This window comes from Coffea arabica, chromosome 5e, assembly GCF_036785885.1.
Source record: "Coffea arabica cultivar ET-39 chromosome 5e, Coffea Arabica ET-39 HiFi, whole genome shotgun sequence".
NCBI classification, from domain to species: domain Eukaryota; kingdom Viridiplantae; phylum Streptophyta; class Magnoliopsida; order Gentianales; family Rubiaceae; genus Coffea; species Coffea arabica.
The window spans coordinates 21,656,727-21,800,905 of NC_092318.1; the positions used below are offsets into that span (position 1 = coordinate 21,656,727).

The 144,179-nt window shown below is 36.2% G+C and overlaps 5 protein-coding genes across 17 annotated transcripts; 2 read left to right on the forward strand and 3 right to left on the reverse strand.

Annotated features, from left to right (window-relative positions):
• Positions 1 to 64,430: 64,430 nt before the first annotated feature.
• LOC140006489 (uncharacterized) lies at positions 64,431 to 82,832 on the reverse strand. 10 transcript variants are annotated; one of them, XM_072048453.1, is made up of 6 exons: positions 82,528 to 82,773; positions 82,183 to 82,401; positions 81,261 to 81,395; positions 81,021 to 81,149; positions 79,412 to 79,499; positions 64,431 to 64,788 (listed from the first exon to the last, which is right to left on the reverse strand). In XM_072048453.1, the coding sequence occupies exons 4-6, from the start codon at positions 81,048 to 81,050 to the stop codon at positions 64,604 to 64,606; spliced, it is 303 nt and encodes a 100-aa protein (XP_071904554.1). In that variant the 5' UTR covers positions 81,051 to 81,149; positions 81,261 to 81,395; positions 82,183 to 82,401; positions 82,528 to 82,773; the 3' UTR covers positions 64,431 to 64,603. The 10 variants fall into 10 exon arrangements, 3 of the variants coding, with proteins under 3 accessions (XP_071904554.1, XP_071904553.1, XP_071904555.1); XM_072048452.1 differs by having other exon boundaries at positions 82,183 to 82,774; XR_011814140.1 differs by lacking the exon at positions 64,431 to 64,788 and adding an exon at positions 76,168 to 78,682 and having other exon boundaries at positions 82,183 to 82,758.
• On the forward strand, positions 66,170 to 76,786 carry LOC113743186 (nudix hydrolase 10). Of its 4 annotated transcripts, XM_027271140.2 has the most exons (10): positions 66,170 to 66,396; positions 70,443 to 70,463; positions 72,198 to 72,412; positions 73,626 to 73,691; positions 74,706 to 74,843; positions 74,950 to 75,027; positions 75,113 to 75,163; positions 75,265 to 75,299; positions 75,464 to 75,572; positions 76,479 to 76,786. In XM_027271140.2, exons 3-10 carry the CDS (start codon positions 72,224 to 72,226, stop codon positions 76,683 to 76,685), a joined length of 873 nt encoding a protein of 290 aa, XP_027126941.1. In that variant the 5' UTR covers positions 66,170 to 66,396; positions 70,443 to 70,463; positions 72,198 to 72,223; the 3' UTR covers positions 76,686 to 76,786. The 4 variants fall into 4 exon arrangements, with proteins under 4 accessions (XP_027126941.1, XP_027126940.1, XP_071904552.1 ...); XM_027271139.2 differs by lacking the exon at positions 70,443 to 70,463; XM_072048451.1 differs by lacking the exon at positions 66,170 to 66,396 and having other exon boundaries at positions 69,668 to 70,463.
• Positions 82,833 to 91,118: 8,286 nt separating the features above from the next.
• On the forward strand, positions 91,119 to 92,957 carry LOC113688291 (thiohydroximate-O-sulfate sulfur/sulfate-lyase (nitrile-forming) NSP5). Its single transcript, XM_027206081.1, has 2 exons — positions 91,119 to 91,373; positions 91,754 to 92,957. Exons 1-2 carry the CDS (start codon positions 91,344 to 91,346, stop codon positions 92,711 to 92,713), a joined length of 990 nt encoding a protein of 329 aa, XP_027061882.1. The 5' UTR covers positions 91,119 to 91,343; the 3' UTR covers positions 92,714 to 92,957.
• Positions 92,958 to 94,281: 1,324 nt separating this feature from the next.
• Positions 94,282 to 94,981, reverse strand: LOC140006926 (uncharacterized). The gene is made up of 3 exons (XM_072049602.1): positions 94,791 to 94,981; positions 94,542 to 94,646; positions 94,282 to 94,444 (listed from the first exon to the last, which is right to left on the reverse strand). Exons 1-3 carry the CDS (start codon positions 94,979 to 94,981, stop codon positions 94,282 to 94,284), a joined length of 459 nt encoding a protein of 152 aa, XP_071905703.1.
• A 5,661-nt stretch (positions 94,982 to 100,642) lies between these two features.
• On the reverse strand, positions 100,643 to 102,241 carry LOC113688081 (fasciclin-like arabinogalactan protein 2). The gene has a single exon (XM_027205728.2). It carries the CDS (start codon positions 102,161 to 102,163, stop codon positions 100,943 to 100,945), a length of 1,221 nt encoding a protein of 406 aa, XP_027061529.2. The 5' UTR covers positions 102,164 to 102,241; the 3' UTR covers positions 100,643 to 100,942.
• Between the last annotated feature and the right edge of the window lie 41,938 nt (positions 102,242 to 144,179).

Genomic DNA, 144,179 nt, shown 5'->3' on the forward strand with positions numbered 1-144,179 from the left:
ATCTAACATTTAACGTTAGTACTAATAGGAATTTATTTTGAGGAAATTAAGGTTATCGATTGGTTGTCCTTTAAATTGTTTGAGTCAAGGAAATTAAGATCCTAATTTTTTTTTATATGTTAGTACGAAGAATTAATTCTTAACTCTAAGATATTAATTTAGTATAGTAAAACTAAGAAATTCATAGTCTAGGGAGATTATATCATTCTTCATTTATAACGTGCGTTTAACTACTTATTTGAAAACAAGAAAACATATATAACTCAAGAATTATTAACTTAGTGTAGCAAAGCTAAGTGCTTTAATAGTTAGCACCGTTATGTTATTTTGCACACAAAAATTATTTTTATATACTTGTTTACAACAAATGAACTAACGTGGTAGATTAGAATAAGAATTACGAAGGAATTATGCACTAGTATATAAAAGTGAGTGAAAGTAATACTAGAAAAGATTTAAAGAATACGAAGGCTAAATAAAAGTGAAGTCGAAGTAAGCATTGGTATTTCTGCAAAATTCAAGGTTCTCACAAATTCGGCCTCTATCTATGACCAAAATTTTCGGACAGAATGAAGAACCAAGAACCCTAATTTTTCCAGATTTCTTCCAAACAGAAATTACTTGAAATCTTCCACTTTTTCCACCCTCTAGAATCATTATATACCATTTCCAATCATCATAAACAACCACACCATCATAATCCAATTAAACCAGAAAAATCATCATAAAATAGAAAACTTCACCAAATCACTCCAAACCAAGATAAAAACCAGAAATTTCAGCACTTGAATCACCAATAAGCATAACATAAGCATCATTAGGTGTAGTAGGGTGGTTCAAGCCTCACTTACCAAGAAACAAGAGAGAGGAAGATGTTGGTCACCTTAGCTCTTCCAAAAAGCTTCACTAAACAACTTACTAACACTAATAGGAGAGGTTTTATGGAGTAAGTTCAAGATTAAACGGTTAAGTTGTTGATTTGGGCAAGATTAGAGCAAGGAATTGAGAGAGGTTTTTCTTCTTTTGCTTGGAGAGAGAGTCGGCCAAGAGGGAGAAAAGAATGAGGAATTTTTGGTTATTTTTGGTGATTTATTTGGTCAAAATAGAAAAAGGTGAATAGTGGTCTTATGGTAAGATTAAATCTTATGGTGACACTTGTCACCTTTTATTAAATATCTACCTAACTTTTCTCTCTCATATCAATCCAAATTGCAACCTCTACTTATCTCTTAACACCCGGTAAATTTTACACAGTATCCGGAATTTAACCTAATTGGCCGAATTTTTCCGAACTTTTCGCACTAGTGGGTCCCACGTCCGATATACGTTCTAAATTTCTCAAAAACTAACTAATACTAAAAAAAACATCTAAAAACTCTATTTACTCAATAAAATTATCTGGGGAATTTTCTAATAAAGAAAATGTAGAAAAAACGGGTTTTCAATATTAACCGGAACTTAGGGTTTAAATCTTAATCCCTACTTAGGGTTTTCGAAATACTCCCAAAACCAAACGTTACCGCCCAATTAATGAATATATCAATGTAGAACGAGCTGGGGCCTCACAATCTCCCCCACTTAGGACAATTTCGTCCTCGAAATTGCAATCAACGAGCTAAGGGTTGGAAAACTCGAAATAATCAAAAGATCAAAAGGTGTACATATATATACAAGTCACGCCAAAATGTACGCAATATAATGCACCATATACACCAAGAGACATTTCAAGTTAGACAAAGTCAAGTGCAGCAAGTACTATAGATGCAGGTATTAACATACCACAAGTAAATGACATGTAGGGACAATACAAGGGCAAATGAAAGAAACGCGACTTGTCGTCCCACACTCAGTGAAAACCACCCTCGTCCGGTTTCTTACTCCACTTCCCAAAGTGCCCGTTGATCTCTTGTACTCACTCTAGCCAGACAAAGCTTGTTCATGTTCCCCAAAATGCAAATCTCAAGTACTTAGCAGCGCCTCAACTCTGGAGTACTCAGGCACAAGAATCCGAAATAAGATAATTCACATCTCAAGCTGCAGTCCCAAGAGTAAACTATCTACAATCGAAATTCCTACCTGACGAACCTACCTATGGTCCTCAGATACCATGAGAAAGATTTAAGGCCTATAACATTTATGATCCATAACCTATGCTTGACCGAGCATCTAGTCCTTCATACTTATTCACCACTTCATCCAGGCTCACCCCGCGCAGAGACCACGCGAAGCAGCTATAGGTTTTATCCCTCAATTGCTTAACTTTCAAATAAAATCAAATCCCACAGTCCGGCATCCTAAACTTTCAGCCTAGGATACACTACAGAGATTTGAAGCCTAAGCTCTGATACCAACTGTGACAGCCCCACTTCTCCCAAGGGCGAACCCAAGGGTATCGGCGGGCCGCCTGCCTAACTCGCGCCAGGACTCAAAACTTAAAACAATCAAAGCCAGAAAATTCAAAAGAGTACTATATACAACCCCAAAAGAGTTATAATTACATTCTCCAAAAGTATCGAGTCAGACCACCAAAACAAAAATAAACATCCTAACTGTTCAACTATTACAAGCCAATCTAACTATACTAGTATACGAGCCAAAAGTCCCCGCGTCGGCCCCTGCTAAGGAAAACAAAAGGAATGGGGTAAGCTATATGCTTAGTAAGTAAACAGGGGCGAAAGCGTAAATTCATGTAGCAACAATTACACAATAAGAGTAAAGCAAAAGCAGAAAAGAACAACATCATATAATAAGGATACGGGTGGCTCCAAAGCCAATTCATGTGCCATGCATGATCTCCTGCCGACACTCCGTCGACCGCAAATAATAGTCCGTAGAACTTCACTTGTACACCCACCGACACCTTATCACCCTCACTGGCCAGTCACCTCACAAACTTGCCCGGGCGAACGAAATCACAAACTTGAGCTTGAGTCACAAGCTCGGGTCACAAACTTGGTCACCTTCTCGGTGAACCGGATTCACAAAATTGGTTCATAACATGAACCTACAAACTTGGTGACCTCAGACTAAGTTGGACTGACTTCGACCAAGCCCTAACCGGCTCGAATAGTCCAACCAGGTCAAGAGTTCGCCCCAAACTCACAAACTTCACAAAATTATTCAAAATCACAAACTTTGCAAACTTCACAAACTTTATTCGAAAGTCGCCCCGAGCCACAAGCTCAAGGGTTTTGGTTCCAAAAGGTTCATATACATATGCCAAGTACAATTATACATTCAAATTAGGGTTTAGGTCGAGTGCGATAAAGTACACCCTCGCCTAAGTGCCCTTTTCACATATCTCAAACACATAGCAAAGAAAACACACCAAACTGGCCTGAATACTTACCCAAAATACAAAAGTAGTACTAAAGCAAAATCGCTTCGCGCGTGTTCGCTAGTAGTGGGCCCCACCGGCTCCGCCTAGCTCACCACTGTCTGAAATAGAAGATTGTGTCATAATATATCACAAACGGCCACTAACGTACTTAAAACAAGCAAAACGGCAAAATTGGCACGCGCCAGTGCGGAAACGGCAAACGGGACGGCCAGATCTGCCATCTCAAACCGTTTTGGTCAAAAGTTAGGCTAGGAGTGTCGGATCAAGGTGGGTGAGACACCGTTTCGAAGCTAAAAGGAAGAGCTACAACTTTAATTTAGGTATCTCAACCCAGATCTCAATAGGTATAGGTCAAAAATGCACGAAACAGTGCCAGCTGTTTCATTGCGGTTTACCAAACAGGCCCTGTTTGCAAGGCCGTAACTCACGGCTCAGAAATCGAAATCAAGAAATTCCAGAGGCGTTAGAAAGCTGAAACATAAGGCTAAAACTTTGATGTTTTGGCCAAGATCTGAATCCACTCAGAATAGAACGAAAATCGAGTGCCAAAATACCCGTCAGAACTGTCCAGATACAAGGCAGTTCTGACGATCTATATTGTTTGGGTCATAACAGAAGCTACGGAACTCGGATTCCGATGTACTTTATACCGTTTCGAAGCTGAGACCAAGATCTAAATTTCTTATGAAGGAGTCGACACCCAGATCGAATGGGATCAATACGAAAAACCCACGGTCAGAAACTGAAATTCAAAACGTACACAAACGAACGTCTAAAACAGGCCTGATGGTTTTGTCCATAACTCAGGATACACTAATCCGTTTGACCTGAAATTTTACAAGTAGATTCAGGACCTAAGAGGCTACAATGTTTAAGAAGGCCACTCAATCCAGTTTCGAGTGTAACTAGGTCAAAAATGCAAGATACTACACCAGCATCGCAAAAACAGATTCACAAAATGTATTCTAGCACAAACATCATAAAACAGGCTACCTAAGTCCAAATTCCGAGATTCCAAAGCCATATGAAAGCTAAGATTTAAGGCTACATTTCATCAGAAGACCATAACAACCAATTCAGAAGCAATCCCAACCAAAACAACCAATTACAATCGCAGTTCTTACATTCGGCCAAAACCAGAACAGCAAGGGTAAATTCGACTTTTCTCACTCTACGCTACTCCGATTGACCTGAAATTTTACAGGAACCTATAAAATGTCATTACCTACAACTTTCATGTTTTAAGCCAAGGCCAATTCGGCCTCTATCTATGACCAAAATTTTCGGACAGAATGAAGAACCAAGAACCCTAATTTTTCCAGATTTCTTCCAAACAGAAATTACTTGAAATCTTCCACTTTTTCCACCCTCTAGAATCATTATATACCATTTCCAATCATCATAAACAACCACACCATCATAATCCAATTAAACCAGAAAAATCATCATAAAATAGAAAACTTCACCAAATCACTCCAAACCAAGATAAAAACCAGAAATTTCAGCACTTGAATCACCAATAAGCATAACATAAGCATCATTAGGTGTAGTAGGGTGGTTCAAGCCTCACTTACCAAGAAACAAGAGAGAGGAAGATGTTGGTCACCTTAGCTCTTCCAAAAAGCTTCACTAAACAACTTACTAACACTAATAGGAGAGGTTTTATGGAGTAAGTTCAAGATTAAACGGTTAAGTTGTTGATTTGGGCAAGATTCGAGCAAGGAATTGAGAGAGGTTTTTCTTCTTTTGCTTGGAGAGAGAGTCGGCCAAGAGGGAGAAAAGAATGAGGAATTTTTGGTTATTTTTGGTGATTTATTTGGTCAAAATAGAAAAAGGTGAATAGTGGTCTTATGGTAAGATTAAATCTTATGGTGACACTTGTCACCTTTTATTAAATATCTACCTAACTTTTCTCTCTCATATCAATCCAAATTGCAACCTCTACTTATCTCTTAACACCCGGTAAATTTTACACAGTATCCGGAATTTAACCTAATTGGCCGAATTTTTCCGAACTTTTCGCACTAGTGGGTCCCACGTCCGATATACGTTCTAAATTTCTCAAAAACTAACTAATACTAAAAAAAACATCTAAAAACTCTATTTACTCAATAAAATTATCTGGAGAATTTTCTAATAAAGAAAATGTAGAAAAAACGGGTTTTCAATATTAACCGGAACTTAGGGTTTAAATCTTAATCCCTACTTAGGGTTTTCGAAATACTCCCAAAACCAAACGTTACCGCCCAATTAATGAATATATCAATGTAGAACGAGCTGGGGCCTCACAGCTAGCCTTGGCCAAAACTAAGAGGAGAGAAAGAGAGAGAGAAAAATAACAAATTTTAACCTTGATTTTTTTGTCCAAATTAATGAGAAAATAAAGAGGAAAAACATACTTCATTCCATCAACCTGTGAAGCAAGCTTGGAAGGGAGTTCTTGGAGGAAGAAATCCTTGAGTACCTGAGTGATTTCTTTCCATCCTAGGTTTTGTGGGAAAACAGGTAAACTTACTAAAAAAGAACCTAGCTTACTTCTCTTATCCTTGAGTCTATTTGATGTATCATGTTATATAAGTAGAAAGGAAATACTTTTATGGAGTTATATGTTACATTTGTTCAGCTTTGGTGCATGTAGTGAATAGATTAGTTTAAAACTTTATATATGTGAAATTATGTTGGATTTCTTTGCCAAGAGTATATGCCATATGTCTCATTGCATGTTAGGCATGATATATTGTGTATTGTCATGGGAATAAGGTTGAAAGTTGGGAGTTTAGTTGGAGGAACTTGGGGACAAGTTGTTGAAATTTTTGCTTGGTTGGCCGATTGAGAGAGGGAGAGCTTGAGTTTCAATTTTAGGGTGATTTTGACATACTTTTGCACATACTCTTGCTCAAGAGACTTGGATAAAACTTTGATCTTCACATGTATGTTGGTTTTGAGCCAAAACAAAAAATTTAAGAGAAGGAAAATGATTTTTCTCCAAACCGTTTTATAATCAGAAATTTTCAGCTTTGAACTCCGAGAGACTTGTTCCGTTTTCTTCACAATTCTTGACTATAATCCACATATTTTTGCTCCATATTATACTTGAAACATTGATATAGTATGCATGTGATTTTTTCCTTGATTTGAACAAGAAAACTTTGTGATTTTGGAATCTATGTTAGGGGTGAAAATCTGAAAATTTGTGTCATTTCTAAAGTGAAGGCTTTGAAACTCGAATTTTCTCATTTATAGTGGTTTGGAGTTGATGGATTCTTGATGTACTCTATGATCGCAAGATTCGAAAATGGTCAAGAGAGAGAACCTGTGAATCAAGTGGAAAGATCATGATAAGTTGGTGAGTGATTCAATTGCATGTTAGGACTTGTTGCTTGATTGAAATGTTATCTTAATAAGCTTGTTGAATACTTGAAATGCTATCTTAATTAGATGGTTGATTGATTGACTGCTATTGAAATGTTAAACACTCTTGAAGTGATTTTAGTTGGACAACTGTGTACTTTATCGTACTTGCCCTAACTTGACTGAATTACTGCGACACTGTTTACAAGTGAAATGACATTCATGTGCTTGACTTGAAAGTCGTTTGGGTATGTTATTCCATCAACTATACTGAGTGTTTGGGATTCCAAACCCTATTGGCTAGTTATTTGAATCGAGCCAGGAAGGATTTAGTCAAGTAGATTGATGAACCATAGGTAGTGTTTACTGTTTCTTACACTAAATTTGGTATGCTCGAGTACTATCCCTCTTATTATTTTATATTTGGAATTCGGGTTCGATAAGGGGATGATTGGTGGTTGGAGACTGGAGTTAAGTGATGATCTACAGGATATTGTTAATCTATTTCTAAAATTGATGGAGTCTCAACGGATACTAGACGAGATGCCACTAAATTGGTTCGCATGAGCAAGCTATATCCATATACATGAAAGTGCTAATTGTTTATCTAATATGTTTACTTAAAATATTAATGACTTATCTTGTGATCGTTTACTTTCTTCGCTTTGGGATTGTGATACATGTGATTCTCAACTTGCCTCTTTGATTGCATGTTTTCTTGGAATTTCACTGAACAAAAACTCACCCCATTAGTTTATTTTCCTTATAGGGGGACAGAACTTGGGAGTTTGAGTTGGAAAAAATCGAAACTTATGTCTAAGTTTGTTATCAACTGTCTTAGTGAACACTTCTTAGCTTTATCGATTTTGTTTAAATTTGAATCTTTTGTTGTATTTTGAGTTTGTATGGACAGTCGATGTTCATGTATACATATTTTGAAGTTTGACAAGTGTTATTGTCTTTGAAGCCATTGTTATTGCTTTTGAAGTTCGTAAGTGAGTCCTGACGAGAGTCTAACAGGTAGCCTGCCAAACCCTGGTGTACGCCCTAAGGGAAAGTAGGATCGTCATAGTTGGTATCAAAGTCTAAGTTTGAAATGGGTTGGGCGGATTAAGAGTCTTCTAGTTGCGATAATTTAAGTGTGATAAATGAAGTGTTAGGTGGATAAATTTGCTACGTTTGCCTAAACTTCTCATCTTCTTGCTTGTAAGGTAGGAAATGGAAGGAAACTGAGGGAAAAAGAGTTCTCAGGGGCCCCGTCAGGTTATTAGTTATTAGGAGGTTCTAGGGTGATGTGACAGCCCCACCTCCCTCTAAGGCGAACCAAAGGGTTCGGCGGACCGCCTGCCCAACTCTCATCGGGACTCACTCACTCACTACAGTCCTCAATTAAATTACAATGTAAATCTCAAATATACATCAATTCCTCCATGAATTTACATATCACAAGCGAAGCGAATACTAGTTCCAAGCGTGGAACGTACACATACATTCGTTCCAATTCCAAACATCCATACAATCCCAAGCTTAGAACGTATACTTACACACATAACAAATCTCAAGTAGTGGTACAATTCCCCGAATAAAACGAAAGTTCTCAATTGTCAAATCAATTACATCAAATACTCATCAAGTGAATCGAATTCAAATTATAAATGAGATAACCCTTCAGTGTGCTACCCCAACTTTTAGGTTATATGATGTAACCATTGGAAGCCAAAGGATTAGAGAAAACACTAGAAGGGCCAAGTGTTGCAAACCCATTGGAGGTTGGACTTTGACCTAATTTTCACCTTTATGACTGAGTCCCGGCGAGAGTTGGGCAGGCGACCCGTCGAACCCTTTAGTACGCCTTAGGGGGAGGTGGGGCCGTCACATTCAAACACTCTAATAACTTATCACACGCACTTCCTTTGCCTCGAGCCCTATGGGGAGAAAATTATTTTTCGGGTGAGTTAGAAGCTCAACGAGTGACCAGTAAAATCATTAAGCAAATAAGCGTCACAATAATGCATTTAGATGATATCATGAATCAATGATCAAATGTACGTATATTGCTCTTATGAGCCAGTGAAATCATTGCACTTAAACATCTAACGCTCAAATAGATCAATTAACAATCCAACAGTAATAGAGAGCCATTGTGCTCTAGGTAAACAGTGGTGGAGACGTTGGTTCTAAGCACAAGACTTCCTAAGAACTCATTGGAGCCAAAATATTTCATGGCACACACACAAGCACTCATGATATGCAATCGAGTATGTAATGCAAGAAATAGTTTGAAAAGTAACTTTGCAAATAGTTGTGGAATCACTCACCAACCATAGCTCATGAACCTCATCCATCATAGACAATTTTCTTGCTCAAGTCCAAGCCCTAGATCACAAATATCATGTCAAGCAAAAGAAATTCCAAAATCACCAAGTTCCTATCACCTTTTGGCATTTTAATCACAATTGAAGCTACACTTATCGGATTGAAACGAATCTTATGGCGTTACGAAGCTAAGACATATACCAACATTTCTTATGAAGACCTCCAAAGCCAAATCAAACATATTCATGGTAAAAAATTGAAATCTTAGAGAAAAATGGAAACTGTCCGTGAAACAGGGCTTAAGGGCAATCAAGGATATTTCGGTCATTTCACATGCTACAGTACTCCAATCGATCTGAAATTTTTCAGGTAGGTAGCTAACTCATATATCTACAACTTTCATGTTTATCCAAAAGCTGGTTCGGTCTAAAACATGGATAAATTTGCAGTCCAAGTTGAGTCCAGAAACAAGGTAAAGCTGAAATTACACTTCTAAACTAACCTTTGCGTATAACCACAATTACACATACAAATCATAAGATACACCACACCTAATTAGGCCACAATGCCCCTTCAATATGAGCCAATTGATAGCTCCAAAACCAATCACAATTAAGCCCCAATTCAAACCCCTAAAATTGATATTGACCTACACAAGCTGGAATTTTCGTAGACAAGTGAAACTAGCACATATAAGCTCAATATTACACATAACAAAACTATCAATCCATGGCTAATCCTCAAGCATCACATGTGAGCAGAATTTTCATCATAAAACTGAAATTCACCATAAAACTTTCACAAATATCAAGAGTTAACTCAAACTCAAAGCAATCAAATGCCCTCAAAGATTGGACAGCATTTTCCCTTAATTTCCTTATTTTCCCATCCTACAATACATCGCCAATAACATCTCAATTCAATCATAATTACACGTACAAATCATAGGCCATACAACACACCTAATTAGGTCATAATACCCCTTAAATCTTAACCAATTAAGAGCTCAATAACCCACCATAAGAAAGTTCCAAATTTGAAACCCTAAAACTGAAATTTTCCGCAAACAACTACAACTAACACACAAAGGCGCCATTTGACACCATATCAAGCTATCATTCCATGACCAACCAACAATTATCATATAAAATCAGAAAATTCACTAATAAATCAGAAATTTGTCAAACACTACTTAAAATCATGAAATCATCCACAAAATAGCATATATAACATCTCTAATCCACCAATTAACATTCAATTGAAGTAGATAGGAAGTTCTTGGCAAGATACCTTCAAACCTCAAGAAAATTGGTAGCTTAGTACTTCCTCCTCCAAAACAACTCCATCAATAGGTTTAAACCTCCTTAGTACACACTTGTATGGAGTAGATTGCAGAACTAACGGTGAAATCTCAAGTTTTGGACAAGGAATTGAAGTAGAAAATGAAGTTTCCTCTCTTGTTTTCTCTCTCAAAGTAGCCGGCCAAGAAGAAGCAAAATGAAGACAAAGTTTAGCCAAGAAACAAGATAAGAATGAAGGAAAACAGCTGGTCAAACTTGGCTGCCGAAGGTGCCACGTCACAATCCGGCCAAGATCTGGCCGAATTTCCGGCCGGATTGCTGGCTGGATTCAAGGCAGTGGGTTTTCCAATTTTTTTTTTCAAACGGCCCTGCCAATCCTGCCAAGAACTGACCGGATATGCGGCCGGATTCTGCAAAAATCACTGTTCACCAGAAATTTTGTTTTTTTTCTTCTTTCGGGCGTCACAGGTAACCTATTCGATATTGGAGTCTGGGACCCCGAATTAGACAATGTGATTGTTGCAAGACTTACTATTATTCAGATTGGATGGTCTTACCGGTAGTGGACGAGAGATGGAGGTTGGCCAATGCAAATAATAGAGTCCACGCTGAGATGCAAGGAATGAGGGCAATAATGAGAATGCAAGGTGACAGGATCCGAGAGGTTGAAACTACTATTTTAGAGGAGCAAGAGCAGACCGATGCCCTCCCAGAGCAGTTGCGAGAGGTCAATGATCCCCTCATTAGGGTGGTGACAGAAGTTAGGGACAAAACAGAGAACTTCTTGACTAAGTGTGAAGTGCTAGTTGAAGAGGTGATAAATGCGAACCTAACTGAGAAAGATCAAAGGAATGAAGCCCTTAATGTTGGATACGAAGCTGAGCCTGAGGGAGAGATAGAATCTGCTGGATCGGTTATGAACTAAGTTAGTGAACTAGTGAGTTTGAACTTTTGTACATGGTAGTTAGGGCATAGTATAGGGTGGTTAGGACGGAACGTCGGTTTCATTGTCTTGATGCTGAATATGTTTTTGTTATTAACTTGTTTCAAGTCAATGTATACTGTACATGACTTTGTTTTGTGACCTGCCTTGTTTAGTGCACTGGTTTAATCAGTTATGAATTTATTGTGATATATGTAATAATTGTATTTAGTTGTTATTGATTTTATGGTTTGTAAATATAATTACTTATTACTTATGTATATCTAACCCTATTGTGGGAGGTATGGATGGTGGATGACAACGTCGCGGACTTAGATCCAAGCAACATCAGGAACAAGGGGATGAAAAAGAATATGCGACTGATCAAAATCATAACCAAGGGCCGAAGTGGAAGACCAAATAGCTATGGTCATACATCGAATGACAAATCTCTTAGTGCCTTAGTTGACCGACAGGGTCAAGAACCTGTACACCAGTCTAGGGATCCTGAGATAGGAGAAAACAGAATTCTAGAACGTTTTCAAAAATTCTTTCCACCTAAGTTTTTTTGGAGGACCTGACCCAGAGATAGTCGAGAACTGATTAGAGAAGATGATTAACATCTTTGCGGCCTTGAATTATACGGAAGAGAGACAAGTGATGTTTTCCGTCTTTCGATTTGAGGGATCAGCTTATTCATGGTGGAATGTTATCAAGGCTAAGTGGAAAAGAAAGCAAACCCCATGGATTTGGATAAATTTTGCTAAGAAATTTAATGAGAAATTTCTCCCACCCTTGGTCTAGGAAAGAGAGAGGATGAATTCATAAGATTTCGTCAGGGAACCCTAAGTGTTGCCGAATATGAAATTCAATTCACTAAATTATCAAAATTTGCCCCTGAACTGATAATTATGGAACAGAAAAGAATAAGGCAGTTTGTGCAATGATTGAATGTGAAAATTCAGGAAGCCTTGAATGCAGTACAAATAAACACCTTTGTGGAAACTCTTGAGAAAGACAGAGGATTGAAAGTGCGAGATTTCAAGTAAAGACTTTTCAAACAAGAAAAAAAGGTATAACTAGTGGTGATCATGGACAATTTGATAGAAAGATACCGCCTCCTAAGGTTGGAAGAAGGGCAGGTGGAGTAAGGCTTCCGGGGACATTAAGAGGAGTTTTGCCGGGAGAAGTTCAAAATAGGAGAGGACAACAAAGAGGAGCCTCACAAGGAGGCCAAACACCAATTTCTCAGTTAGTTTATGGGTACTATATAAAGTCAAATCACTCCGAGAAAAAGTGTTGGTGAAAGGCATGAAAGTACTTGCATTGCGGGAGTGCCGAACATCAGATTGCTGGCTGTCCAAACTTACCTCGAGAGGGGAGTGATGCCCAATGGTCAGATAGGTCAACCCTTAGTTAAATGAATATAACAGAAAATAAACCGAGAGTCCCAGTCAAGATATACACGTTAGATCAACAACAATTTCCCAATTCGTCTGAAGTTGTAGAAGGTATGATCCCTATTTTTCATTGTGTGGTTAAAATTTTGATAGGCTCCGATGCAATCCATTCCTTTTTAAACCCTAATTTCATGTGTGGCATTGATGTGAAAGTTGAGAGACTACCATATGATTTCAAAGTTAAAACACTCATATGTGACCAATGTTTAACTACTAACATGGTATATAGAAACTGTGAGATTTGGATTGGAGAGCGAAAATTGTTGGTCAACCTTATAAGTTTATCTATCAAGAGATATAATGTCATTATAAGAATAATTTGTTTAGTCTGATATCATGCTCGATTAGATTGTAAAATGAAAGTAGTTGAGTTTTGTATATCAGGAGAGGTGACCTTAAAGTTGGATGTGATGAGTAATTTAGCCTTGTCCACTCTTATTTTGAAAATTCAGATCAAAAAATTATTGAATAAGGGAGTACAAGGGTATCTAACCTTCCTAATAAACATCTCGGCTGATAAGGTGAAAATAGAAGATGTGCCGGTGGCAAAAGAGTATCCAGAAATTTTTTCTAATGAGTTAGTGTCGTTGTCTCTTGAAAGAGAGAAATAGAATTTAGGATTGACTTGGTACCTGGAACAACACCCATCTTTAAATTTATTATTGGATAGCATTTGCCGAATTTAAGGAATGCAACTACAACTGCAGGATTTGTTAGACCGAGGGTTTATACGAGAGAATGAATCCCCATGAAGAGTTCTAGTACTTTTTGTTAAGAAGAAAGACGAGAGTTTAAAATTGTGTATCGATTATCAAGGTTTAAATACGATTACAGTTGAGACTAAATATCTTTTGCCACATATTGATGAATTGTTTGACCAATTGTAAAGAACCGTTATGTTCTCTAAACTAAATCTTAGGTAGGGTAACTATCAATTAAGAATCAAGAAAGAGGATGTGTTAAAAACTGTTTTTAATTCTAGATATAGATTTATGAGTTTGCAGTGATACTTTTTGGACTAACTAACTAACACCCCAACAGCATTCATGGATTTTATGGATTGCGTTTTCAAACCCTATTTGGATTAGTTTGTAGTGACATTCATTAATGATATTCTGGTTTATTCGAAAACTCGGGAAGAACATAGAGAACATTTGAGGATGGGATTGTAAACCTTAAGAGAATATCAATTATTTGTCAAATTCACTTAATGTGAGTTCTACTTAGAGAAAATATCTTTTCTAGGTCATATAATTTTAAAGGATAGAATCACTGTAGATTCGGCTAAAGTAGAAAAAAGTGTCAAATGGAAATAGCTAAAGAATCCTATTGAAGTGCGTATTTTCTTGGGCCTAATGGGGTATTACCGTCGGTTCATAAAAGATTGCTCAAAAATAGCAGGTTCTCTAATCGATTTGACAAAGAAGTATGGCAAATTTATTTAAAATACGAGGTGTGAGACTAGTTCTCAAGAGTTCAAGAAACAGTTGACCATAGCGCCAGTTTAAGTTTTGCCAGATGGAAAGAATAGTTTCAAAGTGTATACAAATACATTGAGAGAAGGTCTAGGATGTGTGTTAATGCAAAAATGGAAAAGTAATTGCATATGCCTCTTGAAAGTTAAAACTTCATGAGCAAAATTATCCGACCCATGATTTAGAACTAACTGCTGTTGTATTCGCTTTGAAGAAATGGTGATATTATTTCTATGGGGTGATTTTTGAGGTATACACTGATCATAAGAGTCTTAAGTATTTGTTTTTTCAGAAGGAATTAAACTTGAGGCAGCATCGGTGGATGAAATTTTTGGAGGATTATAAGTGTACTATTAATTACCATCCTGAAAAGGACAATATAGTAGCGGACGCCCTGAGTCAAAAGGTTCAAGTAATAGGATTAATGATTAAGGAATGAAACTTGTTAGAGAAAATCAGTAAGTGGAACCCTCGTCTTGAAAGATAGAAAGTGATCTTTGAAAATATCACGGTGAGATCTACATTGTTAAAACGTGTTACAGAGGCTCAAAATAAGGAACCTACGGTGCAAAAGTGATTGAAAAAAATGTAAAAAGGGGAGTTACCAAATTTTAATTTGAGTCCCGATAGAATATTAAGATTTTGAAATCGGATAGTCGTACCAAAGAATGAAGGGTTGAAAAAGAAAATTTTGAAGGAGACTCACCGTTCTAAATATACGGTGCATCCTGATAGTATTAAAATGTACCAAGTTCTAAAAAAACTATATTAGTGGGATAATATGAAAGTAGAGATTATACAATTTGTCCAAAATTGCCTTATTTGTTAGCAAGTTAAAGCCGAACATCAGAAATCTTGAGGATTGTTGCAATCTCTAGAAATACCTGAGTGGAAGTGGAAGCACATTATGATAGATTTTGTCAAGATTGTCACGAACTCAAAGAGGTCATAATGCAGTTTGGGTGATAGTGGATCGATTGACCAAATCGGTACATTTCTTACCAGTGAATATGACATTTTCTTTGGAAAAACTAGCTAAACTATACGTGAATGAGATTGTGAGGATACCGGTGAGTATAGTATCAGATAGAGATTCTCAATTTGTATCTCAATTTTGACAAAAGATGCAAGAAACTTTAGGTACCAAATTGAACTTTAGTACAACATATCACCCCAAAACAGACAGGCAGTTAGAGAGAACCATTCAAACTTTTAAAGATATGTTGAGATCATGTAACATAGATTTTAGAGGAATTTGGAGCCAACACATGACATTAGTCGAGTTTGCTTATAATAACAGTTATCATGCTTCCATTCAAATAGCACCGTACGAATCTCTCTATGGAAGAAAGTGCCGCTTACCAATTTACTGGAATGAAATAGGAGAAAAAAATGTTTTGACCAATTTACTGGAATGAAATAGGAGAAAAAAATGTTTTGAACCCAGCAACAATACCATGGGTTAAAGAGGCATATGAGAAGATGAAATTAATACGTCAATAGATTCAAACGGCTCAAAGTCGATAAAAGAACTGTGCAGATAATCGGAGAAAGAATTTGAAATTTAAAATTGAAGATAGAGTGTTTCTTAAAATCACTCCACTAAAGGAAAGTGTCACAGTAGAAAAAGGAAAGAAATTTAAACCAAGATATGTAGAACCCTTCAAAATTCTCCAACGAGTAAGAAAAGTGGCATATTGATTGGAGTTACCAACAAGTTTATCCAGAATTCATGACTTTTTTCACGTTTTATTGCTAAAAAATGCTACCCAGATCCGAGTCAGGTACTCTAGTCAGAAGATATTGAAATTGATAAGTCTTTAACTTACAAAAAAAGACCTGTGCAACTTTTGGACCGAAAAGTAAAAGAACTAATAAACATGCAAATTTCCCTAGTTAAGGTTCTATGGAAAAGCTATGAGGTGGAAGAAACAACCTGAGAATTGGAGGAAATGCAGAAGAAATATCTCGAATTCTTTACAAATATAAATAAGAATTTTAAGATCGAAATTCTTTTAATGGGGAGAAAGTGTGAGGACCTAAAAGTTATTCTCATATCTTTTATTTTTAACTTGTCTTGGATTCTTGGTTGAGTCATGATTTTTATCCTATTACCTCATTCAACTTGTTGTATGTTGAGTTTCATAGTGCGGTATGCTAATGTGACTAACTATTGAGTTGTGAGCAATAAATTTGGTGTAAAAGAAGGAGTTTTGTGCAAAAAAAAAATTTTGGAAAAGAGGTGTTAAGACAATTGGAGAAGAGATAGATATTTGGGTAAATTAAAGACAATTAGATAGACTTTACTTGCATTCTTTGTGAGGACTTGGAAATTCACCTATATTTTCCTTATAATTCTCTTATTTTGAATAAGTTAATTTATAACTTCCTTTTACTACTACTTTACTCTCTCAATAGGTGTAACATATACTAGAATCGAGAGTTTACCTTTACGTTTATAGTTAGCGTAAACTAGGGTTTTTGCGTATTTTGGCCGTGTGATCACTTGGTGAGGTGTGTGTACTAAATTTGGTGGTTAAGAGTGAGTTTTAGATAAGAGGAAGTGTGTGATTAGAAGTGTTATTAATAAGTTAGTGAATCATAAGTTAAAACACAAGTACGAGCGAGTTAAAGAAAATAGGCTTAAACCGACGTGTACCGTTTGTTACCGATTGAGTACACCACTTGACCACTACTTTTTTACCCTAATCTTCTTGTTTTTATTTCACCTAATCCTCCCTATATTACTCTTAATCCGGCCATCTTTGTTGACTAAGGAAAAGGAAAGAAAAGAAAAAAAAAAGAGAGAAAACTTGGCTTTGACAAGTGTCAAAGATCCAAGGGTTGGTTAACCAAATGAGTTTTCTTTCTTCTTATCTTTCTTCTTGGTTCATTATTCTTCATTCCTTTCTTGTGTTGGCCAAAAATTGGGAGAGAAAAACAAGAGAGAAATTCTCCAACTCCAATCTTGAATCTTGCCTTGTTTGAGTTGAAACTACAAAACTAAACCGATTAAACTAGCACCAAGGAGCTAAGGAAGCTTGTTGTGGAGTTGTTTGGAGAAAAATAGCTTGGTTCTTCACTTTCTTCAAGTGTTTTGGAAGGTATAAGTCTAAAACTTCCTTTTTCTTTCTTGTTTTAGTAAATATGGGATAGATGCCTTGAATCTTGAATTATGTTGGATGATACTTTAGTTTTGGTGAAGATTAGCGAATTTCAGCTAGGGTTTGTGATTTTTCAGCTTTGATTTATGATGTTTATCTCTAATATATTGGTATTGAGCTTGGAAATGGAATTTGTGAGATGATTAGTGGCTTGATTGTGATATTTAGCCTTAAAAGATGAAATTTCAGTTTTGTCAAGCAATTTCCAGTTTTGATGAGTAGTTTTAGGGTTGATATGCAAAATTCCAGCATTTGGTGGTGAATTTCAGTTCTGCCCTGTTTTTGGACTCAAATTGGGTTGTGAATTTCTCCATGTTTTAGACTGAATCATCTTTTAGACAAAACATGAAAGTTATAGGGATTTGAGTTAGCTTTCTACCTGCAAAAGTTCAGGTCAATTGGATCATTTTAACTTATGATTTGGCCAGAGCACTCCTGACTGCGCAAAACCTCTAATTTTCCTGACCTGTTTTTCATGTGCTTCTGACCGTCCATTTTTTACCCTGAAAATGTGAGAAATGGGTGTCAATGTCTTCATAGGAAATGTAGATCTATGTCTTAGTTTTGAAATGCCATAAAATTTACCTAGATCCGATGTACCTAGCTACAGTTATAACCAAAACACCGAAGGATGACAAATCTGCCGCTTATCATTTCTTCTTTAAACTGGTTTTCAGCTTTGATATCCATGGTGATAAGTTTAATATTTGGATTGTTTGGTTGGTTTTGAGGCCTGAATAGATGTATGTTGTTGGTTATCATTTGTGGTTGGATTGGAGGTTTGTTGGCTTGTGAATCCAAGTTGTACTTGGATGGGAAAAGTAAGAAAATAGGGGAAATGCTGCCCAAATTTCTATTACTTGCTCTTATGAATATTAGTGAGATGTAAGGTTTGATTTTGGGTTCGTTGGATCTTAAGTTACATATGTACCCATGAATGCACTTCAATAGTAGTATATGAGTTGTTTTTTACCAAGATTTGGTATCAACTAAGATGAAAAGTGTTAGTTTTATCTCGAAAACTTTAAATTACATTTGCTCACTTCAATTTGCGATTGGTTGTTCTTTCAACTACTGATTTCTGGAATTTTCTTTCGTTATGTTTGAATTTGAGAAATGACTCAAGATTTTTCATGACTTGGAAGTTCAAATGTTAATATTGTGATGCCCCCACTTCTTCTTAAGGCGAACCAAAGGGTATCTGCGGGATGCCTGCCCAGCTCTCGCCAGGACTCGAAACAAATCCAATTCAAACCTAGTCTAATACTAACAATGAAAGTCGGAATAAAGGTATGAAGTCATTTCCATACATAAATATCCAGTCTTACATCACAATTTCAAATTTACAATCACTTTTTCCAAAATATACAACCTCCAAAATGTCTAGTCGATTACAATTACAACACTAATACAAAAGTGCCTCAAGTCGGCATTTGCTTAACTCCTTCCAATCGGGTTCCTGTTAAGGAAAACAAACTAATGGGATGAGCCAATACTCAGTGAGGCCAAGAAACACACATGCAAACATGTAATCCAAGTAGCCACAAATTACATAGTAAGTAAAGCTATAAGTTCGAATAATTCACATTTCGAATAGGAAAAAATAAACAGAAACAATTCAAGGATACTGTAGCTCTCAGGAGCTAAATTCCACGTAGTCGAGTTGAAGTCTTGATCACATCTCATGTTGACACTCCGTCAACCACATAAGTATCAAATCCGTAGATACATTACTTTACTTCGAATCCCGTCACCGTTACACCCCCTTACCGGGCCCGCTCATCAAAGTTTTTTTTTAATAATACTCGAGTATATCATGGCAATACTGCGCGAGTAATGCCGAGCAAGATCTCTTCAATAGATCATGCTCTACGAATATGTCATGGTTTGCTAAGCTTATCGACCAAGCCCATGCTGGCTCGATTCGCAAAGTTAGCCAACGAGTTTGGGCATCCCCCGAATACGAATACGAATACGAATATGAATATGAATATAAGTCGATGAGCAACGCTCAAATCGACGATTCCAAATAGGAATTACAAATACGAATCACATATACGAATCACAAATACGAATCACATCCACATTACTAAATACAAGTCGAATATGAATTCACATAGCCAAATACGAATATAATTTCATTTGAAGGAGAACGAGTGTGGTAAAGTACACATTCGTCTCACAAAGTTCAAATTCGTATAACGGATAAGAAACAGTTAACCACTTAGCAACAAATTCATGCACTTGATACTCACCAATCGAAACAAGGGAGTAAGTGCGTAAACGAGTCTTTAGGTGTTCCCCTCGAGATCCTCTTGAAGGTCTCCTTGAGCACCTGAGCAAATAGTAATTGTCTATTATACACTATCGCTTAAAACCCCTAATTATCGAGGAAGATTGCACACTTGTACAATCTAAGAAAATTTCACGAAAATGAGCCTTAATTACTCGTAAATCGAGACTCAAAAATGGGGTTTTAAAACACAAGCGAAATCTGATTTTCATCTTTGAAATCAAGTGTAAAACAGTCTAGCAATATCGAAGGAAAAATAGAGGGTTCGCAACTCTCAATTTCCTTTAAGTTCGAAAATTTCAGATTTGTCATCCATACTTTGAAAAATCGTATCTCATTCTCTACAAGTCCAAAATTGGAAAACTTGGTGCCGTTGGAAACTACTTCCAAAGTACTAAAAGTTCCTAGAAGACACTTTTCCATGATTTCAATTGGAAGATATTCGAAATTTAGCCCAAAGTTGCTGTTTTAGAAAGTCAAGACAGTTTTGGGTTGATTTTCGACAAAGTCTGAAAATTCGGAAAAATTCATACAATTCAAGTTAGACTCTGAAATTTGGAAATCAATTAGAGTTAAAATCAAAGTTTTCAATGCAAAAAGCGGAACCAGAATTGGAGTTTTGAGCACCAAGATATGGTGGCTCAAAGTTGCTGAAAAAAAAAATGAGACCGTTAGGCCAAATTCCAGATTTAATTCACGAACATTGGGACTTTGGTTAAACATCGAAACGGACTCGGAATGACACCAAAGTTGGCAGTATTACACTATCATATAAGGGGTATTCTTCTGTAAATTTTCGTACAAAAATTCACACGGGAAGTCAGTTAACAAAATCATTGAAGTTTCAAGATTTTCCAAGACAAATCTGCCTTGTACTTTCGTTTTCCTTTTTTTTTAAAAGCTTTGTTCCACACAATCAACTTCAATTAATTCAAATATTGAAACTAATGTTCCATAAATATCCAATAAGTAATTTAAAAGTACTTGACATCAAGGTTTTCGAAATATAACTTCCCAAATCAGATTTGACCATTCGGCCAAGAGAAAAGGAAAATTTTCCAGATTCAAAGAGCAACTTTGGGACATCATTTGTATATCGAAATGGTCTTAGATTTACACCAAAATTGGTACAACTCAACTTCCATATGAGGACTACTCCTCTACCAAATTTCATTTGAAAATTCATTCGGGAAGTTGGTTAACAAAACCATCAAAATTCCTAAATCTCCAAGGCAAAGCTGCCTTGCACCACTAGTTTTCCTTTTTCTCAAACCTTTGGCCAATAAAATGCTTAAAACATGTCTCATTTATGCTAACCAGGTCTAATAAGGATCCAAGATACATTTGGTAGGTGATTTAAACCAAGAATTTTGAAGAGCAAGTCTCAAATCAAAATTGGTTACAAATCTGTCCAACATGAGGGTTTTCTCCCACAAAGTCAGTTTCGAATTTTGGTCATAAATCACTCCATTCAACTCAGAATTGAGCGTGGTTAGTGGCATTGAAAATTAGATTCATAAGGCTATAATTTCTTAGAAGAAATCGTTTTCAAAATCTGTCCACAACTAGCTCACATTTGAGCATCAATTCGCTGCTCAAAACAGAGCTCTCAGTGTAGACGTGAAACAGGACAGTCATGTTTAAACGATTGGTACGGACTGCTCAGGTGGAATCAGAATGTGCATTTTATACCGTTGGAAAACTGGGAATGTCTAGTTTCTAGTGCTGCAAACGGAACTTGATTTCGACATCGGGGTAAAAAGTTATAGCCAAAAAAAGAACACTGCCAGAGCAGTTACGGGAAAAATTTCCAGTTTTGCTGATTTCCGAAAACACATCATTTGGCCAACCAAATCACGTTATTTTTTGATGACACTTTCTACACAACCCACACAACATATATACATCATAACCAAGTCTTATAGAACCACAAAAAATCACTCTAAAGGTCATGCACAATACAGGGGCAGAAATGAAAAATTTTCATCCTCACACCCCTTTGAACTTTTCCTTCAACAATACTACCTATTTCCACTAGATTAAACACTAATCCAACATTAATAACATCAAAACACAACAAATCAGTCCATCCAACCATAGTGGGAGTTCATAGAGCCCACACAACATTTTCCAACATAAATAAGGCTACCCACATGCATTTGCAAGCTCATAAGTTCACTACTACTTCCATAAATCAAGTTTTTCAAGGTGGATCATCACTTACTCTTGTGGGTGACTTCAAGCAGAATTTTCGGTCCAAAGATGCTCAAGAAAACCGTGAAAAGCAGCCCCCTTTTGTAGCTTAAGATGATCACCAAGTGATTAACTAAGTATAGGTGAAATTTGAGGTGAATTGGAGGAAGTTTGAGGTAGAAATAAAGAGTTTTCTTTCCTTTCTTTTCTTTCTTGTTTTGGCTGGCTCTTGAGGTGAGAAAATGAGAGTTTCAGCCGTGCACTTGAGGTGAGAAAAAAAGGGTTTTGATCTGGTGTGCTGCTTCCATGAGAAGCTTAAGAATGTGTGGCCAAAATTGCTCCAAAAGTCAACTAAGGATAGTGCGCGTACGCGCGCGTTTCGTGCTCGATTCCTCTCGAGTTTGTTTCACTTGTGCACTAAACCTCTAATGCACTTGTATTCATATTAATATTATTCACTCTTAATTGTCCCAAAATAAGGGTCTAAAGTCCCTCAATTAATCGCGCGCGTAAAAACGCGTACTTCTGATTTATGCGCGATAAAATGGAATTTCCAAGAATTTCTTATAACGATAGTATCACGAACTAATAATTGAATACTTAAACATAAAAATACCTATTTCAAGACTAATGTACAAGTCTTCAATTTTTCAAGCTTATTGTATTCTCGAATCGATTATTGTTTCCAAACGCGTATTCACTAATCTCACTTAACGAGCTTTCAAAAATTAAATTTTTTAAACGAGTCATTTTAAAAATATAAGTAAGTCATAGTTCCATGTAATTGGGTCCAAAAAGATTTGAAATAAATTATTCAGAGAAAATGGGTGAATAAATACTTAATTAAGCCAGTAGAATAATATAAAATAAGAAAATTTCGGGTCCTCACAATTATTCACTCTAAAACTGTATTTTCATATTTGCACTAGTAATTTCTGGATTTTTGATGGTTCATCTAGATTTGGATTAATTGAACCATAATACCTTATTTTGACTGATTTAGGGTTCTTTGGTGATCCGGAGTATAACCCGGAAGGAAACTTTTGACATATCTCTTGCTCATATTAGTGAGTGTTCCAACTGCATGTTATGTGACAGCCCCACCTTCCCCTAAGGCGAACCAAAGGATTCGGCGGACCGCCTGCCCAACTCTCGCCAGGACTCACTCACTCATAGCTCAAGAAAAATAACGTACATCCATAGAAAATAAATAACACATTCACTTCAACTTAATATATACATTGATGCTCAAATCCAGATACAAAGCTTCTACGCACCAAAATACTTCAAAGTGTTTACAATTCGAGTACAATCAACCCTAGTCGGGTACTAGCGTGAGCATAAATTCAAAATTCAAAACAACTAGACTACGCTAGTCTGTACACGTCTCACGCCTCGTTCGTACCCCCTGTAAGGAAAACAAATGACGTGAAATGAGCTAAAAGCCCAGTGAGGTTCTAAATAGCAAGTTGACCATTATTTAAACGTGCAAGTATCACGTAGTAAAGTAATGAGCATGAAAAGTTCATAAAAGTGAGCAATAACGCATCAAGTAGCAAATCCAAAAATGAGCGAGTGTAAAGGTTTTCTTTTAGATCGAAACAATAACACGATAAGTACTAATCATTCCAAAGTATAAAGATACGGATGGCTCTCGGGAGCCAAATTTCCATTGCATCACCAGAGTTTGATCAAGTAATAGTTGACACTCCGTCAACTTTCAAATAAGTAACCAATCCAGTAGAGCACTACTTACACTACTCTCCGTCCACCATCCAAACCCCCTACTGGCCCCAAAATTCTCAATAAACACTGGTGGTAATACTCGAGTATACCGATTAGTCGAGGAGATAACACTCCACTCGACAACACTAGATACTCATGGTTCGTTATCTAATCGACCAAGCCCTTGCCGACTCGACTCGATTAACTAGCCAGTGGGGTTTGGGTTCCCAAGAATTCGATGAGATAACATTTTCAATCGACTGAATCAAGATAAAAGTACGAAAACGGGAATGAGAGGCACCTCCCACTCACATTGAGTGTGGTACATGCTGCTGCTCAGCACTTATAAGTCAAATACAAGTATATCAAGTCAATTGCAACAATAAACAAGTATATATCATATTAGGGCAAGTGCGATAAAGTACACTCTTGCCCGATCAAACAAATTACATATCATTAAATCACATTGGTCAAGTATTGAAAACAAGTGTCCAGTTCAATCAGGTATTTGAAAGCACTCACCAAAGGTCTAGTGCCTCTCAAAAGTCACGTTCAGGTCCAACTCCTTGGTTAGAATCCAAATCTGCGATAAAATATCATTTGCGAACATAAAACTCTTTAGAGTTCGAAACAGAGGAGTTTCGCTTCAAGAAAATCAAGTAAATGCAACTCGTTTAAGTAGTATTCATGATACTTATCAAATGCCGAACAATTCATGCTCGCTCTTAAACCTTTGAAACTTTGAAGCAATTATACTTTGACATACCATTTGAGTCGAAGAAATGGAGAAAACGTATTTCTATTAGTCATAATTTTCATTTTTCCAAGGGTACAAGTTTCGGCCGAATTCTAACTCATATACCTCGATAAAAGAAGACGCAAATATCCTAGATGGTTCATGTGGTATTCGCTCTCAAGCCTTACTCGAGTCGCAAGTATAGCTACCTAGCCCTCGAGCATAAATTTGGGCAGCACGCCCTTTGTATTTACCTATTTTCCAGCCATTTATGGCTTCATTCGTTTTCTCAACCAGTCCCAAAATCATCTCATTTCCATAGCCGTTCAATAGGCTCAAAGTCATACAAGTACAAAATCAAACTAGGAAAATGTCCGGAAATCAAGTTTAAGTCATAAAACAAAAGACAAATTTGCCGTCACTTAGCGTAACGGGCACAACCGAAGCTACGCTTATCAGTTTGGGGTGCAATTTATACTGTTTCGAAGCTAAGACAAAGGTCTACAACTTTGATGAAGATCACTCAGTCCATTTCGTAGCGTATCCAGGTCAAAATTTCAAATTACAGAATCAGAATTTCACATTCGGGTTAGTTAATTGTACTATGCGTAAACTACAATAACTCAAGCTACCGAAGTCCGATTAAGGCGTTTTCAGGGGCGTTGGAAAGTTAAGACATAGAAATATAACTTCTGTGTTTTGGCCAAATGCTAATTCAGTACGGATCAGGGTGAAAAACATGCGGTCAGATTGGTGAAATATCAAAATTGTCCATGAAGCTCTACCTATGGTAGTCAGGGGTATTTTTGTCTTTTCATATGCTACAGTACTCAGATTGAGCTGAAATTTTATAGGCAGCTATAAAACATCATTCCCTACAACTTCATGTTTTGAGCTAAGGCTAATTCGGCCTCTAACATGGACTAAAAGACACGGTCAGAAACAGGATAATTTTAGCATTAAAACTGGAAATTTGTATCACTTGCTGGAATTTTCTCAAACCACCATAGAAATCACCAAATCCTCCACACAAACCCACAAAAGTGATATATAAACCATCATTAACCCTTATTAGCATCTTACAACATCAAAATCAATATTTCTACTCAATTGCTACAAGCTTTTACAAGAGTTCAAGGCTGCTTTACCTTCCAAAGGTTGGTTCACAAGGTTGCACTTCACGAACCAAGTTTTTTAGCTTTCTTTTGCTCTAACTCCCAAACTTGTTGGATGAGTTGCACACAACCAGAATTTTTTCTTGTTCTTCCTCTTATTTCCTCTCGATTTTTTTTCTTCCTTCTTTTCTCCCAAAAGCTGGCCAAATGTTCCTTGGTTTTGTTTGGCTTTTGTCTTGCTAAGTTAGCTTAATACTAAGTCACTTGGTCAAAGTCCACTACCTTTTTGGTTAGCCAATCAAAATTGAGTTTAGGAATCTCATGGAACCTTTAGGAAGTCTAGCAACTTGTGATTAATCAAAAGTCACACTATTGCCCAATTAAATTCACAATCCTACCAATTTACTCCACAATTTACATACTTGATATATTCCAAAAACCTAATTACACCTCAATTACTCCACTAATCACCCAATCACTATAATTACCTATAATAAAATATGCATTATCATACATAAACTCAATTACATAATAACCTTTTAGTCACAAGTAAAACTGGGGTTTTAATTTAAATTTAAAGTGTCCAAAAAAAACAATGTTTTTAAAACAAAACAAAAGAAATAAATCAAAATTTTAAAAGAACGAGGGAAAAACATTGTCCTAAAATTCGGGGTATCACATGTTACCTGCTCATTGTTGCTAGAAATTTACTAAACACCTGATTTGATATTTCATAGACGAGTGTGTACTTTATCGCACTTGACCTAACTCAACTAAACACTTGATATCTCATTCATGCTTGTACAAGTAACTTGATTTGCATTGACTTGTACTTGTATTTGTACTTGTGCTTGACTTGTAAGTACTGAGCGGCAGTATGTACCACACTCAATCCGAGTAGGAGGTGCCTCTCATTCCCATCTCCGTACTTTTTCCTTGATTAAGTCGATTGGTCATCGACTATGCTGACTACTTGGGAACCCAAAGTCCACTGGCTAGTTAATTGAGTCGAGTCGGCAAGGGCTTGGTCGATTAGATAACGAACCATGGGTCTCTTGTTTTGTCGAGTGGAGTGTTATCTCCTCGACTAATCGGTATGCTCGAGTATTATCACACGTGTTTATCTTGGCATTCGGGCCCGGTAAGGGGGTTGATTGGTGGATGAAAATTGGCGTTAAGTGGAGATCTACGGTTATGGTTTGCTTCTTCAAGCGTTGACGGAGTGTCAACGGGTTCGGATCAAGTAATGCTGCGGGAATTTGGCTCTTGAGAGCCATATGTATCCTTATACTTTGAAATGATTGTTATTAGTAGTATTATTGTTTCTTTTTAAAAACTTTACACTCGCTCATTTTGAGATTTGCTACTTGAAATGTTATTGCTCGCTTTTATGAACTTTTATGCTTGCTACTTTGATATTTCAAGTTTTACATATGACCAACTTGCTACTTGGGTCTGCATGAAGTTTTTGGAACCTCATTGAGCTTTGGCTCACTCTATTCTGTTAAATTTGTTTTCCTTAAAGGGGTTACGAGCGAGGGCATGAGGCTGGTACAGGTTAGGATAGTCTAGTTTTTGAATTTTTACGATTGTACTTGCGCTAGTGCTTGGTTAGGGTTGAATGTATCTGAAATTCATATCTTTTGTTAAATTTGGGATTGTATTAATGTTTGGACTAGAAAAGAATGTGCATGTACATTTCAAACTTGGGAACTGTTATTCCATTTACTCTTGAGGTTGTGAACTATTTTATTTGAAATAAGTGAGCGAGCCCTGGCGAGAGTTGGGCAGGTGGTCCGCTAAACCCTAGGTATGCCCTAGGGGAGGTGGGGTCGTCAAATTCTTGCCATTTGTTAATCATCCACCCCAAGTTTGACCAAGACCAAGACTATTTCTTATCACAACCAAGCTTTCATTTCATCACAATTTCCTTCTTTTCTTGCTAGCCTTGGCCGAAACTAATAGGAGAGAAAGAGGGAGAGAAAAAAAAATTTAGCCTTGATTCTTTGTCCAAATTAGTGAGAAGACAAAGAGGGAAACCATACTTCACTCCATCAATTTTTGAAGCAAGTTTGGAAGAGAGCTCTTGGAGGAAGAAATCCTTGAATACTTCTTAATTTCTTTCCATCCTAGGTTTTGTGGGAAAGGAGGTAAACTTGCTAGGAAACCTAGCTTACTTCTCTTATCCTTGAATCTACTTGATGTATGATGTTATATAAGGTAGAAAGGAAAGACTTTTATGGAGTTATATGTCACATTTGTTTAGCTTTGGTGCATGTAGTGAATAGTTTAGTTTAAAACTTTATATATGTGAAATTGTGATGGATTTCTTTGCCAAGAATATGAGTCATATGCTTTATGACATGTTAGTCATGATCTATTGTGTATTGCCATAAAAATAAGGTTGAAAGTTGGAAGTTGAGATGGAGGAACTTGGGGACAAGTTGTTGAAATTTTTACTTGGTTGGCTGATTGAGAGAGAGGAGCTTGGGTTTCAATTTAGGGTGATTTTGACATACTCTTGCACATACTCTTGCGCAAGAGACTTGGATAAAACTTTGATCTTCACATGTATGTTGGTTTTGAGCCAAAACAAAGGAGTTTAAGAGAAGGAAAATGATTTTTCTCCAAATCGTTTTATAATCGAAAATTTTCAGCTTTGAACCTCGAGAGTCTTGTCCCGTTTTCTTCACAATTATTAACTATAATCGACATAGTTTTGCTCCATATTATGCTTGAAACATTGATCTAGCATGCATATGATTTTTTCCCTGATTTGGACAAGAAAACTTTGTGATTTTGGAAAGCTATGTTAGGGGTGAAAATCTAAAAATTTGTATCATTTCTAAATTGGAGGTTTAGAAGCTCTAATTTTCTCATTTATAGTAGCTTGGAGTTGATAGATTCTTGATGTACTATATGATCATGGGATTCAAGTGGCAGAACCTGTGATTGAAGTAGAAAGATCGTGATAAGTTGGTGAGTGTTACAATTGCATGTTAGGACTTGTTGCTCGATTGAAATATTATCTTGATGAACTTGTTGAATACTTGAAAAGTTATCTTGATTAGATGGTTGATTGATTGACTGCTATTGAAATGTTAAGCTCTCTTGAAGTGATTTTAGTTGGGTGAGTGCACGCTTTATCGCACTTGCCCTAAGTTGACTGAATTACTGTGGCACTGTTTACAAGTGAAATGACGTTCATGTGTGTGACGGCCCCGCCTTTCCCTAAAGCGAACCAAAGGGTCGGCGGACCGCCTGCCCAACTCTCGCCAGGACTATGGATCCAAAACATACGTAAACCCTACATGACTTGCAAAAGATCTTTGAGAATACGAACTATCGGATACGAACTATCGGAAACGACAATACACTTGAAATGCTTGATTAAACACTTATATACATATATACATCAGAGTCTTCAACAAGTTAACTTGAAATACAAGCCATAGTAACCATACAGATACAAAATACATTTAGGGTTTCGGTTACAGAGGAGCATGATCAAAAGAATGTCTATACTAGCTCGACTTTTTCTTCAAAAATCATAACTCCCAAAATATTGAACCCTGTAAGGAAAACAAAGATAACGGGAACGGGGTGAGCTTACACTCAATGAGGTTCCACAAGTACAAGTAATCAAGAATCATAGCATTTCACTTTTAAGGCACATATAGACAACATATAAGAAAATGAACAAACACTTCAAATAGAAAGGATATAGGTGGCTCTCAGGAGCCAAAATTCCCATTGCAGTACTTGATCCCAACTCGTTGACGCTCTGTCAACGTCCGAAGAAACAAACATGACCATAGACCCCGCTTGACATCAAATTCCGTCCACCGAACATACCCCTTGCCGGGCCCGAACACCACACACAGAACAGAGGTGGTAATACTCGAGTATACCGGAAATTCAGAGCCTCCAATACCCAAAGATTTTTCAGAAACAGACTACCATGGTTTGTTATCTAATCGACCAGGCCCTTGCCGGCTCGACTCGAATAACTAGCCACAGGATTTGTGTGAGGACCCGCAAATTTCTTATATTTTTCTCAAAAAAATGCCTTTTATTTGAAAATTATTATTTATTAAAGCCCTACTACCTAATTGTTCAACAATAAGTGCAGATGAACCTAGAAAATAGGGTTTTACACTTCGGTTTCAAGATTTGAGCAAAATTAGGATTTTCACGATTTTCCGCCGGATGAATTTTCGGTACTGGCCAAGGATCAATTTGGTGATTAAAAGTGACTTTTAAGTGAGAAATAATATGTGAATAGGAGCAATGATATAAGGTTAGTGAATGGGAAGTAAAAACCCTAGTACGGGTGTTTTTAAGAAAAAAAAACGCGAACCGGCGGGTCCCGCGCACTACCGGTTGAACGCACCACTTGACCACCACTTTCTTACCCTACAAGCTCATTGATATTTGAGCAAAATATCTTCTTAAAGTATAGCTAAGTCTGACCGAAATTGGTGGCTAGAATAACAAGGAAGAGAAAGAGAAAAAAAGAAAGGTGGTGGTGGCGACAAGTGTCGCCACCTAAGAGCATCTTGACCAAGACACTTTTCCTTCTTACTTAACCAATTTTCTGCACTTTCCCCTTCATTTCTCCAGTAGCTACCGACCAAAAGAGAGAGAGAAAGTGAGAGCAAGAAAACAATTCCATCTTCTTGATTTGCTTCAACTAAGTGAGGAATTCCAATTCCAAACCGATTAAAGGGTAGGTTGTGAGTTGGGAAGCTTGAGGAACCAAGAAATTTCAAAGGGAGTGAACTATCACTCATCCAAGCCTTGCTTTTGAGGTATAAACATCTGATCATGATCCTTGTTGCTTTAAATCTTGCTTTAAGATGTTTTTTTAGCTTAAGTTTTGGCTTGATTTCATGATTATGCAAGTGGTTGTGATGAATTTGGGATGAATAAGCAAGTTAGGGTTTCATAGTTTTCTGCCTAAACTTGCTCTATGGTTGCACATGTTGTAAATAAGGTTATAAAAGGGGCTTTGGTAGTGATTAGAGCAAGAAAATTGAGAAAGTTCCATTAAATACCAAAAATTCCAGAATCTGGAAAATTTTCCCCATCTTTCTGTCCGGTTTTGTAACCCTATGTTAGAGGCCGAATTGGCCTTAGGTCAAAACATGAAATTTGTAGGGAATAGTATTTTATAGGTTTCTACAAAATTTCAGCTCAATCGGAGCAACGTAGGTCGTGAAAAGACCAAAATACCCTTACTATTTTAAGGTTTTTCCCAGTAGTCCGTTTGGTCAGTTTATCTAGTTTATCACGTTTATTCACTCGGATCCGTACTGATTTAGCTTTTTTCCAAAACATAAAAGTTTTATTATTCTGTCTTAGCTTTTAAACGCCTCCAAGAACACCTTAATCGGACCTTTGTAACCTGAGATATGACCATTCCAGTACAGTGTGGTTTAATAGCCGACGAGTTAGATTTTGGTTCTGTAAATTGAGGATTTGACTAGGTTGCATTGGAAACTGGACTAAGTGATCTTCATGAACATTATAACCCTGTGTCTTAGCTTCGAAATGGCATAAGTTGCGCCTCAATCCGATAAGCGTAGCCTCAGATGTGTTATTTCCGTAACCACACGTCGAATCTGTCTTTTGCTAGATTGTATTTCAGCACTTGTTATTACTTTGATTCTTATTCTTATGATATTATGAGCCTATGGAACGGATTTTGACTTGAATTTCTGATATGTGTGACTTTGGGATTTGGCTGAGGAAAAATAATGAAGCCTAAATGGCTGGAAAATTAGGTAAACACAAAGGGCATGCTGCCCGAATTTACACTCGAGGACTAGGAAACGATACTTGCAACTTGTATAAAGGTTAAGTGATTATCACTTGAACTAGAGAGCACCTTTGCTACTTTGTTATCGAGGGTTATACGTTAAAACCTAAACAAACTTGTACCATTGAGGAAAAGATATAATGGCCAATGTAAACTTGTATTTCCTTGTACTTTCAACTCAAGTGTTATTTCCAAGTATATATGCTACAAAAACCTTACGATTTGAAAAGCGAGCAAGTGTTTCACGAATGTCTTTCAAATGAATTTCGATTGGACGATTCTTAATGAACGGAACGTTTAAGTTTCGAATCTTACTCGTGTTTCAAAGTTCTCAAATTGGATTTTTATCGCAGATCTGGACTCCAAGCCTGGAGTATAATTGAACGTGAATACTTGAAACACTATATTTTGGTGAGTGCTTCCAAATATCCGATTGTACTTGGTACATGTGTTTCTTACTTGACTTACATGATTACATGATCAACGAATGATAGGGCAAGGGTGTACTTTACCGCACTTGCCCTAATATGACTTGTTCTTGCTATTGATTACACTTGACTTGCTCTACATGTACTTGAGATATGTCTTGCCTGGAATTCCAGAAACCCTGTGGCTAGTTAATCGAGTCGAGCCGGCAAGGGCCTGGTCAATTAGATAACGAACCCTGGGTCACTTGTAATGTCGAGTGGAGTGTTATCTCCTCGACTAAACGGTATACTCGAGTATTACCACCCATGTTTCGTGTGGCGTGCGGGCCCGGGAAAAGGGGTTGATCGGTGGACGGAGATTGGCGTGTAGTGGAGTTTTATTTTGGACTTGTTATAACTTGAAAGTTGGCGGAGTGTCAACTACCACTTGACCAAGCTGGAATGGAGCCGTGATATGGGTTACTGTATCCTTACATGTGAAAGTGAACCTGATATTACTTGGCTATCTGAAGTACTATTTTCCTGATTGGACTTGTTTGCTCGCTATTTCACTATTACTTTGTTATCACTTGATTTGTTGACCAATTTGATATTTGGGAACTTCACTGAGTTTTGGCTCACCCAGTTAGTTTTGTTTTCCTTACAGGGGTACGAGCGAGGCGTGAGACTTGAAAAGACTAGTGTAGCCTTTTGTTTTTGAACTTTGACTTTTGGGCCTGTACTCGCGCTATTCTTCGAATGAAACATTTTGTACTTGGATTGTATACGTTTTACACTAGTTTGAGTATTGAGACTTTGTACCCTGATTCCTATCCTTGTATGTTATAAGCTTGAATTGGGAATGCTATTTATGGTTCATGGTGGATGTGTATGTACGTGATTCGCGTGAGCTAGGGAGTGAGTCCTGGCGAGAGCTGGGCAGGCGGTCCGCCGAACCCTTTGGTATGCCTTAGGGGGAGGTGGGGTCGTCACAATTTGAGCTCAGAAGTCACAGAAGGGTCGTTGGACACAAGCCTCTAAACAACGTCAAAACAGACACAGATAACAGATTCAAATTCACACAGTAAACGATCACACAGGCAAGAGAACGAGTGTGATAAAGTACACCCTCATCTCATTCAGAATAAACAGAGTTCATAGTCATTCAAGTCACAAATTTCAAGTACAAATAAACCAGTTAAGCAACAAATCAGGGGAGTGGTACACTCACCAGTTCAAGCAAAGATAATTTCAAAAGTTTTCTCTCAAAGGATAGCTTTGATCACCTTCACGTCCTAACAACAACCAAGGTAAAACATTTATGGTTTCCCCCATCCACAAACCCAGGAAACGAAATGCACAAATGAGCCTCGACTACAAGTCGTGGGCCTAATCAAGTTAACTGCTAGGGCAAAGAGATAGCAATGTGGCGTTGGAGTAAAAAGGTAACAGTTGGTCTTAAAAACATGAACCACCCTAAAACCTTTCGCTTAAGTCGCGAGTACATCCAACTAGCTCTCGAGTGAAAATTTAGGCAGCACGCCCTTTGTATTTACCTATTTTTAGCCATTTATGGCTTCATTATTTTTCTCAATTCAGCCCCAAAATCACACACAAATAATCTTACCGCAATAGCCTTTCACTAGACTCAATGTCATTCAATTACAAAACAATGCTAGCAATGCGACCGGAACTAATGTTCAAGACAAATAACAAAATAACAAATTTGACATCTCTTGGCATTTCGGTCACAACCGAAGTTATGCTTAACGGATTGGGGTACAATTTATACCGTTTCGAAGTAAGACAGAGAACTACATTTCTTATGAAGACATCAACATCCAATTCGTGCATTTTCAATATAAAAATGGGGCATCTCAGAGGAAAATAGAAAACTGTCTGCAAAACAGTACATTTGGCAACCAAGGGTATTTTTGTCATTTCACATGCTACAGTGCTCTGATTGATCTGAAATTTTTCATAACACCATTTCCTATCGTAAGCCTGATTCGGCCTCTAACATGGACGTACGTACAGGTCAGTAACAGGGCAGTTTCAACCTTAAAGTTGGAAATTTGAACTTTTACTCTAGAAATTCATATCTAACAAGTACTCTATCATCAAAACCATCAATTATTAGCTCAATAACATCAATTAATAGGTAAATAACCATAATCAAGGCTGAAAATGTAAACCCTAACTAAAAAGTATAAGCTAATAAGCCAAACCATAAAATCTTCCATACAATCCATCACAATCAAGCCATGTTTTGCTTAAATTGCAAAATAAGCAAGAAACAAGAGAGGTTTCTAGTATAATACCTCAAAACCCCTAAAATAAGTTGTAATACAAGAATTTTCTTCCTCCCAAAAGTTCCACCAAACTCACCTCCAAGCTTTCCCAATGATTAATCGGAGTGGATTCAAGTTTCACTTTACTTTTCTCAAGATTCAAGTAAGGTTGTTATGGTGCAAATGGAGTTTTCTCTCCTCTCTTTCCCTCTCCAAACTCACGGCTACAATGAAGAAAAATGTGCAGGAATTTTGGTCCAAAAACAAAGTTAAGAAGGTAGGAAATTTGTCGGACAAACTTGGTTGGCCAACACTTGTCAAGCCACCATTGGTCCTCTTGTTTTTTTTTTTTCTTTCTTCCTTTTCTTTTGGTAAAAAATGGTGGCTGTTTTATAGGATATTTTAGGGGTGATTAGCTGAAATAAAAGCAAGGTGATTAAGGTAATAAATTAGTGTTCAAGTGGTAGACTCACTCGGTAACAAACGGTACATGTCAGTTCACACCGTTTTTCCTTAACTCGCACGTACTAGGGTTTTCACTTACAATTCACTAACTTATTATTATTACTTCTAATCACACACTTTTTCTTATCTAAAACTCACTCTTAACTACCAAATTTAGTACACACACCTCCACAATTAATCACACTACCAAAATACGCGAAAACCCTAATTTACCCGAACTATAAAACTAAGGGTTTATTCTCATCCTTTTGGCTACCAATGGTTAATTTACCTAGCTAATCTCTAATTATCCCCGAGCACCTTGTAAAAATAATATTCCCTAGTACAACATCACCTAATCGTCAAAATTTTATCGCACTAGTAGGTCCCACGTCCAATATACACTACTAACGCCACATAGACTAACTTGTACCGGAAAAATGTCTTAACAACTTAATTCCCTTATAAAATCTCTAAAAAATTAATATAACAAAGAAAGGTATAGAAATTGTATGCAAGAAAATAAAATAATAACTAGAAAATAAAGAAATTTTCGGGTTCTTACAATGTGCGTGACTTGAAAGTCATTTGGATATGTTATCCCATCGACTATACTGAGTGCTTGGGATGCTAAACCCCATTGGCTAGTTAGTCGAATCAAGCAAGTAAGGGTTTGGTTGAGTAGATTGATGAACCATGGGTAGTGTTTACTATTTCTTACATTGGATTCGATATACTCGAATATTACCCCTCCTATTGTTTTATATTTGGAGTTCATGCTCGGTAGGGAGATGATCGGTGGTTGGAGACTAGAGTTAAGTGATGATCTATAGGATATTGTTACCGTATTTTCAAGGTTGACGGAGTGTCAACAGATACTGGATGTGTCGCGCCCCACTTTTTGATGTGTGGTGTGTGAGTAGTGGAATGTGAACATGTGTAAAATGATAAGTAAAAGGCCATGAGACTTAAGAATGCGATGATTTGGCCAAACAAAGTTCAAAATGGGGTTTTTAATGAAAAATGGAGTCGCCACTTGGTATAGAGTTAAGGTGTACCAAGTCACCCAAAAAGTGATTTTTGGAAAAGCGAAGTAAACAATCCCCTTTTTAAGAACTTTTAGGTCTACGTAACCAAAGAAAGGGATCAGGGGTCACATTTGATAAGGGAGAAGGCAAAGGCAAAGCCTAAGGCACTCCCTTACCCTAGCAAAAGCTAGTTGCGTGACTTAGCCCTTCTTTTCCTAATTTCTTCTACCCAAAAATATGCGTTGCACGTTGGATATGACTAATGGGTATGAAAAAGAAATGCAATCCTAAATCTAAAATGTCTCTTACAAGGCTTTTGGTCCCAACCACATGAGTTGTGGTGGCCAATAAGGCAAGTCCTCATAGAGGTCGCGAATGATGCAAATGAAAACTCAAATATGAGTGTAAGTGTGCAAGTGTATGGAAACGTGCATGTGTGCAAATGTAAGACAGGTGCGCGTGTGCAAAGTGTAGAAAATAAAAGTGTTTGTGTGCAAATGGATGAAAATATGATAGTAGATACTTATAAGTGCAATTGGGTGCAATTTGTGAGGTGGAAAGACAAGTGACAAGGGAAAAAATGTGTGAGCATAGCATTTGCATTGAGAAGGACATGAGTAGTGAGAAAATGTGAACAAAAGAGTGAGAAAGTGAAATAAGAATGAGAATGTATGAACCTAGAGGAATGCATCAAGTCGGGTACGGGAATGACTCCTAACTTTGCGACTTTAATTTTTCCTTTGATTGGAAGGAAAAACTAGCGTGCTAAGGCTATTGGGTAGCCACACTCGCTCGTTTCCCTTATCGAAAGGGGACCCTCAAGCAAATGGACCCTATAACTAGTATGAGGATGCAAAAACCCTAAAATGAAAGGGGAAGGGTTGGAGGAGCATGCCAAATGCTAGAAAACTAAGAAAAATGCATAAAATGTAGTGAAACATGCAAGTATGAACTAGCGAGGGAAATCCCTAAGGGTCTAGCGTTGGACTAGCCCATCTATGAATTCCTACTAGCGTTGGACTAGTGGAAAGCGGGACAATGAGCCACAACTAGCGTTGGACTAGTGTGGTGACGTGCATTCATCCATCACATTCATCCATGACTATAGAAAGCAAGTAGACATGCAAATCATCTATAAACACGTAGCACATAACACTTAGCATGCTCGACTAGATGCAAGAGCCTAATAAAGCAAATTAACACGTAGCAACAAAAGCAAGCAATCAATCTAATGAACTTATTACACTTGCTAACTAAAACAAAAGGGAAAGGGGAGAATGGACCAAAATGCTCTCCAAGCCCTATCTATTACAAGCCAAGAGGTGTACACATACCCCATAATGAATAACTTAAATAAAAGCAAAAGTAAATGAAATAAATGCAAGGAATTAAGGAAAGGCAAGGAAAGCGAAGTAGACATGCATATTCACATAACACGTAGGATCACATAGGGGAGAGACAAAAAAAGATAAAAGAAGTTATACCTCCCTTGGAATGGTGTCCAAATGAAAGGAAAATGGCTTCAAAACAATAAAACGGTCAAGGTACCACTTTATTTGGGAAAATTAAAGAAAATAGGCAAACACAAGCTCACTTGGTCATAAAACCCCTAAAGTCATGAATTAAGCGCAATTGAAACAAAGCATGGTAGTCAATTGAAACAAACAAGCAATGAAGTTGTAAAATTAAAAGCTACCAAGGACCAAATTGAGGAAATCATTCAATTGATTGGGCCATAGTAGGATAAAGGGGAACTTAGGGGGTTAAAGTGCAAGTTTGGGAAGCTATTTTGCATGCAAGCTTCATGCAACTACGTGAGAGAACTTCTGCAATCAAAACAAATAAATGAATTGCTGCAACTTTGTAACTTGCGAGTCTAACAATCAAAACCATCCAAGTCCTCTAACATAATTTGCCAAGACATCAACCAAATTACCTAGTGTTTGTAAACAGAAATTCTGGAGCAAAATATGCAGAAAAATCAACTAGGGGATGGAGGGAAACATTTTTGCAACGGTGAACAAGCCATGTTTGCTGCAGTTTTTTGTTTCAATCCAAACGCATTGATATGGAACAAATCCAACCAAAACAAACACACATGCAATGGCCTTAAAACCATGTTATTAACATCATCCAAATGTCATTATTTAACTCCGGGAATCAAACAGGGAATTGGGTACGAAATCAGCAAAAGAAGATGAACTTGGAGCATTGAAGGTTTCGATCAATCAAAGTTTTCTTGTTTTCACCATTTTGCAGCTTGTTAACAACCCAGAAAAATTACATTAGACTTCAAAAAGCCATCATAAAACATTAGATTAAATCATGCAAGCTAATAACCCATTCAAGGTGCATCCCAGGTTATATTCAAACACGGTTTCCTGCTGCAATTTTCCTGCTGCCAACTTACGGTTCAAACAACACAGCCGAAATAACTAAAGCTTCTAGCTTGCAAAACAAGGGCAGTGTTATGGCCTGCTGTTATGCCACACTTTGCTACAATAAATTGCAGCCAGCGCACACGAAGACATCACCATCCAACAACAAACAGACCCAGTTGCATAATCAAACCAGACCCAAACCCCAGCTATCCGAAAAATCCAGTTTAGTAACATAGCTTCAAGGATGCAAATCTGCAATGTTGGCAACCAGATATCTTATGCAACCTACCCCCCCCCCGGTCCGAATGGACAAAGCTGCAATCAAGACATCATGCACAGGGCAAACATGGAACAACAAACACCTCGACAAAAGAGCAAAGTCCACAGATTCAATGAACAAGTTCAATCAAGACTCCGTTTTTCTATCACTCTGACTGGACGATTCTTAAACTAAGCGACCAAAGCCATGCTATTAAACAACAACGGAAAAGGAAAGAAAAACAGCAAACAAAAGGAAAGAAATGCAGTCTAGTCGAATGGGCAAGGTTGTAGCAGAGTTTCTTTCGTGAATCTCTGCAACCCAAACCAAACCCATTATTCCGTCTCATAGCATATCAACCGAAGGGAGACTCGACCAAGCTACCAAATTTACTAGAAAAAGGAACAGCTTTTTGGCCCAAAAATGGACGGAAGGAAGAGTGTGGCAAGCAACAGGGAACAGGCAATCATAAACATTCAATCTCGACCAAATCTTGAAGCGAGCAGGGAGAAGGAAAAAAAACGAAGGTTACCTCTTCACTGCCCACGGATTCGAAACTGCAGCCGGCGTCTGCAAAAGGTTGAAGAGGCTCTACCAGAGATGAATCTTTGCAGACTTTGGTGAAGAAAGCGCGGGCTCGAGATCCAGGGCCTCTGAGCTCCTTCCCTTCTTGGTTTGGTTTTCCTACTCCTTCAACTGTCTCGGCTCCATTTCTGTTTCTTCCGCTGTCATCCTCTCGTTTGATTTCTTTTGCCCAGAAAGCTCTTCCTTTTCGTTCTTTTTCTCTAGCTATCTCCTCCTTTTTCCGTCACAAACTCTCTATTCCTCTGTCCTCCTTCACCCTCAGCCTTACCCAGTTCTCTGTCTCTTTCCCTCTTCCCAGAACCCCCGTAGCTTTTTTGTTTTCTTTTTCCTTCAGCCGCCAACTCTAAGAACCTCTCTAGCCGTCCACTCTTTCAAAAACCTCCCTTTCTGCTGCAGTTCCCTTTCTTTTTATATCCGGCTAGCCACCCCCAAAACCCTGTATTCAATGGCTAGAAATCATCCCTCTCAAACCCTTTTTCTTGGCCATCCGATGAGTCTGCATTCGTCCCTTGCAAGCTGCCAAAAAATGCAGCGTGCCTGCCGCGACTGTCTTTTTTTTTTTTTTTTAAAGTAATTTAGCAAAATGATAATAAAATTAAGTAAAAACCAACAATTTAATTAACATCAGATAAAAATAAATAAACTAGAAATAATAAATAGCAAAATGGCAATTTTTCATTTTTCTTTTCATTTGTTCATTATTTTCCTCTTTTTCATCATTTTTCTCTTTTTCAAATTAGTAGATAAAATAGTAATAAAATTAAATGAAAACCAATAATTTAATTAACATCGGATAAAAATGAATGAACTAGAAATAATAAACAGCAAAATTGCAAATTTTCATTTTTCTCTTTTTCTTTCATCACTTTTCATTTTTCATCATTTTTCCCTTTTTTCCTTTTTTTTCTTTTTCAAATTAGCAGATAAAATAAATGCTTGTAAACTAATTAAAATAGAATAAGGGACACGAAACAGGAATCAACCAAAATAAATCTAAAATCGAAACAAATAAATCCAAAATTAATAAAAAAAATAAAATCAAATTCGAAACCAAAAATTTGGTGTCTACAGTTTGCCCCTCTTTGTCCGAGTTTTGAAAAAACTTGAGACAAAGAACTAGACACCAAATACTCACCTGTGTTATTTGGCTGCAAAAGGATTCCCACGAATAAGCATTTAAAACGGGACTGGCCCGAGCAGGAAATTTAAAGCGGGACTGACCCGAACAAGAATTTAAAACGGGACTGACCCGAACATGAAGTTTAAAACGGGACTGACCCGAACAAGAAATTTAAAACGGGACTGACCCGAACATGAAATTTAAAACGGGACTGACTCGAACAAGAATTTAAAACGGGACTGACCCGAACAGGAATTTAAAACGGGACTGACCCGAACATGAAATTTAAACGGGACTGACCCGAACAGGAGTTTTAAAAACGGGACTGACCCGAACAGGAATTTAAAACGGGACTGACCCGAACATGAAATTTAAACGGGACTGACCCGAACAGGAGTTTAAACGGGACTGACCCGAACAGGAATTTAAACGGGACTGACCCGAACAGGAGTTTTAAAAAATGGGACTGACCCGAACAGGAATTTAAAATCATGGGACTGACCCGAACATGAAATTTAAACGGGACTGACCCGAACAGGAATTTAAAACGGGACTGACCCGAACATGAAATTGCAAATCATGGGACTGACCCGAATAAGCTTTAATCATGGGACTGACCCGAATAAGCTTTTAATCATGGGACTGACCCGAATAACCTTAAAATCATGGGCACACTAGTGGGACTGACCCACGGCTAGTGGCGATGGAAATAAAATGCTGGTATGTATGAAAAGACTGTGTAAGACTTGCTCGGTGGTAGGATACGAACGCACACGTTAGTGAGATAAACTCGATGCTAACAGTGGTTGAACAAAAAATGCACACGTTAGTGAGATAGACTCGATGCTAACGGCGATGGAATAACAACGCACACGTCAGTGAGATAGACTCGATGCTAACGGCGATGGAATAGAAACGCACACGTCAGTGAGATAGACTCGATGCTAACGGCGGTGGAATAAAAATGCACACGTTAGTGAGATAGACTCGATGCTAACGGTGGTAGAACAGAAACGCACACGTTAGTGAGATAGACTCGATGCTAATGGTGGTGGGATAGAAACGCACACGTTAGTGAGATAGACTCGATGCTAACGGTGGTTGAATGAAAACGCACACGTTAGTGAGATAGACTCGATGCTAACGGTGGTAGAACAGAAACGCACACGTTAGTGAGATAAACTCGATGCTAACGGTGGTGGAATGCAACGCACACGTTAGTGAGATAGACTCGATGCTAACGGTGGTTGAATAAAAACGCACACGTTAGTGAGATAGACTCGATGCTAACGGTGGTTGAATGAAAACCAAGCCCAACGTGACTTTTGTGAAGTTGGCGGCACAAAATCCAGGCCCAACGTGAACTTTGTGATGTTGGCGGCACAAAATCCAGGCCCAACGTGATCTTTGTGAGGTTGGCGGCACGAAATCCAGGCCCAACGTGACATTTGTGAGGTTGGCGGCACGAAGTCCAGGCCCAACGTGAACTTTGTGAAGTTGGCGGCACTAAATCCAGGCCCAACGTGAACTTTGTGATGTTGGCGGTCAGCGGGATAGAACCCAGTTCTGCCGAGGTTGGCGGGATAAAACCCAGCTCCAATGCGATTTTTGTGAAGTTTGTGAATGGTCAGTGGGATAAGACCCCAGTCCTGCCATCCAATTGGTCAAGAAATTGGATTTGATTTGTCAAGATACAAGAAATTAATTTTGATTTTCCAAGAAACAAAAATTTGAACTTGATTTTTGATTTTTAACTTTTGAATTTTTCTGATTTTTCGAGAGAATCTTTTCCAAAAATAATTTGCCCCCAGTGTAGGGCCCTTTTCCCTTCTTTCTTCTCTTTCTTCGGCATCGTCCTTCCACATCACCAGATGCTCTTTCGTCGATTTCAACTATGAATACCTGCACAGGGGGCTTACATGCGCTCAAATTTTCATGAAAAGGGCAGCGTGATTGATTTGAAAGTCTATGCTTGAGTCTTTGACGAAATCCTCAAATGGACTATAAAAAATTTGCCCCAGTGTGGGCTTATTTTGTGAAATCTTGCAAATAAAATTTTTGCCCCAGTATGGGCCCATTTGATTGCAAAAAATTGGTTTGGATGCCTCTCCATTTATTTGAACAAAGTAAGAAACTGTGTTTCCTATATAATGTGAAGAAATCTAAACGTCTTGCTTAAAATCACACGGAAAATTTCATGATGAATTTCTCAAAATAATGCCAAATTACAAAAGATTTCTTCCTCACTTTAGCATCGATGCTTTGGGTAATGGGTGTTATGTCTGATTTGGAAATGGGAGGTCAAGATTTGTCTTATTCTTGTGCCCAAATGGTATGTAATCCCTTCAATACCACATCTCAATGAAAGCAAATAGTATGTCACCCCTATTTCTTAAGAAAATTTAGTCAACATATAAGCTTCATGGGCTTGCAACAATATGGATAGAAATGATAACTAAACATGTGAAAACGGGTCATAACCTTATGATCATAAATGATTGATGGATTTCTTATAAGCATAATCCTTACTTTGGGTTGTCATGAAGGAATAAGTCAACGATGGACTTTGTGAGCTTGTAATGTGGCTTGAAAACGATAGTTAAAGAATAAAACTTTCAAGGACATTGCACCGAAGATCGCATTTTTCCAAAATTGCCCTATTTTGAATCCAAAGATCTCAGACTTTGTTTGCATTTTTCTCATCATTCACCAGGGATTTTCAGAGTCGATTTTTTTTCATTTACTTTTCTTGCTTTGCTTTTTGCCTCTTTTCCCTTTCCCTCAACTTGGTGGATTTTCACATGGTGAATAGCGTCAAACCCATGCTCCAGCAATTCAGAAATACAGCTAAAATTTTCCGTCATCAGAAATTTTCTTGACGGGGCCATTGCAAAGAACAGAAGTCAGGACTTTCGGCTTTTGTAATGGGGTCAGGTGGGGTGCTTAGAAAAGTTAAGGCTTGAAGGCAGATTTCAAAAGTGGTTTGAAGAATCTGAGATCGCATTATTGCGCCAGCCCTATTTTAGGGCTAAACCAAAATTTGCCCCAGTTTATGCTCACTTGAGGCTTTTCTCTTTCATTTTCTTTTTTCTTTTGACTTTTCGGCCTTTTGCCATTCTTTGAAATTTGCCCCAGTTTATTTTTGAACTGAGATTCTCTTTTCTTCTTTTGTTTTTGATTTTGTTGCTTTTCACTTTTTCACTTCTTGAAATTTTTCTTTTCCAACTCAAACTTGCCCCAGTGTGGGGTTTGCGATTCTCAGGGGTTGCCAAATGAAGTATTCTATTCTGAAGGCTCAAAAGGGATAACTAGGGATAGAATGTTTGATTGGAAAAAGAAGATGGCCTGACTTGTATTCCATTCCTTATAATAACCCTGAAAGGAAACTTTCATTAATGCGAAATTTCTTGCATGTATCTGAATTAACTGACTGAGGAAGACCCTTGTTCATCCATATTTGTGAAACATTGGCGATTCACGCGGACAAAACTCTTCCTTTTCTTCTTTCTTTTTTTTCAAAATTGGAACCCAAGTGGAATCAAATTTCTCCAATTTGCGGTTCCCTCCTTATTCTAGCATTTTTGTTTTTCCCCTTTTTGAAAAAAATCTCCAATCTCCCTCCCCAATGTGAGGTACGATCGTAAGTGCTTTGAAAAGAACCACCAATTTTAGCTCAAATGAGGATGCAAGGGATGATCAGTGTTTAGGTTGTAGAAACGACGGCCAAAGCATCATTCTTACACCTCATGACAACCAAAGTAACGAAATGGTTATTGAAAATCCATTCCCCTTTTTGATATTTGAAAATTTTCCAATATAGGGTAGTGATCATTAGGGCTCTTATTTGAAACGAAACTATTCTTTCAAAGGCTCGAATGGGAGAGCAAATGATAAAATCTGTATAGGTAGTGAAACGAATGCTCGAAGTGTCATTCCAAATTTTCAAAACAAACAAGGATAATGCACATTTTTGCTTTCACTTAGATGTGATTGAACCAGATTAGACACCTTGAACATTTTCAAGCAAAAGTTGCCCCAATTTGCAATTTATCAATCAATGTGACTGATTTTATTTTGGGGTTAAGTGAAGGAGAAAGGTATCTCATGGGCCTTCTGAGTGACCTCTTTTAATTTTATTGTGTAGCTCGGATCACCAATCTAGTGTACACAAGGATTTTAGAAAGCATACACTTGCGAATTTTCAGACTGGAGGTTGAAAAAACTCTCAATTTGGTCTTATTTCTTAAAATTCGTCATAAAATCTCTTAATGAGCTCAATAAAGAATGAAATGTACATGAGTATTATACAAAACAAATAATTGTCTGAACAAAAGCTTCATTATTGCCAATGTTTGAAAAATTTAAAAGCAATTCTGCAAAATTCCTTTGCACATGTATACACATTTTCTCTCTTAATATCCCCTTTTCCTTTGAGCAATGAAATCCCTTAGATGTTTTGCACGAGCGCTTTCAAATGAATTTTCGAATTCACATTGTATGGCCTTATTGAAATATTTTTATGAATGCAGGGGGAAGGGGAAAAAACAAAGAGAAAATACCCTGAGTTAGTAATCAAGAATATAAAATCGGTATGCATGTCCTATGGGGGAACCCTTTTATGCCAAGGGTTGGCCTAGCATGAAAATGCAATCCTCTAGGGTAGGCACTATACCATACCTGATGAATCCGATCAATTGATTGAGTGAGAAATAATTTGAAAAAAATTTGGCCAATTTGGAGTGAGAAGAAACATTCGTCCTAAAAATAAGGACAAAGTCCGAATGAATTGATTATTTTGATCGACGCATGATGTGCTAAAAGGGGTAAAATAGTCAAATGCATTGAATGAAATTCGACTATTTATTCAAAATTGAATGGACAACCCTAAAAATGAATTAAACTAATCAAATGAAGCGAATGGAATCAATTGATTTAGTGAAACGATGATTTATTCAAAATTGACCGAATTGTTCTAAAAATGAATGAATTGACCACATAGATTGGATGAATTTGATCCAATGAATGGAAATGATGGTTTATTCAAAAATCGATGAAATTATCTCTCCTTTGGCAGTTTTACAAAATGCATTGCGATGCATTAGCCTATGAGCCTCCTACAATCAAGATTTGGCCTCAATAAGTTTACCATCTCACAATGAGGAATTATTTGCAAATTTCTTCGAATTAATGTCCTTTAAGCAAGGGATTGTTACCAAATACGTTAAAAATGGCCAAAGAATGATCGTTAGATACTCACTTTCTAATGTACCAAAGATCGCCCCAGGGTCATGGAAAGGATCGGATCCTACCTTACCTTGTGCACTACCCCTTTGGATGGTACAAAAATATAAACGTGCAAGTCTCATTGGATTAAGTATCCGAGACACCGGGTGGCTTATTCCTAATATGGAATTGCCTAAATGGCGTTCCTTCTAAGGTTTAATGCATGATGCCATTTATTAAAGCGAAGTGAATATGTGACAAATATGGCCTAAAGGACATAAATAATGCATCGGGGAAAAAGGTCTAAAATGAAATGTACTTATTGAAAATTAAGTATAATGACTGAAATTTAAACATATAAGTTATCTAGTGGGTAAGTCACTAAAAGAGTGCCAAAGAGGCATCTTATTGCTATGGCACATGAATGCAGGCCAAGAAAACAAAGAAATGGTTAGTGCAATTGATAGTACACATAACACATTGGGAGCAATTAAGAAAAGAAATACAATAAAAACAAGTAAAAGGGGTGGAAACCCTTCCCTCGTGCCTAATGTGCTTAAAAAAAAAGTGAGGCTGACTCTATCCTAGGCAAACTCTAACATGGATGCATGAGGTTGGGGCTCACTAATGCGACTAGACTCGATAAGGTTTAAAAAGATCCCCAAGCCTTCAGACCTAAGGGAATGGGTCGTCAATCCCAAGACCCTCGGTCGGTGGCTCGAGCGATCCCCTAGGTACTGCTATGGGCGCAGGGCGCACCATCCACATACCTAGAGAAACCATTCCTAGTCCTACAAGGCGGTGTGGGAAAGAGCCCACGAAAAATAAAATAAAATGGGATAACAGTAAATAAACGTGCACGTATGAAGTGTTCCCTATTTTGAGGGAAGGGGTTGAGAACCAACGCGAGCCTCTAAAGGTGACATACACCCCCCCCAAAATGCAATGCAAAGCGCGAGATAAAACAAGTACAACATACATCCAACAACCAATCATACATACGTGAGTGAGGGATTAGCTTGATACGCGCGCGAGGCAAAAAGTCCTAAAATGGAAAATGCAACCCTAATATCCAAATTCTATGCATAAAAAGGGTAGAAAAGGGAAAAGAATGGCCAAATCAAATGCTTGGACCCACTTAGGAAGTCCCCAATGGAGTCGCCAACTGTCGCGCCCTACTTTTTGATGTGTGGTGTGTGAGTAGTGGAATGGGAACGTGTGTAAAATGAAAAGTAAAAGGCCATGGGACTTAAGAATGCGACGATTTGGCCAAACAAAGTTCAAAAGGGGGTTTTTAATGAAAAATGGAGTCGCCACTTGGTATAGAGTTAAGGTGTACCAAGTCACCCAAAAAGTGATTTTTGGAAAAGCGAAGTAAACAATCCCCTTTTTAAGAACTTTTAGGTCTACGTAACCAAAGAAAGGGATCGGGGGTCACATTTGATAAGGGAGAAGGCAAAGGCAAAGCCTAAGGCACTCCATTACCCTAGCAAAAGCTAGTTGCGTGACTTAGCCCTTCTTTTCCTAATTTCTTCTACCCAAAAATATGCGTTGCACGTTGGATATGACTAATGGGTATGAAAAAGAAATGCAATCCTAAATCTAAAATGTCTCTTACAAGGCTTTTGGTCACAACCACATGAGTTGTGGTGGCCAATAAGGCAAGTCCTCATAGAGGTCGCGAATGATGCAAATGAAAACTCAAATATGAGTGTAAGTGTGCAAGTGTATGCAAACGTGCATGTGTGCAAATGTAAGACAGGTGCGCGTGTGCAAAGTGTAGAAAATAAAAGTGTTTGTGTGCAAATGGATGAAAATATGATAGTAGATACTTATAAGTGCAATTGGGTGCAATTTGTGAGGTGGAAAGACAAGTGACAAGGGAAAAAATGTGTGAGCATAGCATTTGCATTGAGAAGGACATGAGTAGTGAGAAAATGTGAACAAAAGAGTGAGAAAGTGAAATAAGAATGAGAATGTATGAACCTAGAGGAATGCATCAAGTCGGGTACGGGAATGACTCCTAACTTTGCGACTTTAATTTTCCCTTTGATTGGAAGGAAAAACTAGCGTGCTAAGGCTATTGGGTAGCCACACTCGCTCGTTTCCCTTATCGAAAGGGGACCCTCAAGCAAATGGACCCTATAACTAGTATGAGGATGCAAAAAACCTAAAATGAAAGGGGAAGGGTTGGAGGAGCATGCCAAATGCTAGAAAACTAAGAAAAATGCATGAAATGTAGTGAAACATGCAAGTATGAACTAGCGAGGGAAATCCCTAAGGGTCTAGCGTTGGACTAGCCCATCTATGAATTCCTACTAGCGTTGGACTAGTGGAAAGCGGGACAATGAGCCACAACTAGCGTTGAACTAGTGTGGTGACGTGCATTCATCCATCACATTCATCCATGACTATAGAAAGCAAGTAGACATGCAAATCATCTATAAACACGTAGCACATAACACTTAGCATGCTCGACTAGATGCAAGAGCCTAATAAAGCAAATTAACACGTAGCAACAAAAGCAAGCAATCAATCTAATGAACTTATTACACTTGCTAACTAAAACAAAAGGGAAAGGGGAGAATGGACCAAAATGCTCTCCAAGCCCTATCTATTACAAGCCAAGAGGTGTACACATACCCCATAATGAATAACTTAAATAAAAGCAAAAGTAAATGAAATAAATGCAAGGAATTAAGGAAAGGCAAGGAAAGCGAAGTAGACATGCATATTCACATAACACGTAGGATCACATAGGGGAGAGACAAAAAAAGATAAAAGAAGTTATACCTCCCTTGGAATGGTGTCCAAATGAAAGGAAAATGGCTTCAAAACAATAAAACGGTCAAGGTACCACTTTATTTGGGAAAATTAAAGAAAATAGGCAAACACAAGCTCACTTGGTCATAAAACCCCTAAAGTCATGAATTAAGCGCAATTGAAACAAAGCATGGTAGTCAATTGAAACAAACAAGCAATGAAGTTGTAAAATTAAAAGCTACCAAGGACCAAATTGAGGAAATCATTCAATTGATTGGGCCATAGTAGGATAAAGGGGAACTTAGGGGGTTAAAGTGCAAGTTTGGGAAGCTATTTTTCATGCAACTACGTGAGAGAACTTCTGCAATCAAAACAAATAAATGAATTGCTGCAACTTTGTAACTTGCGAGTCTAACAATCAAAACCATCCAAGTCCTCTAACATAATTTGCCAAGACATCAACCAAATTACCTAGTGTTTGTAAACAGAAATTCTGGAGCAAAATATGCAGAAAAATCAACTAGGCGATGGAGGGAAACATTTTTGCAACGGTGAACAAGCCATGTTTGCTGCAGTTTTTTGTTTCAATCCAAACGCATTGATATGGAACAAATCCAACCAAAACAAACACACATGCAATGGCCTTAAAACCATGTTATTAACATCATCCAAATGTCATTATTTAACTCCGGGAATCAAACAGGGAATTGGGTACGAAATCAGCAAAAGAAGATGAACTTGGAGCATTGAAGGTTTCGGTCAATCAAAGTTTTCTTGTTTTCACCATTTTGCAGCTTGTTAACAACCCAGAAAAATTACATTAGACTTCAAAAAGCCATCATAAAACATTAGATTAAATCATGCAAGCTAATAACCCATTCAAGGTGCATCCCAGGTTATATTCAAACACGGTTTCCTGCTGCAATTTTCCTGCTGCCAACTTACGGTTCAAACAACACAGCCGAAATAACTAAAGCTTCTAGCTTGCAAAACAAGGCCAGTGTTATGGCCTGCTGTTATGCCACACTTTGCTACAATAAATTGCAGCCAGCGCACACGAAGACATCACCATCCAACAACAAACAGACCCAGTTGCATAATCAAACCAGACCCAAACCCCAGCTATCCGAAAAATCCAGTTTAGTAACATAGCTTCAAGGATGCAAATCTGCAATGTTGGCAACCAGATATCTTATGCAACCTACCCCCCCCCCGGTCCGAATGGACAAAGCTGCAATCAAGACATCATGCACAGGGCAAACATGGAACAACAAACACCTCGACAAGAGAGCAAAGTCCACAGATTCAATGAACAAGTTCAATCAAGACTCCGTTTTTCTATCACTCTGACTGGACGATTCTTAAACTAAGCGACCAAAGCCATGGCTATTAAACAACAACGGAAAAGGAAAGAAAAACAGCAAACAAAAGGAAAGAAATGCAGTCTAGTCGAATGGGCAAGGTTGTAGCAGAGTTTCTTTCGTGAATCTCTGCAACCCAAACCAAACCCATTATTCCGTCTCATAGCATATCAACCGAAGGGAGACTCGACCAAGCTACCAAATTTACTAGAAAAAGGAACAGCTTTTTGGCCCAAAAATGGACGGAAGGAAGAGTGTGGCAAGCAACAGGGAACAGGCAATCATAAACATTCAATCTCGACCAAATCTTGAAGCGAGCAGGGAGAAGGAAAAAAAACGAAGGTTACCTCTTCACTGCCCACGGATTCGAAACTGCAGCCGGCGTCTGCAAAAGGTTGAAGAGGCTCTACCAGAGATGAATCTTTGCAGACTTTGGTGAAGAAAGCGCGGGCTCGAGATCCAGGGCCTCTGAGCTCCTTCCCTTCTTGGTCTGGTTTTCCTACTCCTTCAACTGTCTCGGCTCCATTTCTGTTTCTTCCGCTGTCATCCTCTCGTTTGATTTCTTTTGCCCAGAAAGCTCTTCCTTTTCGTTCTTTTTCTCTAGCTATCTCCCCATTTTTCCCTCACAAACTCTCTATTCCTCTGTCCTCCTTCACCCTCAGCCTTACCCAGTTCTCTGTCTCTTTCCCTCTTCCCAGAACCCCCGTAGCTTTTTTGTTTTCTTTTTCCTTCAGCCGCCAACTCTAAGAACCTCTCTAGCCGTCCACTCTTTCAAAAACCTCCCTTTCGGCTGCAGTTCCCTTTCTTTTTATATCCGGCTAGCCACCCCCAAAACCCTGTATTCAATGGCTAGAAATCATCCCTCTCAAACCCTTTTTCTTGGCCATCCGATGAGTCTGCATTCGTCCCTTGCAAGCTGCCAAAAAATGCAGCGTGCCTGCCGCGACTGTCTTTTTTTTTTTTTTAAAGTAATTTAGCAAAACGATAATAAAATTAAGTAAAAACCAACAATTTAATTAACATCAGATAAAAATAAATAAACTAGAAATAATAAACAGCAAAATGGCAATTTTTCATTTTTCTTTTCATTTGTTCATTATTTTCCTCTTTTTCATCATTTTTCTCTTTTTCAAATTAGTAGATAAAATAGTAATAAAATTAAATGAAAACCAATAATTTAATTAACATCGGATAAAAATGAATGAACTAGAAATAATAAACAGCAAAATTGCAATTTTTCATTTTTCTCTTTTTCTTTCATCACTTTTCATTTTTCATCATTTTTCCCTTTTTTCCTTTTTTTTCTTTTTCAAATTAGCAGATAAAATAAATGCTTGTAAACTAATTAAAATAGAATAAGAGACACGAAACAGGAATCAACCAAAATAAATCTAAAATCGAAACAAATAAATCCAAAATTAATAAAAAAAATAAAATCAAATTCGAAACCAAAAATTTGGTGTCTACAGAATGAGATGCCACTAAACTGGTTCATGTGAGCAAGCTATATTCTTTTGCGTGAAAGTACTAATTGTTTATCTGAAATGTTTACTTTAAATTTTAATGACTTATCTTGTGGTCATTTACTTTCTTCACTTTGAGATTGTGATACATGTGATTGTCAACTTGCTTCTTTGATTGCATGTTTTCTTAAAACTTCACTGGGTGAAATCTCACCCCATTAGTTTGTTTTCCTTACAGAGGGCTAGAACTTGGGAGTGTGAGTTGGAGAAGGCCGAAACTTCTATCTAAGTCTGTTGTTAAGTGTCCTAGTGAACACTTCTCAGCTTTATCGATTTTGTTTAAATTTGAATCTTTTGTTGTATTTTGAGTCTATATGGACAGTCATTGTTAATGTATATATATTTTGAAGTTTGACAAGTGTTATTGTCTTCGAGGCCATTGTTATTGCTTTTAAAATTCGTGAGTGAATCTTGACAAGAGTCAGACAGGCAACCCGCCAAACCCTAGGAAACTCTATAGGGAGAGGTAGGGTCGTCACAGAATTAACACCATTAACTCACTAACTCCAAACAACTCAATTTTTCATTTAATTACCTTAAACGAAATGTTCCAATTTCTTCTTCAATAATTTACAATTTTTCACAAATGTCAACTTGTAAGCAAGATAATCAATTACACATCATTAACAAGTCACATTGTGGCTAATTAATACATCCAATAAGGCTCATCAACATTCCAAACTCATTTTTTCAAAATTTCAAAAGATAGGAATATGTTCAATATTGAACTAGCATACAAACCATCACATTCCTTTTTTTGAGTAATAAAACATGTTTAAACAAGTTAAATAAGCCATATAAACAATAACAACATCAATAAAATTTCAACATGCACAATTTGGCAAATTCTTCAAGAAATGCTCAAATGGAAACTCTTAATCTACTAAGAAATAATAAAGAAACTTACCTCCAATGTGTAGAGTGATGTTTGGTGATGTAAAAAATGCAAAATTCCTCAAAAATTTTGTCCGAAATAGCTCCCAATTAAGCAAATTGTAATTTAAGAAAACCTAGCTTCAATGAGTTGAAAAGGGATTTGTGGTTGCTTTTGGTTGATTTTAATGCATGGAAGTGAGTCTAAACTAGGTTTGGGATGATTCTATGGTGTATGTTGGCAAGAAAAACAAGTTAAAATAGTGATTTGTGAAGTGGTTTGGGAGTGTGTGTGCGGGTGTATGTGGAAGGAAGATGAAATGAAGAAAAACTCGCGGTTGTTTAGCCTTTTAAAAGCAAAATCCAGGGATCCGCAAGCTTCACCTTGCGGATCCCCTTCGCGATTCTTGGAGGGCCCCTTTTTGTATTAAAACAGAACCACAAGGCTCTTTTTTATCAGGGATCCACGAGCCTTATCTGTGACGCCCCCACTTCACCCAAGGGCGAACCCAAGGGTATCGGCGGGACGCCTGCCTAGCTCTCGTCAGGACTCGATACCATTCCAATCCGAACTTAATGTAAATAACCAAATAATAAAAAAAATTGAACTGAAAAACATAGTCACTTCCATACACAAGTGTTCAATCTTACATCACAAGTTTTCAAAATACATCAATTTTCCCAAAATGTACAACTTCCAAAAGTCGTCTAATCAGTACAACCAAAATTCTAACCAAAAGAGCCATCAAGTAGGCTTTCCCATAATTCCTTCCATCTCAGCTCCTGTTAAGGAAAACAAATCTAACGGGGTGAGCGAATGCTCGTGAGGCCAAGAAAACATGCAAAACACGTAGTTCAAATAACAATATCATTTAAGCGAAAAAGAAAGGTGTAACATTCAAGCAATTCACAAATTCAATCAACACATTCAATGAGGATACAGGAGCTCTCAAGAGATAATTTCCAATTGCTTTGCGCAAGTTCGATCGAATACCTCTACGTGGTGACACTCCGTCAACCGGGTAGGTATTTAATTCGGTAGAACTTCACTTACTCTAGTTATGATTCTGAGTCGACATGAGAGGTACCTCTCACCCGAATCGGTGTGGTACATGCTATCGCTCAGGGAATCAATTATACGTTTATGGTTCTGAGTCGACATGAGAGGTACCTCCTACCCGAATCGATGTGGTACATACTATCGCTCAGTGGTCAATGAGACATCGCTCCAATCGACTTATACTTTGTTTATGATCCTGAGTCGATATGAGAGGTACCTCCCACCCGAATCGGTGTGGTACATACTATCACTCAGTGAACTAAATTCGGGATTTTGAGCGTCAAGATATAGAAGCTCAAAGTTGGTAAATTTTCACTACTAAACAGTGAATTTTCCAGATTTGAAAGTAAATTTTGGGACATCATTTGGGTATCAAAATGGTCTTAGAATAACACCAAATTTGGTACAATTCAACTTCCATAGGAGGACTACTCCTCTATCAAATTTTACGTAAAAACTAATACGGGAAGGTAGTTAACAAAACTATCAAAGTTCAAGAAATTCCCAAAACAAATCTGTCTTCTTGTTTTCTTCTCCATTTTCAAACACTTTGCACCATGAAATCAGTCCCATTTTGGTTCATTTGTGAAACCAAGGTCCAAGAAACATTTCAAAAACAATTGATAGTTGGTTGACATCAAAAGTTTCAAAGCAAAGCATCTAACAAACAACCAAATCAGTTGGCCAGCAAAAAGTAGGGTTTTCCAGCTTTGTTGTAGTTTACAAATTGTACCATATCTCACTCAATACAACTTGGAATTGAGAATGGTCAGTGGCGTTGAAAACTAGAATCATAAGGTTACATTTCATCAGAACAAATCGTTTTGAAAATCAGTTCATAGGTAGTTCGAATTCAAGTTACAAGACGCAGCTTACCACTATCATTCGAACAGAACAGCGGAACAGAATAGGAAACTTTGGTGAATCACTACGGATCACTCAATTCGAACAAGATGGTGAATTTTATACCGTTGGAAAGCTACAAATGTCTATTTTCAAATACCACAAACAGCACTCGATTTTGATGTCTGTACAAAAAGATATGTTTGATCAAAGGGACACTGTTCAAGCTGTCCGAACATAGTTTCCAGATTTGATTAAATTTCAAAATTCATGTTTTGCTCAACCAATTCAAATGATTTTTGGTAGAAAATTTTTACACACCATATACAACATATATACATTAGTTTCACAGTCATTTGAGCACTAAAAATTTGAAATATAAACAAGGCAAAATAGAACAGATTTCAGCCAGCATTCCTGTGCAATTTCCTTCAATCTTTCCTTCGATTCTCTATCCATAATCGTCTTAAACAACACTTAAACAACTCAAACCAAGCATTATATCATCATATCAGCCCATACAACCAAGGTGGGAATTCATAGAGCCCACTTCAACCAATCCAATCCAAGTAATAACAACAATAATGAAGCTACAAGCTTCAAAGCCAAGGATAAAACCCATTAAAGCCAAGAATGAAAGATTAGATGGTGTTGGATAGTTACCTCCTAGCTTTGAGAGAAACCAGAAATTTTTGGCACCAAAAGCTCCAAGAAAACCGCCAAGATGAAGTCTTTCTTCTAGCTTAAGTGAATTCCCAAGTGATTTGTGAGTTGGATGCAAAGTTTGAGATGAAATGGAGGAAGATTGGTGCAAGAATGATGAAGAGCTTTCTCTTCTTCTTCCCTTGAGAGTTTCGGCCAGCCAAGATGAGAGGAGAGAGAGTGTGTGGCTGATGAATGAAGCTTCCTTTGGAAGCTTAAGGTTTTTGTGGTTACAATTTGTACAAAAGTCAACCATAAATAGTGTTCGCGCGCGTGCGTTTCGTATCCGTTTTCTCTCGAGTTTATTACACTTGTGCACTAAACCTCCAATGTAATTCCTTTAACACTATAATTATTCACTCTTAGTAGTCTAGTATTAATTTCTTAAATCTCCACTTAGTCGCTCCGGCTCGATTTACGCGAACTTCTAATTCGCGCGCGATAAAGCGAAACTTAAAAGAAATTCTTATAACGATAATATAATTAACTAACTCTAGGGTAAATAATTATAAAAATAACTATTTTAAGAATAAAACATGAGTCCTCAAATCTCCAAGACCATTGCACTCTCGAATCGGATATTATTTCGAAAAACGTGTATTCGCCATTTCTCGCTAAACGAGCTGTAAAAAAATTAAATTTGCTAACGGGACGTTTTAAAAATGTAAATGAGACATTGTTTCGTGTAAATGGATTTAAAATGGTTGAAATAAATTATTCGGAGAAAACGAGTGAATAAATATTTAAATAAGACAATGAAATAGAATTAAAGTAAGTAAAAATTTGGGTCCTCACATTATCTCGCAGATCTCTGATTTTTTGCAATAAAGTGCAGAAATTGCACTTTTGCACTATTCCATTGAATTCCTTTATTTCTAAAAACATGAATTCGATCATTTTTTCACGAAGTGTAATGTTTCAAACAATTTTAAAATGATCTAAACATGCAATCTAACTTTTCATAATGAATCAAAAACATCTAGATCACAAATTGAGGGGTTGAATTCTTCATTTCATGTCCCTCACCAACCTCCAAGAATTGACTTTTGCTTCTTTTCTTGAACCCTTCAAAACAAACATAACGAACACATTTCAAGACACAAAACAAACATGAAAACACACTAAAATGAAATAAATTAACATAAAACATTGGGTTACCTTCCAATAAATGTTTCTTTATAATCATTAGCTTGACTATTATTGTGTCCTTGTCAAGACGGCTTCGTTAATGAGTAATCCACCAATTTTGGACGTGGTGGATTAACAAATGGTGGTTCCACTTTATAAGCCCTAGTTTCAAATGAATTGAGACTCAGATGTGGTTTATCCATCACAAGTGTTTCATAGATTTTACCTTGTATGTGCACTACTTGAGAACTCACCAAAGGAACATCCGCTTGCCTTTCTTGGATGACTTTGACTTTAGAACCTACACTCTTAAGACAATCCTCAAGAGGGGTTATATATAAATCATTCATGCTTGCCTCTTGAGGTTCAAACTTCATTCCAAAGGCATTATCATGTGAAATGAATATTTTCTTATTAAAACAACGATCAAAGTTATCATTATCATCAAAAAGGCATCCATTTTCATATGAAACATCCTTACCACTCATGCTAGGGTCAATTTGCATATTATTAGAAGAAATAACTTCACACAAAATATGTAATTGGTCTTGAATTGTCCCAAAATGAGAGGCTAATTCATTTAGCCTTTCCTCAACCCTATCAAAACAGTCGGAAGTCACATTAGTTAGCCGTTCTAAATTTGAATAAATTTGATGAGCTAACCTTTCTATAACTACCTCCCAAGTTGGTTTAAATTCATTAGCTAGCTAATCTTTCACTAGCTTGCTTCCAAGATAAAGGTGCATTAGCTAACTTTTCTATAGCTAACTCTCAAGATGGCTTAGATTCATGTTGGACACATTCGGATTGGTAATCATAAGAATTTGAAGATTCACTATATGCATATTAATTATTCCAACCATAATCACAACAACTACCCCAACTAGCATTGCAATGATCAAAATAAGAATTGTAGTGCCCAAATTCATCATAATAATTCACATTTTGTACTGTATATATTCATAAGTAGCATGATAATATCTACACAAGTCACAAATCACATTATTAGAATTAAAAGCATTAACATTCTTCTTTTGCTCAATCACATGCATCATATTGTCCAAACGATCAAGTTTAGCATTTAAAGCACCTACACCATCTTCAAATGACATAACTCTAAGCATCCTTCGGCTACCTCTATTGTAGAAGTATTGGAAGTCATAAGGATTTCTTGCCCAACTTCCTTCTCTCATGCATTGATCACCCAAGCGACCTATCCTCCTCATTACCTAAAAATGCTTTTTAACAATCTTAAGAGCAAGATTAGTAAGAAAAATAAGTGATAAAACACATATACAAACTAAATTCAAAAACAAGAGACAATAACACACAAAACTAATAAGACTCAACACACGAACAAGCAATTAGACTCGACTTGGACAAATCATCAAACAAAAGATGTGCAATAAATACAACTAAAATGGCTAAACTAATAAAATCATCTTAGCACCGATATTGAACCAAATCTTCTCTGACAACGGCGCCAAAAACTTGACGTGGTTTAGGCTTTCAAGTCATAAATTCCTAATTATCAAATCAATTAAACCCAATTATCTCAATTTTTTCCAAGCATACGGGTCAATGAGTATAGTGATGATTAGGGTCGATCCTACAGGAAAAATTGTCAACCACCGGTGGTTTTTGAATTCCTCTATTATTTAGACTATCGTAAATAAAGCAAGTAAATTTACACTACTATCATACAAAAAAAGGAGTAAAATTAACAAAAAAAAGTTCTTTGGGTTATGGAATTTCTATCTACTCATGCAAATGAAATAACCAGTTATATGAGTTCATTATCTTGGCTAGTTATGGCGTAATTTTCAAATATACATAATACACGCTTTCGCCGATGTATCAACCATATCTATAATTATTAAGGGTAGGCAAAAAAACCCGTCGACCCAAAAATCCGAGCAATCCAATCCGACCCGCACCGAAAATTAGGATATCCGATCCGATTTCTATCAGTTGAGTAGATGAGGGTCGAGTACCCATAAAATTTGAATACGGATACGGGTTGCAAAAATAAAAACCCGCAGGAACCCGACTCGGAGGTATATTATACAAATATTAAAAAATATAGGGGCAATTTTATAATTTCCTTAAATTATTAATCCTAAAGACCTAAATTTTATCAACGTTCAGTTTTTCACTTTCCAAGTTTCCCTCTATCTTCAGTCTTTAGCCGAATATCTCCTCTTCTTCTCTTCAATTTTCACCATAACAATTCCAAATTTCTCTTCAATTTTCACCACTTCGTGCTACAAATATACGATTGTCTTAGAATCATGAGAGAATCACAACCCATTTCTGATTTGCTGGTGCTCCTCAAAGCAAGCCTCAAGCAGAAGTTGCAGAACGCCGGAACGTCAATGTAAACTCTCAACCTTGTAAGTGCATCGTAGTATTTTCGGTGAATCTGTGATGCCCACTGCCCAGATTCTTGACAGGAGACATGGATTTTTTAATGGATTAAATCAGAAAAATAAGGAGGGGGAAGGGAATAGCATCTTTGCTAGGTGACAGAAAGGTGGAGTTGGAAAGTGCAGAACTCGTACTTATTGACTTTGCTGATGCTTCTTAAATAATTAAAGTTTACTTGTGTGTACTTCTGTAGTTATTCGCATCAGCATGTAGCATCTCTTTTAGCCTATGATTTCTTGAATTTTAGTAGGCTTGTGAAAGTTGTTGGGTTGGGGGAATTTGCTTTTGGAACCAAGAGTTGCTGAAGTTGATTTGGTTGGCACTTCCTTTTCTGTTTTTTGTTTATGTCGAAGCTGAATTTGGCACTTATTCTCTATGTTTTCTTATTCTGCTTTAGTAATTAATTGGAAGGTGATATTTGTTGTGCTTGAAAAATGGATATTAGTAAACATGAATTATAAGGACGGGTACCCGATGACCCACCCCTTTTTTTCGGGTACCCTGTCCTCGGGTATCCAAAGATAAGTGGAGCGGATTAGGGTCAAAAAAATAGTGATCCGATAGGTTAGGGTCGAGTCAGCCAAATCACGTTTGGGGCGGGTACCCGACCCGTGCCCACCGCTAATAACTATTACACACCTACTATCATGATATGAAACTAGCTATAGATTCATTAAATTCTATGAAATTACATGGAACAAACCACCAAAACCACAAAAGTGTAACCCTACATTAGTGAGTTAACTCCCTAGATTTAACACTTCCATGAACTAGTGTTAGATCACAATGATTATTAATGAAATAACACCTTTAGATAATCACAATTAATAGATCCAAGTTAATCATGATTTTAATAACAAAAGAGTTAAATAACATGCTCAAGAAATAAGCTTAAATAATCGTGAAAACTTCACTTAACAATCATAGAAGTTCATCCGTTCTCTAGGTATAAAACTAGCAAAACTTGAAAGATATGAAAACAAGAATCAAGTTTGTTTTATGACCAAATATTAAAATCAATACAAGAAATAAAGTGATATGAGAATTGTCATCCTTGTTACATGAGTCTCAAACTTTCCATTTTCATCCTCAACTTCGTCTATGCTTAGTTGCATACAAGACTTGAATGAAACAAACTACTTTTCTACACTACTAAACTAATGAAATAAGAAAACTAGTGAAGGTTACATTTTTTGTGGTAGTTTCTAGCCTTCTAAAGTTATTCAAATAAGCTCTCCAAGGCCTCTATTTATAGAGAATTAAAGCTCATAGTGAGTTATTTCTAGTTGGCAGTTTTGTCTCTTGAAATCACCAAAAGGTGTTTCTTGAAATCTCTGTACTTGCTTGCTTATATCCAACCGAAATTCTTGTAGACAAATTGGTCAAAAAATTTGTGTGAATAGAGTGCAAGTTGTAGAACAAGCTGCAGCTACAATTCAAGGATCTGCAAGGCTAGATTCACGACATTCACCTCGCGGATCTTTCTCTTTTGCAGGTTTCCACCTTCAGCTTCAAATCTTCTCTTTGCTCTGTTTTTTGTCCAAATTCAACTGCTATTTTCTTGATGATGCAAGCCGAATTAGCTCTTGTCAAAATATAAAAGTTGTATCCCTTTGAGTTATCTTTCCAATTCATTAAGAATCATCTCATTTGGAGCTCTGTAGGCTATGAAATGACTAAAATACCCTTCACTGGTCAATCCCCTGTTTCAAATTTCAACAACAAATATGGCCGACTGTATTTCGACTTTTTGACCATGAAAATGTGTGTACTGGACTTTGATATCTATATGAAATGTAGATCTGTATCTTAGTTTCAAAATGGCTTAAGAATCACCTCAATCCAATACTTGTATCTCAAGATATAGTTGAAATACCAAAAGCTGTCAAAGTTGTCAAACATTTCTACTTTAAATCTTGATTGCATTTTATCTTTTGAACATTTTACATCATATTCACTTCAAATCACTTCAAATCATTAGCAATCATCCAAATATCTTCTAAATTCACTCCATATGATGATTGAATCATTAAAACTTACAAACGCATGAAATTTTCATCACTTTAAACACATAGAAATGCAATTTTTCACACTTTGAACCACAAAATGTATAATTCACTAGAAACCTAGTTAATTAGCTATAAAAATGACTAAAACACATCAAAACTCAATAATAAAATATATTTAAAATACTCAAAATGAAACTTATCAGTTATATTTCTACGAGTGGCCAAAAATGAGATAACTCATCTTTCACAGGAGGTGTTAAATTCTTAAAGATTATTAACCACCTTTCCGTATTTCAAGTAGTATAAACCCATATGTTAATACTTTGAGCATTCCCTTTTGTGGGAGCAAACAAATAACATAGAATATAACAATCCATACTCAAAGTACCATGATAATCCTAAATCAAAGGATCACTTATATAAAACGTCATTTAGAGATTAATTCTTTTGGCACAAAAGAAATCTCTATGCAGAATCCAGTGAACTTGATCATGCTATCAAGGTATATGCTAGTTTAACCGTATCAACAATGTCCCAATCTTGTTAATACTTTGACTAGAGATATTTAAGAATAAACTTTATATTTAATCAAATGAACCTAATCATCATAACATTTATGATTTCATTGATCAAGTTCAATTTAGGGACTTTATCATACAAGTATAAATATACAAACAATCAATATGATAAAGATGTCATTTATTAATATATAAATAGTTCAAGTACATAGAAAATCCCTAAAAACGATTATCTTTACGGCATATATACTTTCACGTAGCTGACAAATCATGTCTTGTTTACGTTACAAGTAACTTGGATAATTTAACACTTATTGCTCCAGTCTAAATTTCATCAAAAGACATTCCAATCCATTTTACAGATCTTTACACCTTTTCAAGTTTGTTACTTTTCCTATCTTTTTCTCATTTGTTAAGGTCCACCATTCTATGGAATTGCAATTCCATAGAATAGTAATCCTATCAATTATCATCCTAAAACATTGGATTGCAAGTGTATGAAATTCATAAAGAATTCAATTAGAATTTCAACTTAACACATTAAGAATTGAATTTACTTACATGTAAGACTTTATTATATGAGAATTATATCTAGTTGTTGGGTTAAAACAAAAATTATTTGTTTGTTGCATTTAGTTAATCTAGATAGTAAGCTTTAAAAGAGGTAAGATGGTATTTTGTAGCAATACATGTATATACAAGAGCTCAACCCATGCCTACTGATAATTACATCTACTAGACTTGCTACTTAATAATTTTCTATGTAAGAGCTATATATTTTTGCACTTGGCCTCCCATCTAATTGCACTTCAATACTTTGCTATTTATGTACGTATGCTTGAATGTGTATCACATTATTTATTTTCATGCCCCCACTTTAGATGAACACTTTTGTTACTATTTGTTTTCATCCTATGACTAGGGCTGTCAATCGAATCAAGTAGCTTGGTACTCGACTTGAACTTGGCTTGAACCAGACCCATTCAAGCTTCTTTGTTTAGGTATCAATCCAACCCTGAACATAATTTCAAGCTCGATAATATTAACAAACCAATTACGATCTTTATATTGCCCGACTCGATATGTTCAGGAACATATAAGACAAGAAAATTTCATAAAAATATATCTAAAGTTTCCTTTCTTATAGACTCCACTTCTTTCCTTCCTATATATTGCTTATCTTATAAAATAGCAAGCATATAATACTCTTATCTCTTGAATAGGTATAATTGACTTTAATCACATCCCTAATTCATCGTAATAGATTTCTTGAATATCAGAAAGCAAAAATTAAGGGAAAAAGCAATAAATTAGGGTGAAAATCTCTATATAATACAACATAAAATTTCAAACCAAAACAAGTTTTAATTGTATGTGTTTGAGTTCGATACTTAAACAAGCCAAGCCAAACTTTTCATGAGCATACATCAGTAATTTCAAACCAAACTTGATCAATTTCTTTCAAAAAATTATCAAACACAAGCTAAATTCAAACCATTTTTTAATTTTCAAACTAATTCTTAACATACCTTTGTCAGCTTATCGAGACTTGTTTTAAACCCTACCTATGACTATTTTAAGCAATTGAGCCCCACTCCAGTCCTATTTTTGACGCCTTTGGCACTCTGCATACCTAACAAACCTTGATTTCTCAACTATCTTAGTTGGCACATTCTACTTCACTACCGACGGTTGGCAGTGAAGTACACTTCATACTAGAGAGTACTTACAAATCAGAATACTAATGCTTTGAGAGCTGCATGTACAGTCTTACTTTGACCTTTTTCAATTATTACTGTCTCATGGACATATAAATGAAAGTTGGTTAAGAGGTGTTCATTGGCATTCATTAAAATATATTTTAGGTGTAAAATTTTTAAAAATATAAGATTAATTAAAAAAAGAGTGTAAATGTGAGAGAGGATAAACATTATTAGTGTGTGTATATAGATGATAAGTTGGGTAAAATTTAGATGTGGTAATGAGTGTCCAATGGATATGCATTAAGAAAACCCTAAAACAAAAATAGCATACAATTTGTAAAATACCATTAATTGATCCATGAACAGACCAAGTCAATGCATTTATCAAAACCAAGTCCTTACTTGATAAGCTCAAGAGATGTTACGTTACTCTTTTAAAAATTAAAAGCTATAAATCCAATTTTAATCATAAGCAAGAAAATGTGTATGTCTTTATTATTGGGGATAATTTTAGAAACCTCCCTTGAGATTTTTGATAATTTCACTGAGCTCATCTAAGATTTTCAAAATTACACCTACCTACTTTGATTTGATAGTTTTGGTAACCAAACCTTAAAATAATATTGAGTAGTCAAATTTTTAATGAACACCCAAAAATGCCCTTGTGTAATGAGTTTTAATTTACTTCCCTATACAATTATAAGATTATCTAGTATAATTATGAGAAAAAGTGCCAAAATTTTCTTGTCTATATCTACTATTTGATAAACAACTATAATAATAATTTTATCACTATGATAGGATACTTTTGATGATATTTTATTATGGATTTAAATTTATAACACATAAAAGAAAATGTTGAAATAATTCTTTTGGAGTTTATGAATTTTTTGAGTAGTGGGATTATCATAATTTAGTAGTGGTTTTAAGCTATTTCTTTTTCATTTATTGTTAATTTTGATATCAAAAATTAGAAAACAAAGATCAACAAAAACATTGGATTACATATAAAGCTAACTCGTCAACAAAAATTCACTAGTTTGACATTTGGTTACAATAGAAACTAGAAGCAATAGTGGTAGTTCTACAATTTTATCAGCGAAAAATAAAAAAAGGAATAAGAAGAAAACAAATGAAAAAATAATTTTATAACTCATTCTAAGTCTACTAAACAAGGGAATTTCATTAAAATATTTAAGGGTAGTATTGTCATTTTAAATGGCAAGAGAGATATGTGTAATTTTTAAAACCTTGAAGGAGCTAAATGAAATAATTAAAAACCTCAATGGAGATTTTTGAAATTATCCCTTATTATTGAAAATCAAGACTCAATCACCACATTTCAAAGCATTATATTGTGGGCTGTGTGGAAGATGCATCGATAATATAAACATAAAGCTGCTGTTGTTTGTCTTAAACAGCAGAATTTGCCAATTTGGAAGATTAAAAATAAAAAATTGCTTTATCTCTCAATTTATCATCAAGTGATTTGGACTAACTACACATTCATCCCAACCATGTACTAAAATTTGCTACAAGTAAGAAAATAACATTTTATCATTTCTTTAAAAATGAGAATTAGTAACAACAATGAAACTCCAACCTCCACCAAGTTTTAACTCCTATCATTCTTTATCTACTAAAGGGGAGATATTTATCAGATTACATAAATTACAATACTTCAAAACCTAAAATTGAATTTAGTTACCTCAAATTAGTTACATTAAGATCATTAATTACATTTACACCCCCCTAATTTCATGCAAATTTACTACAACCAAGCAAGCTAAAATGTTATTCTTTTCTTTCTCTCTCAATCAAGGTCTCTCTACTTTCTCTCTACAAAGCCTTTATCAGTTTTTTCCTCCATGGGAGATAGACCTAGCCCTCAAGTCAATGTCTCCCTCCCTCTGCATTTATTTTATGTTTTATAAAGTTTCTCGTAAGGTATTCTAGTAGGGGTTTTTTCTCTTTGTAATATTTACTAGTGAGAGTTTTTTTCTCTTCTAAAGTTTCTAGTGAGAGTTTTTTCTTTCTCTTCAAAGATATCTTGGTGAGAATCTTTGTTTAGTTCTGTTTTTTGTTCTTTATTAGATCCAAGAGTTTTTCAGACCTATATGTCAATTTTGGGATTTCTTAGGTTATTTCACTAGATCTCAACATCAACTTTAAACTTGAATCGGTTGAATAGCAGATTTGATAGCATTGACATGTACAGCTATTCATTGGGCTATTCGTGATTTATCTGATGTATTGTAGTTTCATTCTGATCTTGTTATTTTCTAAATCTTTAAATCTAGTGATTTTTCAAATTAGTTGTATCTGTGACATGTTCAATGGAATGAAATATTATATTGTATCAAAAAGTGAGCAAACTAAAAAAAAAATAGCAAAAGAAATGTTTCTTGGATCTATCGGACAATGAAAACTAATAAGTAACTCTTCAACCTCCACTTTCATGTTACAAGTTATATCAACATACAAACTACAAATTCACAATTTTTTCCCCTTATTCAGGCGAACTGGGTATCCCATAAAGCAAAATAAAAAGAACTAAGCAAACGTATTAATGGGTCTTCAATTAATCTGCTATAAAACTTAGAAAACCAGTAAAATCAAACAAAGGGGGAAACCGAAAATAAAGACGACGCATTTAAGCAGAATTTAGTGCGGCACCAAAGATTTGTCTCCCTGTTCAAGATCGAAAAAAAAAAAAAAAAAGCAAATAGCACCGCCACACATCTCATATGCGGTGACCCAGATGAAGAAAACCCTCTGGATTCATCTCATTCTTGCTATCATATTTTTCTTTACACAGTATTCCAAAAAATCTGCCGCCTAGTATGATGCGGGGAAGTCTCTTTTCATGTTTAATCTTCGCGCTTAAACTTTCCAAGCAATTACCTCTAAGCCTCCTTTGAAGTAGTCCTGCATAGATTCAAGGGATAATTTCAGAAACTTCCCCTGAGGTTTCTGACAATTTCACTCATCTCCCTTCAGATTTGAATAATTACACTAACCTCCCTTCATGTAGTAAACTGACTATAATATCCTTCATTTAAAAATAATTCCCACAACAACAAAAAAACCTACAACTACAACTAGTCTTTCATTTTAAAGTAACGGCTACCACACAAAATAAACTCTTATTCTTTCTTTCCGACTCTCTTTCCTACCTTCTTTCTCCTACATCTCATAATCCATTATTTTTTCACAATTGCCATCTACAAAATTATCTAATACATCTCGAATCCTCATTATTATGGAAATAGATCCTCTCTCCCTTTTTTTGTAAGTATTATTGAATTGAAATTGCCAAATGACAAGTTATCGAATTAGATTTGTTGTCAAACTAAATGAAGATGAAAAGGATGACGGTGATACAGAGTACATATGAGAAAACAAAAGTGATAGCTAAAAAGGGAATATAAATTGAGGAAGGTTACGTTATTATACCAATTTGATAAAAAATAATTTTGGAATATAAAAACTACAATTAGATTTGCCTAAAGACATGGAATGTGGTTTCTAGTGTTGCTTTTGGCTGCTCTACGTTGGTATTCTTGGTGGGTGAGATTATTTTAGCATCAACAATATTGCAACCATTTAGATTGAGTTTGGAAAGTGAAATTGGTCAATTCAAACACTGAATTTAAGTAGAAAAAAGGGGCTAAAGATTAGGTTGAATACAAACTTTAATTGTCATAGTTGATTTGCATAGGAAGCTTTGGGGCGGCAACAGTGAGCTGTCAAAATTGTGAGAATATGGAGATTAAATTGAAGTGATTTATTGAGTTCATTAGGATGAAGGTTATGTCGTTTACAATAGTTGCAATGTAGAAGAAGTTTATTAGTGAGTTTTTCACCCTTCTCAATAATGAAGGGGTGTTTTAGGATATTTGAGGACAAATTTAGCATACTAAGTCTATATTGTTACTGAAATACTAATCATAGGGGAGTTAAGTATAATTTTTTAAACCAGAGGGGAGCTTCCTGGAATAGTCAGAAACCTCAGGGGAGGTTTCTAAAATTATCCCTAATGTTAAAAGGACAAGGAAGTGGACGGTCAACAAACCCAGAGCAGATCCTGCAAAATTTTCCAAAGCCCGTCCAATACTTTAGGTTGACGAAACAAAGAGCCGGCGGAAGAAAGAAATAATGAAAAACTTACAAAGACTTGACTTAGCCCGTCAACTTGAAAGCCACTCTTTTAGTCGTTTTTCAATAATTGTATGGTATAAAAATTTGCTTCTTTTTTTTTTAATTTCTGAAACGAGTATAAAATGTACTTGGCAATCAAAAAAAGCCTCAAGTGGCTGCTCGGGCCTTGATAATGTAAAAAAGGTTTTACCAAAAAAAAAAATGTAAGAAAGGAATTCGGTCTTTAATGTACATTATTTATGCCCTTCACTTTTATTATCCATCTTCTACACAGAATTTCTGTTTGGGGAAAAACTACTCTGAATTTGGTTGCCTCTGCTGCTCTGCATGACAGATAAAGTTCGTAAGCTGTAATCAGTTTCTTTGCAGTCAAAGGTATGTAAGGCATTGTATTGCCTATTGCCTTCTGGATACAATTCTTTTCTTCGATTTCTTTTCCGCTTCTAGACAATTGTGTTCCAATTTGGTTTCCCTTACTTTTCCTTTTCATAAATCTGCAGTCCTCCTATTTTACAAATGTTAATTCTATTTATTTAATGTTAATGGACTTTAATTTTAGCTTACAATAATCACTGGATTCGCCCAAGTAAACATGTACAGTAGTTTGAATCATGGCCTGACAATTGGGGAGGTTGTTAGGGTGTGAGAGGGTTGGGACTTGGGAGGGATTGAAGGAAAAAGAAAGAAAACTTACGATAGATAGCCATTGGGATTATAAGTACAGTTTGATACTTTAAGTCATGCTTTGGAAATGAAGTGCAGTATGCTTTACAATGAAAATAACAAAAGGTACTTGACCATAATTATTAAACAAGGGCTGGCCGAACCGATTGGGCTGATGACCGAGCATTAGGCCGAACTAGGTCTCTAGTTTGATTAGACAAGGAATTGATTCGATCAAATTCATTTGACCTGCTGGTTCAATTGTTATAATTGATCTTTTTATTTTATTTTATTTTTACAATTGTAGATCTTTATTTTTGAAATAAAGCATACATATGCTTTTGACTTGGTACATTGGATTTTCATTTAAATATGCATGAGAATTTACCACTTGTTTAGTTTTTATTTGATAACTAATTATTATTTTTAATAAAATTGTTTACTTTTCTGTTATACAATTAATCCTTTTAATTTTCAACTTCTCAATATTTGAGTAGTTAGAAAAATTATTTTTAAATAAAAATAGAACAATGAAAAAAATAATGTTATATATTTTTTAAAACAAGTGACACAATTTTATTTTATATTTGACTCTATTATTTATTTATGTAAAAGTATAATAAAATGAAATTAAATCTTCTATTAATATCTATATTTTCATTATATTATATAGACTGAAATTAAATCTTCTACGTACAATAATTAGTATTTAAAAACACTTTATTAGATACTTTATGTATATTAAAATTACTATTTTATATTTATAAATATTAAATTAATACCCACCGGTCAAATCCATGATCTATTTGGTCGAACCAATGACCCATTGATTTGGTTCCTCAGCCGAGTATCTTGTCAGACCGGGTTTAATAAGTATTCTAAACTTTATTACTTTAGCTTTTCAAAATCAACAAATGCTAGATTAGTTGATAAGTATGGACCTCCTGAATAATCTATAGGTACTCTATAAGCAATATATAGTTTCAAGATTGTGTCCTAATCCCGTAATAATAATCAAAATTGAAATCACTCAAACTTTTTCTACAAAGAAAACTTTGAACTCTTCAAGATTTCAAATTTCCATCTCTTGCACTAACTTTTCCATCGCTATCTTACTACAGATGTGTGATTCCATGAGCATCTATATTACAATCAAGTTGCATAAGGACTTTGATCAATTAGTCAGATCAGGTTACAAAACTATGGTACTAAAATAATTGTATTATATTCAAATTACATGCAAAGAGCTTTAGATGAAATACCTACTAGTTAAATTAATTGATGATTTTATAGTGTAAAATTGTAAATTTTCAGTCCTGCCCAACTTTGAAAGGGTAGGTTATTCCTTTCATTCCTTAATATGATAACTTTTGTTAGATAATTTAATATCACTCCATGCATAGCACTAAACAATGCTTAGAACATACATAAATAAATAATTCGCAAAACATAGAAAAAAGAAAGAAAGAAGAAGAGTAATTGAGATAAAGAGAAAACCTATTATGCAAATAATATCTGATATTAGGGATGAGAGCAAAATATTTGTAATCAGAAGTTTCATGAGTGAGGGGACGCGAAGCAAAATATGAACCTAAAAAATACCTATAAATGAACTTATACGTTATGTGAATCTCACTTTTAAAAGAAATTTATACCCTTTTACTTTTTTAATTTCACCGGCTCTTAAATATGAAATTAGTGGCAAATAAAGTCGAAGAGAACAATATGTTACTACCAATGTTTTGAATTTTGGATCAGGTAATGGTTCGGCAAAGTTCAGGAATCAATGAGTCCAATCGGTTAGTCCAAGAGTCGAACCGATGATGTCATAATGATGATATAAATATATTTTAATGACGCGTGAAACAAAACAAATAGAATACTTATGTACTTATAGTGATTTCAATTTTTCCCTAGATGTCCTATGATTAAGGGATCAAATTTATAGTAACTAAGTTATAATGATTGACTCGTATGTTCGGTCAGCTTAACGTTTGTATAGCTAAAATGCATATTAATTAGTTTCTAAATCTATAAGATGATGAATCTAGAATGAAAATTAATGACCTTTGTAAACATACAAAAACTAAGGTTGAAAATAAAAATAACAAAGAAAGAACTTTAGGTGTGTAATTATGATTGTCTAAAATAGTAAGAGGTCAAAGTATAATATAAGAAAAGTTTTAAATTTAAAAGGGAATTCCTTATTAGCTCTTCTTCTCCGCCGTGAAAGCTTTGCATTTTCTTATGTCCCCATCATAAAGTTTCCACACTCCAGCTCGTTTGTTTGTCTTCTAGTCTTTCTTTAAAAGAAAAAAAAAATTGTCTTCCAATCTAGGTGTCCATCATAGATTTCTTATCAAACAAATTAATGTCATGAAAGCTCCTTATTCTCTGCTTTCCCTTCTATTTCTTTGCTTCGCTGATGTTTCCTTGTTTCAATTGATGTTTTAGATCTTTAGATCTATCAATTTTCCTTCCTTCTCCTAGTTTTCTTTTAGGTGTAGATGAAGAAACTTCCCCATCATTGATTTGTAAGAGTGGCAATGGGGTGGGGTTGGGGCGTGTGAAGGATCCCCCACCCCCACTCTGTTGTCAAATATCTCTCCCATCCCCAGACCCCTGCTCCGCCTCCTCCTCGGAAGAAATCAATTTATCATATTTAATAATCTGCTCATCTACGAGATAATTTTATCACTCTTTCTATTTCAAAATATTCAATAAAGACCTGCTCAATTACTCAACTTTAAACCATTCAACGAGTTACAAATACTAATAACTAAATAAGATTAGCAACCTGTCAATACCATGAAAATGACATTAAAACATACGACTGAGATGTAATAGGACCAAGTTATAATTGTATGTTTACAATCATGTTACTAATTATATTATTAAATATAAAGAATTGGATCGGAGTATAACTAAATTATTATATTGTGTGTATATATGTATTATATATACATCTATAAACATATATATATATAAATTATTATGTTCGTTTGAAGTTGTTATCCGATATTTGATGAGCTAAAGGTAAAGAACCAGTAGTGAGATCTTGAAGATTGGTGCAAATTCTCCATCTTAAGGTGAATAATTTTACTAGTCGTTCAATGGTAAATGGATTATATGCCATCTCTTACCCAAAAATGTGGGTTTAGACATAGAATTTGAGTGAAATAGTAGTTTAAATAAGAACTATGCAGTTGTGAATAGCTTTGATACTACCTGTAACGGTCCCACTTTCTTCTAGGGTGTACCCTAAAAGTTGGCAGATCGTCTGTCTGGCTCTTGCCAAGACTCATTAATTTTCACATTGATTTTAGAGATAACATTTGATGAACTCTCATTAATCTTACGCATCAGAATTTTTCTGAAATATATATAAAAGGTGACAGTTTCTATCAGGCAACATGCAGAAACGTTTACCAAATTTTTCCAGCTTTGATGATCCCTTTCTTGGCTCTAACTCATTCGAAAACATTGCTAACTGGAAATGGAAGGAAAACTTAGTAAATTGCCTCCTGTTCCTTGCGGTTTTAAGTCGAAACAATTCTGGTTTCTCTCCCTCGATGTGGAGCTAGAGTTTTTCTTGATTCTTGGCTGACATTTGCGGGTGGAGAAGGGAAGAAAGCTTTCTATTGTTTATCTCTCGGTGTTAACAAGCAGAGGAATAGGTAGTTGGTTCCTTTTCTTCCTTGTTTTCTCTCGGGTCTTATTGATTAAGAATGACAAGATTGTTTCTTTTCGGTGGCCAGTGGCAGACAAGAACAAATAAGGTTAGTTTCTCTCGATTCCACATAGAAAGCAATAGGAGGTACTAGTAGATTGTTTACTTTTCTATTATAATAATAATAATAAGTACTAGTAGTTTCCGTCCCCAGCCCCCTGCTTCACCTCCGCCTAGGAAGAAATCAATTTATCATATTTAACAATCTGCTCATCTACAAAATAATTTTATTACTAATTCTATTTCAAAATATTGAATAAAGACCTGCTCAATTACTCAACTTTAGACCATTCAACGAGTTACAAATACTAATAACTAAAGAAGATTAGCAACATGTCAATACCATGAAAATGACATTAAAACATACGACTGAGATGTAATAGGACCAAGTTATAATTGTATGTTTACAATTATGTTACTAATTATATTATTAAATATAAAGAATTGAATTATAACTAAATTATTATATTGTGTGTATATATGTATTATATATATATCTATAAATATATAAATATATAGATTCTTTTTTTGCATATGGGGGACGGAGCAGGTGTATGTTGCTCCGTCCCCTCCTCATTTTAAGGCAAGGGGAAATTTTCTCCCCCCGCCTCGCCTCATTTCTACTCCCGCGGGCACCCGCCTCCGTTGCCACCCTTATTGATTTGTTTGCAATTTGAGAAAGCGAAAGATTTTTTTTTTACTTGGACAAAAAGTGCAAAAGCTTAAGAAGTTAAGATTCGAGTTTCCAAATCCTATTTTCCAGTTCAACCTTGAATGAACCCGAATTTTTATCGGCTTTGATAGGGTCTCTGGTAATCGATTTTTTATAGCAACTCGAATTAGACACTTGTCTGATTCTCGATTCAATCGGTCGGATCGAACGATCTGGACTGAGTTTAAAAACACATGTTACCATGTATAAAGTTTGAGTAAGCTTATAGTCTTACAATTTCTGTCATCTTTTAAAATCTCTCTTTTGCCCTTACAAGCAAGGGCAAAATGGACCAACCATATAAAGTTTTCCACTTTTTCTAACTTTTATTAGAGTTTTTAGTTTTTTCAAAAGAGGAATTTCAAATTATGTTAGTTAACCACAAATAACAGATAACTTCTAAACAACTACCCATCTGTACATTTTTATCTTCATAAACTTATTTATCAAATTACTTTCCAAAGTGTAATACCAATTTCCGTAAAATTAATTTTATAAATAACTAGATATTTTTTTTATTGAATTACAATTTTATTTGGAGAGTATCCAAGAAGTAATTCTCTTGGAATAAGTGCAATGTTAATATCCAATTTGATTAGCACCAAACTCATATTCAACTACTGGAACTCTCTAAAATGATTTTAGAAAAAATGGGAAGTTAAAGTTTAGAAAAATGGGAAGTTAAAGTTTTTGCATCTAACCGGTCATTTTCTTTCAAAATCCTATTTTGCAGGACACAAAATGTAGGAAAGTGAAAGAAAGTACAAGAAAATTTTCAGGAAAACCAAACATATATTAGAAAAATTAACTTTCCTTCATTTTCCACAATTTGTCTAGCAAACAAACAGCAATATCCACTCCTGGGTATATCTAAAGTTCAAGGAGGTTGTTCTTCTCAGGGTGGTATATTTAAAATTTACAAATAAGGTTCTGGTTAAATCTGGAGATTGATTTATACCGAAACAACTATTAATGGTTTACAGATGTCTTTTAGCTCACAAAGTTACAATATTTGATCTTAATATTTCACTATCACTTATATGATTACCTCCTCTGATGATATATTTACAGCTACTACTCCAACCTTCATCAAATTCATGTCGGTTATGCAATACTCTACAATGGTTAAAAGACAAAAGACTTATGAGAATGAAGTTCATCATGTGGAATTACTTGAAGGAATCGAAGATACCTGCGGAGGAATTGTAGTGGACATGATTAAGCCAATGGAACCTGGCAACTTTATCATTGCGCTTAGAGCTTCAATATCACAATGGAAGGAACAGGTAATCAATTTCTTTGATGAACAACAATCTCTTATTTCCTTCTGAAATGTTCTTTAGTTGGCACGATTTCTAAATGTCCTTTTCAATGGAGTAACCACCCTTCAATCTAAACAGTTCTGAGAGTTTGTTTACCGTTCCTGCCAACTTTTCAGGCTGAAAATGGACTAATAGCCTTTATTTTCCCCGTATCAAAAATTTTATTGTTGGACTTACTCCCATGGGATATTTTGGAGGTTGGAAGTCATATTATTCGGAGAAATATTAGGTACACTGCATGTGCCACGTAGAAATACACTAATACCAATCAAAAGGCACAAAATATTATTGAGGGCTTTTACTTATCTGAGGTCTATCGAACAAGGATTAACAAATGATCCACTACCATTAATTGACAATGAGTGATAAACACTAGTGCATCACGTGGTGCACATAGTTCACCTAACATATTCTCCACATTTTTCCACACTATTATAGTGATTAGTTTTTAACTTTTTATCCAAACTATTTTCTGATGGACAACTAGTAATTGTTGATGGTGAATGATTAATACTAGTGCGCCCCGTGTACATGGTCCACCCAACACATTCTTTACATTTTTCTGAACTGCTGTAGTGATTATTATTTAACTTTTACCCATACTAGTTTCCAATGGACAACTAGCAATTGTGAGCGCAGATTATACTTCAGTTCATTTGGCTGCACTACATCAGTATATTGTTTTATATATGAGTTTATAATCCCTTCAAAAATGGATTTACTGTCAAAGATATCCGTTCTAAGACAAGTTTCAGCCAGCATTTTTTGTAATTTACTTATGCTGACATTTTGATCAAAGCTTTATTCTTATGCATCTTCACAATCTGCAAGAGGACAATGGTTTCCACTGGCTATTTGCTCATAGCTTCCTTATTTTTAGTCAAGTAAACTTTGACTAACTTAACTCTTTTCTATCTCTGGATTGTCCTTCAAACGTAGTAGGGTTGTCATTTTATATGTATTGGGAGAAAGAGGAAAAAACAATGGCATTTATTTTAGTTAATGTCCCTTTCACATTCTTTGTGTTGTTTCTGAACCCTAGATGCTGTTCCCTGTCAAAAGTGTCACCCTAATGCCTTCTGTTGTTTCACATTTTTTGATTCATTTCCTAAATATATGTTGCTCAACTTGTTGAGTGTCTTTCTATTCAAAGTGAAGTATGGCTTAATTTCAACAGGGAAGGAAGGCTATTTGGATCAAACTGCCTATCATGCTTGTCAATCTTGTTGAACCTGCCGTTAAGGTGACAATATATCCTTACCTACCAGAAACTTTCTTTAGTTTGCGAATTGTGAGGAAGCATGATTGTTTTTGCGGACATGAAAAAAATGAACCGTAGTCTGGAAGACTGGAACATATATTGGAGTTGTTTACCATGACCAGGATAATGAGAACACTTGAGACTGATAAAAACAGCGATTCCAATGGAGATGAAACTGTTCTATAATCTGCATCTTAGCATTTATTTGTAGAAGGAAATTCAATCCAAAAACAATCATGTCCCATAAGTTAATTACAATCTGTAATGTTATTATATTCTGCCAGAAGTTATCTTAAGATAACATGACAGAAACGCCAATGGATTTTGAACCTAAAAGCCCAAGTAGAGTGAAGGTGAGTAAGAATAAAGTTTCATTAAGTGAAGACTATTAAATAATAGAAGTAAGGTAATGTAGCTCTCATCAAGTGAAGTAATATAATAAAAGGTAATCTAGCAGGTTCGAAATAAATCTGTGATTTCTTGTGCTTTATCGCAAAGCAAGGAATTTGTAATCAGTTCTCTTGATACTAAAAATGAATAATACACAAGATGCTTCTTCCTAGAAAATTACACTTTAGCCTTCTCTTTCCTTTCCCCCTTTCTATTCTTCCCCAGATCTTCCTGCAGGTTCCGTACCATTCCTGTTCTGATATATTATCTCCCATTTAAGTGCTTTTCTTTCTTTCAGTCTGTTATTTCCCCTCTTCTTTACATTAGGGACGGATCATCTGTGCCTGTAGGTTGACTAGATCCTAACATCTCAAAAGATAGGAAAGAAGAAATGTTATTCAGTTGAACATGTTTATGCCTTTTTTCCATGAAGTGGTTGGACTAAAGCCTCTCCAAGAAATTAGGTTATTGTTTTCCAGCCTTGATTATCCATTGGGGAAGGAATATATCAAACCTAAATTAACCACATTATTCTTCTTTTGTTCACTGTTGATTTTGCTTTTAGAAGAATGTTTGCATTATATTCTGCTACTTCATATGATGCAGGAGGGATTTCAGTACCATCATGCTGAGCCAGGATATTTGATGCTTGTAAATTGGCTTCCAGTCAGTGCTCCTAGGCTGCCTGTAAATGCCTCTCACCGAGTTGGAATTGGTGCTTTGGTAGTGAATCATGATCAAGAGGTTTTGTTTTTTCCTCATTAATCTTACATTTCACTGGTGTTTCTTTATATTTTTATCTTGTTGGTATGAGTTAAGTGTATAATTCACCTTTTGTCTATTAAAATAGGTCCTAGTTGTCCAAGAAAAGAAGGGAAAATTAAAAAATAATGGAGTTTGGAAGCTGCCAACTGGTGTAGTAAATGAGGTGCAGTATGTTTCTATATCTTTGATTGACTCTAGAACAGTTGGTTTAAGCACAAGTATAGATACTTTTCTCTGTGCGTTGACAGGGTGAGGATATTTCGGCAGCTGCTATTAGAGAAGTAAAAGAGGAGACAGGAGTAAGTCGTCAATTGTGGCTTGTGAGGTTCATGTAACAAAATAAGTACCGTGTTTAACATTTGCCAACAGATCTCAGAAACAATTTTGATTTCTGTTTCAGATTGAAACAAGATTCTTGGAAGTCCTTGCCTTCAGGTAAGTCTGATTTGCTTGCCAATATTTTGGATGGAATATGGTAAACCAAGCATTCTGTTCCAAGGAGTTGCATAATTCAGAAAGGCCGCAAAGAGTTCGTTTCTTTTTCCTTCTTTTGTTACTTCTTGGAGATTCTGAAAGCTACAATTTATGTATAACTACAGGCAAAGCCACAAAGCATTCTTTGAAAAGTCAGATTTGTTTTTTGTTTGCAAAATGCAACCACTCTCTTTTGATGTGCAGAAGCAAGATTCTGAGATTGAGGCAGCAAAGGTGAATTCTATAGTTGACTATGAATCTTATGTTGCTTTCTTTTTTATAGACTGCACCACAAATCCCTAAACAGCTGAGCGTGAAAATCATCTTTTAATGATCATTGGTCTATATTATTTCTTCACTAAGTGGAAAAGTTTGAGTCCTTCCTGTTATAATTCACTTGTGGACCTGATGTAGCACTAGTTTGCAGTCAAAGAAAGGTATTATAAATGGTTATGCTGAAAATCCTAAGCATTGAGCTAGAAACATTAATTTTCTCTCTTCCCACAAAACATTGTCATCATGTGTTTGGGTTGTCGAGATACTTCACAATACTTTTATCAACAAAGGCCCTTACCGCGATCTATGAGACATTAGACACTTCATTGCCACTGGTATGACAAGTTATTCTGAATAGATAGCAGAAACAAACACTCTTAAGAAATTTTGCCCAAATGGATAGCTTGAAGCCAAAGGTTTAATCAAGTTTTGTCACTTGTTTTTGTGAATTATTGAAAGAGCTAAAGGAGGTTGATCTCTTGAAGGGAAGTACTAGATTTTAGGCCATCAGAATGAAGCTTGAAAAAATGTAGAGTCATAGCAGGCATCAAGATTCATAAAATAAAAAGCTTGCATTGCTTGGAATAGCTGTTGTTGTTAGAATCTCAGAAGTTTATCGAAGCTCTGAGCCGAAACAAGAGAAGTTAAGTCTTAGCTCAGAATTTCCTATCTTAGAACCAAGTGTTACATGTTATAATTCATATCTAGATCCCAAAATTACCAATTACTAATTACTACCTCATTAATCTGAAACTTATTAGTGAAAAGACGTTTTACATTTGCTCATTCGATGTTCAGCACATTGCATCGAACCACGTGGATCCTTTACATAATCCTGACTTTGCTTATCAATGTTTGCTGCAGTGGATGCCATTGGAAGAGTATGCAGCTCAACCTTTCGTGCAAAACAACGAGAGTTTCAATCTCGTCTCCAAAATATGCTTGGCAAAGGAAAATGATCGGTACACTGGCTTTTCTCCTCTACCAACAATTACGGCATTTTCTGCTAAGGAGATTTATTTGTACTTCAACCATCAATACTTAAGTAAAATTATTGTGCCGACAAGGTGATAATCAGACAAGCATAAACTCTCTAGCCCCTATCTGATTTTATGATTGACTTCTGGAGGAGGCATATCCATGATTATTTGTTTTAAGCAGTGTTTTCTGCCTTTTGCCTGTCACTAGTTAAAGTGGGATGTCACGCGCTGCCCAAGTCTCGTTAATTTGGAATATTTAGTTTCAATGAGGAGTTGCACACTGGTGCATGGGAAGCTCCACGTAGTGCAAGTTTTGAAAGACCACACTTAAACATCCTTCCTCGTATGCATTTGTCTAGGAGGATATTGCTGGCTAGAAGTGGCAAAATGGATTCATATCCACCAATCCATCCATATAAACCAATCTTAAATGGATTTGGATGATCCATATAAATTCAATGGTTTTAAATGGATAACCATTTAAATCCAATTATGTTGGTGGATTTAAATGGATTATCCATCTTATCCATATACATCCATTTAACTTAAAAAATAGAAAACACATTTATAAAAATGTGAGATAAAATCTTGTGTGACCATCTATTCTTTTCTTCATAACTTCCTCATATGTCAAATTAATTTTGTGGGACCACCTATTCTTTCCTTCATAACTTCCTCACATGCCAAGTTGCCAATAACATTAATTGCATTTTATTTGCTTCTAGTTTCTAGACTTCTTCCATCCTTTTCAAAATTATATTTTAGTCTCTACTCTTGTTTTTTTTAATTAAACTCTCATGTAGTAATGATTGCAAACATTTATATTCTTAAGTAAAGAAAAAGCGAGAATGCATCATGCAGTGTCAAAATAATTTTTATTTTTTTAATTCTTTTATTTATAAAAAGAATTTTTCTAACGAGTGTCCCCGCAACATTGGTTAAGATATGTAAATGACAATTTTATTTATTTTTTCCAAATCCTAGTACTTGCAATCCCTCTCCCCTTATCACCTAACCCAACTATCCAAAAAAAAAGACACCTAATTTATTAAGTAATATAAGGTAGCTTGTGTATCAATGGTATAATAAGGAATTTCATACATTTTTAGGTACTACGTGCACATATGATGAAAATATTTTACTTGTCAAATAATATAAGATTTCTTGTTAGAACTGCACTTTTATTCAAGACATCACTCTTGAACAGGAGTGCAAAAAATTGGAAACGTAAACTTCTTTTCACTGTAAAGCCGTATTCAATTCATTCAAAAGTTATAAAAATGTAGCCAAGTTCTTAATTGTTCATTACTTTACAAAATGATACTTAAAGTAATGACGAAAGATTAAATTGACCACAGCAGTTAAATTTTCTTGGAACTAAACTAATTTTATGAAGTACTGAAATAGAGTAGTAGTACAAGCATTTGTTATTACCAAAAGATTTTAGGTGATTTAAGAATAGAACTTTGGGGATATGTATTTTTTGGAAAAAAACATTTGGATCTTAAATTTAGGATTTGGGAGAGTAAATGGATAAATGGATGGATCATGGTTTACACTATCCATTTAAATGACATCCATTTAGATCCATTTATTAAATGGTTTTAATTGGATTGGATCAATTTGATCCACTATCCATTTAACTAAAACCATTTATCAACCATATATCCATTTTGCCACTTCTATTGCTGGCCATAAAATGAATAATTGCATTGCATCCACCATTGAGGTAATCTCTGAGACAATTAAAACCAATTGCGGAAGCAATGGATACACATTGCACGGTAGCAATCAGACGAAACTTTTTTATGCATGGCCACATTCGTCTCGACTCTTCCATATCATTATGGTTCGCCATCTCAGCCGAGTCCGCGATGGCTCGGCCGAAACATAACCGGAACAATGGGACCAGTACGATACCGATTCATGAATTGCAGATTTAGCTATATTCGAGATGACTCATAATAACTTGGCCGATATCGGATGAGTTGTAACGGTTTTGGTGTGTATCGTTGAGAAATCAGCAAGTCGGACTGAGTTGTATCGGAAATGGAACCAAAAAAGTTTTTGGCTGTAGAGGGACAAAAGCTGCAGCTAACAGGGAGATGAAGTAATGAGAGAAGAGTAGTTCTATTGTGAGAGTTAATGTGGCTGTGTGTGAGAGAGAGTAAAAAAAGAATAAAAAGGGAAGAGACCACCAGCCTTTGTGGTGGTTGGTGGTGGTTATGGAGGAAACAAATAGAAGCAACAGCAATGGTAGTAGTATGAGGAGTGACGTTAAGGAAGAAGAAAAGAAAAGGAAAAAAGTTATAAGTTGCTCCTTAATCTTTTTAAAATTATGAATCTGCCCCAAAAGTTCCTTAAACTATATTACAACATAGGTATATTTTTTATGATCACTTTTGCCTACTATCAATTTCATCCTTACTAACTAGATTCATCTTAAGCTCTACATTTGGTGTTTTATTTAATACTAGTTTGTTAATGAAAATTGGGGCACAAAGTAATTTTGCTACTATAATTATTACTTTTAATGCTACAAGGCCATGGCTACAGTAGCATCACTTTATCTCAATATTAGTTTGTATATATATGATAATATGATATTCAACAAATCTAATTAGATAATTGTGCTTGCTATGTTATTTTCTATTTTTAGTAATTTTGTCAGAATTTTTTAAAACTTTTATGTGCTATCATATGCATATCACCTAATATATAACCGATATGCCGTGACGAATGCGGAATAACCGCGATCACGCCGCAATCGCGACCCGCGATGGCAAACCATGATATCAAGATTGATAAATCAATTACCTTTTTGAAGCTGGTTGTTGTCAATGTTATCAAAGGCATGATTCTCTTCTATTGCATCATCCACTTCTACCAGGTGTTGATGAAGTTGCTGCAATGACAGTAATATAGTGGCTGAGATGAAAAAACTACAGTTAAGGAAAAGAACATCAGACCATAAAGTCGTAGTTGTTTTCTACTATTCTTGGTCTCCCATTTGTGTAACTTGATAATTCCTTGATCTAGTCTGCCTGTGATACTCCATCACCAAATCGGCAAGGTATTGGCTGTGTTACTACAATACATTATCATCTCGAACTCACAAGGCCAAGTAACGCATCTTTCACCCTTTATTTTCCTTCTCTATAGTTTTTAAAAAATGAGGAGCCTTCAAAATAAAGTCAGTATCACAATAAACACAACAAAAAATCCAATATGAGATTGCAACAAAACCTCACAATAGTATCAATCTATACACCTAAGCACCGTCAATTGCATGGTTGGTCATCAGTGTAGATCACTGGTTTTATTACCAAACTGTTCTCAGTTTCCTATTTGTTTCTAACATATTACTGCCCACTATCTTGGCAATTTTTAGCAAAATAAAAATGATTTATATGTAAGTATATGGAAAAGATTCAGATAACTTGGAAGCACAAAGAGAGTCTGGAGTGGTTGTAAACTAACTTCATTTGAAGGCAGGCTCCACCTTTTGCCGTAGGAATTTCAGCAGCCATTGAATTTCAAAACTCAAAGGTTCACATGTTAAGCTAATTGTTTCAATTTTTTGCACCAAGATCCATCTTCAACATTCAACTTTATTAAATCACACACGAACATGGCAGGTACTTTTATCTGAATTTCTAAAGCAAACGCAGAAAACCAAAGCAGCTCTAGTCACATACAACCTCTACTCTAAGCAAAAACCTGAGATTGAAAAATGAACAAAACTGGGGAAAAAATCTGAAGAAATCACATTTTGCACAGTGAAACGTAAATCGATAAGAATGCACACCCTTAGCAATATTAGCATGAAAATAACCTTCAAAACTTCGAAACTGTAAGTTGTTTAAACATGTCTCGAGAACCCCAATTTCCTACCCACCATAAAATTTCCAAGAAAAAAAAATCTCAATTTCCTCAAGCATGAAGTAGCGTTTAATTCTAAGACCGCGCATGGCAAGCAGGACAAGAACTTACGACGCATGAACTCTAACAACCATTCTATTGTTACTTCCAAAATCAGGACTGTAATATGTATATCTGCATTCCATACCCCCAAGGTTGCAAAAAATTTACTCTCACATGCAAAACAAATACCACCATCAATCAAAAGGAATGGTTAACAAGACAAATTGTTCTGTGAGGCAGAACAAAGCAATAGAGTACATATTCCAACAAGAACCCAAAATGCTCATTAAAAATCAATTTGGTTCTTAACTGAAAATGGTCATTACTCCCACATGCAAAACAAATATCATCAATCAAAAGGAATGATTAACAAGACGAATTGGTCTGTGAGGCAGAACAAAGCAATAGAGTACATATTCCACCAAGAACTGAAAATGGTCATTAAAAAATCAATTTGATTCTTAGCAGGGTAACAAAAGTTTAATTAATATGTAAAGTTTACCTGAGCAGCTTTTGGTGCATTTCTAGGCATTCACAGGTAGTATGGAACTGAGATGAAAATGAAGCTTGTAGACCTCATGCATTAGTAGTTTTTTGCCTCATTTCCTTTGCACTTCAGTTATCCAGTTATCTGATACACATTAGACAAGACCAACATCGAAAACACTGGATTAATACAAATTAAAACAAAAAAAAAGTCATAATAAAATTTCGCGAAGTAGAGTAATTAGTTGAAATTTACAAGTCCAATTGAAACAGCAAGCGGCGAGTCGCTCTTCTGGACATGGACTCTACGGTGGCCACGCCTCATGTAGAGCGTGTGGGTCTTATTTCTTCTCTTACCAAAGCTCGCTTTTCGCTTATCCCTTGCTGGTTACTGTTAAATTCATGAGTAAAAAATTATGTTTTACGTTAATTTAAGAGAGAAGAATAAGTAGTTAATATGTAAGGGTTCGAGACTTAATAATTTAAGTTTTTGAATCAAAGTTGGATTTCTGACTTACATATTGAGCTATTTGATGAATTCTCTCGAGACGTTTCTCTCTAACAAGTGGTATCAGATTTTTAGGTTGTGACTCTAAGCTATTTAAAGAGTTTGGTTGGTGTTGAACCAGTTGTGCTATGGGTTTGGCAGGGGATTCGGTTGGTGTTAGACCAAGAAACTAAGGGTTGGCAGGAGTTCAGAATCCAGTTTGGATGTTAAACAAGCTACTCATGGGCAAGTGAATTCTTTTCGAAGAAAAGCTTGTATACTAGGATTTAACGTGAGGTTTAATGTGAGGGGTTATTCATGAAGGTAGAAATCTGTTAGATTCATGAGTAAAGAATTATATATCACATTAATCCGAGAGATGCAAGGGGAGATCTGTTAAATTCATGAGTAAAGGATTATACCGTATATTAATTCGAGAGATAGAGAACACTTCATATGTAAGTAAGGATCTAAAATCTAATAGTTTAATCTTTTGGATCAAAGTTGGGTTGGTGACTTACATATGACCTGAAACCTAATAACTTAACTTATTGGATCAAAATTGAGTTCTTGATTTACATATTAAATTCTTTGATAGGCTCTCTGAAGGCGTCTGTCCCTAATAATTATGATATGCAGGATCCCAGGAGGATACTCTGGTTTTCTAAGAAGAAATATAGATAGCACATACCTGAGGTTGGAGGATTTCTAAAGTGGTTGAGATTGAGAAGATGAGAATCAAAAAGAGGTTGAGGAGGAGGCAGCGGTGTTAGTAGATTCATTCAGTAGAGAGAGAGAAATGTGAGTTGCAGCGGCAGAGAACCTCCATAAGCCCCTCTGGCGGTCGATCGGTGCGGTGGAAAGGGGTGAGGTGAGAGCAGAGAGGAGTAAAAGGACGCAAAATTCAACCCTGTTAATAAGTAAAAATACACAGGAACGGTATAATAGGCATGTAAGGGTACTACGGGTATCCATGTGCAACACTTTTGAGCATAGCACACAATTTCTTCGACACAATAAATAAATGTGAAATTACAGGGAATAGATAACTACTGAAGGTGTCCACAGGGACCAGATTTACTCTTCATAACTCCAACTCCAACGCCCCTTTTTCCTTTTGTTGGGAATTGGGATATGCAGCAATCAAAGAAGGATCTCTTGCTGAAGATGATTAATTCGGATTTACTTTTATTTGTTTCAGTAAAAAGTCTAGAATATGTCTAAAAACTACAGATGTAGAAACATCTGGAGACCATATACAGTGGCTAATGCATATCATTACTTTGTTTGGCTGTCCCGTTTTACCGATCCATGCAAATAAGTCAAATTGCTTATGTCATTTCCGTGCCACATTGCAACATTGCAAGCTATGTGTCATGATTTCTGTTTATGTGGCGTTTGAGGCTAAATTTTGGGCCAAAATGATGAAATGTGCATATATATCAACTTCCCAAGTTAAAATCAGGATATCTCTTTCTAAGTCCTAAACAACAAATTTATGCTGCTGCAATCAACATTTCAGTGTGAGAACCAGGATGTCTTCGGCAAAGCTCATGTTCCTGCTAGCATTGTCGGTGTTCGTGCAAATATTATGCGCTGAAAAAACACAAGATACTTACAGTGATGGCTTAGCTCCACCAAATGCATGTGCAAATTGTACCCTCTGTCAGTATCCCTGCAATGCTCAACCTCCTCCTCCATCAGGGTACGAATCGTATGGTGCTCCACCACCTCCTCTTCCTCCTGCTCAGGTCAATTGCCCACCGTCAGCTCCTGTGCAGTGCTGCCAATATTCGCCTCCAGCGCCTTACTCTTATTATCCATATAACAATTATACTGGTTCATCATGCTTGCCGATCAAGCCCTCTACTTCAACATGGTTTTTAGCTATTTTCTTCTTCTCAATAATAATGCTGGATTTTGAAGTTTGAAGGTTCGTCGTGGCTAGGAAAGTCTAAAGGTCAATATTTTCTTCCACTGTAAAGAAAGAAGGAAAAAAGAATGTTGATGTTCCGTAGAATAATATCTAGATTTTGAACTGCATTTGGCTGGTTTGAAGTAAGATCATTTCCTCATTCCTTTGAAATTGTTCTCCACCTCTTGCCTTTATTGGCTAATCTGTATCAGAATTTGCAACTTGTAATGATATTGTTGATTACTTGCCTTGTGGATAGATTCTTCTGTTTTTATACACGCATCTAAGTCATCTCGAAGAATGAACATAAAAGGAAGTCCACAAGAGTGCTTTCAATCAATTTAAGTAAGCTGAATCTGCATACTAGCTCCATAAAAAAGATTTTTACTTTCTTGTTTGATTTCATTCCTTGATTTCACAGATCTTAAATGCAAATCCATAGATCTGCACTATAATTGTTCTAGCCCGTATGACCTCAATTTGTGAAGTAGCAGAGGCAGCCAAGAAAAGAATGAATGGCTTGATTGAGAACAATATTTTGAAAGTTTTAAAAAAGATATGGTGTCATGTAGAGCTTATGGATTGCTGTAAGGGATAATTTTAGAAACCTCAGGTTTCTAACAATATCATCCGTCACATTTAAAGTTTCAAAAATTTTACTTAAACTCTCTTATTTTTAAAATTTTGTAACATTTTTAACCCAATTCATTATGTACTATTAAAATATTCATTTTAAAAAAGAGAACAGTTTCTTTCCAAAATTGCCCTTTGATTTCCTAACCATTACAAAATAAAAGGTATATTAATCAAAAGTTAAAAACAAAGATAAAAGTATGAAAAAAAAAGTATGAAGATGTAAATACAAAAAAAATATTTATTTAAAATGCTTTTAAACTAGAAAAAGAGTTTTTTTGTCTTTTTTATGCATATCGATGGCTTGTAAATTACAAAAAGGAAAGTGTTTAAAATTAAATTTATAAATTATTTGAGATGGGTTAAAAAATTAATTTGAACTGCTCGTAAGATGCAGAAAAAAGTTATCACATATATAGTATTATGGATGAATTTTATGTGTTTTGTAAATTATTCATAAGTTGTAAAATTTTAACATTCTTTGTTCAAATTATAAAATAAATTTTCTTAAAGGATCTCCAAATTCAATAAAAATTTATAATTTTCCATTAAAGAAGCAAATTGATAAATTTTCAAATGCAAAGAGATTTCAAATTAGTCTGTCATAACAATTAAGGGAACACAAAAAAAGGACAACTTTGGAATGAAATTATCGATGGATTCTATACACTCCAAATATGAATTTTTTAGTATTACATTTTGAATTGGGTTGATAATGTTATAAAAGTTTAAAAATAAAGGAGGCAAATGATATTTTTGAAACTTCAAAAGTGCTAGGTGATATTGCTAGAAACTTGAAGGGAGGTTTCTAAAATTATCCCCCTTGTTGTAAATCTGTCTATTTAGCTTTTAGCCAGTAAATTTGGTACTTTGAAAAGCTGTATTACCTATAATCTTCCTCTCCATCCGTCAATATATATATATATAAACTTCCTCTCCATATTTAGTCACCATTCAAGAAAAATACTTGTGAAGCAAATTATTAAAGTCATCCATTTCTTTTCTTTCACCACAAACTTATTTTTTTTTTATTTTCCTGACCAACAGGCAATAATCACCGTTGGTTGTAATTTCTACACAGATCCCCCATATGCTTTGAAGTAAAGTGATAATGAAGTGGAAATCCATCCAAAACTGTTTTCATCAAGTGACCTGCATGCCCAAATGGAATGATATGTAAGTAATCGCATTAGCCTTTATGTAATTGTATGGTTGACTTTTGAGATTCATAGTGTAGATGGAACTTTTTGGAGGATTACAACTATTGAAATGTTTGCGTTTAAACTAGGACTGTCAACGGGCCGAGTTCGGGCCGGAATTCATTATTCTGGACCCGGACCCGAATTACTATGCCGGATCCGGATCCGACCCGTTTACCCGACGGGTCTTTTATTCTATGTTCCGGATCCGGATCCGACGGGTCCCGGATCCGGATCCGGGTCTACCCGAACAAATTTACCAAAATTTATAATTTCTAATAAAAATGAGAAAAAAAAATTGTAAACTAATTTCTAACTAATGCAAAGAAAAAACCAAATAAGAAAAGAAATCAAATTAACTTTATTAAAATACATCACCCTAATCAAATTATATTGATAAATATATATTTTTTAAATTATTAATTCATTTATATCCGGATCCGGGTCTAATACGGGTCGGAATACTATATTCCGTATCCGACCCGTTTTTTTGTTTGACAAAACGGATCCGGATCCGGATCCGGGAAACGGAATTAAATCCCTACCCATACCCGCAATAATTTCACGGATCCGGTCCGGATCCGGGTCTAGATCCGACCCGTTGACAGGCCTAGTTTAAACGCATATAAAAATGAAATTCGAGTGATTTCGAATTTGTCGATTCACGCACTCTAAATTTTTTCCTTTTTATAAATCGTAACATTGAGATAATAAAGTTCCTTTCCAACAAGCGCGACAATGAAAACACAAAAACACTTTAATTATTAGTATATTAATATTTGATTAATAATTATGCAAACAACTCAAAGCAATAACAAGCCGCCAACATCATCTCAATCATCCAAAATTTTCTTCAATATTTTGAGACCCTCTGGATACACCATTCTTGGTTTGAGTTTTGTTTAACCTATTGGGTATTTCATTTAATCAAGTGCCCAGAACAAACTAAAAATGGATGCCTGTGATATATATATATATATATATATAAGTTTTTTGCTAAAATAACACTCTTTCTAAAAAATATTCTCAATATGATTCACTCTCAAACTTTATTCCCATAATGATGTTATTATTACCACCTTATTATCCTGATTGCCACATAGGATAATAAGAAAGGAAAGTTTTGATCTAGTTTATAGTTTCCAACATGAGCTAAAATTTTTAATTTTTTTTAATCATAGAGACACAATAAGATTACATAACTTTGATAATTTTTCTTATAATTATTTAAAATAAATTCTATCATTATTGACTTTACTATGATTAGTCTCTACATTTTTCTTGAAATGAATCAAACCTATTGCATATATTTTTTCAAAAATTAAATTTGAAAAATTCAAAAATTGCAACAAAAATTTTAAGCAATAACAAGAAAAAGTTACAAAAACTTCAAGGTTATCATATTTGTTTATATTATCCTTCTTACTCTTTGAAAAAAACTTTTACAAGATGTAATAAAACTGAAATTTTCAAGTTTTCAACTGCAAACTAAAAATGGCTAGATTATTTTTTTCTAGACATTTTATCAAATACACGGTGTGAGAAATCATTTGTTATACAATTAATATTCAAAAATTTTTTGAATGCCATAGCAATGTTCTAAAAATTGCACAATAGAAAAGATAAGAGAATAATCTTTGTTTACCTTGATATTATCAAGGATGATGATGAATTTTTATATACTGTTAATATAAATATTGACTTCTCAAAATTACGTTTGACAAGGAGAAGACAATGAAAGGAAAAAATACAGGAGAGAGAGAATCGGGAAAGATATTAGATGGAAAAAAGAAATAGAGTGTGCCTCTATCTCTGTCTTGACACATGTGCAACCTATGTGGCAAAAAAAAGATTATAAAGGTAATAAATTTTAAAATTAAGTTACTTTGGGTATATATTTTAGAAAGAGAGTTATTTTGGCAATAAACTCTATATATATGTATATACATATATATAAAGCCCTAGTTGATACAGGGTCAGACCAAAACTATATTCCTGAAAACCTTATTCCAATCCAACTTTTACAGTTCCTTAGAATAACCAATAATCCTAAATTTGATATTGAATTCAAATTTCCAAATATACAAAACCAATTCTCAGATACCTTCTTTTTTAATGAGTATTTGACTAACCATATCATCTTAGGAGCATCATTTCTCAATCAATTGGCTCCTTTCCAAATTATCTATAAAGGGATAATATCCCAACTTTTTAAACTAACTACTTCTTTATGCAGAAACATGGTAGGTGAAGGAAGTTCATCATCATACAATCCAGAAGAGAAAAACTATCTCTTCGATGGATACTCTACTTGGGAACAAACCTCCCACAGAGAAATATCCAGCAATCAAACCAATGAATGCCAAACGTCATCAAATCAGAATCAAGCTAATTGGGAATGGATCCCTGAGGAATCATCCTCAAACTGGATACCTGAATTTATTTGTCTAAGAATAGAACCAATTCAAGAGATCTATTGGTTTTAATTGTCCTAATATATATATTAAGAGCTTTCCAACTGTCCATAAGGAGATTTTGGTAAAAACAGGTAGCTTGGACCAATTTAGGCCAAACTCCAAACCATATGGAGTTAATTGATGAGGACAACCCTAAACCCATGGGGTATACAGGTAATTTCCTCTGAATATATTGAATTATATGATCTAGTTGAGATTAGATTCTCTTTTTTTCTTTTTTTTTTTGTACGCCTCATCTTTGTTAATTCTTTCAGGCACATTTTTTTCTTTACTTTAAAATTTGTGAACATTAAAGCTATAGACTGTAGAAGCACAGACTCATATGCTTTTCTTAAGAGCATATCTTGTCATACAGCGTAAGCAAAGACAATTTTCTATGGCCATGACGCAATGCGTAAAAAATCGAATGGGACAATTTCAGATACCCCTGAAGTTTCACGAAATATCACCTAGCTCCCTTGAGGTTTTCAAAATCTCACTTAGCACCCCTCGAATTGACATTTTGGTAACATTGTCACCCTTCTAACCAAAAGTAATATTAAAAAATTCATGTTTGAGGAGAGAGATTATTTTAGGGCCTTTAATACCCTTAACCTATTGAAAAATGAACATTTTACAAACCAAGGAAAAAAAGTATTAAATTGGAACCATCTTAAAAGTGAGGAGATGAAAATTAATAAGATTTTATGTTACAGCCAATAGTCATTTCTATAGTAGAGAGAGACAGTAAAAACAAATATTTTTTTAAACCATTTCTATAAATAAAACTCTCCATAGCATTGAAGGCAATTAGCATGTAAAAAGCATACATTTGAGCCAAAAAAACTCAGCAATAGATGAAATTCAACTTCAATATCATACAGAGAATATACACAAAATAGACAGACTTTTTTATGGGTATAAAATATGAAAATTTTATTATAAAAAACTCAGAATTTGAAAACTGCAATTCGGAGTTTTAGTTACTTTATTTCTCTTGCGCTCTACATGAATAGGAACAAATAACTAAATAAATAAATAAAGTTGTGAAACACAAAAAAAGGGGAAAAAAAGAACCTGCAGCTATTTTTCTCCAAATGCGCTGAATATTTCATTGATTAAATCCTATATTTCATTGACATTTAGAGAAAGAAAAATAAGTTTAGAAAATTTAAATATGAGGGTATTATTGACAGTTCATCACCTTTGATATTAGCATATGGCCCTACTGTCACTTCAAGGGTGCTAAGTGAGATTTTGAAAAGTTTAGAAGAGTTAGGTGATATTTCATGAAACCTCAGGGGAGGTTTCTGAAATTATCCCAAATCGAAGGGGAGCAGTTTGGTTTGTACAGGTATGATTCATCCATCTTTTATATTAAAAAAAAAAGATATTAAGGTGGGCAATTGCGTCGGAGGCAAAGTCTCTAGTACATGCTAGACTGCAATCCTTTTCTATTCACTATTTTTTATTTCTTAAGAAGTGGGGAATGGAAGTGGGAGAGAGAGAAAAGAAGACAATGAAGTCATTATGAATGGAACCCTTGTTTGGAGGCAAGTAATCCGAGCATATCTATAATTCCACTCTAATACCACATTCTAAATCCTCGTAGATGCAAACTGTGTAAATTTTTTTTTTGGGTTTTAGCTTTTAGGGTACATCCAAGATATAGAAGACATGATTGGGATGCAAAACAAAAGTAGGTCTGTTTGAATCTAATTCAGCACTTCAATTTAATGAAATCAGATCTTAACATGTTTAAATATGTTTGATAATAAAAAAATTGAACATCTGAATTGATTAAGTAGCATTAAATTTTTCAAGTAAAACTTGCTCCCAAAAACATAAGTGATAAATTATTCACTTAATATGATGATATACACTTAAATGTATTAGATTCAGTACTTAACAATTTACTAAGTTAATGAATTCAGATTTCAGATTTAATGAATTCAGATTTCAGATTTTAGTTTTTATATTTTGATTTTATCAAACGCATCATAAGTTATTGTATACTTAAAACAAGTGTGATTGGACAAGAGTTCATTCGAATTTGACTCGTCAACTAATCAAATCAAATATGAACAATGCTTTCTACTTCTTAAATTTGGCTCAAACTTGAATTGAGTAGCATAAAATATTGAGCAAAGTGGCTACAATGGATCCTATTAGGAAATGGGACAAATTTATCCATAAATGATCTAAAAATTATAAGGGTTAGAAAAAGAATTATGTTTATTTGAAGCAATTAACTTTTTCCACCAAAAAGAGGGAAAAAATCCAGATGCATAGGTAGTCTGTAACACTTTTATAATGTGCGTAGGACTAACTTTTTTAGAGGCAATTGTGATCTACATAATTAATTGTAAAATGATTAATATCTTAATTATTATTATATTAATATTATATTAATAATTATACAAACAACTAAAAGCAATAACCAGCCGCCAACATCATCTCAATCACCCAAATATTTCGTCAAGATTTTGAGACCCTCTGTATACAACATTCTTGGGCCGAGTTTTGTTTTAACCTATTGGCTATTACATTTAATCAAGTGCCCAGAACAAACTAAAAATGGATGCCGTGATATATATTAAGAGCTTTCTATATCTCCGCACGGGAAAAAATGTTTTGAAGCCAAATGGAGAAAAAAAAAATTGAACATGGCATGTACCTGCATGTTTCCTCGAGCTGTGATTTTTAAGGAGCTTTATAGCGTCAATAAGGAGAATTTGGTAAACACAAGTTGTTTGGACCAATTTAGGCCAAACTCCACCAAAGCATATGGAGTTAATTGAATTCGTCAGGACACCTAAACCCATGGGGTATATAGGTAATTTTATATTGAATTATATGGCACTAGTTGAGATTAGATTCTCTTTATTTATTATGCCTCATTTTTGTTAATTCTTTCAAGGCAAATTTTTTCTTTACTTTAAAACTTGTGAACATTAAAGCTATAGACTCAAAACGGGACAAACTTTAATGCTTTTCTCAAGACCATGTATTGTCAGTACAGCATAACATAATTTATATGACGCAATGCATAAAAATCGAAGTGGTGCAATTTGATTTGTATTGGCATGCTTCATCTCTCTTTTATTTTAAAAATAGAGTTAAGGTGGGCAATTACGTGGCATGCAAAGTCTCCCCCCCTTTCTATGACTCCAATGTCTTTAATATGCCCACGTGAGAGAGACGTGCTATTTTAAGTCGGAGAAATGAGTAAATACGAGCATTAGAACCAAAATTGATCATAATTTATATGTTGGGATGATTCTGGTTGATTTTAAATGTTGGGAACTAAAAAATTTTTTTATGAAAATATTAGGGACTAATTTGGCAAATTTCCCAATTGTACCTCCTGGCGGCAGATGACCCCGGATCCATGAACTGACAAATCCGGACTCTACTCGTTTTCAAGACACACAGACTTATTTAACCTAATTATACGGGCTTTTCCGGAGCAGGTATAATAAACCTCCCTTATGACTCGTTTTCAAGACACACACAGACTTATTTAACCTAATTATACGGGCTTTTCCGGAGCAGGTATAATAAACCTCCCTTATACATATAATAGAGTCACTCAACCACCAGGGCAGTGGGAGCGCTCGGAAATCACATCAGGAAAGCCTTTGAGGCCATGAGTTTCATGCAGGGCAAATGGTTCAAGGTTAGCCTTTGAGCCTTTTAATTTTTTTTTTTTTGATCTATTCATTGCACTCTTCCTTTTGTTGGTCTCAAATTTGAATTGAGTTTTGCAGAGTTCCTGATCCTCTTGTATTTGACATTTTGATGTTATTTACAACTAAAGTCAATCATAGCGCTTAATCATGTCAATCTTGTCCTGCATACAGTTTGAAATTTGTGTTCCGTATTATGATTTTTATCTTCCTCACTTTTATTATTTATGTATAGATGCTAACAGTGAATAGTTATAGTTTGTAATGTCAGTTCCCATAAATCAGTATTGGTATGCATCGGAAATAATGAATTTAAGGAACTTCTGAAAGTAAGTTCAATTTTAATTGAAGATTCGATTATGATATGCAGCTAGATCAGAAGGGAGCAGGGCCTGGAGCAAGAAGCTCACATGCCATTACTATTGTTGGAGATAAGGTTTATGCCTTTGGTGGTGAATTTACCCCCAGGATACCTGTTGACAACGCCTTATATGTGTTTGATCTTGTTGAGAGAACTTGGTCAGTGGCTGAGGCGACTGGAGATATCCCTCCACCCCGTGTTGGTGTCTCCATGACTTCCGTTGGTGACCTTATCTATGTGTTTGCGGGTAGGGATGCCACACACAAGGAGCTGAATGAGCTCTACTCCTTTGATACCTCTTCTAACAGGTGGACCTTACTCACCAGTGGGGACACTGGGCCGGAAAACCGGAGCTACCACTCAATTGCTGCCGATGGTCGGTGCCTATATGTGTTTGGTGGCTGTGGTGTTTCCGGGCGGCTTAATGATTTGTGGGCCTATGATGTTATTGATGGAAAATGGACCAAATTTCCAGCGGCTGGAGAGAATTGTAAGCCTAGAGGTGGAACTGGACTTGCAGTGTCCCTTGGAAAGATTTGGGTTGTATATGGCTTTTCTGGAGTGGAGATTGATGATGTTCATTACTTTGATCTGGTAGAGGAGAAGTGGATCCAAGTGGAGACAACTGGAGAAAAGCCAACCCCCCGAAGTGTGTTCTCGACACTTGGAATTGGAAAGTATATATTCATCTATGGTGGGGAGATAGACCCTAGTGATTTGGGCCACTTAGGTGCAGGGAAATTTGCAGCAGAGGTCTACGCTCTGGATACTGAGACACTAGCTTGGAAAAAGGTGGAGGATGGCTCAAATTCTGGCGAGCATCCAGGGCCACGGGGATGGTGCGCATTTGCTGGTGGGAAGCTTGATGGTCAAGAGGGACTCTTGGTATATGGTGGCAATTCCCCTAGCAATGACAGGCTTGAAGACATATACTTCTTCTGTCCTTCCCTGTTTGAAAATGGAAAATGATGATGCATCTGGCACTATGACGTTTGTGCAATTTCAGCAGTGGTGCTGGAGGTATTAAATTTATAGAGTATGTAAGTTGCTGTAAATTATCCTCTCTTGGAATTAATAAAACTTGCCTTTCTAGATGTTGTATATTATAATCTGGACTGTGTAAATGCCGAGATACTCTGTTATTTGTTGCTTTGAATGTTATCAGTCCACTGATTGAGTGAATGAAAAGAATAGCTAACTGCTTGCCATGCGATATCGCCACTGTTACTTTGAAATAGACAAAAAGTGTGCCTTGCTGAAGAAAACTGTGCCTGTTTCATGATTTCCCTCTCTGCCTGAATGTTAGAAGTTCATTTTATCTGTTTATGCAGCCTAACAATTTCATTTATGCAAGTGCTTAGTTCTTTATTCTTTGAATGCCATCTATTGGGTTTATCTTTCAACAACAGATGCAATACTGCCTTTATCTCATCAGCCTTTTAGTTAACCAGATTCTCAGCATTCCATTTTTTTTTCCCCTAAAGGTGAACTGGAGCTCTTATTAAGATCAAAACAATAAGTTTTTACAATGAGATTAAACTCAAAACAAATCAGAACACAATTGCCCAGCCATCTCAGAACTAGCCAACTTCAAGTAAGAAACAATACACATAATTACAAGGTAAAAATTGTCTGACCAAAATCCCGAGCTATGCCGACTGTCCAATTGATGTACTACTATTGTGCAAAACCATCCTTTAGAAACATTCTCTGGTTCCGTCCAGTAGCTGCATGAGAAAGTCAAACCTGCTCAAGAATTGAGTTATGTACACAATGTATAATAAAGCCATGAGAGCTCAGCAGACCATGGATAGATTCCTCGAAAAATCAAATTCAAACTTTGCACCTGTTTCCGTATTTGTGCTGAGCATCTGCACTAAAACTAATTGATTTGAGTCTCACTGCTTTGCTCTCTGAGAGTACATCTACTGGCCGAGATTAAGCTCCATTTTAACAGTATTTCTCGAGTTACCAGTCTCCCTTTATATACCAGCCATAAGATGAAGACATATCTCGGCATTCTTTTCTTGCATCAAGCTAATTTTATACTGAACCTCATCAGGTTTTTTTTTTTTCGGTTATAGTTCACTAAATACATCTTCTACAACGGAAGCCACCTTGGATCCGCACCTTACCTGATCCTCTGTATGAATCTCAGGCTGAGACTATGCTAAAGTGGCATTTATCAGTTCTTGGGCCTCGCCAGTTCTTCTACCACCCAAGATAATTGCACACCTTAGCTGTTAAAGAACCGCCAAAATCTGCAATCAATTTAGGAGTGAAAATTTCTAGCAGCCTACCTACAGGATGCCATTCATCATGCCAAAAAAGAAAGGCGAGTTTGCTGCCTAATACTAACAATATGTTCAATGAGAGGCTTAGTCACACTTGTCAGTTTTCAATATTTTTCTCCGGCACCTGTACGCATCTAACCTTTTCATTTAATGCCCAAACAGATTTTCCTTTTAATAAAGGTACGAGTCCAACGCCCCACAAAACGTCTTTTTTCAAGCAAATAGACCATAGGTGTTTCAAGATTAAGAAGCACTTGTTCCAAAGGTCCAAACTAGCGCCAAACCTCCTTGATTTGCAGGTTCACAGACATCCAGCCAAGACAGCTTTGCCACATACGTTTCCTCTGAAGTACCTTTCCATAAAAATGTAGCTAAAGTACTTGCAAATACCATGACTTGGACAGCTCTAGGTAGAGTTAAGAAAGAACACCAGTAAAGGTTAATGCTGTATAGAATATATTCAATAGGTTGCAGCCTGCTCTGTTACTTTTTTGAGAGCTCACCTCTTAATTCTAGACTGAAGTCTATCGTTGATCACTTGACAATCCCAACCTATTAATCTGGTAGAAGTAAGAGGTACTCTCAAGTATGTAACAGGAAAGACCTCTCTGTTCATTCCCACACAAGAACATAAATATGCAGTTCTTTCAGAAGATATTTTGGCCATAAGTAACTCGGATTTCTGCAATTTGGATCTCAATCCAGACAGCTCTTTGAACTCTACCAAAAACTGTTATATCACGGTAAATCACTTGTCAATTGCAGCAGTCGATGCAAACAAGTCATCAGCAAAACACAAATGGGTAAGCCTCAGCCGTTCACAGTTAGTACGATAACCAAATCCCTGCTCGTCAATGGAATGATCCAATAAAGCAGAGAAACTTTCCGTAGCCAGTAAAATAAATGAGGGGCACGGGGTGCCCTTCTCTAATCCCCTTGTCATTCTTGTGAAAAGCAGTGAAAGATACAATTCATGTTACCATAGAAGTAAACAGTAGCACAACGTTTAGCAACCCAAGAAACAAACAATACATCCAATATACTCGTAACAGCCAACAGAAAGGCCCGGTTCTCATAAGCTGTCCTTAAATGTAATCTTCATAGCACATCTAGGCTTTTCCATCATTTCTATGGTAACTTTTAACAAGGTCATGCATAAGAAATACAGTATCCATGATTGATTTCCCTTCAAGGAATGCACTCTGATTCAGATCTAATTAAAGGTGGCATCACATTCTTCAACCTTTTAGTCAACAATTTAGAGTAAACTTTATAGAGGGTCTGAAATCCTTCATCTTGCCAAGGTGCTTGGACTCTTGGGCTCATACATGTACTGATTTTGAAAATAAAACTCTATAGCATGATTAGCATCCACCAATTAATCACCTAAAAAACTCCAATTCTTTATAAGAACGTCCCCGGTGTATCCATCTGGCATTGGAGCAGCTCCTTTCTTGATTGAAAATGGAGCATTTTTAATTTCATTCACTGTAGGAGCTTGCAACATTGCTGCATGATCCTGAGAGACTTTTCTGGTTAAGATAGCTTCCAATTTTACGATACTTAAATTAAACATAGTAGTGGAATCAGAAAACAAAATTTTATAATATCCAAGTATCCAACAGTCTCTTGTTTAATTGCCTCATAATCTTTTTACACCACTATTATAGTTTTATACTAAATATTGATCTAGTGACTGAGAATTAGTCACTCATTCAATACCATGGTATTGGCTGACATTTCTCCAATATAACAAAGTTTAATAGTAACAGTTGGGCGTGATTGGAATTCCCATTCTGATGAAGCTGTGCTTTAATTACATGAAAAACTTAATTCAGTGATCATGGAACTTCCTAGCATTTAATAATTTTTAATCCGAAACTTGTGCAAAAAGAAGAGACTTTACAGCTATCCGAATTGGAAGTTTGGGAGCAAAGGATCGATCCATATCTTTAAGAGCAAGTCTACAATTAGGTCAAAGCGTTAAAGCACCTAGCAGCTTTTTCTGGTGGTTTTCATTTGTATTATGGTTGAAATTTTAAAAAAATATAATATGCATTTTTAAACTATAATAGTTGTATTTTTGCTTCTTAAGGTATTAATTATAGTACTTTAATAACTTATAGTTTTAATTTGTAACACATTGTTTCAATTCACAATTAAATATGTTTTTCTTAATATCTGTGAATGAAAAGACTTTAGTACAACTAATGTGTATTTGTTTATTGAAATATATTATCCATTTATTGGCAATAAAGTATTCTCATTCAAAAAACAGCTATTAAAATTCGATAGCTTTCTTACCAATTGAGTTGTGTACTACAGATTGATAGTCTAATTTACTCGAATGCTGCAATTGAGTTATGCGCAAATACCAATTGATTATAGTTTAGAGGTGCAAATTGCAAATAATCCTTGTATTTACGGTGCGAAATCCCCTGAAAGAGAATGGCCTCAAAGAACTCAGCTATACGACGGGCACTTGGGCGTCGGTGGGGATACCTAACCAATCCCCGACCCCACCTAAGAAGTTCAACATCCAACTGCCTAAAAAAATTAATAAAAAGATTCATCATATATATATATAGATATTGTATAGACTATTAGGCGTAGATGCATACTAATGTGAATGAATTGAATTCAAATTTAATTTGAAATTAGGTAACATGCATTCATACCTTCTAATATATACACTGTCAATATATATGAAATTAACGTAACAAATTTTAACACATGATTGCTTGCATAACAAAGAAAACATGTACATGTATACATACAAAATGAGTATCAATATAAAGTGTAAAACACATAATTTTATATAAAATATAGTTTAATATACAATATGCAGATGATAGATGGGACATGGATAGCGTCGTTGGATTAGGGTTCTCTGTTGTCCCTCCATCAATGGTGATTGCAGTGTAGTTTGATGGTAGACATGTGGTGTTTGTATTTTTAAATAAGATGGTGGATATTAAATGTGGAGCACTAATTATAATGTACCAAAAAAATTTGTTGTGTGTTTTTTTATCCTATAATGGAATATTTTTGAATTAGATGGTGGAGATTAAATATGGAGCACTAATTCTAGAGTTTACATACAAAAAATGACTATAAATTACGACATTATTAAACGATAGATACAAACGTGGGCAATTTTTCCTAATTGTAATGTGTCAAAAATATTTGTTTTGTTTTCTTATCTTTATGTGTTAATATCTATATTTGTTATATTATTGTTTATATCCGTTGAATTAGTGTCCCCAGCGTGCTCTCTACCACCACCGGTGACAACGGAGAATCTTGATCCACGTCCGCAAGGGGGAATTTTTCTCTCCCATTTCTTTGGCCTCTTGGGTGGCCAGCCAATTGCAAATCTGCTGGTCCTACTTGGAGAAAGCAAATGTAGCATGCGAAGTAATAAAGTTTTAAACGATTAGTAATTTATAATAATATTATATTAAATTAATCATATATATACTATTACAATTCGATGGATGATACATTAATAAATTTTAAATTTTAAATTTAAATTTAGATATATGATACATATGTAAAATTTGAATTTAATATTCAAAATTTGCTCATGTATCATTTATTTAACTGTGATAATATATTACACAGACAGTGTATATAAAATTTACTCTATTATATTCTAATAAATAGGTGGTAGATCATACATCACTTTAGAGTGTATGTAGGAATTATATATTATTTGCAGTTCCGGTACTGCTGACTCTACATCGGTGGCCTCTAGTAATTTGTACAGCTAGTGCCAGGTAAACGGACAGATACATGGAAAAGGATTTAACAAAAAACAATATAGAAGGCATAATCAAATACAAGGAATTATTAGTAGTAGGAAAATGTCTATTTGGTAATCTTGCCAACTGGTTTCCACTCAATTCCCCAACCAGGGACCAGGGTCCAGGATAGAATTATAGAATACCACAAATTTATTGTGCGCCAAAGTCCCGATCAGCCACAAAATAGATGGACCCCGTGGCACAAGTTCACCCGAATAACGGCATTCCACCTCCTCCTCACCGACACTATGGAGACGTGCTGGTGGGGTGGGCTTCTACATTTAGTGATAAAACAAGGATTAATTTTAGAAACTTCCACTATGGTTTCTAATAGTATGACTTAGCACCTTTAAAGTTAAAAAAAAAAATCACTTACCTCCACTATTTTCAAAATTTTGTAACATTTTAACCCAATACAGAATATATAATTAAAATAATCAATTCAAGAAAGAGAAAATAATTTCTTTTCAACAATGCTCTTTTATTGCCCTAGTTTTTCCAAAATTGTAAGTTTGATAATCAAACGATAATAATAAAGATAAAAAGCACATAGATGTAAGTCTAAAGGGACAAAATATAATTGCCGCATAAGCAATAAGCTTTTTAAAGTACAACCAGATAATAGAAGTTTATTTAAAATGTTTTCAAATTACAAAAGAAAACTTTTCCTATTTGGTGATTTAAGGTCACATAATGAGAGATGGGTTCGATGTTATTATTTTTTTGGCAAAAGGATAGATTTCCTTCGCAAGAGTGTTGCAATTCAAGAGGTCAACTGTGGCTTTGAAACTATAATATTGGGTCCACCTTCATATATTGATATGCTTATCTTGTTCCCTTAAGGTACCAAATAAAAGAACTCTTTCCTTTTATGTAAAATGTTTTGAGTGAATTTAATAAATTTTATAAACTGCTAAGAATCTTTAATTTTTATTTATCCAAATCAATGGCTTGAAAGTTGGAAAAAAGTGAAAATGTTTAAAATCACATCTAAAACTTATTTGAGATTTTTTAAAGGTGCAAAAAGTTATTTTTTTCATCTTTACAATATTTCGAATAAATTTTCATGCTTTGTAAATTATTTAAATTTTAAAATTTTTAATGTTTTTGTCACCAAATTATGGTAAAACATGTTAAAGGATCTCTCAACCCTATTAAAAATTTTTAATTTTTCATTAAAGAACACATTTATCAAGTTTTCAATTGTTAATGGATTTTAAATTGGTTTGCTACGACAATTAAGGTACTAAAACAAAAGGACAACTTTTGAATCAAATTATTTTCTATTTCCTAAATTAATTTTAAATCAAATAATTTGAATTGGGCTGAAAATGTTACAAAGAATTTAAAAATTGGGAAGTCAATAGATATTTTTAAATTTTAGAGATGCAAAGTGATATTATTGAAAATTTCAAGGGTGGTTTCTGTACTTATCCATTAAAATAATAAGCAAATGTTTCAAGGGTGAAAAAAAAATCCTCGAGAGAGGTTGTAAAAAGTTGTTTGAAGTTTTTGACCAAGCACTATTTATATAGGACCAAAAAAATGCTACATTAATGCTTCCAACGGATAGAAAGTAGATGAAGAGTCAACTAGCTGTTGGAGTATCGGAAGTCCGGTACATCCGAAGTATGCGTCCGACAGTAGGTAGTAAATTTGAAAAATCTTCTTCAATTCTATCGGATGTCCAGTGCTTGCGTCCGAAAGCAGACAATGAGTTAGAAGGAATATCTCAATTCTATCGGACATCCGGTATTGTCTATGTAAGCGTCCGACAGATTTCGTCGAGTTTGAACGATCCTATCGGACGTCCGATGCTTGCATCCGATCGAGGTCAGTGAGTTAGGGGGAATGTCTTATTTCCTTCGGACATCCGGTGGTGGAGTTCTTCATGCGTCCGAAGTTGCGCAATGATTATCGGACGTCCGATCCAAACGTCCGGCAGCTTTCAGCAATCTTTGTCTTCTTTCAATTGCGCTTGTTCTTAGAATCAAATTGCTGCATAATTGAAAGTATTTTTTGAAGATATATTAATATTATCCAGTTGTTTTGTAAACATCAAAAGTTAGGGACTAAAATTAACAATTTCCCCCTTTTTGATGATGACAAAACAATGGATGGAGGAAGAAATAATTGAGCCAAAAGCTCCCCCTAGCTCAATGCATCAAAAATTTTTTTAAGTGCCAAACTTATAATCTCAGAAAACTCCCCCTTTCACATATCATTCATTTCTCCCCCTTTTTGTCATCATAAGATGAGAGTAAAAATCAGCAATAATAATTCAGCAACAATAATAGAGGATTGTACATAAGCATAAGATGGTACGTTTTTCTTCTTCTTTTTACCAAAAGAAAAAGTTTATAAGTAGTTGAATTTTTCTACTTTTTGTTCCCCCTGTTTGTTTGTTAGCAAGTTTCAGTTATGACCAAATCGTGTAATTTTGCAAAATGAGAGGTATCAAACTTGTCTAAATTGAAGTATTGCCAGAAGTACGAGTTACTAATCAATTATGGCGATAAATGGACGCCAAAATACTAGGATCGAGATTCTGATTTTCATAAATACAGCAATAATTAGTTGTGATTTTCTTAATTAGGACTCTTTCATAGCACCTCGGGATTGTGATTTTCTCAATTACTATAATATAATCTAGTGGGACAGTGTAGTTGTTGGGACTTGGGAGAAGGATCTGTCACGACGCACTGATTGGTGCCCCACAAACAACTATTTTTCCTTGTTTTCTTTACTTTTGCCAATCTGCATTTCTGGTTTCACGCTTCAGCCTCGGCAGTGCAACGTGATCAAAAGATAGTTTATTCATTTATTACTTAAAAGGTATGAAGAAATACACTTTAACTTTGTGATCATCATCATATACAATGCACAAATAGCTAACTAATTACAAGTTGAATAGACCCCAAAAAAAAAAAAAAAAAAAATTCAAGAGGGAGGAGAAACTAATTATTTTGTGTTATAATTTAACACAAAAAAACTAGCATAGGAAACAAGAAAACCGTACTTTTTTTTGTGCCTTTTTTTAACAAAAGAAATAAACAACATGAGACGTATGTAACACAAAAATCTCACCCAAGTCCAAATCAAACGAAAACGAGACATCCCAAAATCAAGCTCAAAGCCACCGACATCCATCCACCACGAAAATTAACGATCCTTATTGCTCCATTGTCACTAGCCGTCTGATCCGCCGGTACGCTATCCTCGTCGGCGGCAGGTCCCGGGGCATCTGCGGCTGTATCCTTCTCCTTCGCACCCTTGGAACCTTTTGGAGCAGGGGCAGGGGGAGCTTCCTTGAACAATTCTCTAGGCAACAAAACTTTATCAATCTTGAAAACAGCTACTGGATCTTCATCAATCACTGTTCCTGTAATTGTCGCTGTCACCACATTGGTGTCCAGTTTCACGTCTTCTCCGTCGTTTTGCACTGTGACATCGTACTTGTTAGCTCCCTCGGTGGCCAAAGTGTTCATTTTCCCATTCTTTGATCTCAACATCCCTAGAGATTTGTAGGTTGGGGTCCCATGATAGAGCAGCAATGAAACCTTCCCTTCAGAAGTCAAGTTTTTGTAGCTGGGCATGAAAGAGCTCAGGACTCCATCAGATGGACAAAACAATGTTAAACCAGCCTCGACGTTTTGGACAAAGGTTTCTTCAGCCCCTGAACTCTTTAACAAGTCTGCAAATGCTTTGCAGCCTTGTTTCTCCATTAAAGTAGTCACGTTCAGGGCTCCAGGTCCAGAGACCGGAGCTTCAGCATCAGGAGATAGTAAAACGTGGCTGATTTGGATGACAGCAACCACATATGGTATTTCATCAACAGACTTGACAAAAGTAGAGGTAAGGTCGCCATACTCGCCTTCGTTATTGCCCGTTGCGAACCCGACTTTGCCGCCTTTCATGTCGGTAATGTTGACGTAGCCGGCGGTGCCGGCAGCCTCGCCGGTGGCTTGGAATAAGGTGGAAGTTGTGGTGGATCCTTTGCTGATTTGATGGAGCTTTCTGGCTCCAAAGTAATCTGCAAAGACATGGAGGGAAAGGACATTTTTCAACGAGGGCAGTGAGAGGTGTTTAGCTAGGAGATCGGACATTCCGGCGTTGTCCACCACGCAAACGGTAATTGTCCGGCGGCGGTTGATCTCATCCGCCAGGTGCGTGGTCGTTAAGTAGTGGTTGAAGGTGGAGAATTCAGGGTGTTTTGCGAGTATACGGGTTATGTTGTGTGACTGTGCGTCGGTGGAGGACAAGAGCAGGAGTAGGAGGAGAGGAAGAGAGAATAGAGGAAGACAGAACAGTGGTCGCATCGTGCTTCGAGCGTAGTGGGGGAAAAAATATGGTTTTGGTTTGAAGGGGAGTGAGGGGGAACAAGGCTTAAGCTTTTAAGGTTATCTATTGGAGAAGCTTTATACATATTAGCTTGGTATCTTCCCCTCCACACAACCCAACCCAACCCCCACTCCCCGGCCCCACCCTTCTCTCTTTTTTGGTTTTGTTATGGTTTTCGAGGGAAGGTTTTTTCCCAATTAAAACCATAACAACCATACTTAGGTCTGCATTTTTTTTTTGAACAATAATGATGTAACGTCATTATTTTTATTGTCATTTCACCAAATTAGAGGCTTAGAATAGATAAAGCAACCTTACAATCACAAAAATGAAGAAATCCAAACACGGAAATGACCTAGATCGGACCGCATTAGTTGATCTGAAACGTTCATTTATATATTTTTAATTTTATAATAAATGACTGAGATCGAACCAAAGATGACATGATCTGAATTGTTTACTGCATTGTGTAATTGCACCTATAACTGCAGAATCTCTTAGTTCGAGATGCAATATTAGAGTCTAGGTGTTAAAGCCAGTTAATTACCACCCAACATCATTTGGGTCAAATTGCGTTAGATATGGACCAATTATGAAGTCCATTTAGTTCAAATAACTTGGACTGTCATACACCTTCATTAAAATATATATATATATATATGAATCATTCAAATTTTTTTCTTTTATATATTATAAGGAGCACAATAATGGAGTGCTTCAATCAACAAATTAATCTACAATCGATGGTAATTATAACTCAATCGTATTACAAATAAATCGCAAAATTGTGCTAGGAGAATAAAATCATCGAATTGCTTTCCTTGCCTCTCTCTCTCTCTCTCAAACACACACACACATAGAAATAGCTGATTTTATAATGCAAATGTACAATATGGATGTAAAATTTACGGATAAATACCCCAACGTCAGCGTGTGCTTTCGATTCCAGCATCGGGCAAACTTGTTATTGTCATATTTGACTAACTTGTTCCCTTTGTTCTAACAAAAGAGAAACTATTACTACATAAAATTTCTTGGATAAATTAATTTTTATTTCCTTGTGTAAGGATCGAAGACAACCTAAGAGAGGGTGAATTAGATTGATTAAAAAGCTAATCAAATTATGGGTACTTTTTGCTCAAAATGAAATTTACCCCCTTTTCTAAGTGACCACACAATGTAGCAATTAGCAAGAAAGCACGATTGCTTGGGAGTAGAAGAGATAAGCATTTAAAAGATCACAATATAACAATAAGTAAATAAGAAAGGAAGAATTGCAAATCAATTGACTACTAAACTCCTCTTGAGCTTGTAGGTCAATTTATAGAACAAGTTTCTTCAAGTTGATGAAGTACAACCAATCTTGTGTACAAAGAAAGGTTCACTTCCTCCTTACCCCAAACCCCACTCGGTCAAGCAAGGAAGTTTTACTATCCCTCAGGACAACCCTCACAGAGTTACACTATTGAAGTATTCACTCACAAATGAAAAGTTTACAATGAACTTCACACCACCAAAACTACAAATTTTCTTTGGAGAGTGTTTTCTCACTAAAACTACTCTAGATCTTTTGTATTTTCAATGTGCAAAAATTGTTTGAAATTTTTGACCAAGCACTATTTATATAGGACCAAAAAAGTGCTTCATTAATGCTTCCAACGGATAGAAAGTAGATGAAGAGTCAACTAGCTGTTGGAGTATCGGACGTCCGGTACATCCGAAGTATGCGTCTGACAATAGGCAGTGAGTTTGAAAAATCTTCTTCAATTCTATCGGATGTCCAGTACTTGCGTCCGAAAGTAGACAATGAGTTAGAAGGAATATCTCAATTCTATCGGACATCCGATATTGTCTTTGTGAGCGTCCGACAGATTTCGTCGAGTTTGAACGATCCTATCGAACGTCCGATGCTTGCATCCAATCGAGGTCAGTGAGTCAGGGGGAATGTCTTATTTCCTTCGGACATCCGGTGGTGGAGTTTTTCATGCGTGCGAAGTTGTGCAATGATTATCGGACGTCCGATCCAAGCGTCCGACAGCTTTCAGCAATCTTTGTCTTCTTTCAATTGCGTTTGTTCTTAGAATCAAATTGCTGCATAACTGAAAGTATTTTTTGAAGAGATATTAATATTATCCAGTTGTTTTGTAAACATCAAAAGTTAGGGACTAAAATTAACAATCTCCCCCTTTTTGATGATGACAAAACAATGGATGGAGGAAGAAATAATTGAGCCAAAAGCTCCCCCTCACTCAATGCATCAAAAATTTTTTTAAGTGCCAAACTTATAATCTCAGAAAAATCCCCCTTTCACATAGCATTCATTTCTCCCCCTTTTTGTCATCATAAGATGAGAGTAAAAATTAGCAATAATAATTTAGCAACAATAATAGAGACTCCAGTATTCCAGAGAAATGATATCAGAATTCAACAATCACCAACATACCAACATTTACCAACATATCACAGAGAATTGATATCAAAAGAAGTATCAAACAGAGAAATAACAATCGAAATAATTATCAAAACAAATCATCATTAGATCAGCATCATTCATTTCTCCCCCTTTGTGTCATCATAAAATTTCAATAATATTCAAAAATATCAAGAAAAACTCAGTTCAAAACATCAGAAACAAGAAAATTACAAAAGAACATTATGAACAAGAATCTCACCGATCTTACCGATATCTCCTACTCCAATTGTTTTAGTTTTCATGTCATTTCCAAATGTCACTTTGCCACTAGACTTTGGCTTGAATTTGATGAAATGTGATGGATCACCGGTCATGTATCTTGAGCACCCACTTTGATTCCTTAGTAATGTTTACCAGATTCACCTACTCAAGAGTTCAAGAACTAATATTTGGTACCTTTTAATTTTTGGGTCCTTGAGAGTTAGTATCATGTCTAACTATCTACATGCATTTCATGCCTTTTCTCATGTTCATTCTCACATAGCAATCGCTTTTCATGTGACCTTTTTGACAACAAAAATTACAGATAATCAAAGAGTTATTTACATGAACAGGTTTAATAAATCTTACTTGTTTTCTCTTATAAACAACAAAATCATTTGCAGCAAAATTTATCTTCTTCTCATAAGTGCCAAAATGAGGTTTTGTTCCATTTTCTTGAAAGCAGTTTTGTTTCTTATATTGGAGTAAATCATTTAAATTATCCATTCTTCTTTTCAGATCACCTTGTTCCTTTTTGAACATTTCACAAAGTTTTGTTTTTCTATCAAGCTCAAAGTGTAAATGTGAGGACTCGAAAATTTATTTATTTTAAATTCCTATTATTAGCTTATTTAAATATTTAATTGGCTGTTTACTCCTAATATTTTATTTCAACCTTTTTAGACCCAATTACATGGAACTATGACTTACTTATATTTTTAAAATGACTCGTTTTAAAATTTAATTTTTGAAAACTCGTTAAGTGAGAATAGTGAATACGCGTTTGGAGACAATAAACGATTTGAGAATACAGTGAGTTTGGAGAGTGAAGACTCATACATTAGTTTTAAAATAGTTATTTTTATGTTTAAATACTCAAGTATTGGTTAGTAATACTATCGTTGCAAGAATTTCTTAGAAATTTCGCTCTATGGCGTACAAATCGGAAGTACGCATTTTCGCGCGCGCGATTAATCGAGAGACTTTAGACCTTTATTTTTAGACTATTTAGAGTAAATAATAATAGTATGAATGGAAGTGCATTAGAGGTTTAGTGCACAAGTGAAACAAATCCGAGAGGAAACGAGCACGAAACGCGCGCTGTCGCGCCCCATTTTTTAATAAGAAAAATAAAAGACAGGTTTGGAAAAATGGCTTTTGATTGAATTTTTGATTGAAAAAATGATATTTGATTTGAAAAGAAAATGAAGAACATTGGTCTAAATGGGACTTGAAAATGCGACGATTTTGGACCCAAAAATAGTAATTTAAAAAGGGTTTTTGATTGGAAAAATCAGAGTCGCCACTTGATATAGAGTTAAGGTGTACCAAGTCACCTAAAAATGAATTTTAAAGAAAAAAGTAGAAAATCCTTTTTAAACGACTTCAAGTCTACGAAAATCAGAGAAAAAGATTCGGGAGTCACATTTGAAGAAAGGGAAGGCAAGGATAAGAATCCAAGGCACCCTTTCAACCTAGCCAAGGCTAGTTGCGCGATTTAGTCAAAGATTTTCTTATTTTAACCTAAAGATTTATCACATTTGGATGTACTATATGAATGCAAACCCTAAACCTAGAAGTGTGTCGGGGGGTCGAAATGTATCTTCAAATCTCAATTGGTGCCAATCACATTAATTGTGATGCCCAATAAAGACTCTTCGAAGAAGTCACGAATAATGCAAGTCATAAGACTCGAAAGAAAGAAAAAGTAAAGAAAATAATAATATACAAATGTGTATGTTCTGAAGGAATGCATCATAATGGGTGCGGGGACTTACACTCGTGACTTTCAATGTTCCTTTTAATAGAGGGAATACGAGCGTGCTAAGGCTAGAAAAGCCAAACTCGTCCATATCCCATATCCAAGGGGTCATCCCTAATCTAATCAAGCAAATGTACTAATCTAATTTTAATTTTCCTAAATGAAATGTAAGTCTAGTGTTATGTATCACACATACGGATATATATATAAGCATGAAATAAGGAATATGTATATATGGAGGGAATATGAGATAAGGGCTATACATATAAGGAAAGTGTCATGCAACATGGTAAAGGCCTAAAAAGTGAAAAATATACATGAGATGGAGTGATTTTATCACACAATCATGATCTAACGCGTAGACAGTCCCTAAGGGTTTAGCGTTGGACTAACCCATGCCTACAAATTCTCACTAGCGTTGGAGTAGTAAAAAATCGGAAAAGGGGACCACAACTAGCGTTGGACTAGTGTGGTGACGTCACACATCAGTTACAATCAAATAAATCATGTAAGACCTAATAAAAGCATGTAAACACATAAATCACGTATAGCACATAACACATAAGCATGATATCTAGATGCAAAGCCCTAAGAAAGCGGATAACACATAACACATAAGCATGCAAAACATACCAAGCAAATAAAGCAAACAAGCCCTAACGATTAGATTGGGGGGGGGCCCTACTACAATTTAAGGGGAAAAGAATAAAATAAAATAATCCCTAACTATTACAACTTTGGCATTCAAGTGCCTTTCGAATGATCAAAATTAAAAAATAAATATACAAAACTAAAACAAATAAAGTGGATAAATAAATAAATAAATAAAATAAAAACATTCAAAAGGCATGCAATTAAGCACATAAATCACGTAGGGCAAGTAGGGTCAAATAAAGTGAGAAATAAGGGATAGGGTGTACCTCCCTTGAATTGGGGCCCTAACGAAATGAAACCACTTATTTGCCCTCCAAAATACAAAGAAAAGGTCAAGGCATCATTTTAATTAACGAATAATCACAAAAGATAAAAAAATGAATCGTGAAATTGAATCAATTAAATCATATAAACAACCCACATTCAAGAAGTCAAAAGAATAAAAGACTTGATTGCAAACATTAACAAAGTTTTGGGGTCCAAAATAAAAGAAAAATAAAGTTTAGGGACCTATTTGCAATTAAGCCTGGGACCCAATTGAAAGAAGTTGAAAGTTTCTAGGGCCACAGTATAGTTAAGAAAAAATCCAGGGACTGATTCGCAAAACCAGTTACCAGATTCTTAATAAAACAGGCCATTGGGCCATTTTTATTTATTGGGCCAAAAGTCGCTTGGCCCAATCGGAAGTCCAAGGAAAAACAAGCGGGCTAGCCCATCATTTTCACTAATCTAGCTCATATAAATTGAAGGGCTTTAAGCCTCCAAGCCCAAATCATCAGTCCAGAAGAACATACCAAAATCTATTATCAAACCCAACCAAATAAACCTCTTACCCAAAAATCCAAGTTCCCTAAACCCAACATGATAAAATCCACAAAATCATTAAGCCACAATTATGTAGAGCTGTTAATCGAGCCGAGTCGAGCCGAGTATTTGGCTGCCGAGCTCGACTCGAGTTTAATTCGAGCCGAGCTCTACTCGAGCTCGTTAGAAAAACGAGCTTTAAAATGTGTTCGAACTCGGCTCGTTAAATGTACATGTGGCTCGAGCTCGAGCTCGAGCTTGACTCGTTTATCACAAACGAGTCGAGCTTCACGAGCTCGAGCTCAAGTTCGTGCAAATTAACCTTAATAAAAACCTATAATTTTTAATTTTTATAATTTTGATTTCTAAAATGACAAATATGTCCTTCATTAACGAGCTCTAACGAGTTACTCGAGTATCAAACGAGCCGAGCTTACTCGGCTCGTTAACTAAACGAGCATGTTTCGAGCTCGAGCTCGACTCGTTAACCAAAATTAACGAGCCGAGCTCGAGCCTTAACGAGTCGAGCTCTAACGAGCTTTCGAGCTACTCGATTGACTTAACAGCTCTACAATTATGATCTAAAAACAAGAAATAATCAAGCTAAAAGACTACTTAAAAACATAAAAAGATTAAAATCTTAAAAAGGTCAAGTAAGGCCAACTTTTTCAATCTTTGAGTCAAATCAGAATAAGGGGAAAACTTGAGGGGTTCAAATGCAACCAAATAGGGACTTAACCGAATGAATTATGAATGTTTTAGGGTCGAATTACGAAGTTCTGGAACTCTGGGGCCAAATTACAAAACAAAAGAAAAATGGAGGGACTGAGATTGCAATTTTGGACAAGTGATCATCTTCTCCACCGAACTGATTCAACATCAGTTGCCAGCGCAGCTTTCTTTTCAATCAAAGCCATACCAGAATTCGGTAATAGACAACAAAAACCCAAAACTCCCTCTCCTATCATTAATTCTAATTCATACGATGAGAAGCATAAGGGAATAAGAAAACAGAAAAGGTGCAAGACACCAATACATCAAAAATTTTCAGGCGCAAGGAAATGAACCTGCTGACTTAGCTGGCTCTTTCACACGGAAAAAATGCAACCAAATGTTCTTTCAACGAGAAATTTTCAGCCAGGCATTTCGTCGAACAGGTTGGGGGCATTAGAGTTTTTACTAATCTTCTACTCAATTAAAGCTATATTCTGCCCCAAAATTTTGTCAAAACACAAGAAGCTCCAGTCCAATCGACATTCAAAGCATACATACTTCCAATTCGTGAATAACTCAACAGAAAAATTGCTACAAGCCACAACGTGAAAAATAAAACAGGCTTCGAAAGCTTGTATAAAACTGAAATTTGAAGGATAATAGCGGCTTACCGTATCCAGAATGGCGTCCCTTTCTTCTTGCCTCCTTCATTCTGGAATTGGCCATGGAGATTTCGTTGACTGCATTGGGGTCCAGCCAGACCTTGCCTCTGCCGCACTTGGGAACGCTGGCGGCGAGCCGCCTCTGAAGCTTCAGTAACACCATCCCTTCGTCCGTCAGTCCGTCTCCTCCTCCTCTGTTCTTTTCTTCCTTGCCTTTTGTTTATCACTTTGGCTCTCTCTTTCATCTTTGCCTCCCGAAGACTCTCCCCTCTCAATTTTTTCCAGAGTTTCTTGTTCTTGTTCTATTTTTCAACTCCAAAGCCTCCTCTGTTTTCCCTTTGTCCGCCCCCTTTTTCTCCTGCAACCCTCTCTGGCTTAGTTTCCTCCATCTCCTTGCCCTCTTTTTTTAGTTTTCCTCTGTCTTTTTTGTTGCCCCCTTGCCGAAGACCTCCCTCAATTTTCCCTTGTTTTGCTTTTCCTTCCTCTCCGTTTTCCCTTACTCTATTTTCCTTTCCAGCCCCCAGTCCCCAGTTCTCCTTCTTCCTCTGCTTTTCTTATTCTTTTCTTTCCTTTGCTCCCCAGACGAAACTCGCTCCTCTCTTCTCAACTTAGCCGCCAATCCTTTTCCTCTTCAATCCGTCCCCTTTCCTTGTCCTCGTCCGTCCGCCTCTGTTTCTTTCTTTTCTTCTATTTTTTCCTCTAGTCTCAGACGAAGCTCACCTCTCTAATTGTTCCCCCCTTTTTTGTTTGCGGCTGTTTGCATTTTTAAAGGCACCTCAAAAAACTAAACCTAATATGAAAGGCCAAGATTTCAAATCCCAAAGTAGGCTTATGTGTCTTGTTCTTGTCCCTTTGATTTTTTTCAATAAATTAAATAAAAATAAAGCAATTTTCTTAACAAAAAATGAAACTAAGATAAAATAAACAAAAAATAAAATAAACAAAAATCACCTAAATAAATAAATAAATAAATAAAAAAGAAAAGCTAAAATTTTGGTGTCTACACGCGCGAACGCGCACTATTCCTAGTTGACTTTTGGAGCACTTTTTGGCCACACACTTAAGCTTCTCAAGGAAACTTCATCATCAGCCAAACATACTCTCTCTCTTTGTTCTTGCTGGCCGGCCACCCCAAGGAAGAAACAAGACCAAAAGCTCTTCATTTTCTTGCTTCATTTCTTGTCCAAATCACTCCAAAATTTTACTACACCTTGCAAACCACTTGGAGATCAACTCAAGCTAGGAAAGGAGCTTCATTTGCATGGTTTTCTTGAGTTTCAAAGGATCAAAAATTTCTGCTTTAGTCATCTAAGGAGGTAACAAATGATCAACCTCTTGAATCTTGGCTTATATAAGTTATATTGCACTTGTAAGCTTATAGATGCATGTGGGTAGCTCTATATTGTTGAAAATCTTGTGAGTGGGCTCTATGAAATCCCACAATGGACTTGATGAGCTGGTTTGATGATATTGGGTGTTATTTATGTTGAATTAGTGCTTAATCTAGTGGATATAAGTTGTATTGTGGAAGAAAACTCAAAGGGAGTGAAATGAGAAAAAGGGACGGTTCTGCCCCTGTTTTGCCGTGCCCCGTTAGTGCAATTTTTGTATTCCAATTGACTTGATTTTGATGTAAATGTGTAATATAGGTTGTATAGAAAGTTTCCTCAAAAAATTACTTGATTTGGCTCGGTAAAAGTTGAGATTTCGAAATTTCACCAAAACTGGAAAACGTGACCAGAGTCTCTCTAGTAGTGATTTTGTATCAACCATAACTTTTTGCTCCGATGTCGAAATCGAGTGCCGTTTGTGGTATTAGAAACTAGACATTTCCAGTTTTTCATTGGTATAAAATTTATTTCCTGATTCCACTTGAGTGAACCGTACCAATAGTTTGAAGATGCCTGTCCTGTTTCACGGATTTACTGGAGTGCATGTTATGAGATGCAACTTGATACTCGAATATGAGCTAGTTGTTGACAGAATTTTAAAATGATTACTCTGTGAAATTGTAGCCTTATGAATGCAGTCTTCAACCCCACCAACAACGCTCAATTCCAAGTTGAATTGAGTGAGTTATGGCCGAATTTCAAACCTGCCTCGTTGCTTGAAAACCCTAAATTTGGGCTGGTCACTGGCTAATCTTGATTAGGAGTTGTTATTTCGAAACTCTTGGTGTTAATCACCTATCAAACACATTTTTTGATGTCTCTTAGACATTGTCTTCATAAATGGACCATGTTTGAAAAGATTTCATTGGCCAAATGATTGAGAAAAGAAAAACGAAAGTGCAAGGCAGAATTGCCTTAGGAAATCGTGGAACTTTAGCGACTTTGTTACCCAACTTTCCGTGCGAATTTTTACATGAAAGTTGACAGAGGAATAGCTCTCATATGGTAGGGTAATACTACCAAATTTGATACCCTTCCAGGTCCATTTCGATGCTCAACCAAAGTCTTAAACTTCCCATTTTAAATCTGGAAAACCCTTGTTTGGTGAGGAAATTTCAGTAATTTTGAGCCACTATATCTTGGTGCTTGAAACTCCGATTCTTGTTCCGCTTGTTGTGTTTTAAACTTTGATTGTAACTCTATTTGAGTTCCAAATTTCAGAGGCTAGTTCGCATTGTGTGAATTTTACCAAATTTCCAAACTTTACCGAAAATCAACCCAAATCTGTCTTGGTATTCCAAAACAGCATCTTGGACCCAAAATTTGAATGCCTTCCATTTGAAATCATGGAATAGTGTCTTCTAGGAACTTTTATTACTTTGGAAGAAGTTTCCAACGGTACCAAGTTTTCTAATTTTGGACTTGTGGAGAGTGAGATACGATTTTCCAAAAATTGCTTGTCAAAACTGAAATTTCCGAACTTAAAGGAAATCAAGTCCTTTGCACTATCCATTTTCCTTCGAGATTGCTTGACTATTTTACATTTGATTTCAAGATGAAAATCCGATTTCCTTGTATTACTAAAACCTCACTTTTGAGTCTCGATTCACGAGTAATTAAGTCTCATTTTCGCGATACCTTCTTAGATTGTACACTAGTACAATCTTCTTCGATAATTAGGGGTCTTAAGCGATAATGTGTAATAGTTTATTATTAATTGCTCACGCACTCAAGAGGACCTTCAAGAGGATCCCACAGTAGACATCTGAACCCTCAAGTGTACTTTACTTCTTGAGTTACTTGGTGAGTGTTAAGTGCATGAATAGTTGAAATTATGGGAACGTGATACATGTTCAATTGTTATTGTCGATTGGAAATTTTGAAAATGGAGTCGAGTGTGTACTTTACCGCACTCGTTCTCATTTGAAATGAATAACTCATGAATGACTTGCTTGAAATGAAATGAATGATTGAATGTATTGAATGCTTGAATGACATGAAATAGTATGCTATGGCTTCATACATCGTGGAGTGAATCTCCTCGACTCACAAATGTTACATGGGGGACGCCCAAACTCATAAGCCGACCTTGGGACTCGAGCAGGCATGGGTTTGGTCGGGAACCTCGGTGAGCCATGAGAATAATATGATAAACTTGATCTATTGGAGAGATCTTGCTTGGCCTACTCGTGCAGTAGCACCTTTATCGTCGTTCGGGCCCGGTGGGGGGTTGTAAGGTGGAAGGACATGTGAAGTAAAGTGGAATCTACGGATTGGAAATACTGACCCGACTGACGGAGAGTCACCACGGGAAGGTATACGATTGAGATCTGGTAAAGCAAGTAGAATTTAGCTCCTAAGAGCTACCATATTTTTGAATTGTTTCTGTTTATATTTCACTTGAATTGTTAGTTACTCGATTATTATCGTTTTTCTTGTGAATTGGGTTTGTTATTTGGACAACGTACTTGCATGTATGTTTCTTGGCCTCACGGGCGATTGCTCACCTCATAGATTTGTTTTTCTTAACAGGAATGGACGTGGAGTGAGACTCAAAGAAACCTTTCTGTTGTACTTTTGTATTAAGGTTCCAAATGTAATTGACTAGACATTGTGGTTGTTGTATATTTTGGGAATTGATGTATCTTTTGGGAACCAATATAAGAATTGGATGATTGATATATCTTGGAACTAGTGGTGTAAGTTTTAATGTTATTTATGGAAGCGACTTATCTTTCTTACTTTGTCTTGTCGTGATAGCTAGTATTGTAATAAGCTTGAACGGGAGTTGTACCAAGTCCTGGTGAGAGTTGGGCAGGCGTCCCGCGGATACCCTTTGGTTCGCCTTAGGGAGAAGTGGGGGCGTCACAGTAAAACAGTCTCATTCTTTTTTAAGAAATCACTTTCAGTTTTCAGCTTTTTATTTTCTTGAAAACAACGTGCATTATCCTGAAGAAGAAAACTAATTTTGTGTTTCAATTCCTTGTTTCTAACATAAGATTCTTTCAAACTATCATGCAAATTTTTAATGAAAGATTCAAGATCATCATCAGTTTCATCATCACTATCAGATTGAGAGTTACAAGTTGTTATCTCATCATCTCCAATGACCATGAAAGCCAATTGAGCAGATTCATCTTCCTCTTCAATTTCACCATCGGAGTTGCATCCATTCCATGTGAACTGAAAGTTGTTGAATCTTGGTTTTCTTTCACCGTTTCTCTTCTTCATTGGACACTCACTCATATAGTGTCCAACTTGGCCACATTCATAGCATTTGTCATCTTGCTTTTTGTTGGGTTCATATCTTCCTTTGTTTCTTGCATTATTGAATTGATTAGAATCTGAATTGCTATGTCCTCCTCTTCTAAATCTCCTTTTGTTGAGGATCCTCTTCAAACTTCTTGTGATGAGAGCTAGAACACTATCATCAACTTCCGCATCTTCTCCATCTAGAGAGGCAGAATCATCTTTATCATGAGATGTCTTTAGAGCAATACTCCTTCTTACTTTCACATCCTCTTTCTCTTGCACTTTGGACTTAAGGTTCAGCTCATAAGAGGTTAGAGAATTAATAAGAGATTCAATGGGTAAGGAATTTAGATCTCTAGTTTCTTCAATGGCAGTAACTTTATTCTCCCAATCCTTGGATAAAGCATTCAGAATTTTTCTATTTTTCTCACCTAGAGAGTATTCCTTTTCCAGCACCTCTAAGTCCTTAATAAGGTCGTTGAATCTACAGTACATCTCATCAATATTTTCATGAGGTTCCATCCTGAACGATTCATACTTGGTAACCAGAATAGACTTCTTTTGTTCTCTCACATTCTCACTTCCTTCATAAACTTCTCTAAGTTTGTCCCAGAGTTTTTTAGCGGACTTACACCCTTTGACCCTAATGGATTCATTTGAATCTAAAGCACAATATAACACATTCATGACTTTCGTATTTAAGGTGAGATGAGATCTATCCACAGCAGTCAGTTCATTTCTAGTTTTTGGTCTAGATCTATGAGTATTTTCATCTATAAGAGAGGCATCATATGGATCTTCAGTAATAACAAACCACAATTCAATATCAATCGATTGCAAGAAGATAATCATTCTTCATTATTTCTTTCCAACTCACATAATTCGACCCATTAAACATAGGTGGTCTAATCACAGATTGTCCTTCCAAAAACATGACATTGTTGGTTGTCATCTTTACTCCTAAGCCGATTGAGCTTAATCTCAAAGAGACAAAGTTCTGATACCAATTGTAAGGATCGAAGACAACCTAAGAGAGGGTGAATTAGGTTGATTAAAAAGCTAACCAAGTTATGGGCACTTTTTGCTCAAAATGAAATTTACCCTCTTTTCTAAGTGGTCACACAATGTAGCAATTAGTAAGAAAGCACGATTACTTGGGAGTAGAAGAGATAAGCAATTAAAAGATCACAATATAACAATAAGTAAATAAGAAGGGAAGAATTACAAACCAATTGACTACCAAACTCCTCTTGAGCTTATAGATCAATTTATAGAACAAGCTTCTTCAAGTTGATGAAGTACAACCAATCTTGTGTACAAAGGAAGGTTCACTTCCTCCTTACCCCAAGCTCCACTCGGTCAAGTAAAGAAGTTTTGCTATCCCTCAGGACAACCTTCACAGATCTACACTATTGAAGTATTCACTCACAAATGAAAAGCTTATAATGAACTTCACACCACCAAGACTACAAATCTTCTTTGGAGAGTGTTTTCTCACTAAAACTACTTTAGATCTTTTGTATCTTCAATGTGCAAAAGTTGTTTGAAGTTTCTAACCAAGCACTATTTATATAGGATCAAGAAAGTGCTTTATTAATACTTCCAACGGATAGAAAGTAGATGAAGAATCAACTAACTGTTGGAGTATCGGACGTCCAGTACATCCGAAGTATGTGTCCGACAGTAGGCAGTGAGTTTGAAAAATCTTCTTCAATTCTATCGGACGTTCGGTACTTGCGTCTGAAAGCAGACAATGAGTTAGAAGGAATATCTCAATTCTATCGGACGTCCGGTATTATCTTTGTGAGCGTCCGACAGCTTTCGTCGAGTTTGAACGATCCTATCGGACGTCCGATGCTTGCATCCGATCGGGGTCAGTGTGTGAGAACTCGAGAAAATTAGGTGTGTGCTTTGCATTTATTTTATTTTATTTACCTTGATATTGGAAATATTACATATAACGAATAAGTGGTTAAATTAAATGTCTAATTGAATTTCTATGAAATCGAGAATTAGAAATATCCTAGATTGGTGTAGAAAAATTTTTATGAATCAAATAAACACATGGTATGTATATTGTAAATTGTGTCATTTGCATATATTACTAGACACTAGCATATATTATACAGTTGAATAAATTATACGTCTAGTTGTTTTTCCTTTAAAACCGAATGTATGAAAATCTCCTAGATTAATGTACGAGAATTTTGTAAGGGTATATAAATTAGAACAAATGAAGTTTGGAGTCAATGCATGAAATAATAAAACCGCAGCCCCTTAGTGAGCAAATAAGTTAATACTAATGACCTAACTAACCCTGAATCTTGGTTAAACTACTATGCAACCTAAGGAAGCCATCTTCTGGAAGACAACCGAGAGGAAACAAAGAGAAAGAAATTGCTAGTTGGGCGGTGACCGAGAGGAAAGAAACACAAGGCAGCTTTCTTTCTTTCTTTCCAAAAATGGAATCGAGGGAGTGGAACTAAGAGTGAGGGGGAGAAAATTTGGTTAGCTTCATCATCTGCTGATCATAATCAAGAAGAGAAAGGCAAGGAAAATAGGAGGGATAGCTGGTGCCGACCTTGAGGAAACAAAGTTGGGAAAATCTGGTCAGTCTGCAATTTTTTAACTCTTAAAGGAAAGAGGTAAATTCTCTGTGATCAATACTTATTTATTGAGTATAAATGAATATATATATATATATATATACAAGCTGCAAGATGAGTTTTAGCAGAGGAAATGAGCTTCGATTGAAGAAAAATTCTGGTTTGAGATTAAAATGATTATTTGACTGAAGTTGTAGCAACCGGGAGCTAATTACATGAATTTCAGCTCATTAGCAGTGTAAAAATGGAAAATATAATATAAGAAAAGCATGTAATATGGTTATCTCAGGTATTATAAGAAGTTTAGTTGAAGAAATTTGGGAAAAGTTGGAAATTGGGAGGACCGATGGAAGATCCTTGCTGGAATTTTTCCAGCTTCATCCGAGTGGGGGGGGGGAATGGAAAAGTTTCAGCTGTCTTTGGTGAATAATGACTCTAAAATTCTGTGTTAATCTGTAATATGTTGTATAACATCTTGATTTCTTCATGCATGAGAGGTTTGAGCATAAGAAACTCGTCTTTAGGCATTACTTGCTGCTACGAACCAGCTTTATAGCCGAGAGAGGATATAAATCTTGGTTCAGCTTTTCTCTTGGATTTTTGGCTATAAATTTCTATGTTTTGCTTAAGATGGTCTGTAACTGAATGATCATCTCCTGCATGTCTAGTTGGAGCATGAAACTGAAAAGAAAATTATGAGAAAACACCACATGTTAAACTGCTATACTGATGCAAATTGTAATTAGTTGATGACAGATTGTTGTGCGTAGCTTTTGGGTTGAATAATTTGTTGAAACTAGATGCTATTTGCCTTGGTATATGCTGGACTGAATGTACTTTAAATATTTAGAGCTTTAAGCAAGTGAAAGAATAGAGTTTTCGTCGAAAGCTTGAAGTAACGTTACTAGTTTTGGTTGCTGACCGAGAAAATGAAACAGATTGTGCTTCTGACCGTCCATTTTTGGCCTTGAAAATGTGATAACTGGATGTCGATGTCTTCAGAAGAAATGTAGGTCTATGTCTTAGCTTCGAAACACTATAAAATTTGCCTCAATCCGATAAGCGTAGCTCCAGTTGTGATCAAAACATCAAAGGGTGGCAAAGCCGCCTTTCTTGTTGCTTTCCTTTTGTTCTCGGATGCACTTTGCTTTGATAATGGCCGTGAGGAACCAACTTTGAACCAGCATTTCCTCTAATTTCCAACTTTGTAAGCTTTCATAAATGATAGCTGCGGTTACCCTGAGATTTAATGGCTATATACAACTCCACAAGTAGAGTTAAACTAAAGCAAATGAGGGGAAAACTCATGATAATTATGTACCTAAATTGGCTTCTAATTACTTAATATTGTCTTCACAAATATTTTAAAGACTATAAAATTTGAGGGACTGGTGTAGTGGAATAAAATTTAACTTACAAATAACCTTGAGTTTAATTAATTAAAAATGGGACCAATGAAGTACTCCTAAACCGTAATCTTAGAATCTTGAGTGGAAAATGATTTAATCCTAAAATAGATATCTTATAAATTATTAACTTGGGAAAACAAGTATAATTCTTGATTAAAACAATAAAGTCAATGAGTTTCCAAATAAAATGATAAATGAATATTGAATATATTATATTTGTACTTTAAGGTCAAACTAGAATTGTTTTAGCCTAGACGGAAGAAATGAAATGTTTGCTTGTCTTAATCCTTGCACATTAGATTGGAAATGAGTTAATCTTAGCTCAAGTGTTTTATATGATATTAAAATTTGGTGTATATGTACATTAACCTTGTTTTAAAGCTACCAAACTTAATAATCTTGAAGACAAACGTAAGGAAGGTTGCTAGATTTTGGTGATTCATTTTATAAGCTTCGGAACTTGGGTTTTAGTTACTTAAAGCTTAGATTATGTAAGATGAGTGGTTGTATATAAAATGAATATTCACTTTAGAATTATTAACTTGTACTAGGAAGTAGCCGTGAACTAGGAAACCAACTCGAGACTCGAGAGTAGTCATTTGAATCTTTGGTGAGTGTTTTCCGAATTTATGTGTTAAACTGCTTTTGTGTACCTAAGTGCAATTATATGGCAAATGTGCTTATTATGAAATATTGCTAAGTGATTCATTGTGAAGTGTTTTCAGTTGTCCCTCGCCTTCTAAGTCGAGGGTGTACTTTATCGCACTTGGCTTAGTTGAGATTGAAGGTTGATAATTGATCAAGTGATATTGTAAGTGTGCATGACTGTAAGCCATGTGTGTGCCTTATCACACTGGCTGAACTGGGCCCCAAAACCCTCTGTTCAACAGACTATTCGAGCCAGCAAAGGGCTTGGTCGGGTAGGACGGTAGCTTTGGGTAAGTGTTTCGGTATACTCGAGTATTACCACGGAGTAGCAAATTACTGATATTGATATGGCCATCCAAGTGAGGGAAGTGTTTATTATTTTGGAGGTTATAAGGAGGAGTTCTGTGGAGTGTGTAGTGCATTGAAGTGGCTCTAATGCGAGCACCGTATCCTTTTAAAAGTGATTGTTTGGTGATGTGCTTCTTCAATTGCTTAATGAAAGTGATTGTACAGTGAAATGTGCACTACTCGCTTAATTGTACTGATTTAAGTGCTTATTGATTGATGCTTGCATGGAAACCTCACAGGCGTAAGCTCACCCTTTTAGCTTTGTTTTCCTTACAGGAGTTGGAGATTGAAAAGTGATTGGATGGAATTGAAAAGTTGTTTTGGGAAATTCCATCACTATGCGTATATATTGGAGTCGCGTTTTCTTTTGTATTTTAAGATGGTTGAATCTTCTGTTTTGAGTTGATGTAATATTAAGAATAGATGTTTAGAACGTGTATTTTGTTTCTTTTAGTGGACAAATCTATGTTTCAAGCTGATTGGAATGGTACTTAAGAGTGAATGTTCAGTTGTTCAATGATAATGTTATCTCTGAAGTTAATGTAAGTGAGTGAGTCCTGGCGAGAGCCAGGCAGGCGATCCGCTAACTTCTAGGGTAGGCCCTAGGAGAAGGTGGGGTCGTCACACAGTGAGCCAGGGGCAATGTCTTATTTCCTTCGGATGTCCGGTGGTGGAGTTCTTCATGCGTCCGAAGTTGCGCAATGATTATCGGACGTCCGGTCCAAGCGTCCGAAGTTGCGCAATGATTATCGGACGTCCGATCCAAGCGTCCGACAACTTTTAGCAACATTTGTCTTCTTTCAATTGCGCTTGTTCTTAGAATCAAATTGCTGCATAACTGAAAGTATTTCTTGAAGAGATATTAGTATTATCCATTTATTTTGTAAACATCAAAAGTTAGGGACTAAGATTAACACCTTGTGATTTGGTGTTTCGTCACATTATTCCTCTATGATTTAACAATTTATATATAACACTCTCATTGTTTAAGTTAAAGTATCACTATTAGTTTTTTGGTTAAAATTAATGATCAATAGTAAAAAATCAAAGTCAAACTAATAAATTAACAAATTTACCGATTAATTATTTCTTTTTCCTCCCAAATAAAAAAAGAAATTGAAATAAAAATATAGATACATAAGAATTACAAAATACCATTAAAGATTTGGATTTAAAAACACATTATGATACTTGCAGTAAAAAAAGATTTGGTATTTTTGTTTCTTATTTATTTGTTTTATATTTCATTTCCATCTTTTTTGTTTCTTATTTATTTATTTATTTATTTCCCTTTTATCTCTTTTATATTTGGAGAAAATTAAGATTTTGTAGACCAAAGTCTCTTCCCAAAGAGAGAGAGAGAGAATAAAAAAAGAAAAAAAAGCAGTGAAAGGGTAAATTTGTCGATTATTAATTTGACTTTTTTTTTTTTTTTTTTTTTATCTATTTTTTTTTTCACTTTAATCTTTATTTATGAACTGAAAAGAGTACAAAGAGAGACAGCAACCAACTACTGCCTAACAAGCTAAAGAAGCTCTACTCCTACGAATGTTCGGAACGCCTAACCGATCAAGATTAACATCACCCCTCACCAGGCAAGGCAACTCAGAAAATGAAACATATGTTGAGTTAAACCCAGCGTCCACACCCACATTGGCCAATCTATCCGCAGGCCTATTCGCTTCCCGAAAGCAATGAGAAATCTCTCTAAACAACCCCTTAGCATTCAACACCTCCTGTAAACCTCGTTGCAACTGCCATGGACACCTCACCGTTCCCCGAATAATCTGAACTAACACCAATGAATCTGATTCGATGTGCAAAGCACTGTATCCCCGATCTACGGCCAACCGAATCCCATGAAGAAGCGCCTCCAATTCCGCCTGCAAACTTGTTAGCTCCCCAAAAAAACATGAAAACCCTAGCAGAAACCTTCCCTCATAGTTACGAATGATGCCTCCCCCTCCACTCATGCCAGGATTACCTCTAGAGCAACCGTCAGAGTTTAGCTTCACCACCGACTGCTTCGGACACCGCCAACGAACAATTTGCACCTGATAACGACGTGCCAAACCAGCCACAGATTCAAAGAAACTCGGCCACCCGCGGCAAGAAGAAACAGTATTCTTAAACCTAATCTGGAATAGGTCTCGCAGATCACAAAAAATTCTATCACTGACTATAGCAACAGGCAAACTCTGACCCTCGAACACAAACTTATTCCGCATTTTCCACAAGTGCCAACAAATCAAAGACGGCAGCACACGAAAAAGAAACTGAAGAAACGGGTTCCGAGTAGGCTTCAACCACCAACCAATCACCTTATGTCGTATTGTCGAGGAAACCCCAAACCCTCCCACCACCACTTCAAAAGACTCCCAGATTTGCCGTGGAACCTCCCCAGTGCAGAAAATATGATCCAGAGACTCCTGACATGGGAAGGAACAACAAAAACAGCGAGACGGCCCGACAACCCCAAGCTTTTGCAACCTATCCATCACTGGCAATCTAGCCCCCAGCAGACGCAGCATAAAGAAGGACACATTACTCGGCAATTCCTGACCCCAGAGCGAGGAGTATAGACAAGACCTGTTACCAACCTCACGAGCACTTTGGTAGGCCGACGATAGGGAGAAATCCCCTGAGGTACTGGGAGACCAGACCATTCTGTCCGAAAGCGTCTCAGCGGGAGGTTCAACATGCAGGATCTGCCCCACCCACCAGCTGGGCAGCACAGAGCACAGCCTCTGCACGTTCCACCGACCATGCTCCACGAAATCGGATACTGCATATTCCTGGAAAGAGTCGACCTGCCGACATAAAGGACCTTGTCCTAACCAATCATCATGCCAAAAACTTGCCGATCCATTGGACAAGACCCAGCGAATCTGCTGCTCAGCAACCCCCTGAATAGATATCAATCTCTTCCAAGTCCAAGAACTCCCCGGCGAGACGTCCGCAGAGCAAGGGTGGAAATTCGGGCAGTATTTACAATGTAAAAACTCAGCCCATAAAGACTTCCGCAATCTAAACTGCCACCAAAGTTTCATCGAGAAAGCGTCGAACACATCCCTCAACGACCTCAAACCTGCACCTCCCCTGTCATATGGCTGACACAACTGCTCCCATTTGATCCAGTGAAAACGCAGCCCCCCTTCGGAGGCCCCCCAGAGAAAATTAGCAAAGGTCTTCTCCAGTAACCCAAAGATGGCCTTGGGAGGAGTGGATGCCGCAAGAATATGAAGAGGCATAGAAGATAGCACACTCCTGATCAGGACCAGCCTACCACCGTGCGACAATAACCTCCCTTTCCACGATAGCACCCTGGCTAGTATGGAATCACAAATTTCCGAAAAATAACCTTTCTTCCTCCGCCCAACATATAAGGGACAACCCAAGTATTTGACCGGAAACTCCCGCGAGGGGAACCCAGTGAGTTCTCCAAGCATACGTTTTCTCGCCCTGGGAAACCTGCTATGGGACAAAAAACAACTCTTTTGATGGTTCACCTGCTGACCTGATACCGAAGAGTAATCTCCCAGAGCTTTCATAACCAAACGAACTGACCTCTTCAGCCCACTTGAAAAGATAACCACATCATCGGCATAAGCCAGGTGCGTAACCTTCGGGCATCCATGAGGTACACTAAACGGTGAAAAGAGGGGGGAGGAAAGCAAAGAATTTAAGAGGCGAGATAGGACCTCGGCACCAATCACAAAAAGAGCTGGAGAAATAGGGTCCCCTTGCCTTAGCCCTCGACTAGATTGGAAGAAACCTTGAGGAGCACCATTGACCATGACCGAGAACCAGACATTCGAAATCAACCTCCAAATCATATCAATCCACCGCTCTCCGAACCCGAACCTACGCAAGACCTGTAACAAAAAAGGCCACGAAATTAATTTGACTTTGACTTTTTACTATTGATTGTTAGTTTTAACGAGAAAACTAATGATGACAGTTTAACCTAAACCATGAGCGGGTTATATATAGATTTTTAAATCATGAGGGGTCATATGTTAAAACATCAAACCACAGAAGAGTAAAAGATAATTTATCCAAATTTCTTTTAACTTTGCTATGTCTATTAGAAAAACATTGAGCTGATTGCAATCAATGCATCCTGAGTTGATTTTGTCAATCAGTTTTTCTTGGTTATCGATTAGTAAAGTGGAAGTACTTCGAGAACAGATGGTATCCAATCTTATAGGAGTATGAATGAAAATTTTTGTGACTTAATTTTTTTAACTTTTTAATTTCAATTTTTTTTGGTGTTAAAAAAAATTTCATATGCTATGAAGTTCTCTTTTATTATCAAGTAAAAATGCATGTCATGTATAGAAAATTTTCAAAAAATGTCTCTTTTCCACATTATTTCAAATTAATTCACCTTCTGTGCGATTACGTACCAATTTCTCAATCATGTATAACTGAGTCAGACAGCCCAATTTTGCACTAAATTTGACATGTTCAACACATATGGATTTATGAATTGACCAAATTACTCTCCCCGTGCTATGTAAGATTTTCTTTTTTATCATACGGAGGGGCAAAAGCTCTTTACATATTATGTAAAATTTCACAAAAAATGATTTGAACTAACTTTTGAATAAAATAGGTCAAGATAAACTTTGAATATTACATCTATTGTAAAAACTTTTCAACTTCTAACATCTAAAACTTTGAAAATTACATCTATTGTAAAAACTTTTCAACTTCTAACATCTAATATACATTTTTTCAATATACAAAGTACAATGTACTTACAAATTATTTTTCAATACATTTTACAAATGTAACAAAAATACCAAAAAAAGTAGCCATAAGCTAATGTATAATAAAATAAACTTTAATTACGATTAAGCAAAAGATACACAAAATAGGGGAACAATTAGATTGTTTTAGAAAGTTTTCCATGAGCAGCAAGTAATTAAAAAATTTGATAATCAAGAACTTGGGAGATGAAAAAATTCTTACTATTTCTTAGATTCATGGACCCTAATTTGGTCAATTCATGAAACTATGTGCATCGAATATGCTGAATTCAGCTCGAAATCAAGTTGCTTGACCTAGTTGTATCTAATTAAAAAAATTATAGTAACATAGGGAGAGGATGGATTCAATTAAATATTCAAGGGCAATGTGAGAAAGAAGCTTTTTTTTGAGGGAGTTACATGGAATTAACCCAAAAATTAATTCATGAAGTATACATTTACAATAGGATGCTTTAACATAGAGTGAGTAACTAATTTTAAAATACATTAATCATTAGCATGACTAATTTATCATATATGAGTTAATATGACAAAGTCATTGTGAACTTAGAAAATCATCATATATGTGTATATTTGCGGGTATACCTTTTAAATTTTTTGTTATATTTGTATGCATACTCATTTACTTACATGTATAAAGATATTACGTTCTTTTTTTTGTCATTATTTGAAAACCCTATAGTCTTTAATACACTTATTTTGATAATTAACAAACAATTGATGATGTGTACTAATGTTTCTCCTTAAGTGTGGTGATAGAAAGTGAATATAATTGATCAAGGCACAACCGGACTTGATACGGATGCATAACCTAAACCAAGTAGGCATCTAGTTGCACAAAAAAACAAAAAAAAAGGGTAAAATACATTAAACCCCCTTGTGGTTTGGGTTATTGTCATAAAGCCTCCTCATTGTTTGAAAACCCCCATATAAACTCCTTGTGCTTTGGACTTCTTTGAAAAATGGATGAAAATCATCCAAATTGACGGAAAGTGAATTACACACGCTTGACAAGCGAGTGTGATAACAATACATCAAGGGTAATGTGGTAATTTTACATTTTCTTTTCTTTTCTTTTTTTCCCTTGTTCTTCCTTTTTTTTCTTTCTTCTGAACCATCTGGAGTAGACAAATAGAAGCAACTCAAATTGGACTTGAATTTCTCTCACCAACTCAAAATCTCCCTTCAACATACAATTCACTCGATTCTTGAAGCCAGAGACACCACCATCTCATAGCCTTCAGGTGATCCATTTCCCCTTCGTCCTCATCCACCGCCACCACCAATTTCGCTTCGCTACTGTTGCCATCGACACTACTGCTTAGATTTCCTGGTGTGGGTCGCATTGCCAAGTCCGTCAACGACCACAAAGCCAGTCTAGATCTCATTTCGATAGACAATCTGCCCAAGCCACTCACCATTGCAGACGTCTCTCCAACTCCGATGCATGGCTTGAAGCTCCATATTGCCCACCAAGGTGTTCCCGGAGCTTTCAGCGAAGCCACTACCGGCAAAGTTTATATGAACATGCGAAGTGGGTTATCGGGGGTAATTCTTAAAGTAGTGAATTTTAATGACATTTTTGATCTAGTGATTTTCATGAAGAAATTTTGTGGGTTTTAGGTGAATTTTGATTTCTCATTGCCCAAATTTAATACAAGTTGACTTTAATTTGAGTGGCTGCTGCTTAATTTAGTATTGAGATTCTTGGCGTTGATATTAATTTGAATTGATCCATTTTAGTATGAAGGAAGAAAAGAAAAGGAAAAGGAAGAAAAATGCAAAAAAAAAAGAGGCCTGGTATAAATGATTGATGGTTGAACCCGGAGATGATGACAATGGAAAAGGCATTAGTGTTTGCAGCGTGAAGGAAGGTAGGTTGGAGAAGATGACTGTTTGGAAAAGATGAAATCTTTTTAAAATTTCAATTTAGCTTCTTAATTTACTTTTTGTTCTCAAATGAATTAAGAAATTTAGTAAAATAACAGCTAAATCCTAAATTAACTATTGGTACATTTTGAAAACGGGGTTAGCATTGGAATTTTACGTCTTTCCATCAATTTGGATGATTTCCATCCATTTTCCAAAGAAGTTCAAAGCACAAGGAGTTTATATGGGGGTTTTTAAACAATGAGGAGGCTTTATGACAATAACCCAAACCACAAGGGGGTTTAATGTATTTTACCCAAAAAAAAGGTTAGCTAGACGCCATGCTAACATGTGGGTGTGTGTGTTTCTCTCTACTGAAAGAAAAAAAGACGCCATGCTAACGCGATGATGCGGACTTGATGCAGATGCGATAATGGCTAGTTTTTAATAGCTACTTTTTTATGATATCTATATAAGGCCAAAACTCCATATTTCAGCCACAACAAATGAAGAAATATTGCAAAGATTTTACAACTTAATTCCGTCCATCCATTCTTCAAAATCAAGAGCTTATACTTGAGTATTCTTCATTCTTGTGCTTCTATTATAAAATTCATATCATTGAGGGTGCTAGTGAGCTTTCAATTGTATCATCCGCCCTACTGAATGTTGGTAGTGTTGGTTCTTATTGTAACCCAAATTGTTTGAGTGTTTATATGAGGTTTCTCATTGAGGAGAAGTAAAACCTTAGAGAATGTGATCCTTATTTGTAATAGATTGAGGTTACTCAATGGAGTAAAAATCTTAGCTCAAGAGTTGGTGAACTCAAGGAGAAAGGCTGATCCTCAAGTGTATGTGGATTTGTTAGTGGAGAAACACTGAAATTTAGAAGAAGCTGAGAGATGAATGTAGTTATTAAGGAGGGTGGCCGAACCACTATAAAATCTCTTGCGCTTGATTTCTCTCTTCCTACTTGTTTTACCTTTAATTGTGGTTCTTATTTGTTTAATTTAATTAATTTAAGTTTGCTTGTTCTTTTAATCTTGTTATTTATTTGTAAAACTTCATCTTCTTGCTTCTGTACTTATATTAAATTGCTTTACAACCAACAATTGGTATCAGAGATTGGTCTTTGGAGATTGAACTCAACTAGCTTAGGAGAAAAGATCATGAAAACTAATAATGCTTTGTTTTTACAAGGCCAATTTATTGTTAAACCACCTATGTTTCATGACTCATATTTTAGTAGTCGAAAACAAATAATGGAAGTTTTCTTGCAATCTATTGATATTGAGTTTTGGTTTATTATTGCTGATGGTCCTTATAAAGCTAGAATAACTGATGCTACAACGTATTTGAGTAGACTAAAAACTAGGCAAAAACTAGATGAAAAGAATAAAATATATCTCTCTTTGAATGCTAAGGTCATAAATGTGTTATATAATACTTTAGATGCCAATGAATCTAGTAGGATGAAAGGTTGTAAATTGGCTAAAGATATTTCAAATAAATTGAGTGAAATACACGAATGTAGTCAAGATCACGAAGAAGTTTAAGCAACTAAAGATAATGAAGCAGAAATTAATTAACTGACTTGAAGACTGTTTTCTTTCCTCTCTTTTCAACCTCATCCTAGGGTTTGTGTGACGGTAGCTTCATGGTGGCCGACTAGCCGCTAGATTTCACCTCAGAAGGGCCTTCCCCTTCAGGGAACTCATTTGCAGACATTCTGGTGTCCAGCTCTGTGATCGCGAAGTCAGTGCCAGACTTAGGCGTTCTTGGTTCTCATCAAGGGGAACTAGCTTTGGTCCTCTCTCGGGATGACTTTTCCAAATTGGCAGCTCCCTTTAGCAACATTTTTGTCGGTTGTTTCACATTTTGCAAATCTTCAATGGAGATCATTAAAAAATTCCTTACTTCTCTTGGGCTCAAGGGTACTTGTTCGGTTGGTCCCTTGGATTCCAACCATGTGTTGATCCGCCCCTACTCTAGAAGAGGATTACACATGGATTTTTGTGAGATGTACTTGGTTCATTCAAAATTCCCCGATGACGGTGTCCAAGTGGACTATGAAATTTAACGTTAGTCAAGAATCTTCGATAGCCCCTATATGGGTTACCCTTCCTGGGTTACCACTTCCTTTTTTTGACAAACGTTTGTTGCATAAGCTTGGTGCTCTCATAGGAAGATCTCTCCAAATTGATTCTGCTACTTCAAGTTTGAAATGCCCTTCATTGGCTCAAATCTTGGTGGAAGTTGATGTCGCTAAGCCACCAGTCCAACGCCTTCGGATTGGTGATGATAATTTTGTGCATTGGTAGAAGCTTGATTATGAAAATTGGCCTTCTTATTGTTCTTACTGTGAATGCATTGTTCACCTTGATGAGGAATGCTTCAGGAAAAACCATCGCTGAAACCTGATAGGTGTGAAGACGATTCGCATGCTCCTAAACCAATCAAACAAAGCTCCTAAACCAGTCAAACAAATATATGTTCCAATTCAGAAGTTGGATAAAGGAAAAGCTATTTTAGGGGATCCAAAACAGATGGTGGATAGTACGAGACCGAGTGCTGGAGACAATGGTTCTGATCGGGCTCGGCTTACTATGCCTGATCAATAGGTTACTAATCAGGTTGTAGAGCGTCTAAACTCCAGGAAAATTGCCGTTGATTGGCCTAAGGGTGAGTAGAATTTTCAGGGTGAATGTTCAATATTGCAACAACCAAGTGAAGAGGCGTGTCAAGTTAATATCACAGTGTTCAATTCTCCACTTCAATCTGCTAAGTTGGAGGTCACGGAGCATGATAACCGTCAGCTTTTTTTGTTTGCTTTGGAGGCAATTGAAAAAGATTCTAGACTTGCTGTTTTAGGCCTTCAATGACTGGAAACTGGTCGACAAGTGGAGGGGGATTCCGAGTCTGATTCGGAAGATGTGCTTGTCACTTCCAATTCCTTTTCGATTTTGGAGCAGAATACAGATGATCTAGAGACGTTGATTAGTAAGCCGCTGGTTCATATGCGTCATTAGATTAGATCTTCTCTTAGGCGGCCTAAGGCATATGAGAAAGAAGGAATTCAATGGACAATTACCAAGAGCAATCTGGTTTGTATCAGTAGCTTCATCAATTCAAGGAGCATTTGGCCGAGAAACTTAAGGACTCAAAGTTGTTGCATGATAACTGTCGTCGAGGGGCTATGATAGATAGAAAAGATGTAGAGTCTCGGGTAGGCCAGTCAACTATAGCAAGAAGCTTTAGCGCTTCTTCTCTCAAGCTATGAATCCACTCCCCATTACTGATTAGTTTGGTTAATTTTTTTGGTTTGGAATGTGAGGGGAATCTCTCGCCAAGATTCTCAACGCTAACTTTACAACCTGTGTTTTTGTAATGCTATTTGTTTGTTAATTTTAATTGAACCGATGACTGATGTTTCTCAATTGGATACCATACATCGTATGTTGAAGTTTTCTTTCACTCTTTCCTTGTTGGGTAAAATCTGGGTTCTCTAGTTTGATGAATTTACCATTAATTCTCGGGAGGTTGGTGATCAACTAGTTCACATGCGGGTTCAGGCCTTTAATAGTTATGAGTTTAGTTTTTTGGTAGTGTATGCCAAGTGCACCAGAGTAGGTAGGAGAGGTCTTTGGGAGGCATTAAAGGAAGTCAAAGTCTTGGGTTCACCTTGGATAGTTGTTGGTGATTTCATTGTCATCTCTAGTGCTAATGAATGTTCAGGAGGGGCTCCACCTAATATTTGTAACATAGAAGAATTCAATAAGGCCATTTACAATTGCAGATTGAGCTCGATTGACTTTGACGGACAACCCTTAACTTGGACTAATGGACACTTGTGGCAACGTCTTGATCGTGCATTGACGAATAATGCTTGGGGTGATTTGTTTGGATTAACTAAGGTCTCTCATTTATTGAGGGGTTGATCTGACCACATGCATCTACTGGTAAAGTGTGGGAGGATGCTGTCTTGGGGCAAAGTTTTCAGGTTTTTGAATGTGTGGTGCGGTCATCCTGATTTTCTTAAGGTAGTAAAAAATGCAAAGGAGATGCCAGTGGCTACCCAGGGTATGGAGAAATTCTTTCGCAAGTTGATGCGAACCAAGGCCAAACTAAGAGAGTGGAATTCTTGCTTGTTTGCTAATATTTTCCACTAGGTGCTAGTTGTTGGGCAAGTTCTTAAACAATGTGGAGGAGTATGATCAAAACCGTAATCCACAATCCAAGGTTAGATTGGAGGAAGCCAAAACTGGTCATTCAAGAGTTTTGGCTGTTGAATGTGACTATTGGCATTAGAAATCCGAAATTAGGTGGATTCAATCAGGGAATGCCAACACTAAAGTTTTTTCATGCCTCGGTTAAGCAATGTCGTAATCCTAATTTTATTTCTCAGATTTTTGATGATTCATCAGGTTGGATAGAAGAGGAATCCCTTATCCAATAGTCGGCTGTTCAATATTTTTCCAAGCTTTTCTCGGCTGACTAGGAGGGTAGAGCTGCCCCTCAGCCAGATTTTTTGTTACCTAAACTGGAGGAAGAAGATAATCAAGCTTTGAAGTGCTTGCTATCTTCAGAGGAGATTAAGGATGTGGTTTTATCAATGTTGTGAAGACCCCACCTTACCCTCAGGGTGAACCCCAGGATCAGGGGGATCGTCTGCCTAACTAATCGCTAGGATTCACTCATAAACCCTGGAAACAAGATTCATAACCACTAAAACAAGAGCCGCAGAAACATTCAAATTTAAACATATATACATTTATTTACATTGAATATCCATACAAGCCCCAAAGTATAACAAAAGATACCCGCTCTAGTCGAAATCGATAAAGCTAAAGGTTCGCTAAGACAATTAATAAAAACCTAGATAGACACTCCAGCCTTCTCCGACTCACTTGCTCACGTTCTCGCCCCTCTGTAAGGAAAACAAACTAATGGGGTGAGCTAACGCCCAGTGAGGTTTCAAGAAAACATGCAAACAAAGTGGCAAGAGATCCAGATCACGAAAAAAGTAAACACCAACAAGGCACGTCATTAACAAGACAAGAAACTAACAAGCAACACTTTCACGTAAAAGGATACAATTTTTGCTCGCGTGAACCAATTCACTGGCTGCTTGTCCCAAATCCGTTGACACTCTGTCAATCTTGGATATGCGATAATAGCAATGTCTGTATATCACCACATAACACCAATTTCCGTCCACTGATCAACCCCCTACAGGGCCCAAACTCCCCAAGTACATTGGGTGGTAATACTTGAGTATACCGTATTAACTGTGATAAATGATAAATGCTACCCATGGTTCATCAATCTACTTGACCAAGCCTTTGCTAGCTCAATTCAACCGATGAGCCAATGGGGTTTGGGATCTCAAGCCTTCATATGGATAATGGAATAACATGTCCATCCAACTTTCAAGTCAAGCACAAGAGTCATTTCACTTGTACCAGTATCAAGTTAGGGCAAGTGCGATAAAGTACACACTTCCCCAGTCAATATCAAGTCAAGCAAGTTTAACAAGTCAAGAGCAGTCAACTAATCAATCATTGCAAAATAGCAATTCAAAATTCACAATCTCATCAAAATCACACGTCAATCAAGTTACAAGTTCTAATATGCAGTTAGAACACTCACCAACCAATTAAGGTTTAGCAAGGTCAAACTCAGGCTCTGCCTCCCGACCACTCTCGAAATCTGCGATCAGATATCATATAACAAGAAGCCATCAAATTTCCAACATAGCGATTTAAAAATCATCCCTTGTACTTGTCAAAATCAAATGAAAAAATCACGTAAATGCATCTCACTACCATAGGCATAGGATGGAGCAAAAATATGTTAAGTGTAGACACGACTTCAAAGAAAAGTGACAAAATCTTGAGTTTAAAGCTAGACACTCCCAACTATAAAATATTTTTAGGGCAAACAACCGTTTCCTCCTCTTAAATCGCTTGGTTTTGGTTAAAATCCAACCTAGATGTGAAAATCAAGGTATTCTCGAATAACTTCGAGTAAAGTAGGTCCAAAGCACCCTAAAATTACCCATCAACTCTCACTCTGTCTAACTTGACCAACAAGGAAAAATTTCAGCAGCATCTCCCCCAAATTTCTCAAGTTAACCTTTCAATTCCAACCCTAGTTTCATGGCAAATCCACTAACAATCAAAATAACATATAATAGGATGTATGGTACATGTTCTAGGTAAGGAAATCTAGCAAAATTTCACATATATAAAGTTCTAAACCAAGCTACATAGAACTTGCATCAAAACTGGAAATTACAATAAAACTTAATAAAACCATGAAATCTTTCATAATCATGCTTCCTTTAGCTTCTATTACTCCATATATCAAATAAACCTCAAGGTAAGAGAAGAAAGAGATGGTTCCTAGCACTTTTACCTCAAAATCTAAGATGGAATGCAAACCAAGAGTTTTTCTTCTCCAAGATTTCTCCAAGAGCTCCTTTCCACACTTGCCTCTATGATCAATGGAGTGGATTTGAGTTTCTTGTTGAGTTTTCCACTAATCAAGTAAGAATGAAGTTGGAAACTTGAGTTTTTCTTTCTCTTTTTTTTCTCTCTCTCTAATTTAGCTAAAGGAAGGGAAACAATGAAAGCTTTTGGCGAGTAAAAGAAAGATAAATACTAACTAGTCTTGGTCAATGGTTTCTTAGATCGTTGACACTTGGCGCAACATGGATTCATGCTTATCTCTTTATCTCTCTTTTGTCTTTAATCACTAATAAATTTAGGGTTCCTCCAACTACCTCTTAACATCTCTTGTCACATAATCTGTGAAGACCAGAAATTTTTCTTATTTTTCTAGCTTATTTAATTATTTATTCACCCGTTTACCCCAAATAATTTATTTCATCCATTTCAAGTCCATTTGTGTGCAAAAATGTCCCTGTTATAATTTTAAAACGCTTCGTTAGCAAATTTAATTTTTCTATGGTTCGTTTAGCGAGATATAGTGAATACATGTTTTTCGAGATAAATTCGATCCGAGAATACATTAGTCTTGGAGAATTAAGTATGATCAATAGTAGATTAAGAAAAGTTAATTGAGGGATTAGATGTGAGTTGTTAATTATAGTTTAGTTGCACGTATTGCCCTTAAGCTTCGTTTTATCGCGCAAATCGAAAGTTCGCGTAAACCGAGCTGGAACGGCTAAGTGGAGATTTAAGAAATTTATACTAGACTATTAGGAGTGAATAATTATAGTGTTAAAGGAATTACATTAGAGGTTTAGTGCACAATTGAAACAACCCGAGAGAAATCGGATACGAAACGCGCGCGCGACACTAGTGAGAGTTGACTTTTGCACACCTTTAACCTAGCTTCCTTAACACACTTCTTTTACAAAAATTGGGGACCAAGAAACTATCTCTTAGCTCTCCTTAGTGCCGGCCAACAACAAGGAAGAAAGAAGAAGAAAAGCTCTCCATCATCTTGCATTATTCTTGCTCCAAATCATCTCCAACTTTGCAACTAACCACAAAATCATTTGGAGATTCACTTAAGCTAGGAGATAGGCATCATCTCACGCTTTTCTTGGGGCTTTAGAGGTGCAAAAATTTCTGGTTTCTCTCAAGGATTAGGAGGTAATCATCCAATCTTTTAATCTCAGCTTTAGTGGGTTTAATCTTGGCTATAAATCTTGTAGCTTCATTATTGATGTTGTTATTTGAATTGGAATGGTTGAAGTGGGCTCTATGAAATTCCACCTTGGTTGTATGGGCTGATATGATGATATAATACTTGATTTGAGTTGTTTAAGTGTTGTTTAAGATGATTATGGATAGAGAATTGAAGGAAAGTTGAAGGAAAATTTCACTTGGTTCTGACCGAAATCTGCCATGCTCTTGCCGTGACTTTAGTTCAAACTTTTGTTGCTCAAATGACTTTGAAACTGATATATATATGTTTTGTATGGTATGTAGAAAGTTTCGACCAAAAATCATTTGAATTGGTTGAAAAAAAATTGAGTTTTGGCAAGAACAATTCTGCAAAATCGCATAGCAGTGGTCCACTGGCAGCGTTTATTTGAATGAACATAACTCTCTGCTCAGATGTTGAAATCAAGTGCCATTTGTGGCATTTGAAACTAGACATTTTTAGTTTTCGAATGGTATAAAATTCACCTCCTGGTTCGAACTGAGTGAACCGTAGGAGTTCACCAAAGTTTCCTGTTCTGTTCTGCTGTTCTGTTTGAATGACAGTGATAAGCTGCATCTTGTCGCTTGAATTCGAACTACCTATGAACTGATTTACAGAATGACTTCTTCTGATAAAATGTAGCCTTTTGAATCTAGTTTTCAATGCCATTGACCATTCTCAATTCCAAGTTGTATTGAGTGAGATATGGTACAATTTGTAAACTGTAGCAGAGCTGGAAAACCCTACTTTTTGCTGGCCAACTGATTTGGTTGTTTGTTAGATGCTTTGCTTTGAAAATTTTGATGTCAACCAACTATGAACTGCTTATGAAATGTTTCTTGGACCTTGGTTTCACAAATGAACCAAAATGGGACTGATTTTGTGGTGCAAAATGTTTGAAAAGGAAAGAAAGCAAGAAGATAGATTTGTCTTGGAAATTTCTTGAACTTTGGTAGTTTTGTTAACTACCTTGCCGTTCGAGTTTTCAAATGAAATTTGATAGAGGAGTAGTCCTCATATGGAAGTTGAATTGTACCAATTTTGGTACCAATCTAAGACCATTTCGATATACAAATGATGTGCCAAAGATGTTTTTCAAATCTGGAAAATTGACCGAACAATCTTCATTTTTGGCCAACTTTGAGCTGCTATATCTTGACGCTCAAAACTCCAATTTTTGTTCTGTTTGTTGTGCTTAAAACCTTGATTTGAAATCTAATAGTTTTACAAATTTCAGAGGCTAGTTCACTTTCTGTGAATTTTGCTGAATTTCCAAAGTTTGCCAAAAAAACACGACCAAAACTGTCTTGTAAGCTCAAGTCAGCCACTTTGAGCTGAAATTTGAATGTCTTCCGTTTAGAATCTTGGAAAAATGTCTTCTAGGAACATTTAGTACTTTGAAACTAGTTTCCAACGATGTAAAATTTTCCAATTTTGGAGCTACTGAGAGCAAGATATGATTTTTTAAAGTTGACACTTAAAACTGAAATTTTCGAACTTGTTGGGAAATGAGTTTTAGAGACTCTTCCCTATCGTTTGATATTGATTGACCATTTTAGACTTGACTTTATGAAGGAAATCAGTTTTTCCTTGTGTTATTAAACATCACTTTTGAATCTTGAATTTTGAACAAGTAAAGCCCTATTTCATGATATTTTCTTAGATTGTACAAGTGTACAATCTCCCTTGTTAACGAGGGGTTTATAAACAATAGTGTGTTATAGCCAATTATTATTTGCTCAGGTGCTCAAGGGGACCTTCAAGAGGATCTCGAAGCGGACGTCTAAAAGTTGTTTGAGCACTTACTCCCTATTTTGAATTGGTGAGTGTTCCTTATAGGTGTACGTGACTTGAACAGTTTTGCTACATGTTTCCTTCATTGTTATTGTGTGCTTAAGTGTTAAGTGCACCCTATAATTGCTCCTATGTAACTGTCCATCGTTTTAAGGCGAGTGTGTGCTTTATCTCACTCGACCTACTAAAATGACAAATTTCTACCGTTTAACTGAAAATTTCTACCGTTAACCGTGAACTACTACCGTTTACCGATTTAATTGATTACTTGCGCATGTTGTAAGCTCTAAGTTGAACTGGATCCTGCCCTTGGTTACTAACCTACTCGAGTCAGGACTGGGCTTGGCCGGGTAGGTTGGAACCCTGGGCCACCGTTTCGGTATACTCGAGTATTACCACTGGAGGGATAAGGTGATGACTAGACAAACCGAGGGGATCACTGGAGTTATAAGGTGAAGTGGACTGAAATTGTTCTAAGTGAACACCGTATCCTTTCAATGTGTGTTTATTTCTGTACAATGATAACTATTTCATTCTAATGTGCCAATGTGAAACCTTGAACCATACATGTGTTATGCTCAATTTATTTGATTTATTAGAACTGCTAGTGTAGTTTGGAACCTCACTGGGCTGTTTAGCTCATTCTACGCTTTTGTTTTCCTTAACAGGGTTCAAGACTGAGAGTACTCGCGAATAGTACTAAGTTGTTTTCTCTTGGAAATTTTAAGTTATATTATGGCAGATGACTGTAGTACATATTCTTTTGGGTTGTATTTAAACTTGAAGATTGAGGTAATTTTGATAACTTGTGATGTAAGACTTGGAAGTTTATTTAAGGGAGAGATTTTTCTTAATTTGAATTTTATTATTGGTTGTGTACCTTTAACTTTAAATTTGATTTGTATCGAGTCCTGGCGAGAGTTGGGCAGGCGTTCCGCGGATACCCTTGGGTTCGCCTTTGGGAGAAGTGGGGGGCGTCACATAATCCCCTTTGCACAAAACTCCCTTTTATTTACCAATTTTATCGCACATGCCTCACTATTTGGTCACACTAGCATAATGCACTACAAAACTTACATGCATCCAATTATATAAGGAAAAGGATAAATAATCATGATTCAACCATTAAACCAATCAAGAAATCAAGGCAAGTAAATTAAGAGAAAAGAAAATATAAATTAACTTATTAAAAATAAAATTAAATATAAAATAACTTTCGATTTCTCACACTTTCTCCCCCTTAAAAGAATTTCGATCTCGAAATTTTTACCTTTACATGCAAATAACCCGGGGTATTTCTTCTGCATGTTCTCTTCTAATTTCAGGTTGGTTCTTCTACTTCATGATTTTTCACAGAACTTTGACTGAGGAAATTTGCATGTTCCTCAGTTCCTTTACCTTTTGATTCAGGAATCGAACAGGTTGCTCTTCATAAGTTAGAGACTCGTCAATCTCGATATTCTCTGACTGAAGTATTTGAGTTGGATCTGGGATATTTCTTGAACAATGAAATATGAAAAATATCATGAATCTGGGATAAATTTGTTGGTAACTCCAATTGATATGTCACTTTTCTACTCGTTGGAGAATTTTGAAGGGACCTATATACCTCGATTTAAGCTTCTTTCCCTTTCCTGTCTTGGTACTTCCTTTCAATAGAGTGACTTTAAGAAATATCTTATCTCTAACTTCAAATTTCAAATCCTTTCGCTGATTATCTACATAGCTCTTTTGTCGACTTTGAGCCGTTTGAAGTTTTTGACGGATTAGTTTAACTTTTTCGTATGCTTTCTCAACCCATGGTATTGCTGATGGATCCAAAGTTTTTCTCTCTCCTATTTCATCCCAATAGATTGGTGAATGACACTTTCATCCATAAAGCGCTTCGTATGGTGCCATCTGAATAGAAGCGTGATAACTATTGTTATAAGCAAATTTAACCAATGTCATGTGTTGGCCCCAACTTCTCCAAAATCCATGATACAGGACCTCAACATATATTCAAGTGTTTGAATGGTTCTCTCCGATTGTCTATCTGTTTGAGGATGATATGCCGTACTAAAATTAAACTTAGTCCCTAAAAAGTCTCTTGTAATTTTTACTAAAATCAAGATACAAATCGAGGATCTCTATCATACTTACCGGTATCCCATGCAATCTCACAATCTTATCCACATAGAATTTAACAGGTTTCTCCAAAGAACACTTCATATTAACTGGTAAGAAATGTGCCGACTTAGTCATTCGATCCACTATCACCCAAATCGCGTCATGACCTCTTTGAGTTCGTGACAATTCTGACATAAAATTCATCGTAATGTGCTCCCACTTCCACTCAAGTATTTCTAAAGGCTGCAACAATCCTAAAGGTTTTTTATGTTTGGCTTTAATTTGCTGGCAAGTAAGGCATGTTTAGATAAATTGGACAATCTCCACTTTCATATTGTCCCACCAGTATAATCCTTTTAGATCTTGGTATATCTTGTCACTATCAGGATGCACAGTATACCTAGAATGGTGAGTTTCTTCCAAAATTTCCTTTTTCAACCCTTCATCCTTGGGTACCATGATTCGAAACTGTAAAATTTCATCGGGATTTAAAATTGAAATCGGGTAATTCTTCTTTTTGCACTGTTGGTTCTTTCTTTTGAGTCTCTTTAATACGATCCAACAGTGTCGACTTCACTATAATATTTTCAAAGATGACTTTCTGTCACTGAAGGCGCGGATTCCATTCATTAACATCCTTTAACAGGGTCCATTCCTTCATCATTAATCTTGCTAGTTTAGCCTTCTGACTCAGGACGTCCACCACTATATTGGCCTTTCCAAGATGATAATTGATGGTACATTTATAGTCCTCCAGAAATTTCGTCCACCTACGCTGCTTGAAGTTCAATTCCTTTTGGGAGAACAAATACTTAAGACTCTTATTATCAGTGTACATCTCAAAAATCACCCCATACAAGTAATGTTGCCACTTCGTCAAAGCAATCACACCAGTTACAAGTTCTAAATCATGGGTCAGATACTTTTGCTCATGAGGTTTTAACTCTTGAGAAGCATAGGCAATTACGTTCTCATTTTGCATTAATACACATCCTAAACCTTCCCTCGAAACATCTATATATATGATGAAACTATCCTTTCCATTTGGTAGAGCTAACACTGGAGCCATGATCAGTCATTTTTTAAACCCTTGAAAGCTATTTCACACCTAGTGTCCTTAACAAATTTACCATACTTCTTCGTCAAACCAATTAGAGACCCTGTAATTTTCGAGAAAGCCTTTATGAATCGCCGATAATGTGCTGTTAGACCTGAGAAACTATGAATCTCAATAGGATTCTCTGGCTGTTTTTACTTGGCAACCGCTTCTATTTTAGCCGAATCTAAAATTAGTCCATCTTTTGAAATTATATGGCCTAAAAATGATATTTTGCTCTAACCAGAACTTACATTTAATAAATTTGGCAAATAGTTGATGCTCTCTTAGGATTTGCAATACCATCCTCAAATAATATTCATGTTCCTCCCTAGTTTTTGAATAAACCAAAATATCATCAATGAATACGACTACAAACTGGTCCAAATAGGGTTTAAAAATCTGATATATTAAATCCATGAATGCTGTTGGAGCATTAGTTAATCCAAAAGGCATCACTACAAACTCATAATGTCCATATTGAGAGCTAAAAGCAGTTTTTCGCACGTCCTTTTCCTTAATTCTTAATTGATAGTATCCTTACCTAAGATCCAATTTAAAGAACACTACGGTCCCTTGGAATTGGTCAAACAATTCGTCAATGTGAGGAAAAAAATATTTATTCTTAAAGGTTACCGCATTTATACCATGATAATCGATGCACAATTTTAAACTCCCATCATTCTTTTTGACAAATAGCACTGGAGCTCCCCAAAGAAACTCGTTCTCTTGTATAAACCCTCACTCTAATAAATTTTGTAATTGCAACTTCAATTCCTTAAATTCGACAGGTGCCATCTGATAAAGAGTCTTAGAGATAGGGGTGGGTTCCAAGTGCCAAATCAATTTTAAATTTTATCTCTCTCTTAGAAGGCAACCACACTAGTTTATTAGGAAAAACATCTGGATACTCATTTATCACTGGCACATCCTTCAATTTCATCTTATCTCTCGGAATATTGGCTAAAAAGGTTAGATACCCCTATACTCCCTTACACAACAATTTTCTAACTCAAATTCCTGAAATGAGGGCACATGAGACTAAGATACCCCTCACGTCTATCTTTAAGGTCGCTTCACCCGGTATGTAAAATTCAACCACTTTCGTTCTGCAATCTAACCGAATATGATATTAGACCAACCAATCCATTCCTATAATGATGTCGTATTTCTTAATGGCTAGACTTATAAGATCTACTGCCAATTTTCACTCGTCAACCCAAATCTCATAGTTTCTATCGACCGTATTAGCAAGTAAATATTGGTCACCTGTAGACGTTCTCACTTCTAAATCGTATGGTAGCTTCTCGACTTTTACATCAATTTCACACATAAAAGTAGGGTTTACAAAGAAATGGGTTGCATCAAGGTCTATCAAAATCTTAGTTAAATGATGAAAAATAGGGATTGTACCTTCTATCACCTCTGACGAGTCAGGCACTTATTTTGATCTAATGCATATACCCTGACTGGTACTCTCGACCTGTTCGCTTCTACATTTGTTTGCTTAGGGATTGACCTATCTAACTGCTGGATCTCACTCCCCTCTCAAACTATGTATGGGCAATGAGTAATTTGGTGCTCGGCGCTCCCGGATCTCAAGCACTTTCATGCCTTTAGCCAACAATCATCCTCGAAATTATTTGGCTTCCGCAGTACCAAAAGGTGAACGAGAAATCGATACTCGGTTTCCTTCCGAGGCACTTCTTGGTTGTCCTCTTTCACTTTGTGTTCCTCTCGGAGAAACTGCCCTTGGTGTCCCGGAAGTCTCATGCCATCGGCTCCTCTTCCCACTTTAGGAGGCGGTATACTTCGATCACCTTGCCCTTACCCAAGACTACTACTAGACGCACTTCTTTTCCTTGCACGGAAAGTTTTTACCTGCGCCCTCACGTTCTTGATTCTTTGGGCTTTCTCAACAGCTTTCGTAAAAGTGTTGATTTGAGCTACCGCCGAAACTTCCTGGATCTCCTCATTCAACCTCTACACAAACTGCCTCACTTTCTTCTGCTCCTTAACCACCAGTTCAGGAGCAAATTTAGACAATTTTGCGAATTGAGTTTAATATTCAGAAACACTTAGGGTTCCTGATGTAGCTTGATAAAATCGTCCTCTCTCTTCTCTTAGACTAAGGGTAGAAGATATTTCTCATTGAATTCCCTAGCAAGGTTTATTCAAGTCCACGACGCCTGTTCTCTTTCCCACTTAACCCTAATAACGTTCCACTATGTTCGGGCCGGGTCCTTCAAATTGGAAGACAGCAAACGACACCTGTCTCTCCTCCGTATAGTTCAGAATTGCAAAAATATTGATTGTCTTCTCCAACCAACTCTTAGCTACCTCCGGATTAGGTCCTCCAAAAAACTTAGGTGGAGAGAACTTTTGGAAGCGTTCTAGGGCTCTATTTTCTTCTATCTCAGGGTTCTTAGGCTAGTTAACAAGCACTTGACCCTGTTGCTCTACTAAACGTTCTAAAATATCGGTCATTCATTGTATGGCTGTAGCTATTTGGTCCCCTGTTTTGGCCCTCGATTCACGATTTTGCTCAGTCGCCGCTTCTCTCTCATCCCTTGGTTCCTGTTGTTGCCTAGACCTACGTTCATGATTTCATCTACCATCCATACCTTTGTAAAATAGTCTATATAGATATAAGAAAGAAGAAATAGGGCAATATATATATCTATATAAGCAAGAAGAAATAGAGTTATATATATATAAACAAGAATAAACTAAATTTTCAGCCATGAAACCAAAGGCAACGAAACACACTTAGTATATATAACACAACAAGTTCCTATCATCATTATTGAAACTAGTGCACAAAAGTACTAGACACATCAACTTTAACAAAGCTAAGTACACATAACAAAGGCAAGTACTATACACGTCACCCTTAACACGTTAATAACAAAAGCAAAACAAGAAAAGTGATGTGTCGTCCCAACTACCCTATAGCACATCCTAACTGCCTTACACAAAATTACAAAACCTAGATCTTTCACTTAGTTCATCACCGAACTAGCCGATTCTACCTCCCCTTCAGGTTCAGCTTGACCTTCCTCAGGTTCAAGGTCAGATTCATTAGGGACTACATTCCTTTGACCTTCCTAGATTAAATTCACTTGTACCACATCGTCAACGAGCACCCCACACTCAGTTAAGGTATTTTTCATTTGGTCCCACATTTCTCTTACCACCCGGACAAGATGACCATTGACCTCCTATACTTACTCTCGAAAAGCATTAGTCCGCTCTTGTTCCTCAAGAATAGAAGTCTCAAACTCTCGAATTCTATACCCTTCCATCCTCAGCACTGCTCTCAGGCGTTGGATCGCAGTCTGGGCCCTATTTTTGGCATCGGCCAACCTTTGCCACTCGTTCGCTCTAATTAGGACCATTTGATCAGGGTACGATAAGTTCTCCAACAATCACAGTGTCTCACTCTACACCCCGGAGCCAAACAGTGAATAGGCCCTCCTGGACGTTCTTGATAACTAAGCACTTGACGAGGCCGCTCGGGACTGTTGTTCCCACTATCTTCTTCCATTTCCTACATTACAAGCAGCATCAAGAAAATAAGAAACTTAGGCAAATGAAGCAAAATTAGCCACCTAACTCTCTAGCTTCTCATACTTAGACATTTGCACTTAAACCGTCACAACTACAAGACACTCAATCCGCCCAGACCAATTCTAATCTAGGCTCTGATATCACCTGTGTCGATCCCACCTTACCCCTAGGGCGAACCTCAGGATCAGGTGGATCGTCTGCCCAACTCTCGTTAAGACTCACTCACAAACCCAAGAAACAAGATTCATAACCATTAAAACAAGAGCCGCAGTAACATTCAAACTTAAACATATATACATTCATTTACATCGAATATTCATACATGCCCAAAGTATAACAAAAAATTCCTGCTCAAGTCAAAACCGATAAAGCTAAAGGCTTGCCAGGACAATTAACAAAAACCTAGACAGACTAACTTGCCCACGTTCTCGCACCCTATAAGAAAAACAAACAAATGGGGTGAGCTAACGCCCAATGAAGTTCCAAGAAAACATGCAAGCAAAGTGGCAAGAGATCAACATCACAAAGAAAATAAGCATAAACAAGGCACATCCTGTGAGGACCCGAAAATTTTCTTATTTTTATCTTATTTTACTGGCTTATTTAATTATTTAATCACCCATTTTCTCCTAATAATTTATTTCAACCATTTTAAATCCATTTACATGGAGCAATGTCTCACTTATATTTTTAAAACGTCCCGTTAGCAAATTTAATTTTTCGGAGGCTCGTTTAGCGAGAAATAGCGAGTACACGTTGTTCGAGGCAATATTCGATCCGATAGTGCAATAATCTTGGAGAATTAAGAATGATTAATAGTAGACTAAGAAAAGTTAATTGAGGGATTAGATGTGAGTGAGTTCAAAATTTTGCTTTTACCGCGCGCACGTTAATAGTTTCTCGAAAGTCGCACTGCGCGACTAATTGGAGATTTGAGGAATTAATTCTAGACTCGTAAGTGTGAGTAATTACAATGTTAAAGGAATTACATTGGAGGATTAGTGCATGAGTGTATCAATTCTGAGAGAAAACGGTGGTACGAAACCCGAGCGCGACACTGTTTGAAGTTGACTTTTGCAAAGCATCTTGGCCACAATTTTTTAAAGCTTCCAAGACAAGATTCATACCTACCAAACACTCTCTCTTTCTCTCTTGGTCGGCCGAAACCAGCAAAGGAAAAGGAAGAAGAAAACTCTTCATTTCAAGCTTCCATCTTGCTAGCAAAACTTCATCCAATCTTCTAGTTCTTGAAGAATCACTCTAGCTTGGAGAAAGACATCACCTTGTGGAGCTTTTTGGAGGAATTGTGGTGGAAAATCTGATTTCTCATCTAGGGTTAGAAGTAACCCTTGAACTCTACCAATCTTTCCATTTCCTTCAAGAAATCATGGTTGGTTTGCATGGGTTTACAACCCTGAGCAAGGAATAGGCTAGCGGACTTGAGGTGTTTCATTTCTTGCTTTAATCTTTAGGCTAGCGGTCTTGAGGTGGATTATAGGTAGCTGACTTGAGGATTAAAGTGCTTGATTGTTGTGTTTATATGTTATTTGAAAGGTTCCCGGTAAGAAAATGAAGAGAAAGTTGGGAAATTGGTGAGATGTGTGCTGGCCGAAACTGTCCTGCCATTATCTTGCTTGCGTTTCAAAATTTTGATGGTTATTTGATTGTGAAATTGAGTGATATATGTTGTATATTGTGTGTAGAAAGTGTCTACCAAAAATCATTTCAATTGGTTGCTCAAAACTAGAGCTTTCGAAAAAGAAAGAAATCTGGAAATGGTGATCTGGGCAGCCGAACAGTACCTCTTTATTCGAATGTAACTTTCTGTGCAAAATTTTAAATTAAGTGCCTTTAGCTAAATTCAAATCTAGACATTCATAGCTTTCCAATGGTATACAACTCATCTTCTAGTTCGAACTGAGTGAACCGTAGTGATTTAACAAAGTTGACTGTTCTGTTGTAACTGTCTGTCCGAGAGGAATGGAGAAGCTGCGTCTTGTGGCTCTATTTTCTCTCATTTGTGAAATGATTTTGGAAATGACTCTTTCTGATGAAATGTATCATTTTGAACCTAGTTTCCAACGCCACCAACCATTCTTAATTTAAACTTGTATTGAGTGAGCTGTGGTCTGATTTCAAAAGTGCAACAAAGCTGGAAAACTGGACAGTTTTTCCCTTCT

Bases quoted from the DNA above. Each gene is read 5' to 3' on its own strand.
- LOC113743186 (XM_072048450.1), top strand. From the start codon at position 72,167: ATGATTACCTCCTCTGATGATATATTTACAGCTACTACTCCAACCTTC. The intron at 73,692-74,705 runs GTGACAATATAT...CATATGATGCAG, and splicing joins TTGTTGAACCTGCCGTTAAG to GAGGGATTTCAGTACCATCA. The intron at 75,300-75,463 runs GTAAGTCTGATT...GTATAACTACAG, and splicing joins TTGGAAGTCCTTGCCTTCAG to GCAAAGCCACAAAGCATTCT.
- LOC140006489 (XM_072048454.1), bottom strand. From the start codon at position 81,050: ATGCCTAGAAATGCACCAAAAGCTGCTCAG. The intron at 79,500-81,020 runs GTAAACTTTACA...CTGTCATTGCAG, and splicing joins ATGCACCAAAAGCTGCTCAG to CAACTTCATCAACACCTGGT. The intron at 64,789-79,411 runs GTAATTGATTTA...GAATCTATGCAG, and splicing joins CAACAACCAGCTTCAAAAAG to GACTACTTCAAAGGAGGCTT.
- LOC113688291 (XM_027206081.1), top strand. From the start codon at position 91,344: ATGAGTTTCATGCAGGGCAAATGGTTCAAG. The intron at 91,374-91,753 runs GTTAGCCTTTGA...TATGATATGCAG, and splicing joins TGCAGGGCAAATGGTTCAAG to CTAGATCAGAAGGGAGCAGG.
- LOC140006926 (XM_072049602.1), bottom strand. From the start codon at position 94,981: ATGACAAGGGGATTAGAGAAGGGCACCCCGTGCCCCTCATTTATTTTA. The intron at 94,647-94,790 runs GTGATTTACCGT...GGGAATGAACAG, and splicing joins TCGACTGCTGCAATTGACAA to AGAGGTCTTTCCTGTTACAT. The intron at 94,445-94,541 runs GTGAGCTCTCAA...AACTCTACCTAG, and splicing joins CTTCAGTCTAGAATTAAGAG to AGCTGTCCAAGTCATGGTAT.
- LOC113688081 (XM_027205728.2), bottom strand. From the start codon at position 102,163: ATGCGACCACTGTTCTGTCTTCCTCTATTCTCTCTTCCTCTCCTCCTA.